The sequence below is a fragment of the Balaenoptera borealis genome (genome assembly GCF_965194805.1).
Source record: "Balaenoptera borealis genome assembly, chromosome: 5".
Lineage (NCBI taxonomy): Eukaryota > Metazoa > Chordata > Mammalia > Artiodactyla > Balaenopteridae > Balaenoptera > Balaenoptera borealis.
The window spans coordinates 15,209-159,387 of NC_138862.1; positions in this window are offsets into that span (position 1 = coordinate 15,209).

Here is a 144,179-nt window from a genome sequence, read left to right on the forward strand (position 1 = left end):
CCTGGGTCCTCAGGAAACCTACTTCCCTAGTCAGCGTGGACGCAGCCCCACTTTGTCCTGAAGCCGAAACCCCAGCGAGTCCTAAGGAGACGGAGACCGAGCTCCTCTCAGCAGAGACGCTGAGCCGGGCGTCCTACCCGAAGGCCCCCGCCCCCGCCCCCGCGCCTGAGGCGGCTCAACTCCTCTCAGCTGCCCTCACAATCGAGTTCCATGGAACGAGCATGCGCTGTGGGTCAGAGAGGCGAACTCGGCGCCACCCTGTGGTCAGTGCAGGAAGTGCAGGCCGCGCCTCCCTCACAGGTCACTGGGGGCAGCGTGCCCTACTGACAGGACTGCTGAATCCATTCAACTGGAAATTCAAACGAAAATGGAGTCTCTATCCCAAAACTTTTCTAAAAGTAGTTAAGGAACAATTAATTGGAAACCATTTGGAATGAAGTGAATGTAGATGCAAACTTTACAACTTATACCAAATTCACTCAAAGTTATTCAGAGGCAAATTTTATTTTAGTTTATAATTTATGTTTGGCTGCGTTGGGTCTTCATTGCTGCATGTGGGCTTTCTCTAGTTGCATCGAGCGGGGCTACTCTTCGTTGCGGTGCACGGGCTTCTCATTGCGGTGGCTTCTCTTGTGGGCGAGCACGGGCTCTAGGCGCGCAGGCTTCAGTAGTTGTGCCGTGCAGGCTTGGTTGCTCTGCGGCATGTGGGATCTTCCCGGACCAGGGCTCGAGCCCGTGGTCCCCTGCATTGGCAGGCGGACTCTTAACCACTGCGTCACCAGGGAAGTCCCCACAGACAAACTTTAAATACAAAACTATTCAAGGGGCTTCCCTGGTGGTGCAGTGGTTGAGAATCTGCCTGCTAATGCAGGGGACACGGGTTCGAGCCCTGGTCTGGGAAGACCCCACATGCCGTGGAGCAACTAGGCCCGTGAGCCACAACTACTGAGCCTGCGCGTCTGGAGCCTGTGCTCCGCAACAAGAGAGGCCGCGATAGTGAGAGGCCCGCGCACCGCGATGAAGAGCGGCCCCCGCTTGCCACAACTAGAGAAAGCCTTCGCACAGAAACGAAGACCCAACACAGCCAAAAATAAATAAATTAATTAATCAATTAAAGAGAAAAGCTGTCTCTCAAATTTAACTTCCAGAATATATTCAGGAAAAACGCATACGCCCTTTTTGGCCAACCAAAGAAGCGGGCAATGCAAATCAACACTACAAAGAGGTATCACTTCGAATCAGAAAAAAGGACCATCCTCACAAAGGGTAAAAACCAGATATGCAGGACAAGGAGAGGAGAAAAGGGAGCCTCGTTACGCTGAAGGGGGGAAGGTAAATTGCCAACGGCCACTCTGGAGAAGTGTGCTGTGTTTCCTAAAACATCTAAAAAACAGAGCTACAAAGCATAGGGCGCTTCCACTCATGGGCCTATATGTTGGAAAATCCAAAAATCCACAGGACGCAGGCACCCCGTTTACTGCTGCTATGTTTACAACAGCCTCGACTTGGGTACAACTTCATAGTCCTTGGAAGGAAAAAATGGTGAAAGAAAATTTGATACTTAAGCACAACGGAATATTACTCAGCCCTGAAATCAATGAAATGAGGCCAGTTGCAGCGACTCCGGGGGACTTATGTACGGTCATTGAGAGTGAAATAAGTTAGACAGCAAGAGAAACTTATCATAAGATATCACTTATAAAGGGAATCTAAAAATCGCCAACCGTGAACTGAATTACAAACAGAACACCATCACACATTTACAAAACACACTTATGGCTGCTTAAGGGGAAAAGTGTGGTGCGCTGATGCATAAACCAGGAGGTTGAAATTGGCACAGATACCGTTCCATACGCCAATAATGTAATCGCCAAGACATACTCATTGTTCAAGGAACTGGACTCAGCACACTCTATTCACAGAAAAAACATATATCTGACTACTAGAAACTAGAAAAGAATTTATTGATGTCTCTCTGTAAGTGACTCAAGTGGATGTACAGCACCAAGAAACACAACATTGCAAATCAGCTACACCCCATTATAAAAATTAATTATAAAAAGAGAAAGACAGCGAGAGAGAGAGGAATTCTTACAAAATTCAAACAGGGGCTGTGAGGCAACTGGACTGACCACATCTACACTCACAGCTGAATGGGACGTAAGGCTGGACACCCTAACCCTAAACCCTAACCCTACCTTAACCCTAACCCTAACCCAACACTAACCCTAACCCTAACCCTAAACCTAAACCCTAACCCTAACCCCTAACCCTAACCCAACCCTAAGCCTAACCCTAACCCCTAGCCCTAGCCCTAGCCCTAACCCTGACCCTAACCCCTAACCCTTAACCCCTAACCCCTAACCCTAACCAAGTTCACAAGTAAACTTCTCGCCCACCTGGAGAGAGCGATTTAATTTTAAAGAGTAAAGACACAATCAGCTCAGTAATTGGCCACGGGGGCTGGAGGGGCCAAGGCTAACCTGAGCTGGAGGAACGTGGGTGCCTGCCTGGATGCTCAGAGGCCAAGGGCTGTCCTGAGACCTGCTTGGACACCCGTGCAGATGGAACGAACGATCCGCCCAGTCCCAAGAGGGCCCCACCAGCCCTCACGAACGCAACACCAGACTTCCCTGGTGGCGCAGTGGTTAAGAATTCACCTGCCAATGCAGGGGACACGGATTTGAGCCCTGGTCAGGGAAGATCCCACATGCTGTGGAGCAACTAAGCCCGTGCACCACAACTACTGAGCCTGCGCTCTAGAACCCCCGAGCCCCAACTGCTGAAGCCCACGCGCTTAGAGCCTGTGCTCTGCAACAAGAGAAGCCCCCACTCGCCGCAACTAGAGAAAGCCTCCGGGCAGCAATGCAGACCCAACACAGCCCAAAATTAATTAATTAATTAATTAAGAAAAAAAAAAAGGCAGCACCGGGGGGCTGGCAGACTGATGCACCAAGTCTTACATCACGTCTAGTTAGTATCCTGCATGTCAGGGCCATGCTGGACCTGGGGCTGCCCAGACAGAGTGGGGCCTGCATCACCCTTCCCAGGAGGGAGGGTGGAGGGAAACCCTGCATGACCTCTGAGGCCCTAAGAACCCTTGACTAAGGCTGAGCTCAATTTGAAACAGTGGGTGACCAGAGCAGACATTTCATTCATCTATCAATGAGAATCCAGCACTGGAGGAGCAGAAAACAATGGCCTCGCTCAACCTTGACGCTAATCCTGACATGGACCCTAACCCTAAACTCTGATCCTGACCCTAAGCCCTGACCTAACCTTAGCCTAACCCGTACCCTAAACCTGTACCTTACCCTAACCCATGCTCTACCCGCATCCTACCTGTACCCCAATTCTCACCCATACCCTAACACCCACTCTAACACAGAACCCTAACACCCTGAGACCAAAACCATAAACCTTAACCAATAAGCAAAACCATAACCATAACCAAGCCATAAAATATATTCATTAACCATACCCATAAATAACTCATTAACCATAAAACTTAAACCATAACAGCAACCATACACCATACACAGCCCCAACCCTCACACCAGCCCCAGCCCTAATGCTAACCCTCCAAACCACTTACACCAAGCCAAGTCTAATCAGATTATACAAATACATCTTGAAAAAGAAAACTGGGGAATACTCTGGTGGCCCAGTGGTTAGGACTCTGTGCTTTCACTGCCAAGGGCTCGGGTTCGATCCCTGACTGGGGAACTAAGATCCCACAAGCCATGGGATGTGGCCAAAGTAAATAAATAATTAAAATGAAATAAAACCACTATTTTAAAAAAGATTTTAAAAATAAAGGAAAAAAACAAGAAAACTACCCCAGTACAACTTATAAATAGGAATGTAAAAATCTATCACACAATAATAGCAACATGAAACCAACAGAACTTTAAATGGATAATGCCATAAGCAAGTATCTCTACACCAGGAATTTCAGGTTGCTCCACATATGAAAAGTAAGCAATGTATTCAACCACAATAATGGTGTGAAGTAAAAACACATAATCATATCAATTAATGCAAAAAATCTACAATGAAAATCCAGTGTTATTTCATGAAAAACACTCAAGAAAGCAGGAATAAAAGGAAATGTGTTCAATATGGAAAAGAGTAGTACAAAAAGCCACAGCAAACATCATGCTCAACGTTAAAGACTGAAAGATTTACTCCTGAAATCAGGAACAGGGCCAGGAAGCTGGCCTTCATCACCGTTACTCAATAGTGTACTGGAAGTTCTACCCAGAATCTTGAGGAAAGAAAGAAAAGGCATCCATGGGTGAATGGAAAAATTAAAACCGTGTCTCTTCACAGAACATAGGTCACATCATCTTATATATAAAACTACCTATAATCAGCAAAGAAATTATTTGAGCTAATCAACTAATTAATAAGCAAAGTTACAGAACAAAATATCAATTCATGAAAATCTATCTTATATGCATACGCTGGCAAAAAAATAATCTGAAAAAGAATTTATGAGAACAATTCCATTTTTAATAATGTCAACATCAATATTTAGGAGTATATTTAATCAAGGTACAAGACTTGTTTTTATGTATGTAAAGTTGTATGTTTGAAATTACTGGAAAGTCAATTACTTTTCAAAACATCATGTATGTCAACAGCATGCCAGAAAAGCAGAGAAAACATCAAACTTCCACATAGAAGCCAAGCCTTACCCAGATCCAGTTCACCCAAAGTCCACATGTCATTTAGAGGCACTGTGGGAAGGTTATATTAGGAGCCGCTGTCCTCCGTGTTGTGGACGACCTGGATATGGTAGAAACAGTGGGATTTTTGAATTCCAATTTTCCACTTCATTCCACAAAAACACTATTAGAACTAATAAATCAATTCAGTAAAGTTGCAAAATCAATACACAGAAATCAGTTGCCTTTCTAAACACTAATAATGAACCATCAGAAAGAGAAAGAAAGCAACCCTATTTACAACTGCATCAAAAAGAACAAAATACCTGGGAATAAAGTCAACCAAGGAGGTGAAAGACCTGCACACTGAAAACTTTAAGACATTGATGAAGACATTGCAAGACACACCAATAAATGGAAAGATATCCTGTTCTCATGGAATGGAACAATTAATATTGTTAAAATATCCATGCTACCCAAAGCAGTGGACACAGTGAATGCAATCCCTCCCAAAATTCCATGGTATTTTCCCCCAAAATAGAGCTAATCCTCCTAATATCTGTGGGGAACCGCAAAGGACCCCAAATAGCCAAAGAAACCCTGAAAAAAGAGAACGGGCTGGAGGCATCTCCCTCCCTGACGTCACACTCTGCTGAGAAGCTACAGTCACCAAAACAGTGTGGAACTGGCTCAAAACGGGCACAGGGACCAGAGGAACAGGACAGAGAGACCAGAATTCAACCCACACGGACGGGGTCGGTGAATTTATGACACAGGGACCAAGGACACACCAAGGAGCACGACACTCCCCACGATAAATGGTGCTGGGAAAACTGGACGCCCCATAACTCACGCTGGCTACCCTGCACACAAACCTGACCAAACACCCAGCTTTCCACGCCAAGCCCTCCCTCGCTCACACGAAGACGGACCCCCCTCAACGGTCAGTCGCCCACAGGAAGCTTCTCCCCACTTTTCCTCACCGTCTCTTCACCTTTTCCTCAGGCATCACCTGGGTCCTCAGGAAACCTACTTCCCTAGTCAGCGTGGACGCAGCCCCACTTTGTCCTGAAGCCGAAACCCCAGCGAGTCCTAAGGAGACGGAGACCGAGCTCCTCTCAGCAGAGACGCTGAGCCGGGCGTCCTACCCGAAGGCCCCCGCCCCCGCCCCCGCGCCTGAGGCGGCTCAACTCCTCTCAGCTGCCCTCACAATCGAGTTCCATGGAACGAGCATGCGCTGTGGGTCAGAGAGGCGAACTCGGCGCCACCCTGTGGTCAGTGCAGGAAGTGCAGGCCGCGCCTCCCTCACAGGTCACTGGGGGCAGCGTGCCCTACTGACAGGACTGCTGAATCCATTCAACTGGAAATTCAAACGAAAATGGAGTCTCTATCCCAAAACTTTTCTAAAAGTAGTTAAGGAACAATTAATTGGAAACCATTTGGAATGAAGTGAATGTAGATGCAAACTTTACAACTTATACCAAATTCACTCAAAGTTATTCAGAGGCAAATTTTATTTTAGTTTATAATTTATGTTTGGCTGCGTTGGGTCTTCGTTGCTGCATGTGGGCTTTCTCTAGTTGCGTCGAGCGGGGCTACTCTTCGTTGCGGTGCACGGGCTTCTCATTGCGGTGGCTTCTCTTGTGGGCGAGCACGGGCTCTAGGCGCGCAGGCTTCAGTAGTTGTGCCGTGCAGGCTTGGTTGCTCTGCGGCATGTGGGATCTTCCCGGACCAGGGCTCGAGCCCGTGGTCCCCTGCATTGGCAGGCGGACTCTTAACCACTGCGTCACCAGGGAAGTCCCCACAGACAAACTTTAAATACAAAACTATTCAAGGGGCTTCCCTGGTGGTGCAGTGGTTGAGAATCTGCCTGCTAATGCAGGGGACACGGGTTCGAGCCCTGGTCTGGGAAGACCCCACATGCCGTGGAGCAACTAGGCCCGTGAGCCACAACTACTGAGCCTGCGCGTCTGGAGCCTGTGCTCCGCAACAAGAGAGGCCGCGATAGTGAGAGGCCCGCGCACCGCGATGAAGAGCGGCCCCCGCTTGCCACAACTAGAGAAAGCCTTCGCACAGAAACGAAGACCCAACACAGCCAAAAATAAATAAATTAATTAATCAATTAAAGAGAAAAGCTGTCTCTCAAATTTAACTTCCAGAATATATTCAGGAAAAACGCATACGCCCTTTTTGGCCAACCAAAGAAGCGGGCAATGCAAATCAACACTACAAAGAGGTATCACTTCGAATCAGAAAAAAGGACCATCCTCACAAAGGGTAAAAACCAGATATGCAGGACAAGGAGAGGAGAAAAGGGAGCCTCGTTACGCTGAAGGGGGGAAGGTAAATTGCCAACGGCCACTCTGGAGAAGTGTGCTGTGTTTCCTAAAACATCTAAAAAACAGAGCTACAAAGCATAGGGCGCTTCCACTCATGGGCCTATATGTTGGAAAATCCAAAAATCCACAGGACGCAGGCACCCCGTTTACTGCTGCTATGTTTACAACAGCCTCGACTTGGGTACAACTTCATAGTCCTTGGAAGGAAAAAATGGTGAAAGAAAATTTGATACTTAAGCACAACGGAATATTACTCAGCCCTGAAATCAATGAAATGAGGCCAGTTGCAGCGACTCCGGGGGACTTATGTACGGTCATTGAGAGTGAAATAAGTTAGACAGCAAGAGAAACTTATCATAAGATATCACTTATAAAGGGAATCTAAAAATCGCCAACCGTGAACTGAATTACAAACAGAACACCATCACACATTTACAAAACACACTTATGGCTGCTTAAGGGGAAAAGTGTGGTGCGTTGATGCATAAACCAGGAGGTTGAAATTGGCACAGATACCGTTCCATACGCCAATAATGTAATCGCCAAGACATACTCATTGTTCAAGGAACTGGACTCAGCACACTCTATTCACAGAAAAAACATATATCTGACTACTAGAAACTAGAAAAGAATTTATTGATGTCTCTCTGTAAGTGACTCAAGTGGATGTACAGCACCAAGAAACACAACATTGCAGATCAGCTACACCCCATTATAAAAATTAATTATAAAAAGAGAAAGACAGCGAGAGAGAGAGAGGAATTCTTACAAAATTCAAACAGGGGCTGTGAGGCAACTGGACTGACCATATCTACACTCACAGCTGAATGGGACGTAAGGCTGGACACCCTAACCCTAAACCCTAACCCTACCTTAACCCTAACCCTAACCCAACACTAACCCTAACCCTAACCCTAAACCTAAACCCTAACCCTAACCCCTAACCCTAACCCAACCCTAAGCCTAACCCTAACCCCTAGCCCTAGCCCTAACCCTGACCCTAACCCCTAACCCGTAACCCCTAACCCCTAACCCCTAACCCTAACCAAGTTCACAAGTAAACTTCTCGCCCACCTGGAGAGAGCGATTTAATTTTAAAGAGTAAAGACACAATCAGCTCAGTAATTGGCCACGGGGGCTGGAGGGGCCAAGGCTAACCTGAGCTGGAGGAACGTGGGTGCCTGCCTGGATGCTCAGAGGCCAAGGGCTGTCCTGAGACCTGCTTGGACACCCGTGCAGATGGAACAAACGATCCGCCCAGTCCCAAGAGGGCCCCACCAGCCCTCACGAACGCAACACCAGACTTCCCTGGTGGCGCAGTGGTTAAGAATTCACCTGCCAATGCAGGGGACACGGGTTTGAGCCCTGGTCAGGGAAGATCCCACATGCTGTGGAGCAACTAAGCCCGTGCACCACAACTACTGAGCCTGCGCTCTAGAACCCCCGAGCCCCAACTGCTGAAGCCCACGCGCTTAGAGCCTGTGCTCTGCAACAAGAGAAGCCCCCACTCGCCGCAACTAGAGAAAGCCTCCGGGCAGCAATGCAGACCCAACACAGCCCAAAATTAATTAATTAATTAATTAAGAAAAAAAAAAAAGGCAGCACCGGGGGGCTGGCAGACTGATGCACCAAGTCTTACATCACGTCTAGTTAGTATCCTGCATGTCAGGGCCATGCTGGACCTGGGGCTGCCCAGACAGAGTGGGGCCTGCATCACCCTTCCCAGGAGGGAGGGTGGAGGGAAACCCTGCATGACCTCTGAGGCCCTAAGAACCCTTGACTAAGGCTGAGCTCAATTTGAAACAGTGGGTGACCAGAGCAGACATTTCATTCATCTATCAATGAGAATCCAGCACTGGAGGAGCAGAAAACAATGGCCTCGCTCAACCTTGACGCTAATCCTGACATGGACCCTAACCCTAAACTCTGATCCTGACCCTAAGCCCTGACCTAACCTTAGCCTAACCCGTACCCTAAACCTGTACCTTACCCTAACCCATGCTCTACCCGCATCCTACCTGTACCCCAATTCTCACCCATACCCTAACACCCACTCTAACACAGAACCCTAACACCCTGAGACCAAAACCATAAACCTTAACCAATAAGCAAAACCATAACCATAACCAAGCCATAAAATATATTCATTAACCATACCCATAAATAACTCATTAACCATAAAACTTAAACCATAACAGCAACCATACACCATACACAGCCCCAACCCTCACACCAGCCCCAGCCCTAATGCTAACCCTCCAAACCACTTACACCAAGCCAAGTCTAATCAGATTATACAACTACATCTTGAAAAAGAAAACTGGGGAATACTCTGGTGGCCCAGTGGTTAGGACTCTGTGCTTTCACTGCCAAGGGCTCGGGTTCGATCCCTGACTGGGGAACTAAGATCCCACAAGCCATGGGACGTGGCCAAAGTAAATAAATAATTAAAATGAAATAAAACCACTATTTTAAAAAAGATTTTAAAAATAAAGGAAAAAAACAAGAAAACTACCCCAGTACAACTTATAAATAGGAATGTAAAAATCTATCACACAATAATAGCAACATGAAACCAACAGAACTTTAAATGGATAATGCCATAAGCAAGTATCTCTACACCAGGAATTTCAGGTTGCTCCACATATGAAAAGTAAGCAATGTATTCAACCACAATAATGGTGTGAAGTAAAAACACATAATCATATCAATTAATGCAAAAAATCTACAATGAAAATCCAGTGTTATTTCATGAAAAACACTCAAGAAAGCAGGAATAAAAGGAAATGTGTTCAATATGGAAAAGAGTAGTACAAAAAGCCACAGCAAACATCATGCTCAACGTTAAAGACTGAAAGATTTACTCCTGAAATCAGGAACAGGGCCAGGAAGCTGGCCTTCATCACCGTTACTCAATAGTGTACTGGAAGTTCTACCCAGAATCTTGAGGAAAGAAAGAAAAGGCATCCATGGGTGAATGGAAAAATTAAAACCGTGTCTCTTCACAGAACATAGGTCACATCATCTTATATATAAAACTACCTATAATCAGCAAAGAAATTATTTGAGCTAATCAACTAATTAATAAGCAAAGTTACAGAACAAAATATCAATTCATGAAAATCTATCTTATATGCATACGCTGGCAAAAAAATAATCTGAAAAAGAATTTATGAGAACAATTCCATTTTTAATAATGTCAACATCAATATTTAGGAGTATATTTAATCAAGGTACAAGACTTGTTTTTATGTATGTAAAGTTGTATGTTTGAAATTACTGGAAAGTCAATTACTTTTCAAAACATCATGTATGTCAACAGCATGCCAGAAAAGCAGAGAAAACATCAAACTTCCACATAGAAGCCAAGCCTTACCCAGATCCAGTTCACCCAAAGTCCACATGTCATTTAGAGGCACTGTGGGAAGGTTATATTAGGAGCCGCTGTCCTCCGTGTTGTGGACGACCTGGATATGGTAGAAACAGTGGGATTTTTGAATTCCAATTTTCCACTTCATTCCATAAAAACACTATTAGAACTAATAAATCAATTCAGTAAAGTTGCAAAATCAATACACAGAAATCAGTTGCCTTTCTAAACACTAATAATGAACCATCAGAAAGAGAAAGAAAGCAACCCTATTTACAACTGCATCAAAAAGAACAAAATACCTGGGAATAAAGTCAACCAAGGAGGTGAAAGACCTGCACACTGAAAACTTTAAGACATTGATGAAGACATTGCAAGACACACCAATAAATGGAAAGATATCCTGTTCTCATGGAATGGAACAATTAATATTGTTAAAATATCCATGCTACCCAAAGCAGTGGACACAGTGAATGCAATCCCTCCCAAAATTCCATGGTATTTTCCCCCAAAATAGAGCTAATCCTCCTAATATCTGTGGGGAACCGCAAAGGACCCCAAATAGCCAAAGAAACCCTGAAAAAAGAGAACGGGCTGGAGGCATCTCCCTCCCTGACGTCACACTCTGCTGAGAAGCTACAGTCACCAAAACAGTGTGGAACTGGCTCAAAACGGGCACAGGGACCAGAGGAACAGGACAGAGAGACCAGAATTCAACCCACACGGACGGGGTCGGTGAATTTATGACACAGGGACCAAGGACACACCAAGGAGCACGACACTCCCCACGATAAATGGTGCTGGGAAAACTGGACGCCCCATAACTCACGCTGGCTACCCTGCACACAAACCTGACCAAACACCCAGCTTTCCACGCCAAGCCCTCCCTCGCTCACACGAAGACGGACCCCCTCAACGGTCAGTCGCCCACAGGAAGCTTCTCCCCACTTTTCCTCACCGTCTCTTCACCTTTTCCTCAGGCATCACCTGGGTCCTCAGGAAACCTACTTCCCTAGTCAGCGTGGACGCAGCCCCACTTTGTCCTGAAGCCGAAACCCCAGCGAGTCCTAAGGAGACGGAGACCCAGCTCCTCTCAGCAGAGACGCTGAGCCGGGCGTCCTACCCGAAGGCCCCCGCCCCCGCCCCCGCGCCTGAGGCGGCTCAACTCCTCTCAGCTGCCCTCACAATCGAGTTCCATGGAACGAGCATGCGCTGTGGGTCAGAGAGGTGAACTCGGCGCCACCCTGTGGTCAGTGCAGGAAGTGCAGGCCGCGCCTCCCTCACAGGTCACTGGGGGCAGCGTGCCCTACTGACAGGACTGCTGAATCCATTCAACTGGAAATTCAAACGAAAATGGAGTCTCTATCCCAAAACTTTTCTAAAAGTAGTTAAGGAACAATTAATTGGAAACCATTTGGAATGAAGTGAATGTAGATGCAAACTTTACAACTTATACCAAATTCACTCAAAGTTATTCAGAGGCAAATTTTATTTTAGTTTATAATTTATGTTTGGCTGCGTTGGGTCTTCGTTGCTGCATGTGGGCTTTCTCTAGTTGCGTCGAGCGGGGCTACTCTTCGTTGCGGTGCACGGGCTTCTCATTGCGGTGGCTTCTCTTGTGGGCGAGCACGGGCTCTAGGCGCGCAGGCTTCAGTAGTTGTGCCGTGCAGGCTTGGTTGCTCTGCGGCATGTGGGATCTTCCCGGACCAGGGCTCGAGCCCGTGGTCCCCTGCATTGGCAGGCGGACTCTTAACCACTGCGTCACCAGGGAAGTCCCCACAGACAAACTTTAAATACAAAACTATTCAAGGGGCTTCCCTGGTGGTGCAGTGGTTGAGAATCTGCCTGCTAATGCAGGGGACACGGGTTCGAGCCCTGGTCTGGGAAGACCCCACATGCCGTGGAGCAACTAGGCCCGTGAGCCACAACTACTGAGCCTGCGCGTCTGGAGCCTGTGCTCCGCAACAAGAGAGGCCGCGATAGTGAGAGGCCCGCGCACCGCGATGAAGAGCGGCCCCCGCTTGCCACAACTAGAGAAAGCCTTCGCACAGAAACGAAGACCCAACACAGCCAAAAATAAATAAATTAATTAATCAATTAAAGAGAAAAGCTGTCTCTCAAATTTAACTTCCAGAATATATTCAGGAAAAACGCATACGCCCTTTTTGGCCAACCAAAGAAGCGGGCAATGCAAATCAACACTACAAAGAGGTATCACTTCGAATCAGAAAAAAGGACCATCCTCACAAAGGGTAAAAACCAGATATGCAGGACAAGGAGAGGAGAAAAGGGAGCCTCGTTACGCTGAAGGGGGGAAGGTAAATTGCCAACGGCCACTCTGGAGAAGTGTGCTGTGTTTCCTAAAACATCTAAAAAACAGAGCTACAAAGCATAGGGCGCTTCCACTCATGGGCCTATATGTTGGAAAATCCAAAAATCCACAGGACGCAGGCACCCCGTTTACTGCTGCTATGTTTACAACAGCCTCGACTTGGGTACAACTTCATAGTCCTTGGAAGGAAAAAATGGTGAAAGAAAATTTGATACTTAAGCACAACGGAATATTACTCAGCCCTGAAATCAATGAAATGAGGCCAGTTGCAGCGACTCCGGGGGACTTATGTACGGTCATTGAGAGTGAAATAAGTTAGACAGCAAGAGAAACTTATCATAAGATATCACTTATAAAGGGAATCTAAAAATCGCCAACCGTGAACTGAATTACAAACAGAACACCATCACACATTTACAAAACACACTTATGGCTGCTTAAGGGGAAAAGTGTGGTGCGGTGATGCATAAACCAGGAGGTTGAAATTGGCACAGATACCGTTCCATACGCCAATAATGTAATCGCCAAGACATACTCATTGTTCAAGGAACTGGACTCAGCACACTCTATTCACAGAAAAAACATATATCTGACTACTAGAAACTAGAAAAGAATTTATTGATGTCTCTCTGTAAGTGACTCAAGTGGATGTACAGCACCAAGAAACACAACATTGCAAATCAGCTACACCCCATTATAAAAATTAATTATAAAAAGAGAAAGACAGCGAGAGAGAGAGAGGAATTCTTACAAAATTCAAACAGGGGCTGTGAGGCAACTGGACTGACCACATCTACACTCACAGCTGAATGGGACGTAAGGCTGGACACCCTAACCCTAAACCCTAACCCTACCTTAACCCTAACCCTAACCCAACACTAACCCTAACCCTAACCCTAAACCTAAACCCTAACCCTAACCCCTAACCCTAACCCAACCCTAAGCCTAACCCTAACCCCTAGCCCTAGCCCTAGCCCTAACCCTGACCCTAACCCCTAACCCTTAACCCCTAACCCCTAACCCTAACCAAGTTCACAAGTAAACTTCTCGCCCACCTGGAGAGAGCGATTTAATTTTAAAGAGTAAAGACACAATCAGCTCAGTAATTGGCCACGGGGGCTGGAGGGGCCAAGGCTAACCTGAGCTGGAGGAACGTGGGTGCCTGCCTGGATGCTCAGAGGCCAAGGGCTGTCCTGAGACCTGCTTGGACACCCGTGCAGATGGAACAAACGATCCGCCCAGTCCCAAGAGGGCCCCACCAGCCCTCACGAACGCAACACCAGACTTCCCTGGTGGCGCAGTGGTTAAGAATTCACCTGCCAATGCAGGGGACACGGGTTTGAGCCCTGGTCAGGGAAGATCCCACATGCTGTGGAGCAACTAAGCCCGTGCACCACAACTACTGAGCCTGCGCTCTAGAACCCCCGAGCCCCAACTGCTGAAGCCCACGCGCTTAGAGCCTGTGCTCTGCAACAAGAGAAGCCCCCACTCGCCGCAACTAGAGAAAGCCTCCGGGCAGCAATGCAGACCCAACACAGCCCAAAATTAATTAATTAATTAATTAAGAAAAAAAAAAAAGGCAGCACCGGGGGGCTGGCAGACTGATGCACCAAGTCTTACATCACGTCTAGTTAGTATCCTGCATGTCAGGGCCATGCTGGACCTGGGGCTGCCCAGACAGAGTGGGGCCTGCATCACCCTTCCCAGGAGGGAGGGTGGAGGGAAACCCTGCATGACCTCTGAGGCCCTAAGAACCCTTGACTAAGGCTGAGCTCAATTTGAAACAGTGGGTGACCAGAGCAGACATTTCATTCATCTATCAATGAGAATCCAGCACTGGAGGAGCAGAAAACAATGGCCTCGCTCAACCTTGACGCTAATCCTGACATGGACCCTAACCCTAAACTCTGATCCTGACCCTAAGCCCTGACCTAACCTTAGCCTAACCCGTACCCTAAACCTGTACCTTACCCTAACCCATGCTCTACCCGCATCCTACCTGTACCCCAATTCTCACCCATACCCTAACACCCACTCTAACACAGAACCCTAACACCCTGAGACCAAAACCATAAACCTTAACCAATAAGCAAAACCATAACCATAACCAAGCCATAAAATATATTCATTAACCATACCCATAAATAACTCATTAACCATAAAACTTAAACCATAACAGCAACCATACACCATACACAGCCCCAACCCTCACACCAGCCCCAGCCCTAATGCTAACCCTCCAAACCACTTACACCAAGCCAAGTCTAATCAGATTATACAACTACATCTTGAAAAAGAAAACTGGGGAATACTCTGGTGGCCCAGTGGTTAGGACTCTGTGCTTTCACTGCCAAGGGCTCGGGTTCGATCCCTGACTGGGGAACTAAGATCCCACAAGCCATGGGACGTGGCCAAAGTAAATAAATAATTAAAATGAAATAAAACCACTATTTTAAAAAAGATTTTAAAAATAAAGGAAAAAAACAAGAAAACTACCCCAGTACAACTTATAAATAGGAATGTAAAAATCTATCACACAATAATAGCAACATGAAACCAACAGAACTTTAAATGGATAATGCCATAAGCAAGTATCTCTACACCAGGAATTTCAGGTTGCTCCACATATGAAAAGTAAGCAATGTATTCAACCACAATAATGGTGTGAAGTAAAAACACATAATCATATCAATTAATGCAAAAAATCTACAATGAAAATCCAGTGTTATTTCATGAAAAACACTCAAGAAAGCAGGAATAAAAGGAAATGTGTTCAATATGGAAAAGAGTAGTACAAAAAGCCACAGCAAACATCATGCTCAACGTTAAAGACTGAAAGATTTACTCCTGAAATCAGGAACAGGGCCAGGAAGCTGGCCTTCATCACCGTTACTCAATAGTGTACTGGAAGTTCTACCCAGAATCTTGAGGAAAGAAAGAAAAGGCATCCATGGGTGAATGGAAAAATTAAAACCGTGTCTCTTCACAGAACATAGGTCACATCATCTTATATATAAAACTACCTATAATCAGCAAAGAAATTATTTGAGCTAATCAACTAATTAATAAGCAAAGTTACAGAACAAAATATCAATTCATGAAAATCTATCTTATATGCATACGCTGGCAAAAAAATAATCTGAAAAAGAATTTATGAGAACAATTCCATTTTTAATAATGTCAACATCAATATTTAGGAGTATATTTAATCAAGGTACAAGACTTGTTTTTATGTATGTAAAGTTGTATGTTTGAAATTACTGGAAAGTCAATTACTTTTCAAAACATCATGTATGTCAACAGCATGCCAGAAAAGCAGAGAAAACATCAAACTTCCACATAGAAGCCAAGCCTTACCCAGATCCAGTTCACCCAAAGTCCACATGTCATTTAGAGGCACTGTGGGAAGGTTATATTAGGAGCCGCTGTCCTCCGTGTTGTGGACGACCTGGATATGGTAGAAACAGTGGGATTTTTGAATTCCAATTTTCCACTTCATTCCACAAAAACACTATTAGAACTAATAAATCAATTCAGTAAAGTTGCAAAATCAATACACAGAAATCAGTTGCCTTTCTAAACACTAATAATGAACCATCAGAAAGAGAAAGAAAGCAACCCTATTTACAACTGCATCAAAAAGAACAAAATACCTGGGAATAAAGTCAACCAAGGAGGTGAAAGACCTGCACACTGAAAACTTTAAGACATTGATGAAGACATTGCAAGACACACCAATAAATGGAAAGATATCCTGTTCTCATGGAATGGAACAATTAATATTGTTAAAATATCCATGCTACCCAAAGCAGTGGACACAGTGAATGCAATCCCTCCCAAAATTCCATGGTATTTTCCCCCAAAATAGAGCTAATCCTCCTAATATCTGTGGGGAACCGCAAAGGACCCCAAATAGCCAAAGAAACCCTGAAAAAAGAGAACGGGCTGGAGGCATCTCCCTCCCTGACGTCACACTCTGCTGAGAAGCTACAGTCACCAAAACAGTGTGGAACTGGCTCAAAACGGGCACAGGGACCAGAGGAACAGGACAGAGAGACCAGAATTCAACCCACACGGACGGGGTCGGTGAATTTATGACACAGGGACCAAGGACACACCAAGGAGCACGACACTCCCCACGATAAATGGTGCTGGGAAAACTGGACGCCCCATAACTCACGCTGGCTACCCTGCACACAAACCTGACCAAACACCCAGCTTTCCACGCCAAGCCCTCCCTCGCTCACACGAAGACGGACCCCCTCAACGGTCAGTCGCCCACAGGAAGCTTCTCCCCACTTTTCCTCACCGTCTCTTCACCTTTTCCTCAGGCATCACCTGGGTCCTCAGGAAACCTACTTCCCTAGTCAGCGTGGACGCAGCCCCACTTTGTCCTGAAGCCGAAACCCCAGCGAGTCCTAAGGAGACGGAGACCGAGCTCCTCTCAGCAGAGACGCTGAGCCGGGCGTCCTACCCGAAGGCCCCCGCCCCCGCCCCCGCCCCCGCGCCTGAGGCGGCTCAACTCCTCTCAGCTGCCCTCACAATCGAGTTCCATGGAACGAGCATGCGCTGTGGGTCAGAGAGGCGAACTCGGCGCCACCCTGTGGTCAGTGCAGGAAGTGCAGGCCGCGCCTCCCTCACAGGTCACTGGGGGCAGCGTGCCCTACTGACAGGACTGCTGAATCCATTCAACTGGAAATTCAAACGAAAATGGAGTCTCTATCCCAAAACTTTTCTAAAAGTAGTTAAGGAACAATTAATTGGAAACCATTTGGAATGAAGTGAATGTAGATGCAAACTTTACAACTTATACCAAATTCACTCAAAGTTATTCAGAGGCAAATTTTATTTTAGTTTATAATTTATGTTTGGCTGCGTTGGGTCTTCGTTGCTGCATGTGGGCTTTCTCTAGTTGCGTCGAGCGGGGCTACTCTTCGTTGCGGTGCACGGGCTTCTCATTGCGGTGGCTTCTCTTGTGGGCGAGCACGGGCTCTAGGCGCGCAGGCTTCAGTAGTTGTGCCGTGCAGGCTTGGTTGCTCTGCGGCATGTGGGATCTTCCCGGACCAGGGCTCGAGCCCGTGGTCCCCTGCATTGGCAGGCGGACTCTTAACCACTGCGTCACCAGGGAAGTCCCCACAGACAAACTTTAAATACAAAACTATTCAAGGGGCTTCCCTGGTGGTGCAGTGGTTGAGAATCTGCCTGCTAATGCAGGGGACACGGGTTCGAGCCCTGGTCTGGGAAGACCCCACATGCCGTGGAGCAACTAGGCCCGTGAGCCACAACTACTGAGCCTGCGCGTCTGGAGCCTGTGCTCCGCAACAAGAGAGGCCGCGATAGTGAGAGGCCCGCGCACCGCGATGAAGAGCGGCCCCCGCTTGCCACAACTAGAGAAAGCCTTCGCACAGAAACGAAGACCCAACACAGCCAAAAATAAATAAATTAATTAATCAATTAAAGAGAAAAGCTGTCTCTCAAATTTAACTTCCAGAATATATTCAGGAAAAACGCATACGCCCTTTTTGGCCAACCAAAGAAGCGGGCAATGCAAATCAACACTACAAAGAGGTATCACTTCGAATCAGAAAAAAGGACCATCCTCACAAAGGGTAAAAACCAGATATGCAGGACAAGGAGAGGAGAAAAGGGAGCCTCGTTACGCTGAAGGGGGGAAGGTAAATTGCCAACGGCCACTCTGGAGAAGTGTGCTGTGTTTCCTAAAACATCTAAAAAACAGAGCTACAAAGCATAGGGCGCTTCCACTCATGGGCCTATATGTTGGAAAATCCAAAAATCCACAGGACGCAGGCACCCCGTTTACTGCTGCTATGTTTACAACAGCCTCGACTTGGGTACAACTTCATAGTCCTTGGAAGGAAAAAATGGTGAAAGAAAATTTGATACTTAAGCACAACGGAATATTACTCAGCCCTGAAATCAATGAAATGAGGCCAGTTGCAGCGACTCCGGGGGACTTATGTACGGTCATTGAGAGTGAAATAAGTTAGACAGCAAGAGAAACTTATCATAAGATATCACTTCTAAAGGGAATCTAAAAATCGCCAACCGTGAACTGAATTACAAACAGAACACCATCACACATTTACAAAACACACTTATGGCTGCTTAAGGGGAAAAGTGTGGTGCGCTGATGCATAAACCAGGAGGTTGAAATTGGCACAGATACCGTTCCATACGCCAATAATGTAATCGCCAAGACATACTCATTGTTCAATGAACTGGACTCAGCACACTCTATTCACAGAAAAAACATATATCTGACTACTAGAAACTAGAAAAGAATTTATTGATGTCTCTCTGTAAGTGACTCAAGTGGATGTACAGCACCAAGAAACACAACATTGCAAATCAGCTACACCCCATTATAAAAATTAATTATAAAAAGAGAAAGACAGCGAGAGAGAGAGAGGAATTCTTACAAAATTCAAACAGGGGCTGTGAGGCAACTGGACTGACCATATCTACACTCACAGCTGAATGGGACGTAAGGCTGGACACCCTAACCCTAAACCCTAACCCTACCTTAACCCTAACCCTAACCCAACACTAACCCTAACCCTAACCCTAAACCTAAACCCTAACCCTAACCCCTAACCCTAACCCAACCCTAAGCCTAACCCTAACCCCTAGCCCTAGCCCTAACCCTGACCCTAACCCCTAACCCTTAACCCCTAACCCCTAACCCCTAACCCTAACCAAGTTCACAAGTAAACTTCTCGCCCACCTGGAGAGAGCGATTTAATTTTAAAGAGTAAAGACACAATCAGCTCAGTAATTGGCCACGGGGGCTGGAGGGGCCAAGGCTAACCTGAGCTGGAGGAACGTGGGTGCCTGCCTGGATGCTCAGAGGCCAAGGGCTGTCCTGAGACCTGCTTGGACACCCGTGCAGATGGAACAAACGATCCGCCCAGTCCCAAGAGGGCCCCACCAGCCCTCACGAACGCAACACCAGACTTCCCTGGTGGCGCAGTGGTTAAGAATTCACCTGCCAATGCAGGGGACACGGGTTTGAGCCCTGGTCAGGGAAGATCCCACATGCTGTGGAGCAACTAAGCCCGTGCACCACAACTACTGAGCCTGCGCTCTAGAACCCCCGAGCCCCAACTGCTGAAGCCCACGCGCTTAGAGCCTGTGCTCTGCAACAAGAGAAGCCCCCACTCGCCGCAACTAGAGAAAGCCTCCGGGCAGCAATGCAGACCCAACACAGCCCAAAATTAATTAATTAATTAATTAAGAAAAAAAAAAAAGGCAGCACCGGGGGGCTGGCAGACTGATGCACCAAGTCTTACATCACGTCTAGTTAGTATCCTGCATGTCAGGGCCATGCTGGACCTGGGGCTGCCCAGACAGAGTGGGGCCTGCATCACCCTTCCCAGGAGGGAGGGTGGAGGGAAACCCTGCATGACCTCTGAGGCCCTAAGAACCCTTGACTAAGGCTGAGCTCAATTTGAAACAGTGGGTGACCAGAGCAGACATTTCATTCATCTATCAATGAGAATCCAGCACTGGAGGAGCAGAAAACAATGGCCTCGCTCAACCTTGACGCTAATCCTGACATGGACCCTAACCCTAAACTCTGATCCTGACCCTAAGCCCTGACCTAACCTTAGCCTAACCCGTACCCTAAACCTGTACCTTACCCTAACCCATGCTCTACCCGCATCCTACCTGTACCCCAATTCTCACCCATACCCTAACACCCACTCTAACACAGAACCCTAACACCCTGAGACCAAAACCATAAACCTTAACCAATAAGCAAAACCATAACCATAACCAAGCCATAAAATATATTCATTAACCATACCCATAAATAACTCATTAACCATAAAACTTAAACCATAACAGCAACCATACACCATACACAGCCCCAACCCTCACACCAGCCCCAGCCCTAATGCTAACCCTCCAAACCACTTACACCAAGCCAAGTCTAATCAGATTATACAAATACATCTTGAAAAAGAAAACTGGGGAATACTCTGGTGGCCCAGTGGTTAGGACTCTGTGCTTTCACTGCCAAGGGCTCGGGTTCGATCCCTGACTGGGGAACTAAGATCCCACAAGCCATGGGACGTGGCCAAAGTAAATAAATAATTAAAATGAAATAAAACCACTATTTTAAAAAAGATTTTAAAAATAAAGGAAAAAAACAAGAAAACTACCCCAGTACAACTTATAAATAGGAATGTAAAAATCTATCACACAATAATAGCAACATGAAACCAACAGAACTTTAAATGGATAATGCCATAAGCAAGTATCTCTACACCAGGAATTTCAGGTTGCTCCACATATGAAAAGTAAGCAATGTATTCAACCACAATAATGGTGTGAAGTAAAAACACATAATCATATCAATTAATGCAAAAAATCTACAATGAAAATCCAGTGTTATTTCATGAAAAACACTCAAGAAAGCAGGAATAAAAGGAAATGTGTTCAATATGGAAAAGAGTAGTACAAAAAGCCACAGCAAACATCATGCTCAACGTTAAAGACTGAAAGATTTACTCCTGAAATCAGGAACAGGGCCAGGAAGCTGGCCTTCATCACCGTTACTCAATAGTGTACTGGAAGTTCTACCCAGAATCTTGAGGAAAGAAAGAAAAGGCATCCATGGGTGAATGGAAAAATTAAAACCGTGTCTCTTCACAGAACATAGGTCACATCATCTTATATATAAAACTACCTATAATCAGCAAAGAAATTATTTGAGCTAATCAACTAATTAATAAGCAAAGTTACAGAACAAAATATCAATTCATGAAAATCTATCTTATATGCATACGCTGGCAAAAAAATAATCTGAAAAAGAATTTATGAGAACAATTCCATTTTTAATAATGTCAACATCAATATTTAGGAGTATATTTAATCAAGGTACAAGACTTGTTTTTATGTATGTAAAGTTGTATGTTTGAAATTACTGGAAAGTCAATTACTTTTCAAAACATCATGTATGTCAACAGCATGCCAGAAAAGCAGAGAAAACATCAAACTTCCACATAGAAGCCAAGCCTTACCCAGATCCAGTTCACCCAAAGTCCACATGTCATTTAGAGGCACTGTGGGAAGGTTATATTAGGAGCCGCTGTCCTCCGTGTTGTGGACGACCTGGATATGGTAGAAACAGTGGGATTTTTGAATTCCAATTTTCCACTTCATTCCACAAAAACACTATTAGAACTAATAAATCAATTCAGTAAAGTTGCAAAATCAATACACAGAAATCAGTTGCCTTTCTAAACACTAATAATGAACCATCAGAAAGAGAAAGAAAGCAACCCTATTTACAACTGCATCAAAAAGAACAAAATACCTGGGAATAAAGTCAACCAAGGAGGTGAAAGACCTGCACACTGAAAACTTTAAGACATTGATGAAGACATTGCAAGACACACCAATAAATGGAAAGATATCCTGTTCTCATGGAATGGAACAATTAATATTGTTAAAATATCCATGCTACCCAAAGCAGTGGACACAGTGAATGCAATCCCTCCCAAAATTCCATGGTATTTTCCCCCAAAATAGAGCTAATCCTCCTAATATCTGTGGGGAACCGCAAAGGACCCCAAATAGCCAAAGAAACCCTGAAAAAAGAGAACGGGCTGGAGGCATCTCCCTCCCTGACGTCACACTCTGCTGAGAAGCTACAGTCACCAAAACAGTGTGGAACTGGCTCAAAACGGGCACAGGGACCAGAGGAACAGGACAGAGAGACCAGAATTCAACCCACACGGACGGGGTCGGTGAATTTATGACACAGGGACCAAGGACACACCAAGGAGCACGACACTCCCCACGATAAATGGTGCTGGGAAAACTGGACGCCCCATAACTCACGCTGGCTACCCTGCACACAAACCTGACCAAACACCCAGCTTTCCACGCCAAGCCCTCCCTCGCTCACACGAAGACGGACCCCCTCAACGGTCAGTCGCCCACAGGAAGCTTCTCCCCACTTTTCCTCACCGTCTCTTCACCTTTTCCTCAGGCATCACCTGGGTCCTCAGGAAACCTACTTCCCTAGTCAGCGTGGACGCAGCCCCACTTTGTCCTGAAGCCGAAACCCCAGCGAGTCCTAAGGAGACGGAGACCGAGCTCCTCTCAGCAGAGACGCTGAGCCGGGCGTCCTACCCGAAGGCCCCCGCCCCCGCCCCCGCGCCTGAGGCGGCTCAACTCCTCTCAGCTGCCCTCACAATCGAGTTCCATGGAACGAGCATGCGCTGTGGGTCAGAGAGGCGAACTCGGCGCCACCCTGTGGTCAGTGCAGGAAGTGCAGGCCGCGCCTCCCTCACAGGTCACTGGGGGCAGCGTGCCCTACTGACAGGACTGCTGAATCCATTCAACTGGAAATTCAAACGAAAATGGAGTCTCTATCCCAAAACTTTTCTAAAAGTAGTTAAGGAACAATTAATTGGAAACCATTTGGAATGAAGTGAATGTAGATGCAAACTTTACAACTTATACCAAATTCACTCAAAGTTATTCAGAGGCAAATTTTATTTTAGTTTATAATTTATGTTTGGCTGCGTTGGGTCTTCGTTGCTGCATGTGGGCTTTCTCTAGTTGCGTCGAGCGGGGCTACTCTTCGTTGCGGTGCACGGGCTTCTCATTGCGGTGGCTTCTCTTGTGGGCGAGCACGGGCTCTAGGCGCGCAGGCTTCAGTAGTTGTGCCGTGCAGGCTTGGTTGCTCTGCGGCATGTGGGATCTTCCCGGACCAGGGCTCGAGCCCGTGGTCCCCTGCATTGGCAGGCGGACTCTTAACCACTGCGTCACCCGGGAAGTCCCCACAGACAAACTTTAAATACAAAACTATTCAAGGGGCTTCCCTGGTGGTGCAGTGGTTGAGAATCTGCCTGCTAATGCAGGGGACACGGGTTCGAGCCCTGGTCTGGGAAGACCCCACATGCCGTGGAGCAACTAGGCCCGTGAGCCACAACTACTGAGCCTGCGCGTCTGGAGCCTGTGCTCCGCAACAAGAGAGGCCGCGATAGTGAGAGGCCCGCGCACCGCGATGAAGAGCGGCCCCCGCTTGCCACAACTAGAGAAAGCCTTCGCACAGAAACGAAGACCCAACACAGCCAAAAATAAATAAATTAATTAATCAATTAAAGAGAAAAGCTGTCTCTCAAATTTAACTTCCAGAATATATTCAGGAAAAACGCATACGCCCTTTTTGGCCAACCAAAGAAGCGGGCAATGCAAATCAACACTACAAAGAGGTATCACTTCGAATCAGAAAAAAGGACCATCCTCACAAAGGGTAAAAACCAGATATGCAGGACAAGGAGAGGAGAAAAGGGAGCCTCGTTACGCTGAAGGGGGGAAGGTAAATTGCCAACGGCCACTCTGGAGAAGTGTGCTGTGTTTCCTAAAACATCTAAAAAACAGAGCTACAAAGCATAGGGCGCTTCCACTCATGGGCCTATATGTTGGAAAATCCAAAAATCCACAGGACGCAGGCACCCCGTTTACTGCTGCTATGTTTACAACAGCCTCGACTTGGGTACAACTTCATAGTCCTTGGAAGGAAAAAATGGTGAAAGAAAATTTGATACTTAAGCACAACGGAATATTACTCAGCCCTGAAATCAATGAAATGAGGCCAGTTGCAGCGACTCCGGGGGACTTATGTACGGTCATTGAGAGTGAAATAAGTTAGACAGCAAGAGAAACTTATCATAAGATATCACTTATAAAGGGAATCTAAAAATCGCCAACCGTGAACTGAATTACAAACAGAACACCATCACACATTTACAAAACACACTTATGGCTGCTTAAGGGGAAAAGTGTGGTGCGGTGATGCATAAACCAGGAGGTTGAAATTGGCACAGATACCATTCCATACGCCAATAATGTAATCGCCAAGACATACTCATTGTTCAAGGAACTGGACTCAGCACACTCTATTCACAGAAAAAACATATATCTGACTACTAGAAACTAGAAAAGAATTTATTGATGTCTCTCTGTAAGTGACTCAAGTGGATGTACAGCACCAAGAAACACAACATTGCAAATCAGCTACACCCCATTATAAAAATTAATTATAAAAAGAGAAAGACAGCGAGAGAGAGAGAGGAATTCTTACAAAATTCAAACAGGGGCTGTGAGGCAACTGGACTGACCACATCTACACTCACAGCTGAATGGGACGTAAGGCTGGACACCCTAACCCTAAACCCTAACCCTACCTTAACCCTAACCCTAACCCAACACTAACCCTAACCCTAACCCTAAACCTAAACCCTAACCCTAACCCCTAACCCTAACCCAACCCTAAGCCTAACCCTAACCCCTAGCCCTAGCCCTAGCCCTAACCCTGACCCTAACCCCTAACCCTTAACCCCTAACCCCTAACCCTAACCAAGTTCACAAGTAAACTTCTCGCCCACCTGGAGAGAGCGATTTAATTTTAAAGAGTAAAGACACAATCAGCTCAGTAATTGGCCACGGGGGCTGGAGGGGCCAAGGCTAACCTGAGCTGGAGGAACGTGGGTGCCTGCCTGGATGCTCAGAGGCCAAGGGCTGTCCTGAGACCTGCTTGGACACCCGTGCAGATGGAACAAACGATCCGCCCAGTCCCAAGAGGGCCCCACCAGCCCTCACGAACGCAACACCAGACTTCCCTGGTGGCGCAGTGGTTAAGAATTCACCTGCCAATGCAGGGGACACGGGTTTGAGCCCTGGTCCGGGAAGATCCCACATGCTGTGGAGCAACTAAGCCCGTGCACCACAACTACTGAGCCTGCGCTCTAGAACCCCCGAGCCCCAACTGCTGAAGCCCACGCGCTTAGAGCCTGTGCTCTGCAACAAGAGAAGCCCCCACTCGCCGCAACTAGAGAAAGCCTCCGGGCAGCAATGCAGACCCAACACAGCCCAAAATTAATTAATTAATTAATTAAGAAAAAAAAAAAAGGCAGCACCGGGGGGCTGGCAGACTGATGCACCAAGTCTTACATCACGTCTAGTTAGTATCCTGCATGTCAGGGCCATGCTGGACCTGGGGCTGCCCAGACAGAGTGGGGCCTGCATCACCCTTCCCAGGAGGGAGGGTGGAGGGAAACCCTGCATGACCTCTGAGGCCCTAAGAACCCTTGACTAAGGCTGAGCTCAATTTGAAACAGTGGGTGACCAGAGCAGACATTTCATTCATCTATCAATGAGAATCCAGCACTGGAGGAGCAGAAAACAATGGCCTCGCTCAACCTTGACGCTAATCCTGACATGGACCCTAACCCTAAACTCTGATCCTGACCCTAAGCCCTGACCTAACCTTAGCCTAACCCGTACCCTAAACCTGTACCTTACCCTAACCCATGCTCTACCCGCATCCTACCTGTACCCCAATTCTCACCCATACCCTAACACCCACTCTAACACAGAACCCTAACACCCTGAGACCAAAACCATAAACCTTAACCAATAAGCAAAACCATAACCATAACCAAGCCATAAAATATATTCATTAACCATACCCATAAATAACTCATTAACCATAAAACTTAAACCATAACAGCAACCATACACCATACACAGCCCCAACCCTCACACCAGCCCCAGCCCTAATGCTAACCCTCCAAACCACTTACACCAAGCCAAGTCTAATCAGATTATACAAATACATCTTGAAAAAGAAAACTGGGGAATACTCTGGTGGCCCAGTGGTTAGGACTCTGTGCTTTCACTGCCAAGGGCTCGGGTTCGATCCCTGACTGGGGAACTAAGATCCCACAAGCCATGGGATGTGGCCAAAGTAAATAAATAATTAAAATGAAATAAAACCACTATTTTAAAAAAGATTTTAAAAATAAAGGAAAAAAACAAGAAAACTACCCCAGTACAACTTATAAATAGGAATGTAAAAATCTATCACACAATAATAGCAACATGAAACCAACAGAACTTTAAATGGATAATGCCATAAGCAAGTATCTCTACACCAGGAATTTCAGGTTGCTCCACATATGAAAAGTAAGCAATGTATTCAACCACAATAATGGTGTGAAGTAAAAACACATAATCATATCAATTAATGCAAAAAATCTACAATGAAAATCCAGTGTTATTTCATGAAAAACACTCAAGAAAGCAGGAATAAAAGGAAATGTGTTCAATATGGAAAAGAGTAGTACAAAAAGCCACAGCAAACATCATGCTCAACGTTAAAGACTGAAAGATTTACTCCTGAAATCAGGAACAGGGCCAGGAAGCTGGCCTTCATCACCGTTACTCAATAGTGTACTGGAAGTTCTACCCAGAATCTTGAGGAAAGAAAGAAAAGGCATCCATGGGTGAATGGAAAAATTAAAACCGTGTCTCTTCACAGAACATAGGTCACATCATCTTATATATAAAACTACCTATAATCAGCAAAGAAATTATTTGAGCTAATCAACTAATTAATAAGCAAAGTTACAGAACAAAATATCAATTCATGAAAATCTATCTTATATGCATACGCTGGCAAAAAAATAATCTGAAAAAGAATTTATGAGAACAATTCCATTTTTAATAATGTCAACATCAATATTTAGGAGTATATTTAATCAAGGTACAAGACTTGTTTTTATGTATGTAAAGTTGTATGTTTGAAATTACTGGAAAGTCAATTACTTTTCAAAACATCATGTATGTCAACAGCATGCCAGAAAAGCAGAGAAAACATCAAACTTCCACATAGAAGCCAAGCCTTACCCAGATCCAGTTCACCCAAAGTCCACATGTCATTTAGAGGCACTGTGGGAAGGTTATATTAGGAGCCGCTGTCCTCCGTGTTGTGGACGACCTGGATATGGTAGAAACAGTGGGATTTTTGAATTCCAGTTTTCCACTTCATTCCACAAAAACACTATTAGAACTAATAAATCAATTCAGTAAAGTTGCAAAATCAATACACAGAAATCAGTTGCCTTTCTAAACACTAATAATGAACCATCAGAAAGAGAAAGAAAGCAACCCTATTTACAACTGCATCAAAAAGAACAAAATACCTGGGAATAAAGTCAACCAAGGAGGTGAAAGACCTGCACACTGAAAACTTTAAGACATTGATGAAGACATTGCAAGACACACCAATAAATGGAAAGATATCCTGTTCTCATGGAATGGAACAATTAATATTGTTAAAATATCCATGCTACCCAAAGCAGTGGACACAGTGAATGCAATCCCTCCCAAAATTCCATGGTATTTTCCCCCAAAATAGAGCTAATCCTCCTAATATCTGTGGGGAACCGCAAAGGACCCCAAATAGCCAAAGAAACCCTGAAAAAAGAGAACGGGCTGGAGGCATCTCCCTCCCTGACGTCACACTCTGCTGAGAAGCTACAGTCACCAAAACAGTGTGGAACTGGCTCAAAACGGGCACAGGGACCAGAGGAACAGGACAGAGAGACCAGAATTCAACCCACACGGACGGGGTCGGTGAATTTATGACACAGGGACCAAGGACACACCAAGGAGCACGACACTCCCCACGATAAATGGTGCTGGGAAAACTGGACGCCCCATAACTCACGCTGGCTACCCTGCACACAAACCTGACCAAACACCCAGCTTTCCACGCCAAGCCCTCCCTCGCTCACACGAAGACGGACCCCCTCAACGGTCAGTCGCCCACAGGAAGCTTCTCCCCACTTTTCCTCACCGTCTCTTCACCTTTTCCTCAGGCATCACCTGGGTCCTCAGGAAACCTACTTCCCTAGTCAGCGTGGACGCAGCCCCACTTTGTCCTGAAGCCGAAACCCCAGCGAGTCCTAAGGAGACGGAGACCGAGCTCCTCTCAGCAGAGACGCTGAGCCAGGCGTCCTACCCGAAGGCCCCCGCCCCCGCCCCCGCCCCCGCGCCTGAGGCGGCTCAACTCCTCTCAGCTGCCCTCACAATCGAGTTCCATGGAACGAGCATGCGCTGTGGGTCAGAGAGGCGAACTCGGCGCCACCCTGTGGTCAGTGCAGGAAGTGCAGGCCGCGCCTCCCTCACAGGTCACTGGGGGCAGCGTGCCCTACTGACAGGACTGCTGAATCCATTCAACTGGAAATTCAAACGAAAATGGAGTCTCTATCCCAAAAGTGTTCTAAAAGTAGTTAAGGAACAATTAATTGGAAACCATTTGGAATGAAGTGAATGTAGATGCAAACTTTACAACTTATACCAAATTCACTCAAAGTTATTCAGAGGCAAATTTTATTTTAGTTTATAATTTATGTTTGGCTGCGTTGGGTCTTCGTTGCTGCATGTGGGCTTTCTCTAGTTGCGTCGAGCGGGGCTACTCTTCGTTGCGGTGCACGGGCTTCTCATTGCGGTGGCTTCTCTTGTGGGCGAGCACGGGCTCTAGGCGCGCAGGCTTCAGTAGTTGTGCCGTGCAGGCTTGGTTGCTCTGCGGCATGTGGGATCTTCCCGGACCAGGGCTCGAGCCCGTGGTCCCCTGCATTGGCAGGCGGACTCTTAACCACTGCGTCACCAGGGAAGTCCCCACAGACAAACTTTAAATACAAAACTATTCAAGGGGCTTCCCTGGTGGTGCAGTGGTTGAGAATCTGCCTGCTAATGCAGGGGACACGGGTTCGAGCCCTGGTCTGGGAAGACCCCACATGCCGTGCAGCAACTAGGCCCGTGAGCCACAACTACTGAGCCTGCGCGTCTGGAGCCTGTGCTCCGCAACAAGAGAGGCCGCGATAGTGAGAGGCCCGCGCACCGCGATGAAGAGCGGCCCCCGCTTGCCACAACTAGAGAAAGCCTTCGCACAGAAACGAAGACCCAACACAGCCAAAAATAAATAAATTAATTAATCAATTAAAGAGAAAAGCTGTCTCTCAAATTTAACTTCCAGAATATATTCAGGAAAAACGCATACGCCCTTTTTGGCCAACCAAAGAAGCGGGCAATGCAAATCAACACTACAAAGAGGTATCACTTCGAATCAGAAAAAAGGACCATCCTCACAAAGGGTAAAAACCAGATATGCAGGACAAGGAGAGGAGAAAAGGGAGCCTCGTTACGCTGAAGGGGGGAAGGTAAATTGCCAACGGCCACTCTGGAGAAGTGTGCTGTGTTTCCTAAAACATCTAAAAAACAGAGCTACAAAGCATAGGGCGCTTCCACTCATGGGCCTATATGTTGGAAAATCCAAAAATCCACAGGACGCAGGCACCCCGTTTACTGCTGCTATGTTTACAACAGCCTCGACTTGGGTACAACTTCATAGTCCTTGGAAGGAAAAAATGGTGAAAGAAAATTTGATACTTAAGCACAACGGAATATTACTCAGCCCTGAAATCAATGAAATGAGGCCAGTTGCAGCGACTCCGGGGGACTTATGTACGGTCATTGAGAGTGAAATAAGTTAGACAGCAAGAGAAACTTATCATAAGATATCACTTATAAAGGGAATCTAAAAATCGCCAACCGTGAACTGAATTACAAACAGAACACCATCACACATTTACAAAACACACTTATGGCTGCTTAAGGGGAAAAGTGTGGTGCGGTGATGCATAAACCAGGAGGTTGAAATTGGCACAGATACCGTTCCATACGCCAATAATGTAATCGCCAAGACATACTCATTGTTCAATGAACTGGACTCAGCACACTCTATTCACAGAAAAAACATATATCTGACTACTAGAAACTAGAAAAGAATTTATTGATGTCTCTCTGTAAGTGACTCAAGTGGATGTACAGCACCAAGAAACACAACATTGCAAATCAGCTACACCCCATTATAAAAATTAATTATAAAAAGAGAAAGACAGCGAGAGAGAGAGAGGAATTCTTACAAAATTCAAACAGGGGCTGTGAGGCAACTGGACTGACCACATCTACACTCACAGCTGAATGGGACGTAAGGCTGGACACCCTAACCCTAAACCCTAACCCTACCTTAACCCTAACCCTAACCCAACACTAACCCTAACCCTAACCCTAAACCTAAACCCTAACCCTAACCCCTAACCCTAACCCAACCCTAAGCCTAACCCTAACCCCTAGCCCTAGCCCTAGCCCTAACCCTGACCCTAACCCCTAACCCTTAACCCCTAACCCCTAACCCTAACCAAGTTCACAAGTAAACTTCTCGCCCACCTGGAGAGAGCGATTTAATTTTAAAGAGTAAAGACACAATCAGCTCAGTAATTGGCCACGGGGGCTGGAGGGGCCAAGGCTAACCTGAGCTGGAGGAACGTGGGTGCCTGCCTGGATGCTCAGAGGCCAAGGGCTGTCCTGAGACCTGCTTGGACACCCGTGCAGATGGAACAAACGATCCGCCCAGTCCCAAGAGGGCCCCACCAGCCCTCACGAACGCAACACCAGACTTCCCTGGTGGCGCAGTGGTTAAGAATTCACCTGCCAATGCAGGGGACACGGGTTTGAGCCCTGGTCCGGGAAGATCCCACATGCTGTGGAGCAACTAAGCCCGTGCACCACAACTACTGAGCCTGCGCTCTAGAACCCCCGAGCCCCAACTGCTGAAGCCCACGCGCTTAGAGCCTGTGCTCTGCAACAAGAGAAGCCCCCACTCGCCGCAACTAGAGAAAGCCTCCGGGCAGCAATGCAGACCCAACACAGCCCAAAATTAATTAATTAATTAATTAAGAAAAAAAAAAAAAGGCAGCACCGGGGGGCTGGCAGACTGATGCACCAAGTCTTACATCACGTCTAGTTAGTATCCTGCATGTCAGGGCCATGCTGGACCTGGGGCTGCCCAGACAGAGTGGGGCCTGCATCACCCTTCCCAGGAGGGAGGGTGGAGGGAAACCCTGCATGACCTCTGAGGCCCTAAGAACCCTTGACTAAGGCTGAGCTCAATTTGAAACAGTGGGTGACCAGAGCAGACATTTCATTCATCTATCAATGAGAATCCAGCACTGGAGGAGCAGAAAACAATGGCCTCGCTCAACCTTGACGCTAATCCTGACATGGACCCTAACCCTAAACTCTGATCCTGACCCTAAGCCCTGACCTAACCTTAGCCTAACCCGTACCCTAAACCTGTACCTTACCCTAACCCATGCTCTACCCGCATCCTACCTGTACCCCAATTCTCACCCATACCCTAACACCCACTCTAACACAGAACCCTAACACCCTGAGACCAAAACCATAAACCTTAACCAATAAGCAAAACCATAACCATAACCAAGCCATAAAATATATTCATTAACCATACCCATAAATAACTCATTAACCATAAAACTTAAACCATAACAGCAACCATACACCATACACAGCCCCAACCCTCACACCAGCCCCAGCCCTAATGCTAACCCTCCAAACCACTTACACCAAGCCAAGTCTAATCAGATTATACAAATACATCTTGAAAAAGAAAACTGGGGAATACTCTGGTGGCCCAGTGGTTAGGACTCTGTGCTTTCACTGCCAAGGGCTCGGGTTCGATCCCTGACTGGGGAACTAAGATCCCACAAGCCATGGGACGTGGCCAAAGTAAATAAATAATTAAAATGAAATAAAACCACTATTTTAAAAAAGATTTTAAAAATAAAGGAAAAAAACAAGAAAACTACCCCAGTACAACTTATAAATAGGAATGTAAAAATCTATCACACAATAATAGCAACATGAAACCAACAGAACTTTAAATGGATAATGCCATAAGCAAGTATCTCTACACCAGGAATTTCAGGTTGCTCCACATATGAAAAGTAAGCAATGTATTCAACCACAATAATGGTGTGAAGTAAAAACACATAATCATATCAATTAATGCAAAAAATCTACAATGAAAATCCAGTGTTATTTCATGAAAAACACTCAAGAAAGCAGGAATAAAAGGAAATGTGTTCAATATGGAAAAGAGTAGTACAAAAAGCCACAGCAAACATCATGCTCAACGTTAAAGACTGAAAGATTTACTCCTGAAATCAGGAACAGGGCCAGGAAGCTGGCCTTCATCACCGTTACTCAATAGTGTACTGGAAGTTCTACCCAGAATCTTGAGGAAAGAAAGAAAAGGCATCCATGGGTGAATGGAAAAATTAAAACCGTGTCTCTTCACAGAACATAGGTCACATCATCTTATATATAAAACTACCTATAATCAGCAAAGAAATTATTTGAGCTAATCAACTAATTAATAAGCAAAGTTACAGAACAAAATATCAATTCATGAAAATCTATCTTATATGCATACGCTGGCAAAAAAATAATCTGAAAAAGAATTTATGAGAACAATTCCATTTTTAATAATGTCAACATCAATATTTAGGAGTATATTTAATCAAGGTACAAGACTTGTTTTTATGTATGTAAAGTTGTATGTTTGAAATTACTGGAAAGTCAATTACTTTTCAAAACATCATGTATGTCAACAGCATGCCAGAAAAGCAGAGAAAACATCAAACTTCCACATAGAAGCCAAGCCTTACCCAGATCCAGTTCACCCAAAGTCCACATGTCATTTAGAGGCACTGTGGGAAGGTTATATTAGGAGCCGCTGTCCTCCGTGTTGTGGACGACCTGGATATGGTAGAAACAGTGGGATTTTTGAATTCCAATTTTCCACTTCATTCCACAAAAACACTATTAGAACTAATAAATCAATTCAGTAAAGTTGCAAAATCAATACACAGAAATCAGTTGCCTTTCTAAACACTAATAATGAACCATCAGAAAGAGAAAGAAAGCAACCCTATTTACAACTGCATCAAAAAGAACAAAATACCTGGGAATAAAGTCAACCAAGGAGGTGAAAGACCTGCACACTGAAAACTTTAAGACATTGATGAAGACATTGCAAGACACACCAATAAATGGAAAGATATCCTGTTCTCATGGAATGGAACAATTAATATTGTTAAAATATCCATGCTACCCAAAGCAGTGGACACAGTGAATGCAATCCCTCCCAAAATTCCATGGTATTTTCCCCCAAAATAGAGCTAATCCTCCTAATATCTGTGGGGAACCGCAAAGGACCCCAAATAGCCAAAGAAACCCTGAAAAAAGAGAACGGGCTGGAGGCATCTCCCTCCCTGACGTCACACTCTGCTGAGAAGCTACAGTCACCAAAACAGTGTGGAACTGGCTCAAAACGGGCACAGGGACCAGAGGAACAGGACAGAGAGACCAGAATTCAACCCACACGGACGGGGTCGGTGAATTTATGACACAGGGACCAAGGACACACCAAGGAGCACGACACTCCCCACGATAAATGGTGCTGGGAAAACTGGACGCCCCATAACTCACGCTGGCTACCCTGCACACAAACCTGACCAAACACCCAGCTTTCCACGCCAAGCCCTCCCTCGCTCACACGAAGACGGACCCCCTCAACGGTCAGTCGCCCACAGGAAGCTTCTCCCCACTTTTCCTCACCGTCTCTTCACCTTTTCCTCAGGCATCACCTGGGTCCTCAGGAAACCTAGTTCCCTAGTCAGCGTGGACGCAGCCCCACTTTGTCCTGAAGCCGAAACCCCAGCGAGTCCTAAGGAGACGGAGACCGAGCTCCTCTCAGCAGAGACGCTGAGCCGGGCGTCCTACCCGAAGGCCCCCGCCCCCGCCCCCGCCCCCGCGCCTGAGGCGGCTCAACTCCTCTCAGCTGCCCTCACAATCGAGTTCCATGGAACGAGCATGCGCTGTGGGTCAGAGAGGCGAACTCGGCGCCACCCTGTGGTCAGTGCAGGAAGTGCAGGCCGCGCCTCCCTCACAGGTCACTGGGGGCAGCGTGCCCTACTGACAGGACTGCTGAATCCATTCAACTGGAAATTCAAACGAAAATGGAGTCTCTATCCCAAAACTTTTCTAAAAGTAGTTAAGGAACAATTAATTGGAAACCATTTGGAATGAAGTGAATGTAGATGCAAACTTTACAACTTATACCAAATTCACTCAAAGTTATTCAGAGGCAAATTTTATTTTAGTTTATAATTTATGTTTGGCTGCGTTGGGTCTTCGTTGCTGCATGTGGGCTTTCTCTAGTTGCGTCGAGCGGGGCTACTCTTCGTTGCGGTGCACGGGCTTCTCATTGCGGTGGCTTCTCTTGTGGGCGAGCACGGGCTCTAGGCGCGCAGGCTTCAGTAGTTGTGCCGTGCAGGCTTGGTTGCTCTGCGGCATGTGGGATCTTCCCGGACCAGGGCTCGAGCCCGTGGTCCCCTGCATTGGCAGGCGGACTCTTAACCACTGCGTCACCAGGGAAGTCCCCACAGACAAACTTTAAATACAAAACTATTCAAGGGGCTTCCCTGGTGGTGCAGTGGTTGAGAATCTGCCTGCTAATGCAGGGGACACGGGTTCGAGCCCTGGTCTGGGAAGACCCCACATGCCGTGGAGCAACTAGGCCCGTGAGCCACAACTACTGAGCCTGCGCGTCTGGAGCCTGTGCTCCGCAACAAGAGAGGCCGCGATAGTGAGAGGCCCGCGCACCGCGATGAAGAGCGGCCCCCGCTTGCCACAACTAGAGAAAGCCTTCGCACAGAAACGAAGACCCAACACAGCCAAAAATAAATAAATTAATTAATCAATTAAAGAGAAAAGCTGTCTCTCAAATTTAACTTCCAGAATATATTCAGGAAAAACGCATACGCCCTTTTTGGCCAACCAAAGAAGCGGGCAATGCAAATCAACACTACAAAGAGGTATCACTTCGAATCAGAAAAAAGGACCATCCTCACAAAGGGTAAAAACCAGATATGCAGGACAAGGAGAGGAGAAAAGGGAGCCTCGTTACGCTGAAGGGGGGAAGGTAAATTGCCAACGGCCACTCTGGAGAAGTGTGCTGTGTTTCCTAAAACATCTAAAAAACAGAGCTACAAAGCATAGGGCGCTTCCACTCATGGGCCTATATGTTGGAAAATCCAAAAATCCACAGGACGCAGGCACCCCGTTTACTGCTGCTATGTTTACAACAGCCTCGACTTGGGTACAACTTCATAGTCCTTGGAAGGAAAAAATGGTGAAAGAAAATTTGATACTTAAGCACAACGGAATATTACTCAGCCCTGAAATCAATGAAATGAGGCCAGTTGCAGCGACTCCGGGGGACTTATGTACGGTCATTGAGAGTGAAATAAGTTAGACAGCAAGAGAAACTTATCATAAGATATCACTTATAAAGGGAATCTAAAAATCGCCAACCGTGAACTGAATTACAAACAGAACACCATCACACATTTACAAAACACACTTATGGCTGCTTAAGGGGAAAAGTGTGGTGCGGTGATGCATAAACCAGGAGGTTGAAATTGGCACAGATACCGTTCCATACGCCAATAATGTAATCGCCAAGACATACTCATTGTTCAAGGAACTGGACTCAGCACACTCTATTCACAGAAAAAACATATATCTGACTACTAGAAACTAGAAAAGAATTTATTGATGTCTCTCTGTAAGTGACTCAAGTGGATGTACAGCACCAAGAAACACAACATTGCAAATCAGCTACACCCCATTATAAAAATTAATTATAAAAAGAGAAAGACAGCGAGAGAGAGAGAGGAATTCTTACAAAATTCAAACAGGGGCTGTGAGGCAACTGGACTGACCACATCTACACTCACAGCTGAATGGGACGTAAGGCTGGACACCCTAACCCTAAACCCTAACCCTACCTTAACCCTAACCCTAACCCAACACTAACCCTAACCCTAACCCTAAACCTAAACCCTAACCCTAACCCCTAACCCTAACCCAACCCTAAGCCTAACCCTAACCCCTAGCCCTAGCCCTAGCCCTAACCCTGACCCTAACCCCTAACCCTTAACCCCTAACCCCTAACCCTAACCAAGTTCACAAGTAAACTTCTCGCCCACCTGGAGAGAGCGATTTAATTTTAAAGAGTAAAGACACAATCAGCTCAGTAATTGGCCACGGGGGCTGGAGGGGCCAAGGCTAACCTGAGCTGGAGGAACGTGGGTGCCTGCCTGGATGCTCAGAGGCCAAGGGCTGTCCTGAGACCTGCTTGGACACCCGTGCAGATGGAACAAACGATCCGCCCAGTCCCAAGAGGGCCCCACCAGCCCTCACGAACGCAACACCAGACTTCCCTGGTGGCGCAGTGGTTAAGAATTCACCTGCCAATGCAGGGGACACGGGTTTGAGCCCTGGTCAGGGAAGATCCCACATGCTGTGGAGCAACTAAGCCCGTGCACCACAACTACTGAGCCTGCGCTCTAGAACCCCCGAGCCCCAACTGCTGAAGCCCACGCGCTTAGAGCCTGTGCTCTGCAACAAGAGAAGCCCCCACTCGCCGCAACTAGAGAAAGCCTCCGGGCAGCAATGCAGACCCAACACAGCCCAAAATTAATTAATTAATTAATTAAGAAAAAAAAAAAAAGGCAGCACCGGGGGGCTGGCAGACTGATGCACCAAGTCTTACATCACGTCTAGTTAGTATCCTGCATGTCAGGGCCATGCTGGACCTGGGGCTGCCCAGACAGAGTGGGGCCTGCATCACCCTTCCCAGGAGGGAGGGTGGAGGGAAACCCTGCATGACCTCTGAGGCCCTAAGAACCCTTGACTAAGGCTGAGCTCAATTTGAAACAGTGGGTGAGCAGAGCAGACATTTCATTCATCTATCAATGAGAATCCAGCACTGGAGGAGCAGAAAACAATGGCCTCGCTCAACCTTGACGCTAATCCTGACATGGACCCTAACCCTAAACTCTGATCCTGACCCTAAGCCCTGACCTAACCTTAGCCTAACCCGTACCCTAAACCTGTACCTTACCCTAACCCATGCTCTACCCGCATCCTACCTGTACCCCAATTCTCACCCATACCCTAACACCCACTCTAACACAGAACCCTAACACCCTGAGACCAAAACCATAAACCTTAACCAATAAGCAAAACCATAACCATAACCAAGCCATAAAATATATTCATTAACCATACCCATAAATAACTCATTAACCATAAAACTTAAACCATAACAGCAACCATACACCATACACAGCCCCAACCCTCACACCAGCCCCAGCCCTAATGCTAACCCTCCAAACCACTTACACCAAGCCAAGTCTAATCAGATTATACAAATACATCTTGAAAAAGAAAACTGGGGAATACTCTGGTGGCCCAGTGGTTAGGACTCTGTGCTTTCACTGCCAAGGGCTCGGGTTCGATCCCTGACTGGGGAACTAAGATCCCACAAGCCATGGGATGTGGCCAAAGTAAATAAATAATTAAAATGAAATAAAACCACTATTTTAAAAAAGATTTTAAAAATAAAGGAAAAAAACAAGAAAACTACCCCAGTACAACTTATAAATAGGAATGTAAAAATCTATCACACAATAATAGCAACATGAAACCAACAGAACTTTAAATGGATAATGCCATAAGCAAGTATCTCTACACCAGGAATTTCAGGTTGCTCCACATATGAAAAGTAAGCAATGTATTCAACCACAATAATGGTGTGAAGTAAAAACACATAATCATATCAATTAATGCAAAAAATCTACAATGAAAATCCAGTGTTATTTCATGAAAAACACTCAAGAAAGCAGGAATAAAAGGAAATGTGTTCAATATGGAAAAGAGTAGTACAAAAAGCCACAGCAAACATCATGCTCAACGTTAAAGACTGAAAGATTTACTCCTGAAATCAGGAACAGGGCCAGGAAGCTGGCCTTCATCACCGTTACTCAATAGTGTACTGGAAGTTCTACCCAGAATCTTGAGGAAAGAAAGAAAAGGCATCCATGGGTGAATGGAAAAATTAAAACCGTGTCTCTTCACAGAACATAGGTCACATCATCTTATATATAAAACTACCTATAATCAGCAAAGAAATTATTTGAGCTAATCAACTAATTAATAAGCAAAGTTACAGAACAAAATATCAATTCATGAAAATCTATCTTATATGCATACGCTGGCAAAAAAATAATCTGAAAAAGAATTTATGAGAACAATTCCATTTTTAATAATGTCAACATCAATATTTAGGAGTATATTTAATCAAGGTACAAGACTTGTTTTTATGTATGTAAAGTTGTATGTTTGAAATTACTGGAAAGTCAATTACTTTTCAAAACATCATGTATGTCAACAGCATGCCAGAAAAGCAGAGAAAACATCAAACTTCCACATAGAAGCCAAGCCTTACCCAGATCCAGTTCACCCAAAGTCCACATGTCATTTAGAGGCACTGTGGGAAGGTTATATTAGGAGCCGCTGTCCTCCGTGTTGTGGACGACCTGGATATGGTAGAAACAGTGGGATTTTTGAATTCCAGTTTTCCACTTCATTCCACAAAAACACTATTAGAACTAATAAATCAATTCAGTAAAGTTGCAAAATCAATACACAGAAATCAGTTGCCTTTCTAAACACTAATAATGAACCATCAGAAAGAGAAAGAAAGCAACCCTATTTACAACTGCATCAAAAAGAACAAAATACCTGGGAATAAAGTCAACCAAGGAGGTGAAAGACCTGCACACTGAAAACTTTAAGACATTGATGAAGACATTGCAAGACACACCAATAAATGGAAAGATATCCTGTTCTCATGGAATGGAACAATTAATATTGTTAAAATATCCATGCTACCCAAAGCAGTGGACACAGTGAATGCAATCCCTCCCAAAATTCCATGGTATTTTCCCCCAAAATAGAGCTAATCCTCCTAATATCTGTGGGGAACCGCAAAGGACCCCAAATAGCCAAAGAAACCCTGAAAAAAGAGAACGGGCTGGAGGCATCTCCCTCCCTGACGTCACACTCTGCTGAGAAGCTACAGTCACCAAAACAGTGTGGAACTGGCTCAAAACGGGCACAGGGACCAGAGGAACAGGACAGAGAGACCAGAATTCAACCCACACGGACGGGGTCGGTGAATTTATGACACAGGGACCAAGGACACACCAAGGAGCACGACACTCCCCACGATAAATGGTGCTGGGAAAACTGGACGCCCCATAACTCACGCTGGCTACCCTGCACACAAACCTGACCAAACACCCAGCTTTCCACGCCAAGCCCTCCCTCGCTCACACGAAGACGGACCCCCTCAACGGTCAGTCGCCCACAGGAAGCTTCTCCCCACTTTTCCTCACCGTCTCTTCACCTTTTCCTCAGGCATCACCTGGGTCCTCAGGAAACCTACTTCCCTAGTCAGCGTGGACGCAGCCCCACTTTGTCCTGAAGCCGAAACCCCAGCGAGTCCTAAGGAGACGGAGACCGAGCTCCTCTCAGCAGAGACGCTGAGCCGGGCGTCCTACCCGAAGGCCCCCGCCCCCGCCCCCGCGCCTGAGGCGGCTCAACTCCTCTCAGCTGCCCTCACAATCGAGTTCCATGGAACGAGCATGCGCTGTGGGTCAGAGAGGCGAACTCGGCGCCACCCTGTGGTCAGTGCAGGAAGTGCAGGCCGCGCCTCCCTCACAGGTCACTGGGGGCAGCGTGCCCTACTGACAGGACTGCTGAATCCATTCAACTGGAAATTCAAACGAAAATGGAGTCTCTATCCCAAAACTTTTCTAAAAGTAGTTAAGGAACAATTAATTGGAAACCATTTGGAATGAAGTGAATGTAGATGCAAACTTTACAACTTATACCAAATTCACTCAAAGTTATTCAGAGGCAAATTTTATTTTAGTTTATAATTTATGTTTGGCTGCGTTGGGTCTTCGTTGCTGCATGTGGGCTTTCTCTAGTTGCGTCGAGCGGGGCTACTCTTCGTTGCGGTGCACGGGCTTCTCATTGCGGTGGCTTCTCTTGTGGGCGAGCACGGGCTCTAGGCGCGCAGGCTTCAGTAGTTGTGCCGTGCAGGCTTGGTTGCTCTGCGGCATGTGGGATCTTCCCGGACCAGGGCTCGAGCCCGTGGTCCCCTGCATTGGCAGGCGGACTCTTAACCACTGCGTCACCAGGGAAGTCCCCACAGACAAACTTTAAATACAAAACTATTCAAGGGGCTTCCCTGGTGGTGCAGTGGTTGAGAATCTGCCTGCTAATGCAGGGGACACGGGTTCGAGCCCTGGTCTGGGAAGATCCCACATGCCGTGGAGCAACTAGGCCCGTGAGCCACAACTACTGAGCCTGCGCGTCTGGAGCCTGTGCTCCGCAACAAGAGAGGCCGCGATAGTGAGAGGCCCGCGCACCGCGATGAAGAGCGGCCCCCGCTTGCCACAACTAGAGAAAGCCTTCGCACAGAAACGAAGACCCAACACAGCCAAAAATAAATAAATTAATTAATCAATTAAAGAGAAAAGCTGTCTCTCAAATTTAACTTCCAGAATATATTCAGGAAAAACGCATAGGCCCTTTTTGGCCAACCAAAGAAGCGAGCAATGCAAATCAACACTACAAAGAGGTATCACTTCGAATCAGAAAAAAGGACCATCCTCACAAAGGGTAAAAACCAGATATGCAGGACAAGGAGAGGAGAAAAGGGAGCCTCGTTACGCTGAAGGGGGAAAGGTAAATTGCCAACGGCCACTCTGGAGAAGTGTGCTGTGTTTCCTAAAACATCTAAAAAACAGAGCTACAAAGCATAGGGCGCTTCCACTCATGGGCCTATATGTTGGAAAATCCAAAAATCCACAGGACGCAGGCACCCCGTTTACTGCTGCTATGTTTACAACAGCCTCGACTTGGGTACAACTTCATAGTCCTTGGAAGGAAAAAATGGTGAAAGAAAATTTGATACTTAAGCACAACGGAATATTACTCAGCCCTGAAATCAATGAAATGAGGCCAGTTGCAGCGACTCCGGGGGACTTATGTACGGTCATTGAGAGTGAAATAAGTTAGACAGCAAGAGAAACTTATCATAAGATATCACTTATAAAGGGAATCTAAAAATCGCCAACCGTGAACTGAATTACAAACAGAACACCATCACACATTTACAAAACACACTTATGGCTGCTTAAGGGGAAAAGTGTGGTGCGCTGATGCATAAACCAGGAGGTTGAAATTGGCACAGATACCGTTCCATACGCCAATAATGTAATCGCCAAGACATACTCATTGTTCAAGGAACTGGACTCAGCACACTCTATTCACAGAAAAAACATATATCTGACTACTAGAAACTAGAAAAGAATTTATTGATGTCTCTCTGTAAGTGACTCAAGTGGATGTACAGCACCAAGAAACACAACATTGCAAATCAGCTACACCCCATTATAAAAATTAATTATAAAAAGAGAAAGACAGCGAGAGAGAGAGAGGAATTCTTACAAAATTCAAACAGGGGCTGTGAGGCAACTGGACTGACCACATCTACACTCACAGCTGAATGGGACGTAAGGCTGGACACCCTAACCCTAAACCCTAACCCTACCTTAACCCTAACCCTAACCCAACACTAACCCTAACCCTAACCCTAAACCTAAACCCTAACCCTAACCCCTAACCCTAACCCAACCCTAAGCCTAACCCTAACCCCTAGCCCTAGCCCTAGCCCTAACCCTGACCCTAACCCCTAACCCTTAACCCCTAACCCCTAACCCCTAACCCTAACCAAGTTCACAAGTAAACTTCTCGCCCACCTGGAGAGAGCGATTTAATTTTAAAGAGTAAAGACACAATCAGCTCAGTAATTGGCCACGGGGGCTGGAGGGGCCAAGGCTAACCTGAGCTGGAGGAACGTGGGTGCCTGCCTGGATGCTCAGAGGCCAAGGGCTGTCCTGAGACCTGCTTGGACACCCGTGCAGATGGAACAAACGATCCGCCCAGTCCCAAGAGGGCCCCACCAGCCCTCACGAACGCAACACCAGACTTCCCTGGTGGCGCAGTGGTTAAGAATTCACCTGCCAATGCAGGGGACACGGGTTTGAGCCCTGGTCAGGGAAGATCCCACATGCTGTGGAGCAACTAAGCCCGTGCACCACAACTACTGAGCCTGCGCTCTAGAACCCCCGAGCCCCAACTGCTGAAGCCCACGCGCTTAGAGCCTGTGCTCTGCAACAAGAGAAGCCCCCACTCGCCGCAACTAGAGAAAGCCTCCGGGCAGCAATGCAGACCCAACACAGCCCAAAATTAATTAATTAATTAATTAAGAAAAAAAAAAAAAGGCAGCACCGGGGGGCTGGCAGACTGATGCACCAAGTCTTACATCACGTCTAGTTAGTATCCTGCATGTCAGGGCCATGCTGGACCTGGGGCTGCCCAGACAGAGTGGGGCCTGCATCACCCTTCCCAGGAGGGAGGGTGGAGGGAAACCCTGCATGACCTCTGAGGCCCTAAGAACCCTTGACTAAGGCTGAGCTCAATTTGAAACAGTGGGTGACCAGAGCAGACATTTCATTCATCTATCAATGAGAATCCAGCACTGGAGGAGCAGAAAACAATGGCCTCGCTCAACCTTGACGCTAATCCTGACATGGACCCTAACCCTAAACTCTGATCCTGACCCTAAGCCCTGACCTAACCTTAGCCTAACCCGTACCCTAAACCTGTACCTTACCCTAACCCATGCTCTACCCGCATCCTACCTGTACCCCAATTCTCACCCATACCCTAACACCCACTCTAACACAGAACCCTAACACCCTGAGACCAAAACCATAAACCTTAACCAATAAGCAAAACCATAACCATAACCAAGCCATAAAATATATTCATTAACCATACCCATAAATAACTCATTAACCATAAAACTTAAACCATAACAGCAACCATACACCATACACAGCCCCAACCCTCACACCAGCCCCAGCCCTAATGCTAACCCTCCAAACCACTTACACCAAGCCAAGTCTAATCAGATTATACAAATACATCTTGAAAAAGAAAACTGGGGAATACTCTGGTGGCCCAGTGGTTAGGACTCTGTGCTTTCACTGCCAAGGGCTCGGGTTCGATCCCTGACTGGGGAACTAAGATCCCACAAGCCATGGGACGTGGCCAAAGTAAATAAATAATTAAAATGAAATAAAACCACTATTTTAAAAAAGATTTTAAAAATAAAGGAAAAAAACAAGAAAACTACCCCAGTACAACTTATAAATAGGAATGTAAAAATCTATCACACAATAATAGCAACATGAAACCAACAGAACTTTAAATGGATAATGCCATAAGCAAGTATCTCTACACCAGGAATTTCAGGTTGCTCCACATATGAAAAGTAAGCAATGTATTCAACCACAATAATGGTGTGAAGTAAAAACACATAATCATATCAATTAATGCAAAAAATCTACAATGAAAATCCAGTGTTATTTCATGAAAAACACTCAAGAAAGCAGGAATAAAAGGAAATGTGTTCAATATGGAAAAGAGTAGTACAAAAAGCCACAGCAAACATCATGCTCAACGTTAAAGACTGAAAGATTTACTCCTGAAATCAGGAACAGGGCCAGGAAGCTGGCCTTCATCACCGTTACTCAATAGTGTACTGGAAGTTCTACCCAGAATCTTGAGGAAAGAAAGAAAAGGCATCCATGGGTGAATGGAAAAATTAAAACCGTGTCTCTTCACAGAACATAGGTCACATCATCTTATATATAAAACTACCTATAATCAGCAAAGAAATTATTTGAGCTAATCAACTAATTAATAAGCAAAGTTACAGAACAAAATATCAATTCATGAAAATCTATCTTATATGCATACGCTGGCAAAAAAATAATCTGAAAAAGAATTTATGAGAACAATTCCATTTTTAATAATGTCAACATCAATATTTAGGAGTATATTTAATCAAGGTACAAGACTTGTTTTTATGTATGTAAAGTTGTATGTTTGAAATTACTGGAAAGTCAAATTACTTTTCAAAACATCATGTATGTCAACAGCATGCCAGAAAAGCAGAGAAAACATCAAACTTCCACATAGAAGCCAAGCCTTACCCAGATCCAGTTCACCCAAAGTCCACATGTCATTTAGAGGCACTGTGGGAAGGTTATATTAGGAGCCGCTGTCCTCCGTGTTGTGGACGACCTGGATATGGTAGAAACAGTGGGATTTTTGAATTCCAATTTTCCACTTCATTCCACAAAAACACTATTAGAACTAATAAATCAATTCAGTAAAGTTGCAAAATCAATACACAGAAATCAGTTGCCTTTCTAAACACTAATAATGAACCATCAGAAAGAGAAAGAAAGCAACCCTATTTACAACTGCATCAAAAAGAACAAAATACCTGGGAATAAAGTCAACCAAGGAGGTGAAAGACCTGCACACTGAAAACTTTAAGACATTGATGAAGACATTGCAAGACACACCAATAAATGGAAAGATATCCTGTTCTCATGGAATGGAACAATTAATATTGTTAAAATATCCATGCTACCCAAAGCAGTGGACACAGTGAATGCAATCCCTCCCAAAATTCCATGGTATTTTCCCCCAAAATAGAGCTAATCCTCCTAATATCTGTGGGGAACCGCAAAGGACCCCAAATAGCCAAAGAAACCCTGAAAAAAGAGAACGGGCTGGAGGCATCTCCCTCCCTGACGTCACACTCTGCTGAGAAGCTACAGTCACCAAAACAGTGTGGAACTGGCTCAAAACGGGCACAGGGACCAGAGGAACAGGACAGAGAGACCAGAATTCAACCCACACGGACGGGGTCGGTGAATTTATGACACAGGGACCAAGGACACACCAAGGAGCACGACACTCCCCACGATAAATGGTGCTGGGAAAACTGGACGCCCCATAACTCACGCTGGCTACCCTGCACACAAACCTGACCAAACACCCAGCTTTCCACGCCAAGCCCTCCCTCGCTCACACGAAGACGGACCCCCTCAACGGTCAGTCGCCCACAGGAAGCTTCTCCCCACTTTTCCTCACCGTCTCTTCACCTTTTCCTCAGGCATCACCTGGGTCCTCAGGAAACCTACTTCCCTAGTCAGCGTGGACGCAGCCCCACTTTGTCCTGAAGCCGAAACCCCAGCGAGTCCTAAGGAGACGGAGACCGAGCTCCTCTCAGCAGAGACGCTGAGCCGGGCGTCCTACCCGAAGGCCCCCGCCCCCGCCCCCGCGCCTGAGGCGGCTCAACTCCTCTCAGCTGCCCTCACAATCGAGTTCCATGGAACGAGCATGCGCTGTGGGTCAGAGAGGCGAACTCGGCGCCACCCTGTGGTCAGTGCAGGAAGTGCAGGCCGCGCCTCCCTCACAGGTCACTGGGGGCAGCGTGCCCTACTGACAGGACTGCTGAATCCATTCAACTGGAAATTCAAACGAAAATGGAGTCTCTATCCCAAAACTTTTCTAAAAGTAGTTAAGGAACAATTAATTGGAAACCATTTGGAATGAAGTGAATGTAGATGCAAACTTTACAACTTATACCAAATTCACTCAAAGTTATTCAGAGGCAAATTTTATTTTAGTTTATAATTTATGTTTGGCTGCGTTGGGTCTTCGTTGCTGCATGTGGGCTTTCTCTAGTTGCGTCGAGCGGGGCTACTCTTCGTTGCGGTGCACGGGCTTCTCATTGAGGTGGCTTCTCTTGTGGGCGAGCACGGGCTCTAGGCGCGCAGGCTTCAGTAGTTGTGCCGTGCAGGCTTGGTTGCTCTGCGGCATGTGGGATCTTCCCGGACCAGGGCTCGAGCCCGTGGTCCCCTGCATTGGCAGGCGGACTCTTAACCACTGCGTCACCAGGGAAGTCCCCACAGACAAACTTTAAATACAAAACTATTCAAGGGGCTTCCCTGGTGGTGCAGTGGTTGAGAATCTGCCTGCTAATGCAGGGGACACGGGTTCGAGCCCTGGTCTGGGAAGACCCCACATGCCGTGGAGCAACTAGGCCCGTGAGCCACAACTACTGAGCCTGCGCGTCTGGAGCCTGTGCTCCGCAACAAGAGAGGCCGCGATAGTGAGAGGCCCGCGCACCGCGATGAAGAGCGGCCCCCGCTTGCCACAACTAGAGAAAGCCTTCGCACAGAAACGAAGACCCAACACAGCCAAAAATAAATAAATTAATTAATCAATTAAAGAGAAAAGCTGTCTCTCAAATTTAACTTCCAGAATATATTCAGGAAAAACGCATACGCCCTTTTTGGCCAACCAAAGAAGCGGGCAATGCAAATCAACACTACAAAGAGGTATCACTTCGAATCAGAAAAAAGGACCATCCTCACAAAGGGTAAAAACCAGATATGCAGGACAAGGAGAGGAGAAAAGGGAGCCTCGTTACGCTGAAGGGGGAAAGGTAAATTGCCAACGGCCACTCTGGAGAAGTGTGCTGTGTTTCCTAAAACATCTAAAAAACAGAGCTACAAAGCATAGGGCGCTTCCACTCATGGGCCTATATGTTGGAAAATCCAAAAATCCACAGGACGCAGGCACCCCGTTTACTGCTGCTATGTTTACAACAGCCTCGACTTGGGTACAACTTCATAGTCCTTGGAAGGAAAAAATGGTGAAAGAAAATTTGATACTTAAGCACAACGGAATATTACTCAGCCCTGAAATCAATGAAATGAGGCCAGTTGCAGCGACTCCGGGGGACTTATGTACGGTCATTGAGAGTGAAATAAGTTAGACAGCAAGAGAAACTTATCATAAGATATCACTTATAAAGGGAATCTAAAAATCGCCAACCGTGAACTGAATTACAAACAGAACACCATCACACATTTACAAAACACACTTATGGCTGCTTAAGGGGAAAAGTGTGGTGCGCTGATGCATAAACCAGGAGGTTGAAATTGGCACAGATACCGTTCCATACGCCAATAATGTAATCGCCAAGACATACTCATTGTTCAAGGAACTGGACTCAGCACACTCTATTCACAGAAAAAACATATATCTGACTACTAGAAACTAGAAAAGAATTTATTGATGTCTCTCTGTAAGTGACTCAAGTGGATGTACAGCACCAAGAAACACAACATTGCAAATCAGCTACACCCCATTATAAAAATTAATTATAAAAAGAGAAAGACAGCGAGAGAGAGAGAGGAATTCTTACAAAATTCAAACAGGGGCTGTGAGGCAACTGGACTGACCACATCTACACTCACAGCTGAATGGGACGTAAGGCTGGACACCCTAACCCTAAACCCTAACCCTACCTTAACCCTAACCCTAACCCAACACTAACCCTAACCCTAACCCTAAACCTAAACCCTAACCCTAACCCCTAACCCTAACCCAACCCTAAGCCTAACCCTAACCCCTAGCCCTAGCCCTAGCCCTAACCCTGACCCTAACCCCTAACCCTTAACCCCTAACCCCTAACCCTAACCAAGTTCACAAGTAAACTTCTCGCCCACCTGGAGAGAGCGATTTAATTTTAAAGAGTAAAGACACAATCAGCTCAGTAATTGGCCACGGGGGCTGGAGGGGCCAAGGCTAACCTGAGCTGGAGGAACGTGGGTGCCTGCCTGGATGCTCAGAGGCCAAGGGCTGTCCTGAGACCTGCTTGGACACCCGTGCAGATGGAACAAACGATCCGCCCAGTCCCAAGAGGGCCCCACCAGCCCTCACGAACGCAACACCAGACTTCCCTGGTGGCGCAGTGGTTAAGAATTCACCTGCCAATGCAGGGGACACGGGTTTGAGCCCTGGTCAGGGAAGATCCCACATGCTGTGGAGCAACTAAGCCCGTGCACCACAACTACTGAGCCTGCGCTCTAGAACCCCCGAGCCCCAACTGCTGAAGCCCACGCGCTTAGAGCCTGTGCTCTGCAACAAGAGAAGCCCCCACTCGCCGCAACTAGAGAAAGCCTCCGGGCAGCAATGCAGACCCAATACAGCCCAAAATTAATTAATTAATTAATTAAGAAAAAAAAAAGGCAGCACCGGGGGGCTGGCAGACTGATGCACCAAGTCTTACATCACGTCTAGTTAGTATCCTGCATGTCAGGGCCATGCTGGACCTGGGGCTGCCCAGACAGAGTGGGGCCTGCATCACCCTTCCCAGGAGGGAGGGTGGAGGGAAACCCTGCATGACCTCTGAGGCCCTAAGAACCCTTGACTAAGGCTGAGCTCAATTTGAAACAGTGGGTGAGCAGAGCAGACATTTCATTCATCTATCAATGAGAATCCAGCACTGGAGGAGCAGAAAACAATGGCCTCGCTCAACCTTGACGCTAATCCTGACATGGACCCTAACCCTAAACTCTGATCCTGACCCTAAGCCCTGACCTAACCTTAGCCTAACCCGTACCCTAAACCTGTACCTTACCCTAACCCATGCTCTACCCGTATCCTACCTGTACCCCAATTCTCACCCATACCCTAACACCCACTCTAACACAGAACCCTAACACCCTGAGACCAAAACCATAAACCTTAACCAATAAGCAAAACCATAACCATAACCAAGCCATAAAATATATTCATTAACCATACCCATAAATAACTCATTAACCATAAAACTTAAACCATAACAGCAACCATACACCATACACAGCCCCAACCCTCACACCAGCCCCAGCCCTAATGCTAACCCTCCAAACCACTTACACCAAGCCAAGTCTAATCAGATTATACAAATACATCTTGAAAAAGAAAACTGGGGAATACTCTGGTGGCCCAGTGGTTAGGACTCTGTGCTTTCACTGCCAAGGGCTCGGGTTCGATCCCTGACTGGGGAACTAAGATCCCACAAGCCATGGGATGTGGCCAAAGTAAATAAATAATTAAAATGAAATAAAACCACTATTTTAAAAAAGATTTTAAAAATAAAGGAAAAAAACAAGAAAACTACCCCAGTACAACTTATAAATAGGAATGTAAAAATCTATCACACAATAATAGCAACATGAAACCAACAGAACTTTAAATGGATAATGCCATAAGCAAGTATCTCTACACCAGGAATTTCAGGTTGCTCCACATATGAAAAGTAAGCAATGTATTCAACCACAATAATGGTGTGAAGTAAAAACACATAATCATATCAATTAATGCAAAAAATCTACAATGAAAATCCAGTGTTATTTCATGAAAAACACTCAAGAAAGCAGGAATAAAAGGAAATGTGTTCAATATGGAAAAGAGTAGTACAAAAAGCCACAGCAAACATCATGCTCAACGTTAAAGACTGAAAGATTTACTCCTGAAATCAGGAACAGGGCCAGGAAGCTGGCCTTCATCACCGTTACTCAATAGTGTACTGGAAGTTCTACCCAGAATCTTGAGGAAAGAAATAAAAGGCATCCATGGGTGAATGGAAAAATTAAAACCGTGTCTCTTCACAGAACATAGGTCACATCATCTTATATATAAAACTACCTATAATCAGCAAAGAAATTATTTGAGCTAATCAACTAATTAATAAGCAAAGTTACAGAACAAAATATCAATTCATGAAAATCTATCTTATATGCATACGCTGGCAAAAAAATAATCTGAAAAAGAATTTATGAGAACAATTCCATTTTTAATAATGTCAACATCAATATTTAGGAGTATATTTAATCAAGGTACAAGACTTGTTTTTATGTATGTAAAGTTGTATGTTTGAAATTACTGGAAAGTCAATTACTTTTCAAAACATCATGTATGTCAACAGCATGCCAGAAAAGCAGAGAAAACATCAAACTTCCACATAGAAGCCAAGCCTTACCCAGATCCAGTTCACCCAAAGTCCACATGTCATTTAGAGGCACTGTGGGAAGGTTATATTAGGAGCCGCTGTCCTCCGTGTTGTGGACGACCTGGATATGGTAGAAACAGTGGGATTTTTGAATTCCAGTTTTCCACTTCATTCCACAAAAACACTATTAGAACTAATAAATCAATTCAGTAAAGTTGCAAAATCAATACACAGAAATCAGTTGCCTTTCTAAACACTAATAATGAACCATCAGAAAGAGAAAGAAAGCAACCCTATTTACAACTGCATCAAAAAGAACAAAATACCTGGGAATAAAGTCAACCAAGGAGGTGAAAGACCTGCACACTGAAAACTTTAAGACATTGATGAAGACATTGCAAGACACACCAATAAATGGAAAGATATCCTGTTCTCATGGAATGGAACAATTAATATTGTTAAAATATCCATGCTACCCAAAGCAGTGGACACAGTGAATGCAATCCCTCCCAAAATTCCATGGTATTTTCCCCCAAAATAGAGCTAATCCTCCTAATATCTGTGGGGAACCGCAAAGGACCCCAAATAGCCAAAGAAACCCTGAAAAAAGAGAACGGGCTGGAGGCATCTCCCTCCCTGACGTCACACTCTGCTGAGAAGCTACAGTCACCAAAACAGTGTGGAACTGGCTCAAAACGGGCACAGGGACCAGAGGAACAGGACAGAGAGACCAGAATTCAACCCACACGGACGGGGTCGGTGAATTTATGACACAGGGACCAAGGACACACCAAGGAGCACGACACTCCCCACGATAAATGGTGCTGGGAAAACTGGACGCCCCATAACTCACGCTGGCTACCCTGCACACAAACCTGACCAAACACCCAGCTTTCCACGCCAAGCCCTCCCTCGCTCACACGAAGACGGACCCCCTCAACGGTCAGTCGCCCACAGGAAGCTTCTCCCCACTTTTCCTCACCGTCTCTTCACCTTTTCCTCAGGCATCACCTGGGTCCTCAGGAAACCTACTTCCCTAGTCAGCGTGGACGCAGCCCCACTTTGTCCTGAAGCCGAAACCCCAGCGAGTCCTAAGGAGACGGAGACCGAGCTCCTCTCAGCAGAGACGCTGAGCCGGGCGTCCTACCCGAAGGCCCCCGCCCCCGCCCCCGCGCCTGAGGCGGCTCAACTCCTCTCAGCTGCCCTCACAATCGAGTTCCATGGAACGAGCATGCGCTGTGGGTCAGAGAGGCGAACTCGGCGCCACCCTGTGGTCAGTGCAGGAAGTGCAGGCCGCGCCTCCCTCACAGGTCACTGGGGGCAGCGTGCCCTACTGACAGGACTGCTGAATCCATTCAACTGGAAATTCAAACGAAAATGGAGTCTCTATCCCAAAACTTTTCTAAAAGTAGTTAAGGAACAATTAATTGGAAACCATTTGGAATGAAGTGAATGTAGATGCAAACTTTACAACTTATACCAAATTCACTCAAAGTTATTCAGAGGCAAATTTTATTTTAGTTTATAATTTATGTTTGGCTGCGTTGGGTCTTCGTTGCTGCATGTGGGCTTTCTCTAGTTGCGTCGAGCGGGGCTACTCTTCGTTGCGGTGCACGGGCTTCTCATTGCGGTGGCTTCTCTTGTGGGCGAGCACGGGCTCTAGGCGCGCAGGCTTCAGTAGTTGTGCCGTGCAGGCTTGGTTGCTCTGCGGCATGTGGGATCTTCCCGGACCAGGGCTCGAGCCCGTGGTCCCCTGCATTGGCAGGCGGACTCTTAACCACTGCGTCACCAGGGAAGTCCCCACAGACAAACTTTAAATACAAAACTATTCAAGGGGCTTCCCTGGTGGTGCAGTGGTTGAGAATCTGCCTGCTAATGCAGGGGACACGGGTTCGAGCCCTGGTCTGGGAAGATCCCACATGCCGTGGAGCAACTAGGCCCGTGAGCCACAACTACTGAGCCTGCGCGTCTGGAGCCTGTGCTCCGCAACAAGAGAGGCCGCGATAGTGAGAGGCCCGCGCACCGCGATGAAGAGCGGCCCCCGCTTGCCACAACTAGAGAAAGCCTTCGCACAGAAACGAAGACCCAACACAGCCAAAAATAAATAAATTAATTAATCAATTAAAGAGAAAAGCTGTCTCTCAAATTTAACTTCCAGAATATATTCAGGAAAAACGCATACGCCCTTTTTGGCCAACCAAAGAAGCGGGCAATGCAAATCAACACTACAAAGAGGTATCACTTCGAATCAGAAAAAAGGACCATCCTCACAAAGGGTAAAAACCAGATATGCAGGACAAGGAGAGGAGAAAAGGGAGCCTCGTTACGCTGAAGGGGGAAAGGTAAATTGCCAACGGCCACTCTGGAGAAGTGTGCTGTGTTTCCTAAAACATCTAAAAAACAGAGCTACAAAGCATAGGGCGCTTCCACTCATGGGCCTATATGTTGGAAAATCCAAAAATCCACAGGACGCAGGCACCCCGTTTACTGCTGCTATGTTTACAACAGCCTCGACTTGGGTACAACTTCATAGTCCTTGGAAGGAAAAAATGGTGAAAGAAAATTTGATACTTAAGCACAACGGAATATTACTCAGCCCTGAAATCAATGAAATGAGGCCAGTTGCAGCGACTCCGGGGGACTTATGTACGGTCATTGAGAGTGAAATAAGTTAGACAGCAAGAGAAACTTATCATAAGATATCACTTATAAAGGGAATCTAAAAATCGCCAACCGTGAACTGAATTACAAACAGAACACCATCACACATTTACAAAACACACTTATGGCTGCTTAAGGGGAAAAGTGTGGTGCGCTGATGCATAAACCAGGAGGTTGAAATTGGCACAGATACCGTTCCATACGCCAATAATGTAATCGCCAAGACATACTCATTGTTCAAGGAACTGGACTCAGCACACTCTATTCACAGAAAAAACATATATCTGACTACTAGAAACTAGAAAAGAATTTATTGATGTCTCTCTGTAAGTGACTCAAGTGGATGTACAGCATCAAGAAACACAACATTGCAAATCAGCTACACCCCATTATAAAAATTAATTATAAAAAGAGAAAGACAGCGAGAGAGAGAGGAATTCTTACAAAATTCAAACAGGGGCTGTGAGGCAACTGGACTGACCACATCTACACTCACAGCTGAATGGGACGTAAGGCTGGACACCCTAACCCTAAACCCTAACCCTACCTTAACCCTAACCCTAACCCAACACTAACCCTAACCCTAACCCTAAACCTAAACCCTAACCCTAACCCCTAACCCTAACCCAACCCTAAGCCTAACCCTAACCCCTAGCCCTAGCCCTAGCCCTAACCCTGACCCTAACCCCTAACCCTTAACCCCTAACCCCTAACCCCTAAACCTAACCAAGTTCACAAGTAAACTTCTCGCCCACCTGGAGAGAGCGATTTAATTTTAAAGAGTAAAGACACAATCAGCTCAGTAATTGGCCACGGGGGCTGGAGGGGCCAAGGCTAACCTGAGCTGGAGGAACGTGGGTGCCTGCCTGGATGCTCAGAGGCCAAGGGCTGTCCTGAGACCTGCTTGGACACCCGTGCAGATGGAACAAATGATCCGCCCAGTCCCAAGAGGGCCCCACCAGCCCTCACGAACGCAACACCAGACTTCCCTGGTGGCGCAGTGGTTAAGAATTCACCTGCCAATGCAGGGGACACGGGTTTGAGCCCTGGTCAGGGAAGATCCCACATGCTGTGGAGCAACTAAGCCCGTGCACCACAACTACTGAGCCTGCGCTCTAGAACCCCCGAGCCCCAACTGCTGAAGCCCACGCGCTTAGAGCCTGTGCTCTGCAACAAGAGAAGCCCCCACTCGCCGCAACTAGAGAAAGCCTCCGGGCAGCAATGCAGACCCAACACAGCCCAAAATTAATTAATTAATTAATTAAGAAAAAAAAAAAAGGCAGCACCGGGGGGCTGGCAGACTGATGCACCAAGTCTTACATCACGTCTAGTTAGTATCCTGCATGTCAGGGCCATGCTGGACCTGGGGCTGCCCAGACAGAGTGGGGCCTGCATCACCCTTCCCAGGAGGGAGGGTGGAGGGAAACCCTGCATGACCTCTGAGGCCCTAAGAACCCTTGACTAAGGCTGAGCTCAATTTGAAACAGTGGGTGAGCAGAGCAGACATTTCATTCATCTATCAATGAGAATCCAGCACTGGAGGAGCAGAAAACAATGGCCTCGCTCAACCTTGACGCTAATCCTGACATGGACCCTAACCCTAAACTCTGATCCTGACCCTAAGCCCTGACCTAACCTTAGCCTAACCCGTACCCTAAACCTGTACCTTACCCTAACCCATGCTCTACCCGTATCCTACCTGTACCCCAATTCTCACCCATACCCTAACACCCACTCTAACACAGAACCCTAACACCCTGAGACCAAAACCATAAACCTTAACCAATAAGCAAAACCATAACCATAACCAAGCCATAAAATATATTCATTAACCATACCCATAAATAACTCATTAACCATAAAACTTAAACCATAACAGCAACCATACACCATACACAGCCCCAACCCTCACACCAGCCCCAGCCCTAATGCTAACCCTCCAAACCACTTACACCAAGCCAAGTCTAATCAGATTATACAAATACATCTTGAAAAAGAAAACTGGGGAATACTCTGGCGGCCCAGTGGTTAGGACTCTGTGCTTTCACTGCCAAGGGCTCGGGTTCGATCCCTGACTGGGGAACTAAGATCCCACAAGCCATGGGACGTGGCCAAAGTAAATAAATAATTAAAATGAAATAAAACCACTATTTTAAAAAAGATTTTAAAAATAAAGGAAAAAAACAAGAAAACTACCCCAGTACAACTTATAAATAGGAATGTAAAAATCTATCACACAATAATAGCAACATGAAACCAACAGAACTTTAAATGGATAATGCCATAAGCAAGTATCTCTACACCAGGAATTTCAGGTTGCTCCACATATGAAAAGTAAGCAATGTATTCAACCACAATAATGGTGTGAAGTAAAAACACATAATCATATCAATTAATGCAAAAAATCTACAATGAAAATCCAGTGTTATTTCATGAAAAACACTCAAGAAAGCAGGAATAAAAGGAAATGTGTTCAATATGGAAAAGAGTAGTACAAAAAGCCACAGCAAACATCATGCTCAACGTTAAAGACTGAAAGATTTACTCCTGAAATCAGGAACAGGGCCAGGAAGCTGGCCTTCATCACCGTTACTCAATAGTGTACTGGAAGTTCTACCCAGAATCTTGAGGAAAGAAAGAAAAGGCATCCATGGGTGAATGGAAAAATTAAAACCGTGTCTCTTCACAGAACATAGGTCACATCATCTTATATATAAAACTACCTATAATCAGCAAAGAAATTATTTGAGCTAATCAACTAATTAATAAGCAAAGTTACAGAACAAAATATCAATTCATGAAAATCTATCTTATATGCATACGCTGGCAAAAAAATAATCTGAAAAAGAATTTATGAGAACAATTCCATTTTTAATAATGTCAACATCAATATTTAGGAGTATATTTAATCAAGGTACAAGACTTGTTTTTATGTATGTAAAGTTGTATGTTTGAAATTACTGGAAAGTCAATTACTTTTCAAAACATCATGTATGTCAACAGCATGCCAGAAAAGCAGAGAAAACATCAAACTTCCACATAGAAGCCAAGCCTTACCCAGATCCAGTTCACCCAAAGTCCACATGTCATTTAGAGGCACTGTGGGAAGGTTATATTAGGAGCCGCTGTCCTCCGTGTTGTGGACGACCTGGATATGGTAGAAACAGTGGGATTTTTGAATTCCAATTTTCCACTTCATTCCACAAAAACACTATTAGAACTAATAAATCAATTCAGTAAAGTTGCAAAATCAATACACAGAAATCAGTTGCCTTTCTAAACACTAATAATGAACCATCAGAAAGAGAAAGAAAGCAACCCTATTTACAACTGCATCAAAAAGAACAAAATACCTGGGAATAAAGTCAACCAAGGAGGTGAAAGACCTGCACACTGAAAACTTTAAGACATTGATGAAGACATTGCAAGACACACCAAGAAATGGAAAGATATCCTGTTCTCATGGAATGGAACAATTAATATTGTTAAAATATCCATGCTACCCAAAGCAGTGGACACAGTGAATGCAATCCCTCCCAAAATTCCATGGTATTTTCCCCTAAAATAGAGCTAATCCTCCTAATATCTGTGGGGAACCGCAAAGGACCCCAAATAGCCAAAGAAACCCTGAAAAAAGAGAACGGGCTGGAGGCATCTCCCTCCCTGACGTCACACTCTGCTGAGAAGCTACAGTCACCAAAACAGTGTGGAACTGGCTCAAAACGGGCACAGGGACCAGAGGAACAGGACAGAGAGACCAGAATTCAACCCACACGGACGGGGTCGGTGAATTTATGACACAGGGACCAAGGACACACCAAGGAGCACGACACGCCCCACGATAAATGGTGCTGGGAAAACTGGACGCCCCATAACTCACGCTGGCTACCCTGCACACAAACCTGACCAAACACCCAGCTTTCCACGCCAAGCCCTCCCTCGCTCACACGAAGACGGACCCCCTCAACGGTCAGTCGCCCACAGGAAGCTTCTCCCCACTTTTCCTCACCGTCTCTTCACCTTTTCCTCAGGCATCACCTGGGTCCTCAGGAAACCTACTTCCCTAGTCAGCGTGGACGCAGCCCCACTTTGTCCTGAAGCCGAAACCCCAGCGAGTCCTAAGGAGACGGAGACCGAGCTCCTCTCAGCAGAGACGCTGAGCCGGGCGTCCTACCCGAAGGCCCCCGCCCCCGCCCCCGCGCCTGAGGCGGCTCAACTCCTCTCAGCTGCCCTCACAATCGAGTTCCATGGAACGAGCATGCGCTGTGGGTCAGAGAGGCGAACTCGGCGCCACCCTGTGGTCAGTGCAGGAAGTGCAGGCCGCGCCTCCCTCACAGGTCACTGGGGGCAGCGTGCCCTACTGACAGGACTGCTGAATCCATTCAACTGGAAATTCAAACGAAAATGGAGTCTCTATCCCAAAACTTTTCTAAAAGTAGTTAAGGAACAATTAATTGGAAACCATTTGGAATGAAGTGAATGTAGATGCAAACTTTACAACTTATACCAAATTCACTCAAAGTTATTCAGAGGCAAATTTTATTTTAGTTTATAATTTATGTTTGGCTGCGTTGGGTCTTCGTTGCTGCATGTGGGCTTTCTCTAGTTGCGTCGAGCGGGGCTACTCTTCGTTGCGGTGCACGGGCTTCTCATTGCGGTGGCTTCTCTTGTGGGCGAGCACGGGCTCTAGGCGCGCAGGCTTCAGTAGTTGTGCCGTGCAGGCTTGGTTGCTCTGCGGCATGTGGGATCTTCCCGGACCAGGGCTCGAGCCCGTGGTCCCCTGCATTGGCAGGCGGACTCTTAACCACTGCGTCACCAGGGAAGTCCCCACAGACAAACTTTAAATACAAAACTATTCAAGGGGCTTCCCTGGTGGTGCAGTGGTTGAGAATCTGCCTGCTAATGCAGGGGACACGGGTTCGAGCCCTGGTCTGGGAAGACCCCACATGCCGTGGAGCAACTAGGCCCGTGAGCCACAACTACTGAGCCTGCGCGTCTGGAGCCTGTGCTCCGCAACAAGAGAGGCCGCGATAGTGAGAGGCCCGCGCACCGCGATGAAGAGCGGCCCCCGCTTGCCACAACTAGAGAAAGCCTTCGCACAGAAACGAAGACCCAACACAGCCAAAAATAAATAAATTAATTAATCAATTAAAGAGAAAAGCTGTCTCTCAAATTTAACTTCCAGAATATATTCAGGAAAAACGCATACGCCCTTTTTGGCCAACCAAAGAAGCGGGCAATGCAAATCAACACTACAAAGAGGTATCACTTCGAATCAGAAAAAAGGACCATCCTCACAAAGGGTAAAAACCAGATATGCAGGACAAGGAGAGGAGAAAAGGGAGCCTCGTTACGCTGAAGGGGGGAAGGTAAATTGCCAACGGCCACTCTGGAGAAGTGTGCTGCGTTTCCTAAAACATCTAAAAAACAGAGCTACAAAGCATAGGGCGCTTCCACTCATGGGCCTATATGTTGGAAAATCCAAAAATCCACAGGACGCAGGCACCCCGTTTACTGCTGCTATGTTTACAACAGCCTCGACTTGGGTACAACTTCATAGTCCTTGGAAGGAAAAAATGGTGAAAGAAAATTTGATACTTAAGCACAACGGAATATTACTCAGCCCTGAAATCAATGAAATGAGGCCAGTTGCAGCGACTCCGGGGGACTTATGTACGGTCATTGAGAGTGAAATAAGTTAGACAGCAAGAGAAACTTATCATAAGATATCACTTCTAAAGGGAATCTAAAAATCGCCAACCGTGAACTGAATTACAAACAGAACACCATCACACATTTACAAAACACACTTATGGCTGCTTAAGGGGAAAAGTGTGGTGCGCTGATGCATAAACCAGGAGGTTGAAATTGGCACAGATACCGTTCCATACGCCAATAATGTAATCGCCAAGACATACTCATTGTTCAAGGAACTGGACTCAGCACACTCTATTCACAGAAAAAACATATATCTGACTACTAGAAACTAGAAAAGAATTTATTGATGTCTCTCTGTAAGTGACTCAAGTGGATGTACAGCACCAAGAAACACAACATTGCAAATCAGCTACACCCCATTATAAAAATTAATTATAAAAAGAGAAAGACAGCGAGAGAGAGAGGAATTCTTACAAAATTCAAACAGGGGCTGTGAGGCAACTGGACTGACCACATCTACACTCACAGCTGAATGGGACGTAAGGCTGGACACCCTAACCCTAAACCCTAACCCTACCTTAACCCTAACCCTAACCCAACACTAACCCTAACCCTAACCCTAAACCTAAACCCTAACCCTAACCCCTAACCCTAACCCAACCCTAAGCCTAACCCTAACCCCTAGCCCTAGCCCTAGCCCTAACCCTGACCCTAACCCCTAACCCTTAACCCCTAACCCCTAACCCTAACCAAGTTCACAAGTAAACTTCTCGCCCACCTGGAGAGAGCGATTTAATTTTAAAGAGTAAAGACACAATCAGCTCAGTAATTGGCCACGGGGGCTGGAGGGGCCAAGGCTAACCTGAGCTGGAGGAACGTGGGTGCCTGCCTGGATGCTCAGAGGCCAAGGGCTGTCCTGAGACCTGCTTGGACACCCGTGCAGATGGAACGAACGATCCGCCCAGTCCCAAGAGGGCCCCACCAGCCCTCACGAACGCAACACCAGACTTCCCTGGTGGCGCAGTGGTTAAGAATTCACCTGCCAATGCAGGGGACACGGATTTGAGCCCTGGTCAGGGAAGATCCCACATGCTGTGGAGCAACTAAGCCCGTGCACCACAACTACTGAGCCTGCGCTCTAGAACCCCCGAGCCCCAACTGCTGAAGCCCACGCGCTTAGAGCCTGTGCTCTGCAACAAGAGAAGCCCCCACTCGCCGCAACTAGAGAAAGCCTCCGGGCAGCAATGCAGACCCAACACAGCCCAAAATTAATTAATTAATTAATTAAGAAAAAAAAAAAGGCAGCACCGGGGGGCTGGCAGACTGATGCACCAAGTCTTACATCACGTCTAGTTAGTATCCTGCATGTCAGGGCCATGCTGGACCTGGGGCTGCCCAGACAGAGTGGGGCCTGCATCACCCTTCCCAGGAGGGAGGGTGGAGGGAAACCCTGCATGACCTCTGAGGCCCTAAGAACCCTTGACTAAGGCTGAGCTCAATTTGAAACAGTGGGTGACCAGAGCAGACATTTCATTCATCTATCAATGAGAATCCAGCACTGGAGGAGCAGAAAACAATGGCCTCGCTCAACCTTGACGCTAATCCTGACATGGACCCTAACCCTAAACTCTGATCCTGACCCTAAGCCCTGACCTAACCTTAGCCTAACCCGTACCCTAAACCTGTACCTTACCCTAACCCATGCTCTACCCGCATCCTACCTGTACCCCAATTCTCACCCATACCCTAACACCCACTCTAACACAGAACCCTAACACCCTGAGACCAAAACCATAAACCTTAACCAATAAGCAAAACCATAACCATAACCAAGCCATAAAATATATTCATTAACCATACCCATAAATAACTCATTAACCATAAAACTTAAACCATAACAGCAACCATACACCATACACAGCCCCAACCCTCACACCAGCCCCAGCCCTAATGCTAACCCTCCAAACCACTTACACCAAGCCAAGTCTAATCAGATTATACAACTACATCTTGAAAAAGAAAACTGGGGAATACTCTGGCGGCCCAGTGGTTAGGACTCTGTGCTTTCACTGCCAAGGGCTCGGGTTCGATCCCTGACTGGGGAACTAAGATCCCACAAGCCATGGGACGTGGCCAAAGTAAATAAATAATTAAAATGAAATAAAACCACTATTTTAAAAAAGATTTTAAAAATAAAGGAAAAAAACAAGAAAACTACCCCAGTACAACTTATAAATAGGAATGTAAAAATCTATCACACAATAATAGCAACATGAAACCAACAGAACTTTAAATGGATAATGCCATAAGCAAGTATCTCTACACCAGGAATTTCAGGTTGCTCCACATATGAAAAGTAAGCAATGTATTCAACCACAATAATGGTGTGAAGTAAAAACACATAATCATATCAATTAATGCAAAAAATCTACAATGAAAATCCAGTGTTATTTCATGAAAAACACTCAAGAAAGCAGGAATAAAAGGAAATGTGTTCAATATGGAAAAGAGTAGTACAAAAAGCCACAGCAAACATCATGCTCAACGTTAAAGACTGAAAGATTTACTCCTGAAATCAGGAACAGGGCCAGGAAGCTGGCCTTCATCACCGTTACTCAATAGTGTACTGGAAGTTCTACCCAGAATCTTGAGGAAAGAAAGAAAAGGCATCCATGGGTGAATGGAAAAATTAAAACCGTGTCTCTTCACAGAACATAGGTCACATCATCTTATATATAAAACTACCTATAATCAGCAAAGAAATTATTTGAGCTAATCAACTAATTAATAAGCAAAGTTACAGAACAAAATATCAATTCATGAAAATCTATCTTATATGCATACGCTGGCAAAAAAATAATCTGAAAAAGAATTTATGAGAACAATTCCATTTTTAACAATGTCAACATCAATATTTAGGAGTATATTTAATCAAGGTACAAGACTTGTTTTTATGTATGTAAAGTTGTATGTTTGAAATTACTGGAAAGTCAATTACTTTTCAAAACATCATGTATGTCAACAGCATGCCAGAAAAGCAGAGAAAACATCAAACTTCCACATAGAAGCCAAGCCTTACCCAGATCCAGTTCACCCAAAGTCCACATGTCATTTAGAGGCACTGTGGGAAGGTTATATTAGGAGCCGCTGTCCTCCGTGTTGTGGACGACCTGGATATGGTAGAAACAGTGGGATTTTTGAATTCCAATTTTCCACTTCATTCCACAAAAACACTATTAGAACTAATAAATCAATTCAGTAAAGTTGCAAAATCAATACACAGAAATCAGTTGCCTTTCTAAACACTAATAATGAACCATCAGAAAGAGAAAGAAAGCAACCCTATTTACAACTGCATCAAAAAGAACAAAATACCTGGGAATAAAGTCAACCAAGGAGGTGAAAGACCTGCACACTGAAAACTTTAAGACATTGATGAAGACATTGCAAGACACACCAGTAAATGGAAAGATATCCTGTTCTCATGGAATGGAACAATTAATATTGTTAAAATATCCATGCTACCCAAAGCAGTGGACACAGTGAATGCAATCCCTCCCAAAATTCCATGGTATTTTCCCCTAAAATAGAGCTAATCCTCCTAATATCTGTGGGGAACCGCAAAGGACCCCAAATAGCCAAAGAAACCCTGAAAAAAGAGAACGGGCTGGAGGCATCTCCCTCCCTGACGTCACACTCTGCTGAGAAGCTACAGTCACCAAAACAGTGTGGAACTGGCTCAAAACGGGCACAGGGACCAGAGGAACAGGACAGAGAGACCAGAATTCAACCCACACGGACGGGGTCGGTGAATTTATGACACAGGGACCAAGGACACACCAAGGAGCACGACACGCCCCACGATAAATGGTGCTGGGAAAACTGGACGCCCCATAACTCACGCTGGCTACCCTGCACACAAACCTGACCAAACACCCAGCTTTCCACGCCAAGCCCTCCCTCGCTCACACGAAGACGGACCCCCTCAACGGTCAGTCGCCCACAGGAAGCTTCTCCCCACTTTTCCTCACCGTCTCTTCACCTTTTCCTCAGGCATCACCTGGGTCCTCAGGAAACCTACTTCCCTAGTCAGCGTGGACGCAGCCCCACTTTGTCCTGAAGCCGAAACCCCAGCGAGTCCTAAGGAGACGGAGACCGAGCTCCTCTCAGCAGAGACGCTGAGCCGGGCGTCCTACCCGAAGGCCCCCGCCCCCGCCCCCGCGCCTGAGGCGGCTCAACTCCTCTCAGCTGCCCTCACAATCGAGTTCCATGGAACGAGCATGCGCTGTGGGTCAGAGAGGCGAACTCGGCGCCACCCTGTGGTCAGTGCAGGAAGTGCAGGCCGCGCCTCCCTCACAGGTCACTGGGGGCAGCGTGCCCTACTGACAGGACTGCTGAATCCATTCAACTGGAAATTCAAACGAAAATGGAGTCTCTATCCCAAAACTTTTCTAAAAGTAGTTAAGGAACAATTAATTGGAAACCATTTGGAATGAAGTGAATGTAGATGCAAACTTTACAACTTATACCAAATTCACTCAAAGTTATTCAGAGGCAAATTTTATTTTAGTTTATAATTTATGTTTGGCTGCGTTGGGTCTTCGTTGCTGCATGTGGGCTTTCTCTAGTTGCGTCGAGCGGGGCTACTCTTCGTTGCGGTGCACGGGCTTCTCATTGCGGTGGCTTCTCTTGTGGGCGAGCACGGGCTCTAGGCGCGCAGGCTTCAGTAGTTGTGCCGTGCAGGCTTGGTTGCTCTGCGGCATGTGGGATCTTCCCGGACCAGGGCTCGAGCCCGTGGTCCCCTGCATTGGCAGGCGGACTCTTAACCACTGCGTCACCAGGGAAGTCCCCACAGACAAACTTTAAATACAAAACTATTCGAGGGGCTTCCCTGGTGGTGCAGTGGTTGAGAATCTGCCTGCTAATGCAGGGGACACGGGTTCGAGCCCTGGTCTGGGAAGACCCCACATGCCGTGGAGCAACTAGGCCCGTGAGCCACAACTACTGAGCCTGCGCGTCTGGAGCCTGTGCTCCGCAACAAGAGAGGCCGCGATAGTGAGAGGCCCGCGCACCGCGATGAAGAGCGGCCCCCGCTTGCCACAACTAGAGAAAGCCTTCGCACAGAAACGAAGACCCAACACAGCCAAAAATAAATAAATTAATTAATCAATTAAAGAGAAAAGCTGTCTCTCAAATTTAACTTCCAGAATATATTCAGGAAAAACGCATACGCCCTTTTTGGCCAACCAAAGAAGCGGGCAATGCAAATCAACACTACAAAGAGGTATCACTTCGAATCAGAAAAAAGGACCATCCTCACAAAGGGTAAAAACCAGATATGCAGGACAAGGAGAGGAGAAAAGGGAGCCTCGTTACGCTGAAGGGGGGAAGGTAAATTGCCAACGGCCACTCTGGAGAAGTGTGCTGTGTTTCCTAAAACATCTAAAAAACAGAGCTACAAAGCATAGGGCGCTTCCACTCATGGGCCTATATGTTGGAAAATCCAAAAATCCACAGGACGCAGGCACCCCGTTTACTGCTGCTATGTTTACAACAGCCTCGACTTGGGTACAACTTCATAGTCCTTGGAAGGAAAAAATGGTGAAAGAAAATTTGATACTTAAGCACAACGGAATATTACTCAGCCCTGAAATCAATGAAATGAGGCCAGTTGCAGCGACTCCGGGGGACTTATGTACGGTCATTGAGAGTGAAATAAGTTAGACAGCAAGAGAAACTTATCATAAGATATCACTTCTAAAGGGAATCTAAAAATCGCCAACCGTGAACTGAATTACAAACAGAACACCATCACACATTTACAAAACACACTTATGGCTGCTTAAGGGGAAAAGTGTGGTGCGTTGATGCATAAACCAGGAGGTTGAAATTGGCACAGATACCGTTCCATACGCCAATAATGTAATCGCCAAGACATACTCATTGTTCAAGGAACTGGACTCAGCACACTCTATTCACAGAAAAAACATATATCTGACTACTAGAAACTAGAAAAGAATTTATTGATGTCTCTCTGTAAGTGACTCAAGTGGATGTACAGCACCAAGAAACACAACATTGCAAATCAGCTACACCCCATTATAAAAATTAATTATAAAAAGAGAAAGACAGCGAGAGAGAGAGGAATTCTTACAAAATTCAAACAGGGGCTGTGAGGCAACTGGACTGACCACATCTACACTCACAGCTGAATGGGACGTAAGGCTGGACACCCTAACCCTAAACCCTAACCCTACCTTAACCCTAACCCTAACCCAACACTAACCCTAACCCTAACCCTAAACCTAAACCCTAACCCTAACCCCTAACCCTAACCCAACCCTAAGCCTAACCCTAACCCCTAGCCCTAGCCCTAGCCCTAACCCTGACCCTAACCCCTAACCCTTAACCCCTAACCCCTAACCCTAACCAAGCTCACAAGTAAACTTCTCGCCCACCTGGAGAGAGCGATTTAATTTTAAAGAGTAAAGACACAATCAGCTCAGTAATTGGCCACGGGGGCTGGAGGGGCCAAGGCTAACCTGAGCTGGAGGAACGTGGGTGCCTGCCTGGATGCTCAGAGGCCAAGGGCTGTCCTGAGACCTGCTTGGACACCCGTGCAGATGGAACAAACGATCCGCCCAGTCCCAAGAGGGCCCCACCAGCCCTCACGAACGCAACACCAGACTTCCCTGGTGGCGCAGTGGTTAAGAATTCACCTGCCAATGCAGGGGACACGGGTTTGAGCCCTGGTCAGGGAAGATCCCACATGCTGTGGAGCAACTAAGCCCGTGCACCACAACTACTGAGCCTGCGCTCTAGAACCCGCGAGCCCCAACTGCTGAAGCCCACGCGCTTAGAGCCTGTGCTCTGCAACAAGAGAAGCCCCCACTCGCCGCAACTAGAGAAAGCCTCCGGGCAGCAATGCAGACCCAACACAGCCCAAAATTAATTAATTAATTAATTAAGAAAAAAAAAAAGGCAGCACCGGGGGGCTGGCAGACTGATGCACCAAGTCTTACATCACGTCTAGTTAGTATCCTGCATGTCAGGGCCATGCTGGACCTGGGGCTGCCCAGACAGAGTGGGGCCTGCATCACCCTTCCCAGGAGGGAGGGTGGAGGGAAACCCTGCATGACCTCTGAGGCCCTAAGAACCCTTGACTAAGGCTGAGCTCAATTTGAAACAGTGGGTGACCAGAGCAGACATTTCATTCATCTATCAATGAGAATCCAGCACTGGAGGAGCAGAAAACAATGGCCTCGCTCAACCTTGACGCTAATCCTGACATGGACCCTAACCCTAAACTCTGATCCTGACCCTAAGCCCTGACCTAACCTTAGCCTAACCCGTACCCTAAACCTGTACCTTACCCTAACCCATGCTCTACCCGCATCCTACCTGTACCCCAATTCTCACCCATACCCTAACACCCACTCTAACACAGAACCCTAACACCCTGAGACCAAAACCATAAACCTTAACCAATAAGCAAAACCATAACCATAACCAAGCCATAAAATATATTCATTAACCATACCCATAAATAACTCATTAACCATAAAACTTAAACCATAACAGCAACCATACACCATACACAGCCCCAACCCTCACACCAGCCCCAGCCCTAATGCTAACCCTCCAAACCACTTACACCAAGCCAAGTCTAATCAGATTATACAAATACATCTTGAAAAAGAAAACTGGGGAATACTCTGGTGGCCCAGTGGTTAGGACTCTGTGCTTTCACTGCCAAGGGCTCGGGTTCGATCCCTGACTGGGGAACTAAGATCCCACAAGCCATGGGACGTGGCCAAAGTAAATAAATAATTAAAATGAAATAAAACCACTATTTTAAAAAAGATTTTAAAAATAAAGGAAAAAAACAAGAAAACTACCCCAGTACAACTTATAAATAGGAATGTAAAAATCTATCACACAATAATAGCAACATGAAACCAACAGAACTTTAAATGGATAATGCCATAAGCAAGTATCTCTACACCAGGAATTTCAGGTTGCTCCACATATGAAAAGTAAGCAATGTATTCAACCACAATAATGGTGTGAAGTAAAAACACATAATCATATCAATTAATGCAAAAAATCTACAATGAAAATCCAGTGTTATTTCATGAAAAACACTCAAGAAAGCAGGAATAAAAGGAAATGTGTTCAATATGGAAAAGAGTAGTACAAAAAGCCACAGCAAACATCATGCTCAACGTTAAAGACTGAAAGATTTACTCCTGAAATCAGGAACAGGGCCAGGAAGCTGGCCTTCATCACCGTTACTCAATAGTGTACTGGAAGTTCTACCCAGAATCTTGAGGAAAGAAAGAAAAGGCATCCATGGGTGAATGGAAAAATTAAAACCGTGTCTCTTCACAGAACATAGGTCACATCATCTTATATATAAAACTACCTATAATCAGCAAAGAAATTATTTGAGCTAATCAACTAATTAATAAGCAAAGTTACAGAACAAAATATCAATTCATGAAAATCTATCTTATATGCATACGCTGGCAAAAAAATAATCTGAAAAAGAATTTATGAGAACAATTCCATTTTTAACAATGTCAACATCAATATTTAGGAGTATATTTAATCAAGGTACAAGACTTGTTTTTATGTATGTAAAGTTGTATGTTTGAAATTACTGGAAAGTCAATTACTTTTCAAAACATCATGTATGTCAACAGCATGCCAGAAAAGCAGAGAAAACATCAAACTTCCACATAGAAGCCAAGCCTTACCCAGATCCAGTTCACCCAAAGTCCACATGTCATTTAGAGGCACTGTGGGAAGGTTATATTAGGAGCCGCTGTCCTCCGTGTTGTGGACGACCTGGATATGGTAGAAACAGTGGGATTTTTGAATTCCAATTTTCCACTTCATTCCACAAAAACACTATTAGAACTAATAAATCAATTCAGTAAAGTTGCAAAATCAATACACAGAAATCAGTTGCCTTTCTAAACACTAATAATGAACCATCAGAAAGAGAAAGAAAGCAACCCTATTTACAACTGCATCAAAAAGAACAAAATACCTGGGAATAAAGTCAACCAAGGAGGTGAAAGACCTGCACACTGAAAACTTTAAGACATTGATGAAGACATTGCAAGACACACCAATAAATGGAAAGATATCCTGTTCTCATGGAATGGAACAATTAATATTGTTAAAATATCCATGCTACCCAAAGCAGTGGACACAGTGAATGCAATCCCTCCCAAAATTCCATGGTATTTTCCCCCAAAATAGAGCTAATCCTCCTAATATCTGTGGGGAACCGCAAAGGACCCCAAATAGCCAAAGAAACCCTGAAAACAGAGAACGGGCTGGAGGCATCTCCCTCCCTGACGTCACACTCTGCTGAGAAGCTACAGTCACCAAAACAGTGTGGAACTGGCTCAAAACGGGCACAGGGACCAGAGGAACAGGACAGAGAGACCAGAATTCAACCCACACGGACGGGGTCGGTGAATTTATGACACAGGGACCAAGGACACACCAAGGAGCACGACACTCCCCACGATAAATGGTGCTGGGAAAACTGGACGCCCCATAACTCACGCTGGCTACCCTGCACACAAACCTGACCAAACACCCAGCTTTCCACGCCAAGCCCTCCCTCGCTCACACGAAGACGGACCCCCCTCAACGGTCAGTCGCCCACAGGAAGCTTCTCCCCACTTTTCCTCACCGTCTCTTCACCTTTTCCTCAGGCATCACCTGGGTCCTCAGGAAACCTACTTCCCTAGTCAGCGTGGACGCAGCCCCACTTTGTCCTGAAGCCGAAACCCCAGCGAGTCCTAAGGAGACGGAGACCGAGCTCCTCTCAGCAGAGACGCTGAGCCGGGCGTCCTACCCGAAGGCCCCCGCCCCCGCCCCCGCGCCTGAGGCGGCTCAACTCCTCTCAGCTGCCCTCACAATCGAGTTCCATGGAACGAGCATGCGCTGTGGGTCAGAGAGGCGAACTCGGCGCCACCCTGTGGTCAGTGCAGGAAGTGCAGGCCGCGCCTCCCTCACAGGTCACTGGGGGCAGCGTGCCCTACTGACAGGACTGCTGAATCCATTCAACTGGAAATTCAAACGAAAATGGAGTCTCTATCCCAAAACTTTTCTAAAAGTAGTTAAGGAACAATTAATTGGAAACCATTTGGAATGAAGTGAATGTAGATGCAAACTTTACAACTTATACCAAATTCACTCAAAGTTATTCAGAGGCAAATTTTATTTTAGTTTATAATTTATGTTTGGCTGCGTTGGGTCTTCGTTGCTGCATGTGGGCTTTCTCTAGTTGCGTCGAGCGGGGCTACTCTTCGTTGGGGTGCACGGGCTTCTCATTGCGGTGGCTTCTCTTGTGGGCGAGCACGGGCTCTAGGCGCGCAGGCTTCAGTAGTTGTGCCGTGCAGGCTTGGTTGCTCTGCGGCATGTGGGATCTTCCCGGACCAGGGCTCGAGCCCGTGGTCCCCTGCATTGGCAGGCGGACTCTTAACCACTGCGTCACCAGGGAAGTCCCCACAGACAAACTTTAAATACAAAACTATTCGAGGGGCTTCCCTGGTGGTGCAGTGGTTGAGAATCTGCCTGCTAATGCAGGGGACACGGGTTCGAGCCCTGGTCTGGGAAGACCCCACATGCCGTGGAGCAACTAGGCCCGTGAGCCACAACTACTGAGCCTGCGCGTCTGGAGCCTGTGCTCCGCAACAAGAGAGGCCGCGATAGTGAGAGGCCCGCGCACCGCGATGAAGAGCGGCCCCCGCTTGCCACAACTAGAGAAAGCCTTCGCACAGAAACGAAGACCCAACACAGCCAAAAATAAATAAATTAATTAATCAATTAAAGAGAAAAGCTGTCTCTCAAATTTAACTTCCAGAATATATTCAGGAAAAACGCATACGCCCTTTTTGGCCAACCAAAGAAGCGGGCAATGCAAATCAACACTACAAAGAGGTATCACTTCGAATCAGAAAAAAAGACCATCCTCACAAAGGGTAAAAACCAGATATGCAGGACAAGGAGAGGAGAAAAGGGAGCCTCGTTACGCTGAAGGGGGGAAGGTAAATTGCCAACGGCCACTCTGGAGAAGTGTGCTGTGTTTCCTAAAACATCTAAAAAACAGAGCTACAAAGCATAGGGCGCTTCCACTCATGGGCCTATATGTTGGAAAATCCAAAAATCCACAGGACGCAGGCACCCCGTTTACTGCTGCTATGTTTACAACAGCCTCGACTTGGGTACAACTTCATAGTCCTTGGAAGGAAAAAATGGTGAAAGAAAATTTGATACTTAAGCACAACGGAATATTACTCAGCCCTGAAATCAATGAAATGAGGCCAGTTGCAGCGACTCCGGGGGACTTATGTACGGTCATTGAGAGTGAAATAAGTTAGACAGCAAGAGAAACTTATCATAAGATATCACTTATAAAGGGAATCTAAAAATCGCCAACCGTGAACTGAATTACAAACAGAACACCATCACACATTTACAAAACACACTTATGGCTGCTTAAGGGGAAAAGTGTGGTGCGTTGATGCATAAACCAGGAGGTTGAAATTGGCACAGATACCGTTCCATACGCCAATAATGTAATCGCCAAGACATACTCATTGTTCAAGGAACTGGACTCAGCACACTCTATTCACAGAAAAAACATATATCTGACTACTAGAAACTAGAAAAGAATTTATTGATGTCTCTCTGTAAGTGACTCAAGTGGATGTACAGCACCAAGAAACACAACATTGCAAATCAGCTACACCCCATTATAAAAATTAATTATAAAAAGAGAAAGACAGCGAGAGAGAGAGAGGAATTCTTACAAAATTCAAACAGGGGCTGTGAGGCAACTGGACTGACCATATCTACACTCACAGCTGAATGGGACGTAAGGCTGGACACCCTAACCCTAAACCCTAACCCTACCTTAACCCTAACCCTAACCCAACACTAACCCTAACCCTAACCCTAAACCTAAACCCTAACCCTAACCCCTAACCCTAACCCAACCCTAAGCCTAACCCTAACCCCTAGCCCTAGCCCTAGCCCTAACCCTGACCCTAACCCCTAACCCTTAACCCCTAACCCCTAACCCCTAACCCTAACCAAGTTCACAAGTAAACTTCTCGCCCACCTGGAGAGAGCGATTTAATTTTAAAGAGTAAAGACACAATCAGCTCAGTAATTGGCCACGGGGGCTGGAGGGGCCAAGGCTAACCTGAGCTGGAGGAACGTGGGTGCCTGCCTGGATGCTCAGAGGCCAAGGGCTGTCCTGAGACCTGCTTGGACACCCGTGCAGATGGAACAAACGATCCGCCCAGTCCCAAGAGGGCCCCACCAGCCCTCACGAACGCAACACCAGACTTCCCTGGTGGCGCAGTGGTTAAGAATTCACCTGCCAATGCAGGGGACACGGGTTTGAGCCCTGGTCAGGGAAGATCCCACATGCTGTGGAGCAACTAAGCCCGTGCACCACAACTACTGAGCCTGCGCTCTAGAACCCCCGAGCCCCAACTGCTGAAGCCCACGCGCTTAGAGCCTGTGCTCTGCAACAAGAGAAGCCCCCACTCGCCGCAACTAGAGAAAGCCTCCGGGCAGCAATGCAGACCCAACACAGCCCAAAATTAATTAATTAATTAATTAAGAAAAAAAAAAAAGGCAGCACCGGGGGGCTGGCAGACTGATGCACCAAGTCTTACATCACGTCTAGTTAGTATCCTGCATGTCAGGGCCATGCTGGACCTGGGGCTGCCCAGACAGAGTGGGCCCTGCATCACCCTTCCCAGGAGGGAGGGTGGAGGGAAACCCTGCATGACCTCTGAGGCCCTAAGAACCCTTGACTAAGGCTGAGCTCAATTTGAAACAGTGGGTGAGCAGAGCAGACATTTCATTCATCTATCAATGAGAATCCAGCACTGGAGGAGCAGAAAACAATGGCCTCGCTCAACCTTGACGCTAATCCTGACATGGACCCTAACCCTAAACTCTGATCCTGACCCTAAGCCCTGACCTAACCTTAGCCTAACCCGTACCCTAAACCTGTACCTTACCCTAACCCATGCTCTACCCGCATCCTACCTGTACCCCAATTCTCACCCATACCCTAACACCCACTCTAACACAGAACCCTAACACCCTGAGACCAAAACCATAAACCTTAACCAATAAGCAAAACCATAACCATAACCAAGCCATAAAATATATTCATTAACCATACCCATAAATAACTCATTAACCATAAAACTTAAACCATAACAGCAACCATACACCATACACAGCCCCAACCCTCACACCAGCCCCAGCCCTAATGCTAACCCTCCAAACCACTTACACCAAGCCAAGTCTAATCAGATTATACAAATACATCTTGAAAAAGAAAACTGGGGAATACTCTGGTGGCCCAGTGGTTAGGACTCTGTGCTTTCACTGCCAAGGGCTCGGGTTCGATCCCTGACTGGGGAACTAAGATCCCACAAGCCATGGGACGTGGCCAAAGTAAATAAATAATTAAAATGAAATAAAACCACTATTTTAAAAAAGATTTTAAAAATAAAGGAAAAAAACAAGAAAACTACCCCAGTACAACTTATAAATAGGAATGTAAAAATCTATCACACAATAATAGCAACATGAAACCAACAGAACTTTAAATGGATAATGCCATAAGCAAGTATCTCTACACCAGGAATTTCAGGTTGCTCCACATATGAAAAGTAAGCAATGTATTCAACCACAATAATGGTGTGAAGTAAAAACACATAATCATATCAATTAATGCAAAAAATCTACAATGAAAATCCAGTGTTATTTCATGAAAAACACTCAAGAAAGCAGGAATAAAAGGAAATGTGTTCAATATGGAAAAGAGTAGTACAAAAAGCCACAGCAAACATCATGCTCAACGTTAAAGACTGAAAGATTTACTCCTGAAATCAGGAACAGGGCCAGGAAGCTGGCCTTCATCACCGTTACTCAATAGTGTACTGGAAGTTCTACCCAGAATCTTGAGGAAAGAAAGAAAAGGCATCCATGGGTGAATGGAAAAATTAAAACCGTGTCTCTTCACAGAACATAGGTCACATCATCTTATATATAAAACTACCTATAATCAGCAAAGAAATTATTTGAGCTAATCAACTAATTAATAAGCAAAGTTACAGAACAAAATATCAATTCATGAAAATCTATCTTATATGCATACGCTGGCAAAAAAATAATCTGAAAAAGAATTTATGAGAACAATTCCATTTTTAACAATGTCAACATCAATATTTAGGAGTATATTTAATCAAGGTACAAGACTTGTTTTTATGTATGTAAAGTTGTATGTTTGAAATTACTGGAAAGTCAATTACTTTTCAAAACATCATGTATGTCAACAGCATGCCAGAAAAGCAGAGAAAACATCAAACTTCCACATAGAAGCCAAGCCTTACCCAGATCCAGTTCACCCAAAGTCCACATGTCATTTAGAGGCACTGTGGGAAGGTTATATTAGGAGCCGCTGTCCTCCGTGTTGTGGACGACCTGGATATGGTAGAAACAGTGGGATTTTTGAATTCCAATTTTCCACTTCATTCCACAAAAACACTATTAGAACTAATAAATCAATTCAGTAAAGTTGCAAAATCAATACACAGAAATCAGTTGCCTTTCTAAACACTAATAATGAACCATCAGAAAGAGAAAGAAAGCAACCCTATTTACAACTGCATCAAAAAGAACAAAATACCTGGGAATAAAGTCAACCAAGGAGGTGAAAGACCTGCACACTGAAAACTTGAAGACATTGATGAAGACATTGCAAGACACACCAATAAATGGAAAGATATCCTGTTCTCATGGAATGGAACAATTAATATTGTTAAAATATCCATGCTACCCAAAGCAGTGGACACAGTGAATGCAATCCCTCCCAAAATTCCATGGTATTTTCCCCCAAAATAGAGCTAATCCTCCTAATATCTGTGGGGAACCGCAAAGGACCCCAAATAGCCAAAGAAACCCTGAAAACAGAGAACGGGCTGGAGGCATCTCCCTCCCTGACGTCACACTCTGCTGAGAAGCTACAGTCACCAAAACAGTGTGGAACTGGCTCAAAACGGGCACAGGGACCAGAGGAACAGGACAGAGAGACCAGAATTCAACCCACACGGACGGGGTCGGTGAATTTATGACACAGGGACCAAGGACACACCAAGGAGCACGACACTCCCCACGATAAATGGTGCTGGGAAAACTGGACGCCCCATAACTCACGCTGGCTACCCTGCACACAAACCTGACCAAACACCCAGCTTTCCACGCCAAGCCCTCCCTCGCTCACACGAAGACGGACCCCCCTCAACGGTCAGTCGCCCACAGGAAGCTTCTCCCCACTTTTCCTCACCGTCTCTTCACCTTTTCCTCAGGCATCACCTGGGTCCTCAGGAAACCTACTTCCCTAGTCAGCGTGGACGCAGCCCCACTTTGTCCTGAAGCCGAAACCCCAGCGAGTCCTAAGGAGACGGAGACCGAGCTCCTCTCAGCAGAGACGCTGAGCCGGGCGTCCTACCCGAAGGCCCCCGCCCCCGCCCCCGCGCCTGAGGCGGCTCAACTCCTCTCAGCTGCCCTCACAATCGAGTTCCATGGAACGAGCATGCGCTGTGGGTCAGAGAGGCGAACTCGGCGCCACCCTGTGGTCAGTGCAGGAAGTGCAGGCCGCGCCTCCCTCACAGGTCACTGGGGGCAGCGTGCCCTACTGACAGGACTGCTGAATCCATTCAACTGGAAATTCAAACGAAAATGGAGTCTCTATCCCAAAACTTTTCTAAAAGTAGTTAAGGAACAATTAATTGGAAACCATTTGGAATGAAGTGAATGTAGATGCAAACTTTACAACTTATACCAAATTCACTCAAAGTTATTCAGAGGCAAATTTTATTTTAGTTTATAATTTATGTTTGGCTGCGTTGGGTCTTCGTTGCTGCATGTGGGCTTTCTCTAGTTGCGTCGAGCGGGGCTACTCTTCGTTGCGGTGCACGGGCTTCTCATTGCGGTGGCTTCTCTTGTGGGCGAGCACGGGCTCTAGGCGCGCAGGCTTCAGTAGTTGTGCCGTGCAGGCTTGGTTGCTCTGCGGCATGTGGGATCTTCCCGGACCAGGGCTCGAGCCCGTGGTCCCCTGCATTGGCAGGCGGACTCTTAACCACTGCGTCACCAGGGAAGTCCCCACAGACAAACTTTAAATACAAAACTATTCAAGGGGCTTCCCTGGTGGTGCAGTGGTTGAGAATCTGCCTGCTAATGCAGGGGACACGGGTTCGAGCCCTGGTCTGGGAAGACCCCACATGCCGTGGAGCAACTAGGCCCGTGAGCCACAACTACTGAGCCTGCGCGTCTGGAGCCTGTGCTCCGCAACAAGAGAGGCCGCGATAGTGAGAGGCCCGCGCACCGCGATGAAGAGCGGCCCCCGCTTGCCACAACTAGAGAAAGCCTTCGCACAGAAACGAAGACCCAACACAGCCAAAAATAAATAAATTAATTAATCAATTAAAGAGAAAAGCTGTCTCTCAAATTTAACTTCCAGAATATATTCAGGAAAAACGCATACGCCCTTTTTGGCCAACCAAAGAAGCGGGCAATGCAAATCAACACTACAAAGAGGTATCACTTCGAATCAGAAAAAAAGACCATCCTCACAAAGGGTAAAAACCAGATATGCAGGACAAGGAGAGGAGAAAAGGGAGCCTCGTTACGCTGAAGGGGGGAAGGTAAATTGCCAACGGCCACTCTGGAGAAGTGTGCTGTGTTTCCTAAAACATCTAAAAAACAGAGCTACAAAGCATAGGGCGCTTCCACTCATGGGCCTATATGTTGGAAAATCCAAAAATCCACAGGACGCAGGCACCCCGTTTACTGCTGCTATGTTTACAACAGCCTCGACTTGGGTACAACTTCATAGTCCTTGGAAGGAAAAAATGGTGAAAGAAAATTTGATACTTAAGCACAACGGAATATTACTCAGCCCTGAAATCAATGAAATGAGGCCAGTTGCAGCGACTCCGGGGGACTTATGTACGGTCATTGAGAGTGAAATAAGTTAGACAGCAAGAGAAACTTATCATAAGATATCACTTATAAAGGGAATCTAAAAATCACCAACCGTGAACTGAATTACAAACAGAACACCATCACACATTTACAAAACACACTTATGGCTGCTTAAGGGGAAAAGTGTGGTGCGTTGATGCATAAACCAGGAGGTTGAAATTGGCACAGATACCGTTCCATACGCCAATAATGTAATCGCCAAGACATACTCATTGTTCAAGGAACTGGACTCAGCACACTCTATTCACAGAAAAAACATATATCTGACTACTAGAAACTAGAAAAGAATTTATTGATGTCTCTCTGTAAGTGACTCAAGTGGATGTACAGCACCAAGAAACACAACATTGCAAATCAGCTACACCCCATTATAAAAATTAATTATAAAAAGAGAAAGACAGCGAGAGAGAGAGAGGAATTCTTACAAAATTCAAACAGGGGCTGTGAGGCAACTGGACTGACCATATCTACACTCACAGCTGAATGGGACGTAAGGCTGGACACCCTAACCCTAAACCCTAACCCTACCTTAACCCTAACCCTAACCCAACACTAACCCTAACCCTAACCCTAAACCTAAACCCTAACCCTAACCCCTAACCCTAACCCAACCCTAAGCCTAACCCTAACCCCTAGCCCTAGCCCTAGCCCTAACCCTGACCCTAACCCCTAACCCTTAACCCCTAACCCCTAACCCCTAACCCTAACCAAGTTCACAAGTAAACTTCTCGCCCACCTGGAGAGAGCGATTTAATTTTAAAGAGTAAAGACACAATCAGCTCAGTAATTGGCCACGGGGGCTGGAGGGGCCAAGGCTAACCTGAGCTGGAGGAACGTGGGTGCCTGCCTGGATGCTCAGAGGCCAAGGGCTGTCCTGAGACCTGCTTGGACACCCGTGCAGATGGAACAAACGATCCGCCCAGTCCCAAGAGGGCCCCACCAGCCCTCACGAACGCAACACCAGACTTCCCTGGTGGCGCAGTGGTTAAGAATTCACCTGCCAATGCAGGGGACACGGGTTTGAGCCCTGGTCAGGGAAGATCCCACATGCTGTGGAGCAACTAAGCCCGTGCACCACAACTACTGAGCCTGCGCTCTAGAACCCCCGAGCCCCAACTGCTGAAGCCTACGCGCTTAGAGCCTGTGCTCTGCAACAAGAGAAGCCCCCACTCGCCGCAACTAGAGAAAGCCTCCGGGCAGCAATGCAGACCCAACACAGCCCAAAATTAATTAATTAATTAATTAAGAAAAAAAAAAAAGGCAGCACCGGGGGGCTGGCAGACTGATGCACCAAGTCTTACATCACGTCTAGTTAGTATCCTGCATGTCAGGGCCATGCTGGACCTGGGGCTGCCCAGACAGAGTGGGCCCTGCATCACCCTTCCCAGGAGGGAGGGTGGAGGGAAACCCTGCATGACCTCTGAGGCCCTAAGAACCCTTGACTAAGGCTGAGCTCAATTTGAAACAGTGGGTGACCAGAGCAGACATTTCATTCATCTATCAATGAGAATCCAGCACTGGAGGAGCAGAAAACAATGGCCTCGCTCAACCTTGACGCTAATCCTGACATGGACCCTAACCCTAAACTCTGATCCTGACCCTAAGCCCTGACCTAACCTTAGCCTAACCCGTACCCTAAACCTGTACCTTACCCTAACCCATGCTCTACCCGCATCCTACCTGTACCCCAATTCTCACCCATACCCTAACACCCACTCTAACACAGAACCCTAACACCCTGAGACCAAAACCATAAACCTTAACCAATAAGCAAAACCATAACCATAACCAAGCCATAAAATATATTCATTAACCATACCCATAAATAACTCATTAACCATAAAACTTAAACCATAACAGCAACCATACACCATACACAGCCCCAACCCTCACACCAGCCCCAGCCCTAATGCTAACCCTCCAAACCACTTACACCAAGCCAAGTCTAATCAGATTATACAAATACATCTTGAAAAAGAAAACTGGGGAATACTCTGGTGGCCCAGTGGTTAGGACTCTGTGCTTTCACTGCCAAGGGCTCGGGTTCGATCCCTGACTGGGGAACTAAGATCCCACAAGCCATGGGACGTGGCCAAAGTAAATAAATAATTAAAATGAAATAAAACCACTATTTTAAAAAAGATTTTAAAAATAAAGGAAAAAAACAAGAAAACTACCCCAGTACAACTTATAAATAGGAATGTAAAAATCTATCACACAATAATAGCAACATGAAACCAACAGAACTTTAAATGGATAATGCCATAAGCAAGTATCTCTACACCAGGAATTTCAGGTTGCTCCACATATGAAAAGTAAGCAATGTATTCAACCACAATAATGGTGTGAAGTAAAAACACATAATCATATCAATTAATGCAAAAAATCTACAATGAAAATCCAGTGTTATTTCATGAAAAACACTCAAGAAAGCAGGAATAAAAGGAAATGTGTTCAATATGGAAAAGAGTAGTACAAAAAGCCACAGCAAACATCATGCTCAACGTTAAAGACTGAAAGATTTACTCCTGAAATCAGGAACAGGGCCAGGAAGCTGGCCTTCATCACCGTTACTCAATAGTGTACTGGAAGTTCTACCCAGAATCTTGAGGAAAGAAAGAAAAGGCATCCATGGGTGAATGGAAAAATTAAAACCGTGTCTCTTCACAGAACATAGGTCACATCATCTTATATATAAAACTACCTATAATCAGCAAAGAAATTATTTGAGCTAATCAACTAATTAATAAGCAAAGTTACAGAACAAAATATCAATTCATGAAAATCTATCTTATATGCATACGCTGGCAAAAAAATAATCTGAAAAAGAATTTATGAGAACAATTCCATTTTTAACAATGTCAACATCAATATTTAGGAGTATATTTAATCAAGGTACAAGACTTGTTTTTATGTATGTAAAGTTGTATGTTTGAAATTACTGGAAAGTCAATTACTTTTCAAAACATCATGTATGTCAACAGCATGCCAGAAAAGCAGAGAAAACATCAAACTTCCACATAGAAGCCAAGCCTTACCCAGATCCAGTTCACCCAAAGTCCACATGTCATTTAGAGGCACTGTGGGAAGGTTATATTAGGAGCCGCTGTCCTCCGTGTTGTGGACGACCTGGATATGGTAGAAACAGTGGGATTTTTGAATTCCAATTTTCCACTTCATTCCACAAAAACACTATTAGAACTAATAAATCAATTCAGTAAAGTTGCAAAATCAATACACAGAAATCAGTTGCCTTTCTAAACACTAATAATGAACCATCAGAAAGAGAAAGAAAGCAACCCTATTTACAACTGCATCAAAAAGAACAAAATACCTGGGAATAAAGTCAACCAAGGAGGTGAAAGACCTGCACACTGAAAACTTTAAGACATTGATGAAGACATTGCAAGACACACCAAGAAATGGAAAGATATCCTGTTCTCATGGAATGGAACAATTAATATTGTTAAAATATCCATGCTACCCAAAGCAGTGGACACAGTGAATGCAATCCCTCCCAAAATTCCATGGTATTTTCCCCCAAAATAGAGCTAATCCTCCTAATATCTGTGGGGAACTGCAAAGGACCCCAAATAGCCAAAGAAACCCTGAAAAAAGAGAACGGGCTGGAGGCATCTCCCTCCCTGACGTCACACTCTGCTGAGAAGCTACAGTCACCAAAACAGTGTGGAACTGGCTCAAAACGGGCACAGGGACCAGAGGAACAGGACAGAGAGACCAGAATTCAACCCACACGGACGGGGTCGGTGAATTTATGACACAGGGACCAAGGACACACCAAGGAGCACGACACGCCCCACGATAAATGGTGCTGGGAAAACTGGACGCCCCATAACTCACGCTGGCTACCCTGCACACAAACCTGACCAAACACCCAGCTTTCCACGCCAAGCCCTCCCTCGCTCACACGAAGACGGACCCCCTCAACGGTCAGTCGCCCACAGGAAGCTTCTCCCCACTTTTCCTCACCGTCTCTTCACCTTTTCCTCAGGCATCACCTGGGTCCTCAGGAAACCTAGTTCCCTAGTCAGCGTGGACGCAGCCCCACTTTGTCCTGAAGCCGAAACCCCAGCGAGTCCTAAGGAGACGGAGACCGAGCTCCTCTCAGCAGAGACGCTGAGCCGGGCGTCCTACCCGAAGGCCCCCGCCCCCGCCCCCGCGCCTGAGGCGGCTCAACTCCTCTCAGCTGCCCTCACAATCGAGTTCCATGGAAGGAGCATGCGCTGTGGGTCAGAGAGGCGAACTCGGCGCCACCCTGTGGTCAGTGCAGGAAGTGCAGGCCGCGCCTCCCTCACAGGTCACTGGGGGCAGCGTGCCCTACTGACAGGACTGCTGAATCCATTCAACTGGAAATTCAAACGAAAATGGAGTCTCTATCCCAAAACTTTTCTAAAAGTAGTTAAGGAACAATTAATTGGAAACCATTTGGAATGAAGTGAATGTAGATGCAAACTTTACAACTTATACCAAATTCACTCAAAGTTATTCAGAGGCAAATTTTATTTTAGTTTATAATTTATGTTTGGCTGCGTTGGGTCTTCGTTGCTGCATGTGGGCTTTCTCTAGTTGCGTCGAGCGGGGCTACTCTTCGTTGCGGTGCACGGGCTTCTCATTGCGGTGGCTTCTCTTGTGGGCGAGCACGGGCTCTAGGCGCGCAGGCTTCAGTAGTTGTGCCGTGCAGGCTTGGTTGCTCTGCGGCATGTGGGATCTTCCCGGACCAGGGCTCGAGCCCGTGGTCCCCTGCATTGGCAGGCGGACTCTTAACCACTGCGTCACCAGGGAAGTCCCCACAGACAAACTTTAAATACAAAACTATTCGAGGGGCTTCCCTGGTGGTGCAGTGGTTGAGAATCTGCCTGCTAATGCAGGGGACACGGGTTCGAGCCCTGGTCTGGGAAGATCCCACATGCCGTGGAGCAACTAGGCCCGTGAGCCACAACTACTGAGCCTGCGCGTCTGGAGCCTGTGCTCCGCAACAAGAGAGGCCGCGATAGTGAGAGGCCCGCGCACCGCGATGAAGAGCGGCCCCCGCTTGCCACAACTAGAGAAAGCCTTCGCACAGAAACGAAGACCCAACACAGCCAAAAATAAATAAATTAATTAATCAATTAAAGAGAAAAGCTGTCTCTCAAATTTAACTTCCAGAATATATTCAGGAAAAACGCATACGCCCTTTTTGGCCAACCAAAGAAGCGGGCAATGCAAATCAACACTACAAAGAGGTATCACTTCGAATCAGAAAAAAGGACCATCCTCACAAAGGGTAAAAACCAGATATGCAGGACAAGGAGAGGAGAAAAGGGAGCCTCGTTACGCTGAAGGGGGGAAGGTAAATTGCCAACGGCCACTCTGGAGAAGTGTGCTGTGTTTCCTAAAACATCTAAAAAACAGAGCTACAAAGCATAGGGCGCTTCCACTCATGGGCCTATATGTTGGAAAATCCAAAAATCCACAGGACGCAGGCACCCCGTTTACTGCTGCTATGTTTACAACAGCCTCGACTTGGGTACAACTTCATAGTCCTTGGAAGGAAAAAATGGTGAAAGAAAATTTGATACTTAAGCACAACGGAATATTACTCAGCCCTGAAATCAATGAAATGAGGCCAGTTGCAGCGACTCCGGGGGACTTATGTACGGTCATTGAGAGTGAAATAAGTTAGACAGCAAGAGAAACTTATCATAAGATATCACTTATAAAGGGAATCTAAAAATCGCCAACCGTGAACTGAATTACAAACAGAACACCATCACACATTTACAAAACACACTTATGGCTGCTTAAGGGGAAAAGTGTGGTGCGTTGATGCATAAACCAGGAGGTTGAAATTGGCACAGATACCGTTCCATACGCCAATAATGTAATCGCCAAGACATACTCATTGTTCAAGGAACTGGACTCAGCACACTCTATTCACAGAAAAAACATATATCTGACTACTAGAAACTAGAAAAGAATTTATTGATGTCTCTCTGTAAGTGACTCAAGTGGATGTACAGCACCAAGAAACACAACATTGCAAATCAGCTACACCCCATTATAAAAATTAATTATAAAAAGAGAAAGACAGCGAGAGAGAGAGAGGAATTCTTACAAAATTCAAACAGGGGCTGTGAGGCAACTGGACTGACCACATCTACACTCACAGCTGAATGGGACGTAAGGCTGGACACCCTAACCCTAAACCCTAACCCTACCTTAACCCTAACCCTAACCTAACACTAACCCTAACCCTAACCCTAAACCTAAACCCTAACCCTAACCCCTAACCCTAACCCAACCCTAAGCCTAACCCTAACCCCTAGCCCTAGCCCTAGCCCTAACCCTGACCCTAACCCCTAACCCTTAACCCCTAACCCCTAACCCTAACCAAGTTCACAAGTAAACTTCTCGCCCACCTGGAGAGAGCGATTTAATTTTAAAGAGTAAAGACACAATCAGCTCAGTAATTGGCCACGGGGGCTGGAGGGGCCAAGGCTAACCTGAGCTGGAGGAACGTGGGTGCCTGCCTGGATGCTCAGAGGCCAAGGGCTGTCCTGAGACCTGCTTGGACACCCGTGCAGATGGAACAAACGATCCGCCCAGTCCCAAGAGGGCCCCACCAGCCCTCACGAACGCAACACCAGACTTCCCTGGTGGCGCAGTGGTTAAGAATTCACCTGCCAATGCAGGGGACACGGGTTTGAGCCCTGGTCAGGGAAGATCCCACATGCTGTGGAGCAACTAAGCCCGTGCACCACAACTACTGAGCCTGCGCTCTAGAACCCGCGAGCCCCAACTGCTGAAGCCCACGCGCTTAGAGCCTGTGCTCTGCAACAAGAGAAGCCCCCACTCGCCGCAACTAGAGAAAGCCTCCGGGCAGCAATGCAGACCCAACACAGCCCAAAATTAATTAATTAATTAATTAAGAAAAAAAAAAAGGCAGCACCGGGGGGCTGGCAGACTGATGCACCAAGTCTTACATCACGTCTAGTTAGTATCCTGCATGTCAGGGCCATGCTGGACCTGGGGCTGCCCAGACAGAGTGGGGCCTGCATCACCCTTCCCAGGAGGGAGGGTGGAGGGAAACCCTGCATGACCTCTGAGGCCCTAAGAACCCTTGACTAAGGCTGAGCTCAATTTGAAACAGTGGGTGAGCAGAGCAGACATTTCATTCATCTATCAATGAGAATCCAGCACTGGAGGAGCAGAAAACAATGGCCTCGCTCAACCTTGACGCTAATCCTGACATGGACCCTAACCCTAAACTCTGATCCTGACCCTAAGCCCTGACCTAACCTTAGCCTAACCCGTACCCTAAACCTGTACCTTACCCTAACCCATGCTCTACCCGCATCCTACCTGTACCCCAATTCTCACCCATACCCTAACACCCACTCTAACACAGAACCCTAACACCCTGAGACCAAAACCATAAACCTTAACCAATAAGCAAAACCATAACCATAACCAAGCCATAAAATATATTCATTAACCATACCCATAAATAACTCATTAACCATAAAACTTAAACCATAACAGCAACCATACACCATACACAGCCCCAACCCTCACACCAGCCCCAGCCCTAATGCTAACCCTCCAAACCACTTACACCAAGCCAAGTCTAATCAGATTATACAACTACATCTTGAAAAAGAAAACTGGGGAATACTCTGGCGGCCCAGTGGTTAGGACTCTGTGCTTTCACTGCCAAGGGCTCGGGTTCGATCCCTGACTGGGGAACTAAGATCCCACAAGCCATGGGACGTGGCCAAAGTAAATAAATAATTAAAATGAAATAAAACCACTATTTTAAAAAAGATTTTAAAAATAAAGGAAAAAAACAAGAAAACTACCCCAGTACAACTTATAAATAGGAATGTAAAAATCTATCACACAATAATAGCAACATGAAACCAACAGAACTTTAAATGGATAATGCCATAAGCAAGTATCTCTACACCAGGAATTTCAGGTTGCTCCACATATGAAAAGTAAGCAATGTATTCAACCACAATAATGGTGTGAAGTAAAAACACATAATCATATCAATTAATGCAAAAAATCTACAATGAAAATCCAGTGTTATTTCATGAAAAACACTCAAGAAAGCAGGAATAAAAGGAAATGTGTTCAATATGGAAAAGAGTAGTACAAAAAGCCACAGCAAACATCATGCTCAACGTTAAAGACTGAAAGATTTACTCCTGAAATCAGGAACAGGGCCAGGAAGCTGGCCTTCATCACCGTTACTCAATAGTGTACTGGAAGTTCTACCCAGAATCTTGAGGAAAGAAAGAAAAGGCATCCATGGGTGAATGGAAAAATTAAAACCGTGTCTCTTCACAGAACATAGGTCACATCATCTTATATATAAAACTACCTATAATCAGCAAAGAAATTATTTGAGCTAATCAACTAATTAATAAGCAAAGTTACAGAACAAAATATCAATTCATGAAAATCTATCTTATATGCATACGCTGGCAAAAAAATAATCTGAAAAAGAATTTATGAGAACAATTCCATTTTTAACAATGTCAACATCAATATTTAGGAGTATATTTAATCAAGGTACAAGACTTGTTTTTATGTATGTAAAGTTGTATGTTTGAAATTACTGGAAAGTCAATTACTTTTCAAAACATCATGTATGTCAACAGCATGCCAGAAAAGCAGAGAAAACATCAAACTTCCACATAGAAGCCAAGCCTTACCCAGATCCAGTTCACCCAAAGTCCACATGTCATTTAGAGGCACTGTGGGAAGGTTATATTAGGAGCCGCTGTCCTCCGTGTTGTGGACGACCTGGATATGGTAGAAACAGTGGGATTTTTGAATTCCAATTTTCCACTTCATTCCACAAAAACACTATTAGAACTAATAAATCAATTCAGTAAAGTTGCAAAATCAATACACAGAAATCAGTTGCCTTTCTAAACACTAATAATGAACCATCAGAAAGAGAAAGAAAGCAACCCTATTTACAACTGCATCAAAAAGAACAAAATACCTGGGAATAAAGTCAACCAAGGAGGTGAAAGACCTGCACACTGAAAACTTTAAGACATTGATGAAGACATTGCAAGACACACCAAGAAATGGAAAGATATCCTGTTCTCATGGAATGGAACAATTAATATTGTTAAAATATCCATGCTACCCAAAGCAGTGGACACAGTGAATGCAATCCCTCCCAAAATTCCATGGTATTTTCCCCCAAAATAGAGCTAATCCTCCTAATATCTGTGGGGAACCGCAAAGGACCCCAAATAGCCAAAGAAACCCTGAAAAAAGAGAACGGGCTGGAGGCATCTCCCTCCCTGACGTCACACTCTGCTGAGAAGCTACAGTCACCAAAACAGTGTGGAACTGGCTCAAAACGGGCACAGGGACCAGAGGAACAGGACAGAGAGACCAGAATTCAACCCACACGGACGGGGTCGGTGAATTTATGACACAGGGACCAAGGACACACCAAGGAGCACGACACGCCCCACGATAAATGGTGCTGGGAAAACTGGACGCCCCATAACTCACGCTGGCTACCCTGCACACAAACCTGACCAAACACCCAGCTTTCCACGCCAAGCCCTCCCTCGCTCACACGAAGACGGACCCCCTCAACGGTCAGTCGCCCACAGGAAGCTTCTCCCCACTTTTCCTCACCGTCTCTTCACCTTTTCCTCAGGCATCACCTGGGTCCTCAGGAAACCTACTTCCCTAGTCAGCGTGGACGCAGCCCCACTTTGTCCTGAAGCCGAAACCCCAGCGAGTCCTAAGGAGACGGAGACCGAGCTCCTCTCAGCAGAGACGCTGAGCCGGGCGTCCTACCCGAAGGCCCCCGCCCCCGCCCCCGCGCCTGAGGCGGCTCAACTCCTCTCAGCTGCCCTCACAATCGAGTTCCATGGAACGAGCATGCGCTGTGGGTCAGAGAGGCGAACTCGGCGCCACCCTGTGGTCAGTGCAGGAAGTGCAGGCCGCGCCTCCCTCACAGGTCACTGGGGGCAGCGTGCCCTACTGACAGGACTGCTGAATCCATTCAACTGGAAATTCAAACGAAAATGGAGTCTCTATCCCAAAACTTTTCTAAAAGTAGTTAAGGAACAATTAATTGGAAACCATTTGGAATGAAGTGAATGTAGATGCAAACTTTACAACTTATACCAAATTCACTCAAAGTTATTCAGAGGCAAATTTTATTTTAGTTTATAATTTATGTTTGGCTGCGTTGGGTCTTCGTTGCTGCATGTGGGCTTTCTCTAGTTGCGTCGAGCGGGGCTACTCTTCGTTGCGGTGCACGGGCTTCTCATTGCGGTGGCTTCTCTTGTGGGCGAGCACGGGCTCTAGGCACGCAGGCTTCAGTAGTTGTGCCGTGCAGGCTTGGTTGCTCTGCGGCATGTGGGATCTTCCCGGACCAGGGCTCGAGCCCATGGTCCCCTGCATTGGCAGGCGGACTCTTAACCACTGCGTCACCAGGGAAGTCCCCACAGACAAACTTTAAATACAAAACTATTCAAGGGGCTTCCCTGGTGGTGCAGTGGTTGAGAATCTGCCTGCTAATGCAGGGGACACGGGTTCGAGCCCTGGTCTGGGAAGATCCCACATGCCGTGGAGCAACTAGGCCCGTGAGCCACAACTACTGAGCCTGCGCGTCTGGAGCCTGTGCTCCGCAACAAGAGAGGCCGCGATAGTGAGAGGCCCGCGCACCGCGATGAAGAGCGGCCCCCGCTTGCCACAACTAGAGAAAGCCTTCGCACAGAAACGAAGACCCAACACAGCCAAAAATAAATAAATTAATTAATCAATTAAAGAGAAAAGCTGTCTCTCAAATTTAACTTCCAGAATATATTCAGGAAAAACGCATACGCCCTTTTTGGCCAACCAAAGAAGCGGGCAATGCAAATCAACACTACAAAGAGGTATCACTTCGAATCAGAAAAAAGGACCATCCTCACAAAGGGTAAAAACCAGATATGCAGGACAAGGAGAGGAGAAAAGGGAGCCTCGTTACGCTGAAGGGGGGAAGGTAAATTGCCAACGGCCACTCTGGAGAAGTGTGCTGTGTTTCCTAAAACATCTAAAAAACAGAGCTACAAAGCATAGGGCGCTTCCACTCATGGGCCTATATGTTGGAAAATCCAAAAATCCACAGGACGCAGGCACCCCGTTTACTGCTGCTATGTTTACAACAGCCTCGACTTGGGTACAACTTCATAGTCCTTGGAAGGAAAAAATGGTGAAAGAAAATTTGATACTTAAGCACAACGGAATATTACTCAGCCCTGAAATCAATGAAATGAGGCCAGTTGCAGCGACTCCGGGGGACTTATGTACAGTCATTGAGAGTGAAATAAGTTAGACAGCAAGAGAAACTTATCATAAGATATCACTTATAAAGGGAATCTAAAAATCGCCAACCGTGAACTGAATTACAAACAGAACACCATCACACATTTACAAAACACACTTATGGCTGCTTAAGGGGAAAAGTGTGGTGCGTTGATGCATAAACCAGGAGGTTGAAATTGGCACAGATACCGTTCCATACGCCAATAATGTAATCGCCAAGACATACTCATTGTTCAAGGAACTGGACTCAGCACACTCTATTCACAGAAAAAACATATATCTGACTACTAGAAACTAGAAAAGAATTTATTGATGTCTCTCTGTAAGTGACTCAAGTGGATGTACAGCACCAAGAAACACAACATTGCAAATCAGCTACACCCCATTATAAAAATTAATTATAAAAAGAGAAAGACAGCGAGAGAGAGAGAGGAATTCTTACAAAATTCAAACAGGGGCTGTGAGGCAACTGGACTGACCACATCTACACTCACAGCTGAATGGGACGTAAGGCTGGACACCCTAACCCTAAACCCTAACCCTACCTTAACCCTAACCCTAACCCAACACTAACCCTAACCCTAACCCTAAACCTAAACCCTAACCCTAACCCCTAACCCTAACCCAACCCTAAGCCTAACCCTAACCCCTAGCCCTAGCCCTAGCCCTAACCCTGACCCTAACCCCTAACCCTTAACCCCTAACCCCTAACCCTAACCAAGTTCACAAGTAAACTTCTCGCCCACCTGGAGAGAGCGATTTAATTTTAAAGAGTAAAGACACAATCAGCTCAGTAATTGGCCACGGGGGCTGGAGGGGCCAAGGCTAACCTGAGCTGGAGGAACGTGGGTGCCTGCCTGGATGCTCAGAGGCCAAGGGCTGTCCTGAGGCCTGCTTGGACACCCGTGCAGATGGAACAAACGATCCGCCCAGTCCCAAGAGGGCCCCACCAGCCCTCACGAACGCAACACCAGACTTCCCTGGTGGCGCAGTGGTTAAGAATTCACCTGCCAATGCAGGGGACACGGGTTTGAGCCCTGGTCAGGGAAGATCCCACATGCTGTGGAGCAACTAAGCCCGTGCACCACAACTACTGAGCCTGCGCTCTAGAACCCGCGAGCCCCAACTGCTGAAGCCCACGCGCTTAGAGCCTGTGCTCTGCAACAAGAGAAGCCCCCACTCGCCGCAACTAGAGAAAGCCTCCGGGCAGCAATGCAGACCCAACACAGCTCAAAATTAATTAATTAATTAATTAAGAAAAAAAAAAAAGGCAGCACCGGGGGGCTGGCAGACTGATGCACCAAGTCTTACATCACGTCTAGTTAGTATCCTGCATGTCAGGGCCATGCTGGACCTGGGGCTGCCCAGACAGAGTGGGGCCTGCATCACCCTTCCCAGGAGGGAGGGTGGAGGGAAACCCTGCATGACCTCTGAGGCCCTAAGAACCCTTGACTAAGGCTGAGCTCAATTTGAAACAGTGGGTGAGCAGAGCAGACATTTCATTCATCTATCAATGAGAATCCAGCACTGGAGGAGCAGAAAACAATGGCCTCGCTCAACCTTGACGCTAATCCTGACATGGACCCTAACCCTAAACTCTGATCCTGACCCTAAGCCCTGACCTAACCTTAGCCTAACCCGTACCCTAAACCTGTACCTTACCCTAACCCATGCTCTACCCGTATCCTACCTGTACCCCAATTCTCACCCATACCCTAACACCCACTCTAACACAGAACCCTAACACCCTGAGACCAAAACCATAAACCTTAACCAATAAGCAAAACCATAACCATAACCAAGCCATAAAATATATTCATTAACCATACCCATAAATAACTCATTAACCATAAAACTTAAACCATAACAGCAACCATACACCATACACAGCCCCAACCCTCACACCAGCCCCAGCCCTAATGCTAACCCTCCAAACCACTTACACCAAGCCAAGTCTAATCAGATTATACAAATACATCTTGAAAAAGAAAACTGGGGAATACTCTGGTGGCCCAGTGGTTAGGACTCTGTGCTTTCACTGCCAAGGGCTCGGGTTCGATCCCTGACTGGGGAACTAAGATCCCACAAGCCATGGGATGTGGCCAAAGTAAATAAATAATTAAAATGAAATAAAACCACTATTTTAAAAAAGATTTTAAAAATAAAGGAAAAAAACAAGAAAACTACCCCAGTACAACTTATAAATAGGAATGTAAAAATCTATCACACAATAATAGCAACATGAAACCAACAGAACTTTAAATGGATAATGCCATAAGCAAGTATCTCTACACCAGGAATTTCAGGTTGCTCCACATATGAAAAGTAAGCAATGTATTCAACCACAATAATGGTGTGAAGTAAAAACACATAATCATATCAATTAATGCAAAAAATCTACAATGAAAATCCAGTGTTATTTCATGAAAAACACTCAAGAAAGCAGGAATAAAAGGAAATGTGTTCAATATGGAAAATAGTACAAAAAGCCACAGCAAACATCATGCTCAACGTTAAAGACTGAAAGATTTACTCCTGAAATCAGGAACAGGGCCAGGAAGCTGGCCTTCATCACCGTTACTCAATAGTGTACTGGAAGTTCTACCCAGAATCTTGAGGAAAGAAAGAAAAGGCATCCATGGGTGAATGGAAAAATTAAAACCGTGTCTCTTCACAGAACATAGGTCACATCATCTTATATATAAAACTACCTATAATCAGCAAAGAAATTATTTGAGCTAATCAACTAATTAATAAGCAAAGTTACAGAACAAAATATCAATTCATGAAAATCTATCTTATATGCATACGCTGGCAAAAAAATAATCTGAAAAAGAATTTATGAGAACAATTCCATTTTTAATAATGTCAACATCAATATTTAGGAGTATATTTAATCAAGGTACAAGACTTGTTTTTATGTATGTAAAGTTGTATGTTTGAAATTACTGGAAAGTCAATTACTTTTCAAAACATCATGTATGTCAACAGCATGCCAGAAAAGCAGAGAAAACATCAAACTTCCACATAGAAGCCAAGCCTTACCCAGATCCAGTTCACCCAAAGTCCACATGTCATTTAGAGGCACTGTGGGAAGGTTATATTAGGAGCCGCTGTCCTCCGTGTTGTGGACGACCTGGATATGGTAGAAACAGTGGGATTTTTGAATTCCAATTTTCCACTTCATTCCACAAAAACACTATTAGAACTAATAAATCAATTCAGTAAAGTTGCAAAATCAATACACAGAAATCAGTTGCCTTTCTAAACACTAATAATGAACCATCAGAGAGAGAAAGAAAGCAACCCTATTTACAACTGCATCAAAAAGAACAAAATACCTGGGAATAAAGTCAACCAAGGAGGTGAAAGACCTGCACACTGAAAACTTTAAGACATTGATGAAGACATTGCAAGACACACCAAGAAATGGAAAGATATCCTGTTCTCATGGAATGGAACAATTAATATTGTTAAAATATCCATGCTACCCAAAGCAGTGGACACAGTGAATGCAATCCCTCCCAAAATTCCATGGTATTTTCCCCCAAAATAGAGCTAATCCTCCTAATATCTGTGGGGAACCGCAAAGGACCCCAAATAGCCAAAGAAACCCTGAAAAAAGAGAACGGGCTGGAGGCATCTCCCTCCCTGACGTCACACTCTGCTGAGAAGCTACAGTCACCAAAACAGTGTGGAACTGGCTCAAAACGGGCACAGGGACCAGAGGAACAGGACAGAGAGACCAGAATTCAACCCACACGGACGGGGTCGGTGAATTTATGACACAGGGACCAAGGACACACCAAGGAGCACGACACGCCCCACGATAAATGGTGCTGGGAAAACTGGACGCCCCATAACTCACGCTGGCTACCCTGCACACAAACCTGACCAAACACCCAGCTTTCCACGCCAAGCCCTCCCTCGCTCACACGAAGACGGACCCCCTCAACGGTCAGTCGCCCACAGGAAGCTTCTCCCCACTTTTCCTCACCGTCTCTTCACCTTTTCCTCAGGCATCACCTGGGTCCTCAGGAAACCTACTTCCCTAGTCAGCGTGGACGCAGCCCCACTTTGTCCTGAAGCCGAAACCCCAGCGAGTCCTAAGGAGACGGAGACCGAGCTCCTCTCAGCAGAGACGCTGAGCCGGGCGTCCTACCCGAAGGCCCCCGCCCCCGCCCCCGCGCCTGAGGCGGCTCAACTCCTCTCAGCTGCCCTCACAATCGAGTTCCATGGAACGAGCATGCGCTGTGGGTCAGAGAGGCGAACTCGGCGCCACCCTGTGGTCAGTGCAGGAAGTGCAGGCCGCGCCTCCCTCACAGGTCACTGGGGGCAGCGTGCCCTACTGACAGGACTGCTGAATCCATTCAACTGGAAATTCAAACGAAAATGGAGTCTCTATCCCAAAACTTTTCTAAAAGTAGTTAAGGAACAATTAATTGGAAACCATTTGGAATGAAGTGAATGTAGATGCAAACTTTACAACTTATACCAAATTCACTCAAAGTTATTCAGAGGCAAATTTTATTTTAGTTTATAATTTATGTTTGGCTGCGTTGGGTCTTCGTTGCTGCATGTGGGCTTTCTCTAGTTGCGTCGAGCGGGGCTACTCTTCGTTGCGGTGCACGGGCTTCTCATTGCGGTGGCTTCTCTTGTGGGCGAGCACGGGCTCTAGGCGCGCAGGCTTCAGTAGTTGTGCCGTGCAGGCTTGGTTGCTCTGCGGCATGTGGGATCTTCCCGGACCAGGGCTCGAGCCCATGGTCCCCTGCATTGGCAGGCGGACTCTTAACCACTGCGTCACCAGGGAAGTCCCCACAGACAAACTTTAAATACAAAACTATTCAAGGGGCTTCCCTGGTGGTGCAGTGGTTGAGAATCTGCCTGCTAATGCAGGGGACACGGGTTCGAGCCCTGGTCTGGGAAGATCCCACATGCCGTGGAGCAACTAGGCCCGTGAGCCACAACTACTGAGCCTGCGCGTCTGGAGCCTGTGCTCCGCAACAAGAGAGGCCGCGATAGTGAGAGGCCCGCGCACCGCGATGAAGAGCGGCCCCCGCTTGCCACAACTAGAGAAAGCCTTCGCACAGAAACGAAGACCCAACACAGCCAAAAATAAATAAATTAATTAATCAATTAAAGAGAAAAGCTGTCTCTCAAATTTAACTTCCAGAATATATTCAGGAAAAACGCATACGCCCTTTTTGGCCAACCAAAGAAGCGGGCAATGCAAATCAACACTACAAAGAGGTATCACTTCGAATCAGAAAAAAGGACCATCCTCACAAAGGGTAAAAACCAGATATGCAGGACAAGGAGAGGAGAAAAGGGAGCCTCGTTACGCTGAAGGGGGGAAGGTAAATTGCCAACGGCCACTCTGGAGAAGTGTGCTGTGTTTCCTAAAACATCTAAAAAACAGAGCTACAAAGCATAGGGCGCTTCCACTCATGGGCCTATATGTTGGAAAATCCAAAAATCCACAGGACGCAGGCACCCCGTTTACTGCTGCTATGTTTACAACAGCCTCGACTTGGGTACAACTTCATAGTCCTTGGAAGGAAAAAATGGTGAAAGAAAATTTGATACTTAAGCACAACGGAATATTACTCAGCCCTGAAATCAATGAAATGAGGCCAGTTGCAGCGACTCCGGGGGACTTATGTACAGTCATTGAGAGTGAAATAAGTTAGACAGCAAGAGAAACTTATCATAAGATATCACTTATAAAGGGAATCTAAAAATCGCCAACCGTGAACTGAATTACAAACAGAACACCATCACACATTTACAAAACACACTTATGGCTGCTTAAGGGGAAAAGTGTGGTGCGTTGATGCATAAACCAGGAGGTTGAAATTGGCACAGATACCGTTCCATACGCCAATAATGTAATCGCCAAGACATACTCATTGTTCAAGGAACTGGACTCAGCACACTCTATTCACAGAAAAAACATATATCTGACTACTAGAAACTAGAAAAGAATTTATTGATGTCTCTCTGTAAGTGACTCAAGTGGATGTACAGCACCAAGAAACACAACATTGCAAATCAGCTACACCCCATTATAAAAATTAATTATAAAAAGAGAAAGACAGCGAGAGAGAGAGAGGAATTCTTACAAAATTCAAACAGGGGCTGTGAGGCAACTGGACTGACCACATCTACACTCACAGCTGAATGGGACGTAAGGCTGGACACCCTAACCCTAAACCCTAACCCTACCTTAACCCTAACCCTAACCCAACACTAACCCTAACCCTAACCCTAAACCTAAACCCTAACCCTAACCCCTAACCCTAACCCAACCCTAAGCCTAACCCTAACCCCTAGCCCTAGCCCTAGCCCTAACCCTGACCCTAACCCCTAACCCTTAACCCCTAACCCCTAACCCTAACCAAGTTCACAAGTAAACTTCTCGCCCACCTGGAGAGAGCGATTTAATTTTAAAGAGTAAAGACACAATCAGCTCAGTAATTGGCCACGGGGGCTGGAGGGGCCAAGGCTAACCTGAGCTGGAGGAACGTGGGTGCCTGCCTGGATGCTCAGAGGCCAAGGGCTGTCCTGAGGCCTGCTTGGACACCCGTGCAGATGGAACAAACGATCCGCCCAGTCCCAAGAGGGCCCCACCAGCCCTCACGAACGCAACACCAGACTTCCCTGGTGGCGCAGTGGTTAAGAATTCACCTGCCAATGCAGGGGACACGGGTTTGAGCCCTGGTCAGGGAAGATCCCACATGCTGTGGAGCAACTAAGCCCGTGCACCACAACTACTGAGCCTGCGCTCTAGAACCCGCGAGCCCCAACTGCTGAAGCCCACGCGCTTAGAGCCTGTGCTCTGCAACAAGAGAAGCCCCCACTCGCCGCAACTAGAGAAAGCCTCCGGGCAGCAATGCAGACCCAACACAGCTCAAAATTAATTAATTAATTAATTAAGAAAAAAAAAAAAGGCAGCACCGGGGGGCTGGCAGACTGATGCACCAAGTCTTACATCACGTCTAGTTAGTATCCTGCATGTCAGGGCCATGCTGGACCTGGGGCTGCCCAGACAGAGTGGGGCCTGCATCACCCTTCCCAGGAGGGAGGGTGGAGGGAAACCCTGCATGACCTCTGAGGCCCTAAGAACCCTTGACTAAGGCTGAGCTCAATTTGAAACAGTGGGTGAGCAGAGCAGACATTTCATTCATCTATCAATGAGAATCCAGCACTGGAGGAGCAGAAAACAATGGCCTCGCTCAACCTTGACGCTAATCCTGACATGGACCCTAACCCTAAACTCTGATCCTGACCCTAAGCCCTGACCTAACCTTAGCCTAACCCGTACCCTAAACCTGTACCTTACCCTAACCCATGCTCTACCCGTATCCTACCTGTACCCCAATTCTCACCCATACCCTAACACCCACTCTAACACAGAACCCTAACACCCTGAGACCAAAACCATAAACCTTAACCAATAAGCAAAACCATAACCATAACCAAGCCATAAAATATATTCATTAACCATACCCATAAATAACTCATTAACCATAAAACTTAAACCATAACAGCAACCATACACCATACACAGCCCCAACCCTCACACCAGCCCCAGCCCTAATGCTAACCCTCCAAACCACTTACACCAAGCCAAGTCTAATCAGATTATACAAATACATCTTGAAAAAGAAAACTGGGGAATACTCTGGTGGCCCAGTGGTTAGGACTCTGTGCTTTCACTGCCAAGGGCTCGGGTTCGATCCCTGACTGGGGAACTAAGATCCCACAAGCCATGGGATGTGGCCAAAGTAAATAAATAATTAAAATGAAATAAAACCACTATTTTAAAAAAGATTTTAAAAATAAAGGAAAAAAACAAGAAAACTACCCCAGTACAACTTATAAATAGGAATGTAAAAATCTATCACACAATAATAGCAACATGAAACCAACAGAACTTTAAATGGATAATGCCATAAGCAAGTATCTCTACACCAGGAATTTCAGGTTGCTCCACATATGAAAAGTAAGCAATGTATTCAACCACAATAATGGTGTGAAGTAAAAACACATAATCATATCAATTAATGCAAAAAATCTACAATGAAAATCCAGTGAAATTTCATGAAAAACACTCAAGAAAGCAGGAATAAAAGGAAATGTGTTCAATATGGAAAATAGTACAAAAAGCCACAGCAAACATCATGCTCAACGTTAAAGACTGAAAGATTTACTCCTGAAATCAGGAACAGGGCCAGGAAGCTGGCCTTCATCACCGTTACTCAATAGTGTACTGGAAGTTCTACCCAGAATCTTGAGGAAAGAAATAAAAGGCATCCATGGGTGAATGGAAAAATTAAAACCGTGTCTCTTCACAGAACATAGGTCACATCATCTTATATATAAAACTACCTATAATCAGCAAAGAAATTATTTGAGCTAATCAACTAATTAATAAGCAAAGTTACAGAACAAAATATCAATTCATGAAAATCTATCTTATATGCATACGCTGGCAAAAAAATAATCTGAAAAAGAATTTATGAGAACAATTCCATTTTTAATAATGTCAACGTCAATATTTAGGAGTATATTTAATCAAGGTACAAGACTTGTTTTTATGTATGTAAAGTTGTATGTTTGAAATTACTGGAAGGTCAATTACTTTTCAAAACATCATGTATGTCAACAGCATGCCAGAAAAGCAGAGAAAACATCAAACTTCCACATAGAAGCCAAGCCTTACCCAGATCCAGTTCACCCAAAGTCCACATGTCATTTAGAGGCACTGTGGGAAGGTTATATTAGGAGCCGCTGTCCTCCGTGTTGTGGACGACCTGGATATGGTAGAAACAGTGGGATTTTTGAATTCCAATTTTCCACTTCATTCCACAAAAACACTATTAGAACTAATAAATCAATTCAGTAAAGTTGCAAAATCAATACACAGAAATCAGTTGCCTTTCTAAACACTAATAATGAACCATCAGAAAGAGAAAGAAAGCAACCCTATTTACAACTGCATCAAAAAGAACAAAATACCTGGGAATAAAGTCAACCAAGGAGGTGAAAGACCTGCACACTGAAAACTTGAAGACATTGATGAAGACATTGCAAGACACACCAATAAATGGAAAGATATCCTGTTCTCATGGAATGGAACAATTAATATTGTTAAAATATCCATGCTACCCAAAGCAGTGGACACAGTGAATGCAATCCCTCCCAAAATTCCATGGTATTTTCCCCCAAAATAGAGCTAATCCTCCTAATATCTGTGGGGAACCGCAAAGGACCCCAAATAGCCAAAGAAACCCTGAAAAAAGAGAACGGGCTGGAGGCATCTCCCTCCCTGACGTCACACTCTGCTGAGAAGCTACAGTCACCAAAACAGTGTGGAACTGGCTCAAAACGGGCACAGGGACCAGAGGAACAGGACAGAGAGACCAGAATTCAACCCACACGGACGGGGTCGGTGAATTTATGACACAGGGACCAAGGACACACCAAGGAGCACGACACTCCCCACGATAAATGGTGCTGGGAAAACTGGACGCCCCATAACTCACGCTGGCTACCCTGCACACAAACCTGACCAAACACCCAGCTTTCCACGCCAAGCCCTCCCTCGCTCACACGAAGACGGACCCCCTCAACGGTCAGTCGCCCACAGGAAGCTTCTCCCCACTTTTCCTCACCGTCTCTTCACCTTTTCCTCAGGCATCACCTGGGTCCTCAGGAAACCTAGTTCCCTAGTCAGCGTGGACGCAGCCCCACTTTGTCCTGAAGCCGAAACCCCAGCGAGTCCTAAGGAGACGGAGACCGAGCTCCTCTCAGCAGAGACGCTGAGCCGGGCGTCCTACCCGAAGGCCCCCGCCCCCGCCCCCGCGCCTGAGGCGGCTCAACTCCTCTCAGCTGCCCTCACAATCGAGTTCCATGGAACGAGCATGCGCTGTGGGTCAGAGAGGCGAACTCGGCGCCACCCTGTGGTCAGTGCAGGAAGTGCAGGCCGCGCCTCCCTCACAGGTCACTGGGGGCAGCGTGCCCTACTGACAGGACTGCTGAATCCATTCAACTGGAAATTCAAACGAAAATGGAGTCTCTATCCCAAAACTTTTCTAAAAGTAGTTAAGGAACAATTAATTGGAAACCATTTGGAATGAAGTGAATGTAGATGCAAACTTTACAACTTATACCAAATTCACTCAAAGTTATTCAGAGGCAAATTTTATTTTAGTTTATAATTTATGTTTGGCTGCGTTGGGTCTTCGTTGCTGCATGTGGGCTTTCTCTAGTTGCGTCGAGCGGGGCTACTCTTCGTTGCGGTGCACGGGCTTCTCATTGCGGTGGCTTCTCTTGTGGGCGAGCACGGGCTCTAGGCGCGCAGGCTTCAGTAGTTGTGCCGTGCAGGCTTGGTTGCTCTGCGGCATGTGGGATCTTCCCGGACCAGGGCTCGAGCCCGTGGTCCCCTGCATTGGCAGGCGGACTCTTAACCACTGCGTCACCAGGGAAGTCCCCACAGACAAACTTTAAATACAAAACTATTCGAGGGGCTTCCCTGGTGGTGCAGTGGTTGAGAATCTGCCTGCTAATGCAGGGGACACGGGTTCGAGCCCTGGTCTGGGAAGACCCCACATGCCGTGGAGCAACTAGGCCCGTGAGCCACAACTACTGAGCCTGCGCGTCTGGAGCCTGTGCTCCGCAACAAGAGAGGCCGCGATAGTGAGAGGCCCGCGCACCGCGATGAAGAGCGGCCCCCGCTTGCCACAACTAGAGAAAGCCTTCGCACAGAAACGAAGACCCAACACAGCCAAAAATAAATAAATTAATTAATCAATTAAAGAGAAAAGCTGTCTCTCAAATTTAACTTCCAGAATATATTCAGGAAAAACGCATACGCCCTTTTTGGCCAACCAAAGAAGCGGGCAATGCAAATCAACACTACAAAGAGGTATCACTTCGAATCAGAAAAAAAGACCATCCTCACAAAGGGTAAAAACCAGATATGCAGGACAAGGAGAGGAGAAAAGGGAGCCTCGTTACGCTGAAGGGGGGAAGGTAAATTGCCAACGGCCACTCTGGAGAAGTGTGCTGTGTTTCCTAAAACATCTAAAAAACAGAGCTACAAAGCATAGGGCGCTTCCACTCATGGGCCTATATGTTGGAAAATCCAAAAATCCACAGGACGCAGGCACCCCGTTTACTGCTGCTATGTTTACAACAGCCTCGACTTGGGTACAACTTCATAGTCCTTGGAAGGAAAAAATGGTGAAAGAAAATTTGATACTTAAGCACAACGGAATATTACTCAGCCCTGAAATCAATGAAATGAGGCCAGTTGCAGCGACTCCGGGGGACTTATGTACGGTCATTGAGAGTGAAATAAGTTAGACAGCAAGAGAAACTTATCATAAGATATCACTTATAAAGGGAATCTAAAAATCGCCAACCGTGAACTGAATTACAAACAGAACACCATCACACATTTACAAAACACACTTATGGCTGCTTAAGGGGAAAAGTGTGGTGCGTTGATGCATAAACCAGGAGGTTGAAATTGGCACAGATACCGTTCCATACGCCAATAATGTAATCGCCAAGACATACTCATTGTTCAAGGAACTGGACTCAGCACACTCTATTCACAGAAAAAACATATATCTGACTACTAGAAACTAGAAAAGAATTTATTGATGTCTCTCTGTAAGTGACTCAAGTGGATGTACAGCACCAAGAAACACAACATTGCAAATCAGCTACACCCCATTATAAAAATTAATTATAAAAAGAGAAAGACAGCGAGAGAGAGAGAGGAATTCTTACAAAATTCAAACAGGGGCTGTGAGGCAACTGGACTGACCATATCTACACTCACAGCTGAATGGGACGTAAGGCTGGACACCCTAACCCTAAACCCTAACCCTACCTTAACCCTAACCCTAACCCAACACTAACCCTAACCCTAACCCTAAACCTAAACCCTAACCCTAACCCCTAACCCTAACCCAACCCTAAGCCTAACCCTAACCCCTAGCCCTAGCCCTAGCCCTAACCCTGACCCTAACCCCTAACCCTTAACCCCTAACCCCTAACCCCTAACCCTAACCAAGTTCACAAGTAAACTTCTCGCCCACCTGGAGAGAGCGATTTAATTTTAAAGAGTAAAGACACAATCAGCTCAGTAATTGGCCATGGGGGCTGGAGGGGCCAAGGCTAACCTGAGCTGGAGGAACGTGGGTGCCTGCCTGGATGCTCAGAGGCCAAGGGCTGTCCTGAGACCTGCTTGGACACCCGTGCAGATGGAACAAACGATCCGCCCAGTCCCAAGAGGGCCCCACCAGCCCTCACGAACGCAACACCAGACTTCCCTGGTGGCGCAGTGGTTAAGAATTCACCTGCCAATGCAGGGGACACGGGTTTGAGCCCTGGTCAGGGAAGATCCCACATGCTGTGGAGCAACTAAGCCCGTGCACCACAACTACTGAGCCTGCGCTCTAGAACCCCCGAGCCCCAACTGCTGAAGCCCACGCGCTTAGAGCCTGTGCTCTGCAACAAGAGAAGCCCCCACTCGCCGCAACTAGAGAAAGCCTCCGGGCAGCAATGCAGACCCAACACAGCCCAAAATTAATTAATTAATTAATTAAGAAAAAAAAAAAAGGCAGCACCGGGGGGCTGGCAGACTGATGCACCAAGTCTTACATCACGTCTAGTTAGTATCCTGCATGTCAGGGCCATGCTGGACCTGGGGCTGCCCAGACAGAGTGGGCCCTGCATCACCCTTCCCAGGAGGGAGGGTGGAGGGAAACCCTGCATGACCTCTGAGGCCCTAAGAACCCTTGACTAAGGCTGAGCTCAATTTGAAACAGTGGGTGAGCAGAGCAGACATTTCATTCATCTATCAATGAGAATCCAGCACTGGAGGAGCAGAAAACAATGGCCTCGCTCAACCTTGACGCTAATCCTGACATGGACCCTAACCCTAAACTCTGATCCTGACCCTAAGCCCTGACCTAACCTTAGCCTAACCCGTACCCTAAACCTGTACCTTACCCTAACCCATGCTCTACCCGCATCCTACCTGTACCCCAATTCTCACCCATACCCTAACACCCACTCTAACACAGAACCCTAACACCCTGAGACCAAAACCATAAACCTTAACCAATAAGCAAAACCATAACCATAACCAAGCCATAAAATATATTCATTAACCATACCCATAAATAACTCATTAACCATAAAACTTAAACCATAACAGCAACCATACACCATACACAGCCCCAACCCTCACACCAGCCCCAGCCCTAATGCTAACCCTCCAAACCACTTACACCAAGCCAAGTCTAATCAGATTATACAAATACATCTTGAAAAAGAAAACTGGGGAATACTCTGGTGGCCCAGTGGTTAGGACTCTGTGCTTTCACTGCCAAGGGCTCGGGTTCGATCCCTGACTGGGGAACTAAGATCCCACAAGCCATGGGACGTGGCCAAAGTAAATAAATAATTAAAATGAAATAAAACCACTATTTTAAAAAAGATTTTAAAAATAAAGGAAAAAAACAAGAAAACTACCCCAGTACAACTTATAAATAGGAATGTAAAAATCTATCACACAATAATAGCAACATGAAACCAACAGAACTTTAAATGGATAATGCCATAAGCAAGTATCTCTACACCAGGAATTTCAGGTTGCTCCACATATGAAAAGTAAGCAATGTATTCAACCACAATAATGGTGTGAAGTAAAAACACATAATCATATCAATTAATGCAAAAAATCTACAATGAAAATCCAGTGTTATTTCATGAAAAACACTCAAGAAAGCAGGAATAAAAGGAAATGTGTTCAATATGGAAAAGAGTAGTACAAAAAGCCACAGCAAACATCATGCTCAACGTTAAAGACTGAAAGATTTACTCCTGAAATCAGGAACAGGGCCAGGAAGCTGGCCTTCATCACCGTTACTCAATAGTGTACTGGAAGTTCTACCCAGAATCTTGAGGAAAGAAAGAAAAGGCATCCATGGGTGAATGGAAAAATTAAAACCGTGTCTCTTCACAGAACATAGGTCACATCATCTTATATATAAAACTACCTATAATCAGCAAAGAAATTATTTGAGCTAATCAACTAATTAATAAGCAAAGTTACAGAACAAAATATCAATTCATGAAAATCTATCTTATATGCATACGCTGGCAAAAAAATAATCTGAAAAAGAATTTATGAGAACAATTCCATTTTTAACAATGTCAACATCAATATTTAGGAGTATATTTAATCAAGGTACAAGACTTGTTTTTATGTATGTAAAGTTGTATGTTTGAAATTACTGGAAAGTCAATTACTTTTCAAAACATCATGTATGTCAACAGCATGCCAGAAAAGCAGAGAAAACATCAAACTTCCACATAGAAGCCAAGCCTTACCCAGATCCAGTTCACCCAAAGTCCACATGTCATTTAGAGGCACTGTGGGAAGGTTATATTAGGAGCCGCTGTCCTCCGTGTTGTGGACGACCTGGATATGGTAGAAACAGTGGGATTTTTGAATTCCAATTTTCCACTTCATTCCACAAAAACACTATTAGAACTAATAAATCAATTCAGTAAAGTTGCAAAATCAATACACAGAAATCAGTTGCCTTTCTAAACACTAATAATGAACCATCAGAAAGAGAAAGAAAGCAACCCTATTTACAACTGCATCAAAAAGAACAAAATACCTGGGAATAAAGTCAACCAAGGAGGTGAAAGACCTGCACACTGAAAACTTGAAGACATTGATGAAGACATTGCAAGACACACCAATAAATGGAAAGATATCCTGTTCTCATGGAATGGAACAATTAATATTGTTAAAATATCCATGCTACCCAAAGCAGTGGACACAGTGAATGCAATCCCTCCCAAAATTCCATGGTATTTTCCCCCAAAATAGAGCTAATCCTCCTAATATCTGTGGGGAACCGCAAAGGACCCCAAATAGCCAAAGAAACCCTGAAAACAGAGAACGGGCTGGAGGCATCTCCCTCCCTGACGTCACACTCTGCTGAGAAGCTACAGTCACCAAAACAGTGTGGAACTGGCTCAAAACGGGCACAGGGACCAGAGGAACAGGACAGAGAGACCAGAATTCAACCCACACGGACGGGGTCGGTGAATTTATGACACAGGGACCAAGGACACACCAAGGAGCACGACACTCCCCACGATAAATGGTGCTGGGAAAACTGGACGCCCCATAACTCACGCTGGCTACCCTGCACACAAACCTGACCAAACACCCAGCTTTCCACGCCAAGCCCTCCCTCGCTCACACGAAGACGGACCCCCCTCAACGGTCAGTCGCCCACAGGAAGCTTCTCCCCACTTTTCCTCACCGTCTCTTCACCTTTTCCTCAGGCATCACCTGGGTCCTCAGGAAACCTACTTCCCTAGTCAGCGTGGACGCAGCCCCACTTTGTCCTGAAGCCGAAACCCCAGCGAGTCCTAAGGAGACGGAGACCGAGCTCCTCTCAGCAGAGACGCTGAGCCGGGCGTCCTACCCGAAGGCCCCCGCCCCCGCCCCCGCGCCTGAGGCGGCTCAACTCCTCTCAGCTGCCCTCACAATCGAGTTCCATGGAACGAGCATGCGCTGTGGGTCAGAGAGGCGAACTCGGCGCCACCCTGTGGTCAGTGCAGGAAGTGCAGGCCGCGCCTCCCTCACAGGTCACTGGGGGCAGCGTGCCCTACTGACAGGACTGCTGAATCCATTCAACTGGAAATTCAAACGAAAATGGAGTCTCTATCCCAAAACTTTTCTAAAAGTAGTTAAGGAACAATTAATTGGAAACCATTTGGAATGAAGTGAATGTAGATGCAAACTTTACAACTTATACCAAATTCACTCAAAGTTATTCAGAGGCAAATTTTATTTTAGTTTATAATTTATGTTTGGCTGCGTTGGGTCTTCGTTGCTGCATGTGGGCTTTCTCTAGTTGCGTCGAGCGGGGCTACTCTTCGTTGCGGTGCACGGGCTTCTCATTGCGGTGGCTTCTCTTGTGGGCGAGCACGGGCTCTAGGCGCGCAGGCTTCAGTAGTTGTGCCGTGCAGGCTTGGTTGCTCTGCGGCATGTGGGATCTTCCCGGACCAGGGCTCGAGCCCGTGGTCCCCTGCATTGGCAGGCGGACTCTTAACCACTGCGTCACCAGGGAAGTCCCCACAGACAAACTTTAAATACAAAACTATTCAAGGGGCTTCCCTGGTGGTGCAGTGGTTGAGAATCTGCCTGCTAATGCAGGGGACACGGGTTCGAGCCCTGGTCTGGGAAGACCCCACATGCCGTGGAGCAACTAGGCCCGTGAGCCACAACTACTGAGCCTGCGCGTCTGGAGCCTGTGCTCCGCAACAAGAGAGGCCGCGATAGTGAGAGGCCCGCGCACCGCGATGAAGAGCGGCCCCCGCTTGCCACAACTAGAGAAAGCCTTCGCACAGAAACGAAGACCCAACACAGCCAAAAATAAATAAATTAATTAATCAATTAAAGAGAAAAGCTGTCTCTCAAATTTAACTTCCAGAATATATTCAGGAAAAACGCATACGCCCTTTTTGGCCAACCAAAGAAGCGGGCAATGCAAATCAACACTACAAAGAGGTATCACTTCGAATCAGAAAAAAAGACCATCCTCACAAAGGGTAAAAACCAGATATGCAGGACAAGGAGAGGAGAAAAGGGAGCCTCGTTACGCTGAAGGGGGGAAGGTAAATTGCCAACGGCCACTCTGGAGAAGTGTGCTGTGTTTCCTAAAACATCTAAAAAACAGAGCTACAAAGCATAGGGCGCTTCCACTCATGGGCCTATATGTTGGAAAATCCAAAAATCCACAGGACGCAGGCACCCCGTTTACTGCTGCTATGTTTACAACAGCCTCGACTTGGGTACAACTTCATAGTCCTTGGAAGGAAAAAATGGTGAAAGAAAATTTGATACTTAAGCACAACGGAATATTACTCAGCCCTGAAATCAATGAAATGAGGCCAGTTGCAGCGACTCCGGGGGACTTATGTACGGTCATTGAGAGTGAAATAAGTTAGACAGCAAGAGAAACTTATCATAAGATATCACTTATAAAGGGAATCTAAAAATCACCAACCGTGAACTGAATTACAAACAGAACACCATCACACATTTACAAAACACACTTATGGCTGCTTAAGGGGAAAAGTGTGGTGCGTTGATGCATAAACCAGGAGGTTGAAATTGGCACAGATACCGTTCCATACGCCAATAATGTAATCGCCAAGACATACTCATTGTTCAAGGAACTGGACTCAGCACACTCTATTCACAGAAAAAACATATATCTGACTACTAGAAACTAGAAAAGAATTTATTGATGTCTCTCTGTAAGTGACTCAAGTGGATGTACAGCACCAAGAAACACAACATTGCAAATCAGCTACACCCCATTATAAAAATTAATTATAAAAAGAGAAAGACAGCGAGAGAGAGAGAGGAATTCTTACAAAATTCAAACAGGGGCTGTGAGGCAACTGGACTGACCATATCTACACTCACAGCTGAATGGGACGTAAGGCTGGACACCCTAACCCTAAACCCTAACCCTACCTTAACCCTAACCCTAACCCAACACTAACCCTAACCCTAACCCTAAACCTAAACCCTAACCCTAACCCCTAACCCTAACCCAACCCTAAGCCTAACCCTAACCCCTAGCCCTAGCCCTAGCCCTAACCCTGACCCTAACCCCTAACCCTTAACCCCTAACCCCTAACCCCTAACCCTAACCAAGTTCACAAGTAAACTTCTCGCCCACCTGGAGAGAGCGATTTAATTTTAAAGAGTAAAGACACAATCAGCTCAGTAATTGGCCACGGGGGCTGGAGGGGCCAAGGCTAACCTGAGCTGGAGGAACGTGGGTGCCTGCCTGGATGCTCAGAGGCCAAGGGCTGTCCTGAGACCTGCTTGGACACCCGTGCAGATGGAACAAACGATCCGCCCAGTCCCAAGAGGGCCCCACCAGCCCTCACGAACGCAACACCAGACTTCCCTGGTGGCGCAGTGGTTAAGAATTCACCTGCCAATGCAGGGGACACGGGTTTGAGCCCTGGTCAGGGAAGATCCCACATGCTGTGGAGCAACTAAGCCCGTGCACCACAACTACTGAGCCTGCGCTCTAGAACCCCCGAGCCCCAACTGCTGAAGCCCACGCGCTTAGAGCCTGTGCTCTGCAACAAGAGAAGCCCCCACTCGCCGCAACTAGAGAAAGCCTCCGGGCAGCAATGCAGACCCAACACAGCCCAAAATTAATTAATTAATTAATTAAGAAAAAAAAAAAAGGCAGCACCGGGGGGCTGGCAGACTGATGCACCAAGTCTTACATCACGTCTAGTTAGTATCCTGCATGTCAGGGCCATGCTGGACCTGGGGCTGCCCAGACAGAGTGGGCCCTGCATCACCCTTCCCAGGAGGGAGGGTGGAGGGAAACCCTGCATGACCTCTGAGGCCCTAAGAACCCTTGACTAAGGCTGAGCTCAATTTGAAACAGTGGGTGACCAGAGCAGACATTTCATTCATCTATCAATGAGAATCCAGCACTGGAGGAGCAGAAAACAATGGCCTCGCTCAACCTTGACGCTAATCCTGACATGGACCCTAACCCTAAACTCTGATCCTGACCCTAAGCCCTGACCTAACCTTAGCCTAACCCGTACCCTAAACCTGTACCTTACCCTAACCCATGCTCTACCCGCATCCTACCTGTACCCCAATTCTCACCCATACCCTAACACCCACTCTAACACAGAACCCTAACACCCTGAGACCAAAACCATAAACCTTAACCAATAAGCAAAACCATAACCATAACCAAGCCATAAAATATATTCATTAACCATACCCATAAATAACTCATTAACCATAAAACTTAAACCATAACAGCAACCATACACCATACACAGCCCCAACCCTCACACCAGCCCCAGCCCTAATGCTAACCCTCCAAACCACTTACACCAAGCCAAGTCTAATCAGATTATACAAATACATCTTGAAAAAGAAAACTGGGGAATACTCTGGTGGCCCAGTGGTTAGGACTCTGTGCTTTCACTGCCAAGGGCTCGGGTTCGATCCCTGACTGGGGAACTAAGATCCCACAAGCCATGGGACGTGGCCAAAGTAAATAAATAATTAAAATGAAATAAAACCACTATTTTAAAAAAGATTTTAAAAATAAAGGAAAAAAACAAGAAAACTACCCCAGTACAACTTATAAATAGGAATGTAAAAATCTATCACACAATAATAGCAACATGAAACCAACAGAACTTTAAATGGATAATGCCATAAGCAAGTATCTCTACACCAGGAATTTCAGGTTGCTCCACATATGAAAAGTAAGCAATGTATTCAACCACAATAATGGTGTGAAGTAAAAACACATAATCATATCAATTAATGCAAAAAATCTACAATGAAAATCCAGTGTTATTTCATGAAAAACACTCAAGAAAGCAGGAATAAAAGGAAATGTGTTCAATATGGAAAAGAGTAGTACAAAAAGCCACAGCAAACATCATGCTCAACGTTAAAGACTGAAAGATTTACTCCTGAAATCAGGAACAGGGCCAGGAAGCTGGCCTTCATCACCGTTACTCAATAGTGTACTGGAAGTTCTACCCAGAATCTTGAGGAAAGAAAGAAAAGGCATCCATGGGTGAATGGAAAAATTAAAACCGTGTCTCTTCACAGAACATAGGTCACATCATCTTATATATAAAACTACCTATAATCAGCAAAGAAATTATTTGAGCTAATCAACTAATTAATAAGCAAAGTTACAGAACAAAATATCAATTCATGAAAATCTATCTTATATGCATACGCTGGCAAAAAAATAATCTGAAAAAGAATTTATGAGAACAATTCCATTTTTAACAATGTCAACATCAATATTTAGGAGTATATTTAATCAAGGTACAAGACTTGTTTTTATGTATGTAAAGTTGTATGTTTGAAATTACTGGAAAGTCAATTACTTTTCAAAACATCATGTATGTCAACAGCATGCCAGAAAAGCAGAGAAAACATCAAACTTCCACATAGAAGCCAAGCCTTACCCAGATCCAGTTCACCCAAAGTCCACATGTCATTTAGAGGCACTGTGGGAAGGTTATATTAGGAGCCGCTGTCCTCCGTGTTGTGGACGACCTGGATATGGTAGAAACAGTGGGATTTTTGAATTCCAATTTTCCACTTCATTCCACAAAAACACTATTAGAACTAATAAATCAATTCAGTAAAGTTGCAAAATCAATACACAGAAATCAGTTGCCTTTCTAAACACTAATAATGAACCATCAGAAAGAGAAAGAAAGCAACCCTATTTACAACTGCATCAAAAAGAACAAAATACCTGGGAATAAAGTCAACCAAGGAGGTGAAAGACCTGCACACTGAAAACTTTAAGACATTGATGAAGACATTGCAAGACACACCAAGAAATGGAAAGATATCCTGTTCTCATGGAATGGAACAATTAATATTGTTAAAATATCCATGCTACCCAAAGCAGTGGACACAGTGAATGCAATCCCTCCCAAAATTCCATGGTATTTTCCCCCAAAATAGAGCTAATCCTCCTAATATCTGTGGGGAACCGCAAAGGACCCCAAATAGCCAAAGAAACCCTGAAAAAAGAGAACGGGCTGGAGGCATCTCCCTCCCTGACGTCACACTCTGCTGAGAAGCTACAGTCACCAAAACAGTGTGGAACTGGCTCAAAACGGGCACAGGGACCAGAGGAACAGGACAGAGAGACCAGAATTCAACCCACACGGACGGGGTCGGTGAATTTATGACACAGGGACCAAGGACACACCAAGGAGCACGACACGCCCCACGATAAATGGTGCTGGGAAAACTGGACGCCCCATAACTCACGCTGGCTACCCTGCACACAAACCTGACCAAACACCCAGCTTTCCACGCCAAGCCCTCCCTCGCTCACACGAAGACGGACCCCCTCAACGGTCAGTCGCCCACAGGAAGCTTCTCCCCACTTTTCCTCACCGTCTCTTCACCTTTTCCTCAGGCATCACCTGGGTCCTCAGGAAACCTAGTTCCCTAGTCAGCGTGGACGCAGCCCCACTTTGTCCTGAAGCCGAAACCCCAGCGAGTCCTAAGGAGACGGAGACCGAGCTCCTCTCAGCAGAGACGCTGAGCCGGGCGTCCTACCCGAAGGCCCCCGCCCCCGCCCCCGCGCCTGAGGCGGCTCAACTCCTCTCAGCTGCCCTCACAATCGAGTTCCATGGAAGGAGCATGCGCTGTGGGTCAGAGAGGCGAACTCGGCGCCACCCTGTGGTCAGTGCAGGAAGTGCAGGCCGCGCCTCCCTCACAGGTCACTGGGGGCAGCGTGCCCTACTGACAGGACTGCTGAATCCATTCAACTGGAAATTCAAACGAAAATGGAGTCTCTATCCCAAAACTTTTCTAAAAGTAGTTAAGGAACAATTAATTGGAAACCATTTGGAATGAAGTGAATGTAGATGCAAACTTTACAACTTATACCAAATTCACTCAAAGTTATTCAGAGGCAAATTTTATTTTAGTTTATAATTTATGTTTGGCTGCGTTGGGTCTTCGTTGCTGCATGTGGGCTTTCTCTAGTTGCGTCGAGCGGGGCTACTCTTCGTTGCGGTGCACGGGCTTCTCATTGCGGTGGCTTCTCTTGTGGGCGAGCACGGGCTCTAGGCGCGCAGGCTTCAGTAGTTGTGCCGTGCAGGCTTGGTTGCTCTGCGGCATGTGGGATCTTCCCGGACCAGGGCTCGAGCCCGTGGTCCCCTGCATTGGCAGGCGGACTCTTAACCACTGCGTCACCAGGGAAGTCCCCACAGACAAACTTTAAATACAAAACTATTCGAGGGGCTTCCCTGGTGGTGCAGTGGTTGAGAATCTGCCTGCTAATGCAGGGGACACGGGTTCGAGCCCTGGTCTGGGAAGATCCCACATGCCGTGGAGCAACTAGGCCCGTGAGCCACAACTACTGAGCCTGCGCGTCTGGAGCCTGTGCTCCGCAACAAGAGAGGCCGCGATAGTGAGAGGCCCGCGCACCGCGATGAAGAGCGGCCCCCGCTTGCCACAACTAGAGAAAGCCTTCGCACAGAAACGAAGACCCAACACAGCCAAAAATAAATAAATTAATTAATCAATTAAAGAGAAAAGCTGTCTCTCAAATTTAACTTCCAGAATATATTCAGGAAAAACGCATACGCCCTTTTTGGCCAACCAAAGAAGCGGGCAATGCAAATCAACACTACAAAGAGGTATCACTTCGAATCAGAAAAAAGGACCATCCTCACAAAGGGTAAAAACCAGATATGCAGGACAAGGAGAGGAGAAAAGGGAGCCTCGTTACGCTGAAGGGGGGAAGGTAAATTGCCAACGGCCACTCTGGAGAAGTGTGCTGTGTTTCCTAAAACATCTAAAAAACAGAGCTACAAAGCATAGGGCGCTTCCACTCATGGGCCTATATGTTGGAAAATCCAAAAATCCACAGGACGCAGGCACCCCGTTTACTGCTGCTATGTTTACAACAGCCTCGACTTGGGTACAACTTCATAGTCCTTGGAAGGAAAAAATGGTGAAAGAAAATTTGATACTTAAGCACAACGGAATATTACTCAGCCCTGAAATCAATGAAATGAGGCCAGTTGCAGCGACTCCGGGGGACTTATGTACGGTCATTGAGAGTGAAATAAGTTAGACAGCAAGAGAAACTTATCATAAGATATCACTTATAAAGGGAATCTAAAAATCGCCAACCGTGAACTGAATTACAAACAGAACACCATCACACATTTACAAAACACACTTATGGCTGCTTAAGGGGAAAAGTGTGGTGCGCTGATGCATAAACCAGGAGGTTGAAATTGGCACAGATACCGTTCCATACGCCAATAATGTAATCGCCAAGACATACTCATTGTTCAAGGAACTGGACTCAGCACACTCTATTCACAGAAAAAACATATATCTGACTACTAGAAACTAGAAAAGAATTTATTGATGTCTCTCTGTAAGTGACTCAAGTGGATGTACAGCACCAAGAAACACAACATTGCAAATCAGCTACACCCCATTATAAAAATTAATTATAAAAAGAGAAAGACAGCGAGAGAGAGAGAGGAATTCTTACAAAATTCAAACAGGGGCTGTGAGGCAACTGGACTGACCACATCTACACTCACAGCTGAATGGGACGTAAGGCTGGACACCCTAACCCTAAACCCTAACCCTACCTTAACCCTAACCCTAACCTAACACTAACCCTAACCCTAACCCTAAACCTAAACCCTAACCCTAACCCCTAACCCTAACCCAACCCTAAGCCTAACCCTAACCCCTAGCCCTAGCCCTAGCCCTAACCCTGACCCTAACCCCTAACCCTTAACCCCTAACCCCTAACCCTAACCAAGTTCACAAGTAAACTTCTCGCCCACCTGGAGAGAGCGATTTAATTTTAAAGAGTAAAGACACAATCAGCTCAGTAATTGGCCACGGGGGCTGGAGGGGCCAAGGCTAACCTGAGCTGGAGGAACGTGGGTGCCTGCCTGGATGCTCAGAGGCCAAGGGCTGTCCTGAGACCTGCTTGGACACCCGTGCAGATGGAACAAACGATCCGCCCAGTCCCAAGAGGGCCCCACCAGCCCTCACGAACGCAACACCAGACTTCCCTGGTGGCGCAGTGGTTAAGAATTCACCTGCCAATGCAGGGGACACGGGTTTGAGCCCTGGTCAGGGAAGATCCCACATGCTGTGGAGCAACTAAGCCCGTGCACCACAACTACTGAGCCTGCGCTCTAGAACCCCCGAGCCCCAACTGCTGAAGCCCACGCGCTTAGAGCCTGTGCTCTGCAACAAGAGAAGCCCCCACTCGCCGCAACTAGAGAAAGCCTCCGGGCAGCAATGCAGACCCAACACAGCCCAAAATTAATTAATTAATTAATTAAGAAAAAAAAAAAGGCAGCACCGGGGGGCTGGCAGACTGATGCACCAAGTCTTACATCACGTCTAGTTAGTATCCTGCATGTCAGGGCCATGCTGGACCTGGGGCTGCCCAGACAGAGTGGGGCCTGCATCACCCTTCCCAGGAGGGAGGGTGGAGGGAAACCCTGCATGACCTCTGAGGCCCTAAGAACCCTTGACTAAGGCTGAGCTCAATTTGAAACAGTGGGTGAGCAGAGCAGACATTTCATTCATCTATCAATGAGAATCCAGCACTGGAGGAGCAGAAAACAATGGCCTCGCTCAACCTTGACGCTAATCCTGACATGGACCCTAACCCTAAACTCTGATCCTGACCCTAAGCCCTGACCTAACCTTAGCCTAACCCGTACCCTAAACCTGTACCTTACCCTAACCCATGCTCTACCCGCATCCTACCTGTACCCCAATTCTCACCCATACCCTAACACCCACTCTAACACAGAACCCTAACACCCTGAGACCAAAACCATAAACCTTAACCAATAAGCAAAACCATAACCATAACCAAGCCATAAAATATATTCATTAACCATACCCATAAATAACTCATTAACCATAAAACTTAAACCATAACAGCAACCATACACCATACACAGCCCCAACCCTCACACCAGCCCCAGCCCTAATGCTAACCCTCCAAACCACTTACACCAAGCCAAGTCTAATCAGATTATACAACTACATCTTGAAAAAGAAAACTGGGGAATACTCTGGCGGCCCAGTGGTTAGGACTCTGTGCTTTCACTGCCAAGGGCTCGGGTTCGATCCCTGACTGGGGAACTAAGATCCCACAAGCCATGGGACGTGGCCAAAGTAAATAAATAATTAAAATGAAATAAAACCACTATTTTAAAAAAGATTTTAAAAATAAAGGAAAAAAACAAGAAAACTACCCCAGTACAACTTATAAATAGGAATGTAAAAATCTATCACACAATAATAGCAACATGAAACCAACAGAACTTTAAATGGATAATGCCATAAGCAAGTATCTCTACACCAGGAATTTCAGGTTGCTCCACATATGAAAAGTAAGCAATGTATTCAACCACAATAATGGTGTGAAGTAAAAACACATAATCATATCAATTAATGCAAAAAATCTACAATGAAAATCCAGTGTTATTTCATGAAAAACACTCAAGAAAGCAGGAATAAAAGGAAATGTGTTCAATATGGAAAAGAGTAGTACAAAAAGCCACAGCAAACATCATGCTCAACGTTAAAGACTGAAAGATTTACTCCTGAAATCAGGAACAGGGCCAGGAAGCTGGCCTTCATCACCGTTACTCAATAGTGTACTGGAAGTTCTACCCAGAATCTTGAGGAAAGAAAGAAAAGGCATCCATGGGTGAATGGAAAAATTAAAACCGTGTCTCTTCACAGAACATAGGTCACATCATCTTATATATAAAACTACCTATAATCAGCAAAGAAATTATTTGAGCTAATCAACTAATTAATAAGCAAAGTTACAGAACAAAATATCAATTCATGAAAATCTATCTTATATGCATACGCTGGCAAAAAAATAATCTGAAAAAGAATTTATGAGAACAATTCCATTTTTAACAATGTCAACATCAATATTTAGGAGTATATTTAATCAAGGTACAAGACTTGTTTTTATGTATGTAAAGTTGTATGTTTGAAATTACTGGAAAGTCAATTACTTTTCAAAACATCATGTATGTCAACAGCATGCCAGAAAAGCAGAGAAAACATCAAACTTCCACATAGAAGCCAAGCCTTACCCAGATCCAGTTCACCCAAAGTCCACATGTCATTTAGAGGCACTGTGGGAAGGTTATATTAGGAGCCGCTGTCCTCCGTGTTGTGGACGACCTGGATATGGTAGAAACAGTGGGATTTTTGAATTCCAATTTTCCACTTCATTCCACAAAAACACTATTAGAACTAATAAATCAATTCAGTAAAGTTGCAAAATCAATACACAGAAATCAGTTGCCTTTCTAAACACTAATAATGAACCATCAGAAAGAGAAAGAAAGCAACCCTATTTACAACTGCATCAAAAAGAACAAAATACCTGGGAATAAAGTCAACCAAGGAGGTGAAAGACCTGCACACTGAAAACTTTAAGACATTGATGAAGACATTGCAAGACACACCAAGAAATGGAAAGATATCCTGTTCTCATGGAATGGAACAATTAATATTGTTAAAATATCCATGCTACCCAAAGCAGTGGACACAGTGAATGCAATCCCTCCCAAAATTCCATGGTATTTTCCCCCAAAATAGAGCTAATCCTCCTAATATCTGTGGGGAACCGCAAAGGACCCCAAATAGCCAAAGAAACCCTGAAAAAAGAGAACGGGCTGGAGGCATCTCCCTCCCTGACGTCACACTCTGCTGAGAAGCTACAGTCACCAAAACAGTGTGGAACTGGCTCAAAACGGGCACAGGGACCAGAGGAACAGGACAGAGAGACCAGAATTCAACCCACACGGACGGGGTCGGTGAATTTATGACACAGGGACCAAGGACACACCAAGGAGCACGACACGCCCCACGATAAATGGTGCTGGGAAAACTGGACGCCCCATAACTCACGCTGGCTACCCTGCACACAAACCTGACCAAACACCCAGCTTTCCACGCCAAGCCCTCCCTCGCTCACACGAAGACGGACCCCCTCAACGGTCAGTCGCCCACAGGAAGCTTCTCCCCACTTTTCCTCACCGTCTCTTCACCTTTTCCTCAGGCATCACCTGGGTCCTCAGGAAACCTACTTCCCTAGTCAGCGTGGACGCAGCCCCACTTTGTCCTGAAGCCGAAACCCCAGCGAGTCCTAAGGAGACGGAGACCGAGCTCCTCTCAGCAGAGACGCTGAGCCGGGCGTCCTACCCGAAGGCCCCCGCCCCCGCCCCCGCGCCTGAGGCGGCTCAACTCCTCTCAGCTGCCCTCACAATCGAGTTCCATGGAACGAGCATGCGCTGTGGGTCAGAGAGGCGAACTCGGCGCCACCCTGTGGTCAGTGCAGGAAGTGCAGGCCGCGCCTCCCTCACAGGTCACTGGGGGCAGCGTGCCCTACTGACAGGACTGCTGAATCCATTCAACTGGAAATTCAAACGAAAATGGAGTCTCTATCCCAAAACTTTTCTAAAAGTAGTTAAGGAACAATTAATTGGAAACCATTTGGAATGAAGTGAATGTAGATGCAAACTTTACAACTTATACCAAATTCACTCAAAGTTATTCAGAGGCAAATTTTATTTTAGTTTATAATTTATGTTTGGCTGCGTTGGGTCTTCGTTGCTGCATGTGGGCTTTCTCTAGTTGCGTCGAGCGGGGCTACTCTTCGTTGCGGTGCACGGGCTTCTCATTGCGGTGGCTTCTCTTGTGGGCGAGCACGGGCTCTAGGCGCGCAGGCTTCAGTAGTTGTGCCGTGCAGGCTTGGTTGCTCTGCGGCATGTGGGATCTTCCCGGACCAGGGCTCGAGCCCATGGTCCCCTGCATTGGCAGGCGGACTCTTAACCACTGCGTCACCAGGGAAGTCCCCACAGACAAACTTTAAATACAAAACTATTCAAGGGGCTTCCCTGGTGGTGCAGTGGTTGAGAATCTGCCTGCTAATGCAGGGGACACGGGTTCGAGCCCTGGTCTGGGAAGATCCCACATGCCGTGGAGCAACTAGGCCCGTGAGCCACAACTACTGAGCCTGCGCGTCTGGAGCCTGTGCTCCGCAACAAGAGAGGCCGCGATAGTGAGAGGCCCGCGCACCGCGATGAAGAGCGGCCCCCGCTTGCCACAACTAGAGAAAGCCTTCGCACAGAAACGAAGACCCAACACAGCCAAAAATAAATAAATTAATTAATCAATTAAAGAGAAAAGCTGTCTCTCAAATTTAACTTCCAGAATATATTCAGGAAAAACGCATACGCCCTTTTTGGCCAACCAAAGAAGCGGGCAATGCAAATCAACACTACAAAGAGGTATCACTTCGAATCAGAAAAAAGGACCATCCTCACAAAGGGTAAAAACCAGATATGCAGGACAAGGAGAGGAGAAAAGGGAGCCTCGTTACGCTGAAGGGGGGAAGGTAAATTGCCAACGGCCACTCTGGAGAAGTGTGCTGTGTTTCCTAAAACATCTAAAAAACAGAGCTACAAAGCATAGGGCGCTTCCACTCATGGGCCTATATGTTGGAAAATCCAAAAATCCACAGGACGCAGGCACCCCGTTTACTGCTGCTATGTTTACAACAGCCTCGACTTGGGTACAACTTCATAGTCCTTGGAAGGAAAAAATGGTGAAAGAAAATTTGATACTTAAGCACAACGGAATATTACTCAGCCCTGAAATCAATGAAATGAGGCCAGTTGCAGCGACTCCGGGGGACTTATGTACAGTCATTGAGAGTGAAATAAGTTAGACAGCAAGAGAAACTTATCATAAGATATCACTTATAAAGGGAATCTAAAAATCGCCAACCGTGAACTGAATTACAAACAGAACACCATCACACATTTACAAAACACACTTATGGCTGCTTAAGGGGAAAAGTGTGGTGCGTTGATGCATAAACCAGGAGGTTGAAATTGGCACAGATACCGTTCCATACGCCAATAATGTAATCGCCAAGACATACTCATTGTTCAAGGAACTGGACTCAGCACACTCTATTCACAGAAAAAACATATATCTGACTACTAGAAACTAGAAAAGAATTTATTGATGTCTCTCTGTAAGTGACTCAAGTGGATGTACAGCACCAAGAAACACAACATTGCAAATCAGCTACACCCCATTATAAAAATTAATTATAAAAAGAGAAAGACAGCGAGAGAGAGAGAGGAATTCTTACAAAATTCAAACAGGGGCTGTGAGGCAACTGGACTGACCACATCTACACTCACAGCTGAATGGGACGTAAGGCTGGACACCCTAACCCTAAACCCTAACCCTACCTTAACCCTAACCCTAACCCAACACTAACCCTAACCCTAACCCTAAACCTAAACCCTAACCCTAACCCCTAACCCTAACCCAACCCTAAGCCTAACCCTAACCCCTAGCCCTAGCCCTAGCCCTAACCCTGACCCTAACCCCTAACCCTTAACCCCTAACCCCTAACCCTAACCAAGTTCACAAGTAAACTTCTCGCCCACCTGGAGAGAGCGATTTAATTTTAAAGAGTAAAGACACAATCAGCTCAGTAATTGGCCACGGGGGCTGGAGGGGCCAAGGCTAACCTGAGCTGGAGGAACGTGGGTGCCTGCCTGGATGCTCAGAGGCCAAGGGCTGTCCTGAGGCCTGCTTGGACACCCGTGCAGATGGAACAAACGATCCGCCCAGTCCCAAGAGGGCCCCACCAGCCCTCACGAACGCAACACCAGACTTCCCTGGTGGCGCAGTGGTTAAGAATTCACCTGCCAATGCAGGGGACACGGGTTTGAGCCCTGGTCAGGGAAGATCCCACATGCTGTGGAGCAACTAAGCCCGTGCACCACAACTACTGAGCCTGCGCTCTAGAACCCGCGAGCCCCAACTGCTGAAGCCCACGCGCTTAGAGCCTGTGCTCTGCAACAAGAGAAGCCCCCACTCGCCGCAACTAGAGAAAGCCTCCGGGCAGCAATGCAGACCCAACACAGCTCAAAATTAATTAATTAATTAATTAAGAAAAAAAAAAAAGGCAGCACCGGGGGGCTGGCAGACTGATGCACCAAGTCTTACATCACGTCTAGTTAGTATCCTGCATGTCAGGGCCATGCTGGACCTGGGGCTGCCCAGACAGAGTGGGGCCTGCATCACCCTTCCCAGGAGGGAGGGTGGAGGGAAACCCTGCATGACCTCTGAGGCCCTAAGAACCCTTGACTAAGGCTGAGCTCAATTTGAAACAGTGGGTGAGCAGAGCAGACATTTCATTCATCTATCAATGAGAATCCAGCACTGGAGGAGCAGAAAACAATGGCCTCGCTCAACCTTGACGCTAATCCTGACATGGACCCTAACCCTAAACTCTGATCCTGACCCTAAGCCCTGACCTAACCTTAGCCTAACCCGTACCCTAAACCTGTACCTTACCCTAACCCATGCTCTACCCGTATCCTACCTGTACCCCAATTCTCACCCATACCCTAACACCCACTCTAACACAGAACCCTAACACCCTGAGACCAAAACCATAAACCTTAACCAATAAGCAAAACCATAACCATAACCAAGCCATAAAATATATTCATTAACCATACCCATAAATAACTCATTAACCATAAAACTTAAACCATAACAGCAACCATACACCATACACAGCCCCAACCCTCACACCAGCCCCAGCCCTAATGCTAACCCTCCAAACCACTTACACCAAGCCAAGTCTAATCAGATTATACAAATACATCTTGAAAAAGAAAACTGGGGAATACTCTGGTGGCCCAGTGGTTAGGACTCTGTGCTTTCACTGCCAAGGGCTCGGGTTCGATCCCTGACTGGGGAACTAAGATCCCACAAGCCATGGGATGTGGCCAAAGTAAATAAATAATTAAAATGAAATAAAACCACTATTTTAAAAAAGATTTTAAAAATAAAGGAAAAAAACAAGAAAACTACCCCAGTACAACTTATAAATAGGAATGTAAAAATCTATCACACAATAATAGCAACATGAAACCAACAGAACTTTAAATGGATAATGCCATAAGCAAGTATCTCTACACCAGGAATTTCAGGTTGCTCCACATATGAAAAGTAAGCAATGTATTCAACCACAATAATGGTGTGAAGTAAAAACACATAATCATATCAATTAATGCAAAAAATCTACAATGAAAATCCAGTGTTATTTCATGAAAAACACTCAAGAAAGCAGGAATAAAAGGAAATGTGTTCAATATGGAAAATAGTACAAAAAGCCACAGCAAACATCATGCTCAACGTTAAAGACTGAAAGATTTACTCCTGAAATCAGGAACAGGGCCAGGAAGCTGGCCTTCATCACCGTTACTCAATAGTGTACTGGAAGTTCTACCCAGAATCTTGAGGAAAGAAAGAAAAGGCATCCATGGGTGAATGGAAAAATTAAAACCGTGTCTCTTCACAGAACATAGGTCACATCATCTTATATATAAAACTACCTATAATCAGCAAAGAAATTATTTGAGCTAATCAACTAATTAATAAGCAAAGTTACAGAACAAAATATCAATTCATGAAAATCTATCTTATATGCATACGCTGGCAAAAAAATAATCTGAAAAAGAATTTATGAGAACAATTCCATTTTTAATAATGTCAACATCAATATTTAGGAGTATATTTAATCAAGGTACAAGACTTGTTTTTATGTATGTAAAGTTGTATGTTTGAAATTACTGGAAAGTCAATTACTTTTCAAAACATCATGTATGTCAACAGCATGCCAGAAAAGCAGAGAAAACATCAAACTTCCACATAGAAGCCAAGCCTTACCCAGATCCAGTTCACCCAAAGTCCACATGTCATTTAGAGGCACTGTGGGAAGGTTATATTAGGAGCCGCTGTCCTCCGTGTTGTGGACGACCTGGATATGGTAGAAACAGTGGGATTTTTGAATTCCAATTTTCCACTTCATTCCACAAAAACACTATTAGAACTAATAAATCAATTCAGTAAAGTTGCAAAATCAATACACAGAAATCAGTTGCCTTTCTAAACACTAATAATGAACCATCAGAGAGAGAAAGAAAGCAACCCTATTTACAACTGCATCAAAAAGAACAAAATACCTGGGAATAAAGTCAACCAAGGAGGTGAAAGACCTGCACACTGAAAACTTTAAGACATTGATGAAGACATTGCAAGACACACCAAGAAATGGAAAGATATCCTGTTCTCATGGAATGGAACAATTAATATTGTTAAAATATCCATGCTACCCAAAGCAGTGGACACAGTGAATGCAATCCCTCCCAAAATTCCATGGTATTTTCCCCCAAAATAGAGCTAATCCTCCTAATATCTGTGGGGAACCGCAAAGGACCCCAAATAGCCAAAGAAACCCTGAAAAAAGAGAACGGGCTGGAGGCATCTCCCTCCCTGACGTCACACTCTGCTGAGAAGCTACAGTCACCAAAACAGTGTGGAACTGGCTCAAAACGGGCACAGGGACCAGAGGAACAGGACAGAGAGACCAGAATTCAACCCACACGGACGGGGTCGGTGAATTTATGACACAGGGACCAAGGACACACCAAGGAGCACGACACGCCCCACGATAAATGGTGCTGGGAAAACTGGACGCCCCATAACTCACGCTGGCTACCCTGCACACAAACCTGACCAAACACCCAGCTTTCCACGCCAAGCCCTCCCTCGCTCACACGAAGACGGACCCCCTCAACGGTCAGTCGCCCACAGGAAGCTTCTCCCCACTTTTCCTCACCGTCTCTTCACCTTTTCCTCAGGCATCACCTGGGTCCTCAGGAAACCTACTTCCCTAGTCAGCGTGGACGCAGCCCCACTTTGTCCTGAAGCCGAAACCCCAGCGAGTCCTAAGGAGACGGAGACCGAGCTCCTCTCAGCAGAGACGCTGAGCCGGGCGTCCTACCCGAAGGCCCCCGCCCCCGCCCCCGCGCCTGAGGCGGCTCAACTCCTCTCAGCTGCCCTCACAATCGAGTTCCATGGAACGAGCATGCGCTGTGGGTCAGAGAGGCGAACTCGGCGCCACCCTGTGGTCAGTGCAGGAAGTGCAGGCCGCGCCTCCCTCACAGGTCACTGGGGGCAGCGTGCCCTACTGACAGGACTGCTGAATCCATTCAACTGGAAATTCAAACGAAAATGGAGTCTCTATCCCAAAACTTTTCTAAAAGTAGTTAAGGAACAATTAATTGGAAACCATTTGGAATGAAGTGAATGTAGATGCAAACTTTACAACTTATACCAAATTCACTCAAAGTTATTCAGAGGCAAATTTTATTTTAGTTTATAATTTATGTTTGGCTGCGTTGGGTCTTCGTTGCTGCATGTGGGCTTTCTCTAGTTGCGTCGAGCGGGGCTACTCTTCGTTGCGGTGCACGGGCTTCTCATTGCGGTGGCTTCTCTTGTGGGCGAGCACGGGCTCTAGGCGCGCAGGCTTCAGTAGTTGTGCCGTGCAGGCTTGGTTGCTCTGCGGCATGTGGGATCTTCCCGGACCAGGGCTCGAGCCCATGGTCCCCTGCATTGGCAGGCGGACTCTTAACCACTGCGTCACCAGGGAAGTCCCCACAGACAAACTTTAAATACAAAACTATTCAAGGGGCTTCCCTGGTGGTGCAGTGGTTGAGAATCTGCCTGCTAATGCAGGGGACACGGGTTCGAGCCCTGGTCTGGGAAGATCCCACATGCCGTGGAGCAACTAGGCCCGTGAGCCACAACTACTGAGCCTGCGCGTCTGGAGCCTGTGCTCCGCAACAAGAGAGGCCGCGATAGTGAGAGGCCCGCGCACCGCGATGAAGAGCGGCCCCCGCTTGCCACAACTAGAGAAAGCCTTCGCACAGAAACGAAGACCCAACACAGCCAAAAATAAATAAATTAATTAATCAATTAAAGAGAAAAGCTGTCTCTCAAATTTAACTTCCAGAATATATTCAGGAAAAACGCATACGCCCTTTTTGGCCAACCAAAGAAGCGGGCAATGCAAATCAACACTACAAAGAGGTATCACTTCGAATCAGAAAAAAGGACCATCCTCACAAAGGGTAAAAACCAGATATGCAGGACAAGGAGAGGAGAAAAGGGAGCCTCGTTACGCTGAAGGGGGGAAGGTAAATTGCCAACGGCCACTCTGGAGAAGTGTGCTGTGTTTCCTAAAACATCTAAAAAACAGAGCTACAAAGCATAGGGCGCTTCCACTCATGGGCCTATATGTTGGAAAATCCAAAAATCCACAGGACGCAGGCACCCCGTTTACTGCTGCTATGTTTACAACAGCCTCGACTTGGGTACAACTTCATAGTCCTTGGAAGGAAAAAATGGTGAAAGAAAATTTGATACTTAAGCACAACGGAATATTACTCAGCCCTGAAATCAATGAAATGAGGCCAGTTGCAGCGACTCCGGGGGACTTATGTACAGTCATTGAGAGTGAAATAAGTTAGACAGCAAGAGAAACTTATCATAAGATATCACTTATAAAGGGAATCTAAAAATCGCCAACCGTGAACTGAATTACAAACAGAACACCATCACACATTTACAAAACACACTTATGGCTGCTTAAGGGGAAAAGTGTGGTGCGTTGATGCATAAACCAGGAGGTTGAAATTGGCACAGATACCGTTCCATACGCCAATAATGTAATCGCCAAGACATACTCATTGTTCAAGGAACTGGACTCAGCACACTCTATTCACAGAAAAAACATATATCTGACTACTAGAAACTAGAAAAGAATTTATTGATGTCTCTCTGTAAGTGACTCAAGTGGATGTACAGCACCAAGAAACACAACATTGCAAATCAGCTACACCCCATTATAAAAATTAATTATAAAAAGAGAAAGACAGCGAGAGAGAGAGAGGAATTCTTACAAAATTCAAACAGGGGCTGTGAGGCAACTGGACTGACCACATCTACACTCACAGCTGAATGGGACGTAAGGCTGGACACCCTAACCCTAAACCCTAACCCTACCTTAACCCTAACCCTAACCCAACACTAACCCTAACCCTAACCCTAAACCTAAACCCTAACCCTAACCCCTAACCCTAACCCAACCCTAAGCCTAACCCTAACCCCTAGCCCTAGCCCTAGCCCTAACCCTGACCCTAACCCCTAACCCTTAACCCCTAACCCCTAACCCTAACCAAGTTCACAAGTAAACTTCTCGCCCACCTGGAGAGAGCGATTTAATTTTAAAGAGTAAAGACACAATCAGCTCAGTAATTGGCCACGGGGGCTGGAGGGGCCAAGGCTAACCTGAGCTGGAGGAACGTGGGTGCCTGCCTGGATGCTCAGAGGCCAAGGGCTGTCCTGAGGCCTGCTTGGACACCCGTGCAGATGGAACAAACGATCCGCCCAGTCCCAAGAGGGCCCCACCAGCCCTCACGAACGCAACACCAGACTTCCCTGGTGGCGCAGTGGTTAAGAATTCACCTGCCAATGCAGGGGACACGGGTTTGAGCCCTGGTCAGGGAAGATCCCACATGCTGTGGAGCAACTAAGCCCGTGCACCACAACTACTGAGCCTGCGCTCTAGAACCCGCGAGCCCCAACTGCTGAAGCCCACGCGCTTAGAGCCTGTGCTCTGCAACAAGAGAAGCCCCCACTCGCCGCAACTAGAGAAAGCCTCCGGGCAGCAATGCAGACCCAACACAGCTCAAAATTAATTAATTAATTAATTAAGAAAAAAAAAAAAGGCAGCACCGGGGGGCTGGCAGACTGATGCACCAAGTCTTACATCACGTCTAGTTAGTATCCTGCATGTCAGGGCCATGCTGGACCTGGGGCTGCCCAGACAGAGTGGGGCCTGCATCACCCTTCCCAGGAGGGAGGGTGGAGGGAAACCCTGCATGACCTCTGAGGCCCTAAGAACCCTTGACTAAGGCTGAGCTCAATTTGAAACAGTGGGTGAGCAGAGCAGACATTTCATTCATCTATCAATGAGAATCCAGCACTGGAGGAGCAGAAAACAATGGCCTCGCTCAACCTTGACGCTAATCCTGACATGGACCCTAACCCTAAACTCTGATCCTGACCCTAAGCCCTGACCTAACCTTAGCCTAACCCGTACCCTAAACCTGTACCTTACCCTAACCCATGCTCTACCCGTATCCTACCTGTACCCCAATTCTCACCCATACCCTAACACCCACTCTAACACAGAACCCTAACACCCTGAGACCAAAACCATAAACCTTAACCAATAAGCAAAACCATAACCATAACCAAGCCATAAAATATATTCATTAACCATACCCATAAATAACTCATTAACCATAAAACTTAAACCATAACAGCAACCATACACCATACACAGCCCCAACCCTCACACCAGCCCCAGCCCTAATGCTAACCCTCCAAACCACTTACACCAAGCCAAGTCTAATCAGATTATACAAATACATCTTGAAAAAGAAAACTGGGGAATACTCTGGTGGCCCAGTGGTTAGGACTCTGTGCTTTCACTGCCAAGGGCTCGGGTTCGATCCCTGACTGGGGAACTAAGATCCCACAAGCCATGGGATGTGGCCAAAGTAAATAAATAATTAAAATGAAATAAAACCACTATTTTAAAAAAGATTTTAAAAATAAAGGAAAAAAACAAGAAAACTACCCCAGTACAACTTATAAATAGGAATGTAAAAATCTATCACACAATAATAGCAACATGAAACCAACAGAACTTTAAATGGATAATGCCATAAGCAAGTATCTCTACACCAGGAATTTCAGGTTGCTCCACATATGAAAAGTAAGCAATGTATTCAACCACAATAATGGTGTGAAGTAAAAACACATAATCATATCAATTAATGCAAAAAATCTACAATGAAAATCCAGTGAAATTTCATGAAAAACACTCAAGAAAGCAGGAATAAAAGGAAATGTGTTCAATATGGAAAATAGTACAAAAAGCCACAGCAAACATCATGCTCAACGTTAAAGACTGAAAGATTTACTCCTGAAATCAGGAACAGGGCCAGGAAGCTGGCCTTCATCACCGTTACTCAATAGTGTACTGGAAGTTCTACCCAGAATCTTGAGGAAAGAAATAAAAGGCATCCATGGGTGAATGGAAAAATTAAAACCGTGTCTCTTCACAGAACATAGGTCACATCATCTTATATATAAAACTACCTATAATCAGCAAAGAAATTATTTGAGCTAATCAACTAATTAATAAGCAAAGTTACAGAACAAAATATCAATTCATGAAAATCTATCTTATATGCATACGCTGGCAAAAAAATAATCTGAAAAAGAATTTATGAGAACAATTCCATTTTTAATAATGTCAACGTCAATATTTAGGAGTATATTTAATCAAGGTACAAGACTTGTTTTTATGTATGTAAAGTTGTATGTTTGAAATTACTGGAAGGTCAATTACTTTTCAAAACATCATGTATGTCAACAGCATGCCAGAAAAGCAGAGAAAACATCAAACTTCCACATAGAAGCCAAGCCTTACCCAGATCCAGTTCACCCAAAGTCCACATGTCATTTAGAGGCACTGTGGGAAGGTTATATTAGGAGCCGCTGTCCTCCGTGTTGTGGACGACCTGGATATGGTAGAAACAGTGGGATTTTTGAATTCCAATTTTCCACTTCATTCCACAAAAACACTATTAGAACTAATAAATCAATTCAGTAAAGTTGCAAAATCAATACACAGAAATCAGTTGCCTTTCTAAACACTAATAATGAACCATCAGAAAGAGAAAGAAAGCAACCCTATTTACAACTGCATCAAAAAGAACAAAATACCTGGGAATAAAGTCAACCAAGGAGGTGAAAGACCTGCACACTGAAAACTTGAAGACATTGATGAAGACATTGCAAGACACACCAATAAATGGAAAGATATCCTGTTCTCATGGAATGGAACAATTAATATTGTTAAAATATCCATGCTACCCAAAGCAGTGGACACAGTGAATGCAATCCCTCCCAAAATTCCATGGTATTTTCCCCCAAAATAGAGCTAATCCTCCTAATATCTGTGGGGAACCGCAAAGGACCCCAAATAGCCAAAGAAACCCTGAAAAAAGAGAACGGGCTGGAGGCATCTCCCTCCCTGACGTCACACTCTGCTGAGAAGCTACAGTCACCAAAACAGTGTGGAACTGGCTCAAAACGGGCACAGGGACCAGAGGAACAGGACAGAGAGACCAGAATTCAACCCACACGGACGGGGTCGGTGAATTTATGACACAGGGACCAAGGACACACCAAGGAGCACGACACTCCCCACGATAAATGGTGCTGGGAAAACTGGACGCCCCATAACTCACGCTGGCTACCCTGCACACAAACCTGACCAAACACCCAGCTTTCCACGCCAAGCCCTCCCTCGCTCACACGAAGACGGACCCCCTCAACGGTCAGTCGCCCACAGGAAGCTTCTCCCCACTTTTCCTCACCGTCTCTTCACCTTTTCCTCAGGCATCACCTGGGTCCTCAGGAAACCTAGTTCCCTAGTCAGCGTGGACGCAGCCCCACTTTGTCCTGAAGCCGAAACCCCAGCGAGTCCTAAGGAGACGGAGACCGAGCTCCTCTCAGCAGAGACGCTGAGCCGGGCGTCCTACCCGAAGGCCCCCGCCCCCGCCCCCGCGCCTGAGGCGGCTCAACTCCTCTCAGCTGCCCTCACAATCGAGTTCCATGGAACGAGCATGCGCTGTGGGTCAGAGAGGCGAACTCGGCGCCACCCTGTGGTCAGTGCAGGAAGTGCAGGCCGCGCCTCCCTCACAGGTCACTGGGGGCAGCGTGCCCTACTGACAGGACTGCTGAATCCATTCAACTGGAAATTCAAACGAAAATGGAGTCTCTATCCCAAAACTTTTCTAAAAGTAGTTAAGGAACAATTAATTGGAAACCATTTGGAATGAAGTGAATGTAGATGCAAACTTTACAACTTATACCAAATTCACTCAAAGTTATTCAGAGGCAAATTTTATTTTAGTTTATAATTTATGTTTGGCTGCGTTGGGTCTTCGTTGCTGCATGTGGGCTTTCTCTAGTTGCGTCGAGCGGGGCTACTCTTCGTTGCGGTGCACGGGCTTCTCATTGCGGTGGCTTCTCTTGTGGGCGAGCACGGGCTCTAGGCGCACAGGCTTCAGTAGTTGTGCCGTGCAGGCTTGGTTGCTCTGCGGCATGTGGGATCTTCCCGGACCAGGGCTCGAGCCCGTGGTCCCCTGCATTGGCAGGCGGACTCTTAACCACTGCGTCACCAGGGAAGTCCCCACAGACAAACTTTAAATACAAAACTATTCGAGGGGCTTCCCTGGTGGTGCAGTGGTTGAGAATCTGCCTGCTAATGCAGGGGACACGGGTTCGAGCCCTGGTCTGGGAAGACCCCACATGCCGTGGAGCAACTAGGCCCGTGAGCCACAACTACTGAGCCTGCGCGTCTGGAGCCTGTGCTCCGCAACAAGAGAGGCCGCGATAGTGAGAGGCCCGCGCACCGCGATGAAGAGCGGCCCCCGCTTGCCACAACTAGAGAAAGCCTTCGCACAGAAACGAAGACCCAACACAGCCAAAAATAAATAAATTAATTAATCAATTAAAGAGAAAAGCTGTCTCTCAAATTTAACTTCCAGAATATATTCAGGAAAAACGCATACGCCCTTTTTGGCCAACCAAAGAAGCGGGCAATGCAAATCAACACTACAAAGAGGTATCACTTCGAATCAGAAAAAAAGACCATCCTCACAAAGGGTAAAAACCAGATATGCAGGACAAGGAGAGGAGAAAAGGGAGCCTCGTTACGCTGAAGGGGGGAAGGTAAATTGCCAACGGCCACTCTGGAGAAGTGTGCTGTGTTTCCTAAAACATCTAAAAAACAGAGCTACAAAGCATAGGGCGCTTCCACTCATGGGCCTATATGTTGGAAAATCCAAAAATCCACAGGACGCAGGCACCCCGTTTACTGCTGCTATGTTTACAACAGCCTCGACTTGGGTACAACTTCATAGTCCTTGGAAGGAAAAAATGGTGAAAGAAAATTTGATACTTAAGCACAACGGAATATTACTCAGCCCTGAAATCAATGAAATGAGGCCAGTTGCAGCGACTCCGGGGGACTTATGTACGGTCATTGAGAGTGAAATAAGTTAGACAGCAAGAGAAACTTATCATAAGATATCACTTATAAAGGGAATCTAAAAATCGCCAACCGTGAACTGAATTACAAACAGAACACCATCACACATTTACAAAACACACTTATGGCTGCTTAAGGGGAAAAGTGTGGTGCGTTGATGCATAAACCAGGAGGTTGAAATTGGCACAGATACCGTTCCATACGCCAATAATGTAATCGCCAAGACATACTCATTGTTCAAGGAACTGGACTCAGCACACTCTATTCACAGAAAAAACATATATCTGACTACTAGAAACTAGAAAAGAATTTATTGATGTCTCTCTGTAAGTGACTCAAGTGGATGTACAGCACCAAGAAACACAACATTGCAAATCAGCTACACCCCATTATAAAAATTAATTATAAAAAGAGAAAGACAGCGAGAGAGAGAGAGGAATTCTTACAAAATTCAAACAGGGGCTGTGAGGCAACTGGACTGACCATATCTACACTCACAGCTGAATGGGACGTAAGGCTGGACACCCTAACCCTAAACCCTAACCCTACCTTAACCCTAACCCTAACCCAACACTAACCCTAACCCTAACCCTAAACCTAAACCCTAACCCTAACCCCTAACCCTAACCCAACCCTAAGCCTAACCCTAACCCCTAGCCCTAGCCCTAGCCCTAACCCTGACCCTAACCCCTAACCCTTAACCCCTAACCCCTAACCCCTAACCCTAACCAAGTTCACAAGTAAACTTCTCGCCCACCTGGAGAGAGCGATTTAATTTTAAAGAGTAAAGACACAATCAGCTCAGTAATTGGCCACGGGGGCTGGAGGGGCCAAGGCTAACCTGAGCTGGAGGAACGTGGGTGCCTGCCTGGATGCTCAGAGGCCAAGGGCTGTCCTGAGACCTGCTTGGACACCCGTGCAGATGGAACAAACGATCCGCCCAGTCCCAAGAGGGCCCCACCAGCCCTCACGAACGCAACACCAGACTTCCCTGGTGGCGCAGTGGTTAAGAATTCACCTGCCAATGCAGGGGACACGGGTTTGAGCCCTGGTCAGGGAAGATCCCACATGCTGTGGAGCAACTAAGCCCGTGCACCACAACTACTGAGCCTGCGCTCTAGAACCCCCGAGCCCCAACTGCTGAAGCCCACGCGCTTAGAGCCTGTGCTCTGCAACAAGAGAAGCCCCCACTCGCCGCAACTAGAGAAAGCCTCCGGGCAGCAATGCAGACCCAACACAGCCCAAAATTAATTAATTAATTAATTAAGAAAAAAAAAAAAGGCAGCACCGGGGGGCTGGCAGACTGATGCACCAAGTCTTACATCACGTCTAGTTAGTATCCTGCATGTCAGGGCCATGCTGGACCTGGGGCTGCCCAGACAGAGTGGGCCCTGCATCACCCTTCCCAGGAGGGAGGGTGGAGGGAAACCCTGCATGACCTCTGAGGCCCTAAGAACCCTTGACTAAGGCTGAGCTCAATTTGAAACAGTGGGTGAGCAGAGCAGACATTTCATTCATCTATCAATGAGAATCCAGCACTGGAGGAGCAGAAAACAATGGCCTCGCTCAACCTTGACGCTAATCCTGACATGGACCCTAACCCTAAACTCTGATCCTGACCCTAAGCCCTGACCTAACCTTAGCCTAACCCGTACCCTAAACCTGTACCTTACCCTAACCCATGCTCTACCCGCATCCTACCTGTACCCCAATTCTCACCCATACCCTAACACCCACTCTAACACAGAACCCTAACACCCTGAGACCAAAACCATAAACCTTAACCAATAAGCAAAACCATAACCATAACCAAGCCATAAAATATATTCATTAACCATACCCATAAATAACTCATTAACCATAAAACTTAAACCATAACAGCAACCATACACCATACACAGCCCCAACCCTCACACCAGCCCCAGCCCTAATGCTAACCCTCCAAACCACTTACACCAAGCCAAGTCTAATCAGATTATACAAATACATCTTGAAAAAGAAAACTGGGGAATACTCTGGTGGCCCAGTGGTTAGGACTCTGTGCTTTCACTGCCAAGGGCTCGGGTTCGATCCCTGACTGGGGAACTAAGATCCCACAAGCCATGGGACGTGGCCAAAGTAAATAAATAATTAAAATGAAATAAAACCACTATTTTAAAAAAGATTTTAAAAATAAAGGAAAAAAACAAGAAAACTACCCCAGTACAACTTATAAATAGGAATGTAAAAATCTATCACACAATAATAGCAACATGAAACCAACAGAACTTTAAATGGATAATGCCATAAGCAAGTATCTCTACACCAGGAATTTCAGGTTGCTCCACATATGAAAAGTAAGCAATGTATTCAACCACAATAATGGTGTGAAGTAAAAACACATAATCATATCAATTAATGCAAAAAATCTACAATGAAAATCCAGTGTTATTTCATGAAAAACACTCAAGAAAGCAGGAATAAAAGGAAATGTGTTCAATATGGAAAAGAGTAGTACAAAAAGCCACAGCAAACATCATGCTCAACGTTAAAGACTGAAAGATTTACTCCTGAAATCAGGAACAGGGCCAGGAAGCTGGCCTTCATCACCGTTACTCAATAGTGTACTGGAAGTTCTACCCAGAATCTTGAGGAAAGAAAGAAAAGGCATCCATGGGTGAATGGAAAAATTAAAACCGTGTCTCTTCACAGAACATAGGTCACATCATCTTATATATAAAACTACCTATAATCAGCAAAGAAATTATTTGAGCTAATCAACTAATTAATAAGCAAAGTTACAGAACAAAATATCAATTCATGAAAATCTATCTTATATGCATACGCTGGCAAAAAAATAATCTGAAAAAGAATTTATGAGAACAATTCCATTTTTAACAATGTCAACATCAATATTTAGGAGTATATTTAATCAAGGTACAAGACTTGTTTTTATGTATGTAAAGTTGTATGTTTGAAATTACTGGAAAGTCAATTACTTTTCAAAACATCATGTATGTCAACAGCATGCCAGAAAAGCAGAGAAAACATCAAACTTCCACATAGAAGCCAAGCCTTACCCAGATCCAGTTCACCCAAAGTCCACATGTCATTTAGAGGCACTGTGGGAAGGTTATATTAGGAGCCGCTGTCCTCCGTGTTGTGGACGACCTGGATATGGTAGAAACAGTGGGATTTTTGAATTCCAATTTTCCACTTCATTCCACAAAAACACTATTAGAACTAATAAATCAATTCAGTAAAGTTGCAAAATCAATACACAGAAATCAGTTGCCTTTCTAAACACTAATAATGAACCATCAGAAAGAGAAAGAAAGCAACCCTATTTACAACTGCATCAAAAAGAACAAAATACCTGGGAATAAAGTCAACCAAGGAGGTGAAAGACCTGCACACTGAAAACTTTAAGACATTGATGAAGACATTGCAAGACACACCAATAAATGGAAAGATATCCTGTTCTCATGGAATGGAACAATTAATATTGTTAAAATATCCATGCTACCCAAAGCAGTGGACACAGTGAATGCAATCCCTCCCAAAATTCCATGGTATTTTCCCCCAAAATAGAGCTAATCCTCCTAATATCTGTGGGGAACCGCAAAGGACCCCAAATAGCCAAAGAAACCCTGAAAACAGAGAACGGGCTGGAGGCATCTCCCTCCCTGACGTCACACTCTGCTGAGAAGCTACAGTCACCAAAACAGTGTGGAACTGGCTCAAAACGGGCACAGGGACCAGAGGAACAGGACAGAGAGACCAGAATTCAACCCACACGGACGGGGTCGGTGAATTTATGACACAGGGACCAAGGACACACCAAGGAGCACGACACTCCCCACGATAAATGGTGCTGGGAAAACTGGACGCCCCATAACTCACGCTGGCTACCCTGCACACAAACCTGACCAAACACCCAGCTTTCCACGCCAAGCCCTCCCTCGCTCACACGAAGACGGACCCCCCTCAACGGTCAGTCGCCCACAGGAAGCTTCTCCCCACTTTTCCTCACCGTCTCTTCACCTTTTCCTCAGGCATCACCTGGGTCCTCAGGAAACCTACTTCCCTAGTCAGCGTGGACGCAGCCCCACTTTGTCCTGAAGCCGAAACCCCAGCGAGTCCTAAGGAGACGGAGACCGAGCTCCTCTCAGCAGAGACGCTGAGCCGGGCGTCCTACCCGAAGGCCCCCGCCCCCGCCCCCGCGCCTGAGGCGGCTCAACTCCTCTCAGCTGCCCTCACAATCGAGTTCCATGGAACGAGCATGCGCTGTGGGTCAGAGAGGCGAACTCGGCGCCACCCTGTGGTCAGTGCAGGAAGTGCAGGCCGCGCCTCCCTCACAGGTCACTGGGGGCAGCGTGCCCTACTGACAGGACTGCTGAATCCATTCAACTGGAAATTCAAACGAAAATGGAGTCTCTATCCCAAAACTTTTCTAAAAGTAGTTAAGGAACAATTAATTGGAAACCATTTGGAATGAAGTGAATGTAGATGCAAACTTTACAACTTATACCAAATTCACTCAAAGTTATTCAGAGGCAAATTTTATTTTAGTTTATAATTTATGTTTGGCTGCGTTGGGTCTTCGTTGCTGCATGTGGGCTTTCTCTAGTTGCGTCGAGCGGGGCTACTCTTCGTTGCGGTGCACGGGCTTCTCATTGCGGTGGCTTCTCTTGTGGGCGAGCACGGGCTCTAGGCGCGCAGGCTTCAGTAGTTGTGCCGTGCAGGCTTGGTTGCTCTGCGGCATGTGGGATCTTCCCGGACCAGGGCTCGAGCCCGTGGTCCCCTGCATTGGCAGGCGGACTCTTAACCACTGCGTCACCAGGGAAGTCCCCACAGACAAACTTTAAATACAAAACTATTCAAGGGGCTTCCCTGGTGGTGCAGTGGTTGAGAATCTGCCTGCTAATGCAGGGGACACGGGTTCGAGCCCTGGTCTGGGAAGACCCCACATGCCGTGGAGCAACTAGGCCCGTGAGCCACAACTACTGAGCCTGCGCGTCTGGAGCCTGTGCTCCGCAACAAGAGAGGCCGCGATAGTGAGAGGCCCGCGCACCGCGATGAAGAGCGGCCCCCGCTTGCCACAACTAGAGAAAGCCTTCGCACAGAAACGAAGACCCAACACAGCCAAAAATAAATAAATTAATTAATCAATTAAAGAGAAAAGCTGTCTCTCAAATTTAACTTCCAGAATATATTCAGGAAAAACGCATACGCCCTTTTTGGCCAACCAAAGAAGCGGGCAATGCAAATCAACACTACAAAGAGGTATCACTTCGAATCAGAAAAAAAGACCATCCTCACAAAGGGTAAAAACCAGATATGCAGGACAAGGAGAGGAGAAAAGGGAGCCTCGTTACGCTGAAGGGGGGAAGGTAAATTGCCAACGGCCACTCTGGAGAAGTGTGCTGTGTTTCCTAAAACATCTAAAAAACAGAGCTACAAAGCATAGGGCGCTTCCACTCATGGGCCTATATGTTGGAAAATCCAAAAATCCACAGGACGCAGGCACCCCGTTTACTGCTGCTATGTTTACAACAGCCTCGACTTGGGTACAACTTCATAGTCCTTGGAAGGAAAAAATGGTGAAAGAAAATTTGATACTTAAGCACAACGGAATATTACTCAGCCCTGAAATCAATGAAATGAGGCCAGTTGCAGCGACTCCGGGGGACTTATGTACGGTCATTGAGAGTGAAATAAGTTAGACAGCAAGAGAAACTTATCATAAGATATCACTTATAAAGGGAATCTAAAAATCGCCAACCGTGAACTGAATTACAAACAGAACACCATCACACATTTACAAAACACACTTATGGCTGCTTAAGGGGAAAAGTGTGGTGCGTTGATGCATAAACCAGGAGGTTGAAATTGGCACAGATACCGTTCCATACGCCAATAATGTAATCGCCAAGACATACTCATTGTTCAAGGAACTGGACTCAGCACACTCTATTCACAGAAAAAACATATATCTGACTACTAGAAACTAGAAAAGAATTTATTGATGTCTCTCTGTAAGTGACTCAAGTGGATGTACAGCACCAAGAAACACAACATTGCAAATCAGCTACACCCCATTATAAAAATTAATTATAAAAAGAGAAAGACAGCGAGAGAGAGAGAGGAATTCTTACAAAATTCAAACAGGGGCTGTGAGGCAACTGGACTGACCATATCTACACTCACAGCTGAATGGGACGTAAGGCTGGACACCCTAACCCTAAACCCTAACCCTACCTTAACCCTAACCCTAACCCAACACTAACCCTAACCCTAACCCTAAACCTAAACCCTAACCCTAACCCCTAACCCTAACCCAACCCTAAGCCTAACCCTAACCCCTAGCCCTAGCCCTAGCCCTAACCCTGACCCTAACCCCTAACCCTTAACCCCTAACCCCTAACCCCTAACCCTAACCAAGTTCACAAGTAAACTTCTCGCCCACCTGGAGAGAGCGATTTAATTTTAAAGAGTAAAGACACAATCAGCTCAGTAATTGGCCACGGGGGCTGGAGGGGCCAAGGCTAACCTGAGCTGGAGGAACGTGGGTGCCTGCCTGGATGCTCAGAGGCCAAGGGCTGTCCTGAGACCTGCTTGGACACCCGTGCAGATGGAACAAACGATCCGCCCAGTCCCAAGAGGGCCCCACCAGCCCTCACGAACGCAACACCAGACTTCCCTGGTGGCGCAGTGGTTAAGAATTCACCTGCCAATGCAGGGGACACGGGTTTGAGCCCTGGTCAGGGAAGATCCCACATGCTGTGGAGCAACTAAGCCCGTGCACCACAACTACTGAGCCTGCGCTCTAGAACCCCCGAGCCCCAACTGCTGAAGCCCACGCGCTTAGAGCCTGTGCTCTGCAACAAGAGAAGCCCCCACTCGCCGCAACTAGAGAAAGCCTCCGGGCAGCAATGCAGACCCAACACAGCCCAAAATTAATTAATTAATTAATTAAGAAAAAAAAAAAGGCAGCACCGGGGGGCTGGCAGACTGATGCACCAAGTCTTACATCACGTCTAGTTAGTATCCTGCATGTCAGGGCCATGCTGGACCTGGGGCTGCCCAGACAGAGTGGGCCCTGCATCACCCTTCCCAGGAGGGAGGGTGGAGGGAAACCCTGCATGACCTCTGAGGCCCTAAGAACCCTTGACTAAGGCTGAGCTCAATTTGAAACAGTGGGTGACCAGAGCAGACATTTCATTCATCTATCAATGAGAATCCAGCACTGGAGGAGCAGAAAACAATGGCCTCGCTCAACCTTGACGCTAATCCTGACATGGACCCTAACCCTAAACTCTGATCCTGACCCTAAGCCCTGACCTAACCTTAGCCTAACCCGTACCCTAAACCTGTACCTTACCCTAACCCATGCTCTACCCGCATCCTACCTGTACCCCAATTCTCACCCATACCCTAACACCCACTCTAACACAGAACCCTAACACCCTGAGACCAAAACCATAAACCTTAACCAATAAGCAAAACCATAACCATAACCAAGCCATAAAATATATTCATTAACCATACCCATAAATAACTCATTAACCATAAAACTTAAACCATAACAGCAACCATACACCATACACAGCCCCAACCCTCACACCAGCCCCAGCCCTAATGCTAACCCTCCAAACCACTTACACCAAGCCAAGTCTAATCAGATTATACAAATACATCTTGAAAAAGAAAACTGGGGAATACTCTGGTGGCCCAGTGGTTAGGACTCTGTGCTTTCACTGCCAAGGGCTCGGGTTCGATCCCTGACTGGGGAACTAAGATCCCACAAGCCATGGGACGTGGCCAAAGTAAATAAATAATTAAAATGAAATAAAACCACTATTTTAAAAAAGATTTTAAAAATAAAGGAAAAAAACAAGAAAACTACCCCAGTACAACTTATAAATAGGAATGTAAAAATCTATCACACAATAATAGCAACATGAAACCAACAGAACTTTAAATGGATAATGCCATAAGCAAGTATCTCTACACCAGGAATTTCAGGTTGCTCCACATATGAAAAGTAAGCAATGTATTCAACCACAATAATGGTGTGAAGTAAAAACACATAATCATATCAATTAATGCAAAAAATCTACAATGAAAATCCAGTGTTATTTCATGAAAAACACTCAAGAAAGCAGGAATAAAAGGAAATGTGTTCAATATGGAAAAGAGTAGTACAAAAAGCCACAGCAAACATCATGCTCAACGTTAAAGACTGAAAGATTTACTCCTGAAATCAGGAACAGGGCCAGGAAGCTGGCCTTCATCACCGTTACTCAATAGTGTACTGGAAGTTCTACCCAGAATCTTGAGGAAAGAAAGAAAAGGCATCCATGGGTGAATGGAAAAATTAAAACCGTGTCTCTTCACAGAACATAGGTCACATCATCTTATATATAAAACTACCTATAATCAGCAAAGAAATTATTTGAGCTAATCAACTAATTAATAAGCAAAGTTACAGAACAAAATATCAATTCATGAAAATCTATCTTATATGCATACGCTGGCAAAAAAATAATCTGAAAAAGAATTTATGAGAACAATTCCATTTTTAACAATGTCAACATCAATATTTAGGAGTATATTTAATCAAGGTACAAGACTTGTTTTTATGTATGTAAAGTTGTATGTTTGAAATTACTGGAAAGTCAATTACTTTTCAAAACATCATGTATGTCAACAGCATGCCAGAAAAGCAGAGAAAACATCAAACTTCCACATAGAAGCCAAGCCTTACCCAGATCCAGTTCACCCAAAGTCCACATGTCATTTAGAGGCACTGTGGGAAGGTTATATTAGGAGCCGCTGTCCTCCGTGTTGTGGACGACCTGGATATGGTAGAAACAGTGGGATTTTTGAATTCCAATTTTCCACTTCATTCCACAAAAACACTATTAGAACTAATAAATCAATTCAGTAAAGTTGCAAAATCAATACACAGAAATCAGTTGCCTTTCTAAACACTAATAATGAACCATCAGAAAGAGAAAGAAAGCAACCCTATTTACAACTGCATCAAAAAGAACAAAATACCTGGGAATAAAGTCAACCAAGGAGGTGAAAGACCTGCACACTGAAAACTTTAAGACATTGATGAAGACATTGCAAGACACACCAAGAAATGGAAAGATATCCTGTTCTCATGGAATGGAACAATTAATATTGTTAAAATATCCATGCTACCCAAAGCAGTGGACACAGTGAATGCAATCCCTCCCAAAATTCCATGGTATTTTCCCCCAAAATAGAGCTAATCCTCCTAATATCTGTGGGGAACCGCAAAGGACCCCAAATAGCCAAAGAAACCCTGAAAAAAGAGAACGGGCTGGAGGCATCTCCCTCCCTGACGTCACACTCTGCTGAGAAGCTACAGTCACCAAAACAGTGTGGAACTGGCTCAAAACGGGCACAGGGACCAGAGGAACAGGACAGAGAGACCAGAATTCAACCCACACGGACGGGGTCGGTGAATTTATGACACAGGGACCAAGGACACACCAAGGAGCACGACACGCCCCACGATAAATGGTGCTGGGAAAACTGGACGCCCCATAACTCACGCTGGCTACCCTGCACACAAACCTGACCAAACACCCAGCTTTCCACGCCAAGCCCTCCCTCGCTCACACGAAGACGGACCCCCTCAACGGTCAGTCGCCCACAGGAAGCTTCTCCCCACTTTTCCTCACCGTCTCTTCACCTTTTCCTCAGGCATCACCTGGGTCCTCAGGAAACCTAGTTCCCTAGTCAGCGTGGACGCAGCCCCACTTTGTCCTGAAGCCGAAACCCCAGCGAGTCCTAAGGAGACGGAGACCGAGCTCCTCTCAGCAGAGACGCTGAGCCGGGCGTCCTACCCGAAGGCCCCCGCCCCCGCCCCCGCGCCTGAGGCGGCTCAACTCCTCTCAGCTGCCCTCACAATCGAGTTCCATGGAAGGAGCATGCGCTGTGGGTCAGAGAGGCGAACTCGGCGCCACCCTGTGGTCAGTGCAGGAAGTGCAGGCCGCGCCTCCCTCACAGGTCACTGGGGGCAGCGTGCCCTACTGACAGGACTGCTGAATCCATTCAACTGGAAATTCAAACGAAAATGGAGTCTCTATCCCAAAACTTTTCTAAAAGTAGTTAAGGAACAATTAATTGGAAACCATTTGGAATGAAGTGAATGTAGATGCAAACTTTACAACTTATACCAAATTCACTCAAAGTTATTCAGAGGCAAATTTTATTTTAGTTTATAATTTATGTTTGGCTGCGTTGGGTCTTCGTTGCTGCATGTGGGCTTTCTCTAGTTGCGTCGAGCGGGGCTACTCTTCGTTGCGGTGCACGGGCTTCTCATTGCGGTGGCTTCTCTTGTGGGCGAGCACGGGCTCTAGGCGCGCAGGCTTCAGTAGTTGTGCCGTGCAGGCTTGGTTGCTCTGCGGCATGTGGGATCTTCCCGGACCAGGGCTCGAGCCCGTGGTCCCCTGCATTGGCAGGCGGACTCTTAACCACTGCGTCACCAGGGAAGTCCCCACAGACAAACTTTAAATACAAAACTATTCGAGGGGCTTCCCTGGTGGTGCAGTGGTTGAGAATCTGCCTGCTAATGCAGGGGACACGGGTTCGAGCCCTGGTCTGGGAAGATCCCACATGCCGTGGAGCAACTAGGCCCGTGAGCCACAACTACTGAGCCTGCGCGTCTGGAGCCTGTGCTCCGCAACAAGAGAGGCCGCGATAGTGAGAGGCCCGCGCACCGCGATGAAGAGCGGCCCCCGCTTGCCACAACTAGAGAAAGCCTTCGCACAGAAACGAAGACCCAACACAGCCAAAAATAAATAAATTAATTAATCAATTAAAGAGAAAAGCTGTCTCTCAAATTTAACTTCCAGAATATATTCAGGAAAAACGCATACGCCCTTTTTGGCCAACCAAAGAAGCGGGCAATGCAAATCAACACTACAAAGAGGTATCACTTCGAATCAGAAAAAAGGACCATCCTCACAAAGGGTAAAAACCAGATATGCAGGACAAGGAGAGGAGAAAAGGGAGCCTCGTTACGCTGAAGGGGGGAAGGTAAATTGCCAACGGCCACTCTGGAGAAGTGTGCTGTGTTTCCTAAAACATCTAAAAAACAGAGCTACAAAGCATAGGGCGCTTCCACTCATGGGCCTATATGTTGGAAAATCCAAAAATCCACAGGACGCAGGCACCCCGTTTACTGCTGCTATGTTTACAACAGCCTCGACTTGGGTACAACTTCATAGTCCTTGGAAGGAAAAAATGGTGAAAGAAAATTTGATACTTAAGCACAACGGAATATTACTCAGCCCTGAAATCAATGAAATGAGGCCAGTTGCAGCGACTCCGGGGGACTTATGTACGGTCATTGAGAGTGAAATAAGTTAGACAGCAAGAGAAACTTATCATAAGATATCACTTATAAAGGGAATCTAAAAATCGCCAACCGTGAACTGAATTACAAACAGAACACCATCACACATTTACAAAACACACTTATGGCTGCTTAAGGGGAAAAGTGTGGTGCGCTGATGCATAAACCAGGAGGTTGAAATTGGCACAGATACCGTTCCATACGCCAATAATGTAATCGCCAAGACATACTCATTGTTCAAGGAACTGGACTCAGCACACTCTATTCACAGAAAAAACATATATCTGACTACTAGAAACTAGAAAAGAATTTATTGATGTCTCTCTGTAAGTGACTCAAGTGGATGTACAGCACCAAGAAACACAACATTGCAAATCAGCTACACCCCATTATAAAAATTAATTATAAAAAGAGAAAGACAGCGAGAGAGAGAGAGGAATTCTTACAAAATTCAAACAGGGGCTGTGAGGCAACTGGACTGACCACATCTACACTCACAGCTGAATGGGACGTAAGGCTGGACACCCTAACCCTAAACCCTAACCCTACCTTAACCCTAACCCTAACCCAACACTAACCCTAACCCTAACCCTAAACCTAAACCCTAACCCTAACCCCTAACCCTAACCCAACCCTAAGCCTAACCCTAACCCCTAGCCCTAGCCCTAGCCCTAACCCTGACCCTAACCCCTAACCCTTAACCCCTAACCCCTAACCCTAACCAAGTTCACAAGTAAACTTCTCGCCCACCTGGAGAGAGCGATTTAATTTTAAAGAGTAAAGACACAATCAGCTCAGTAATTGGCCACGGGGGCTGGAGGGGCCAAGGCTAACCTGAGCTGGAGGAACGTGGGTGCCTGCCTGGATGCTCAGAGGCCAAGGGCTGTCCTGAGGCCTGCTTGGACACCCGTGCAGATGGAACAAACGATCCGCCCAGTCCCAAGAGGGCCCCACCAGCCCTCACGAACGCAACACCAGACTTCCCTGGTGGCGCAGTGGTTAAGAATTCACCTGCCAATGCAGGGGACACGGGTTTGAGCCCTGGTCAGGGAAGATCCCACATGCTGTGGAGCAACTAAGCCCGTGCACCACAACTACTGAGCCTGCGCTCTAGAACCCGCGAGCCCCAACTGCTGAAGCCCACGCGCTTAGAGCCTGTGCTCTGCAACAAGAGAAGCCCCCACTCGCCGCAACTAGAGAAAGCCTCCGGGCAGCAATGCAGACCCAACACAGCTCAAAATTAATTAATTAATTAATTAAGAAAAAAAAAAAAGGCAGCACCGGGGGGCTGGCAGACTGATGCACCAAGTCTTACATCACGTCTAGTTAGTATCCTGCATGTCAGGGCCATGCTGGACCTGGGGCTGCCCAGACAGAGTGGGGCCTGCATCACCCTTCCCAGGAGGGAGGGTGGAGGGAAACCCTGCATGACCTCTGAGGCCCTAAGAACCCTTGACTAAGGCTGAGCTCAATTTGAAACAGTGGGTGAGCAGAGCAGACATTTCATTCATCTATCAATGAGAATCCAGCACTGGAGGAGCAGAAAACAATGGCCTCGCTCAACCTTGACGCTAATCCTGACATGGACCCTAACCCTAAACTCTGATCCTGACCCTAAGCCCTGACCTAACCTTAGCCTAACCCGTACCCTAAACCTGTACCTTACCCTAACCCATGCTCTACCCGTATCCTACCTGTACCCCAATTCTCACCCATACCCTAACACCCACTCTAACACAGAACCCTAACACCCTGAGACCAAAACCATAAACCTTAACCAATAAGCAAAACCATAACCATAACCAAGCCATAAAATATATTCATTAACCATACCCATAAATAACTCATTAACCATAAAACTTAAACCATAACAGCAACCATACACCATACACAGCCCCAACCCTCACACCAGCCCCAGCCCTAATGCTAACCCTCCAAACCACTTACACCAAGCCAAGTCTAATCAGATTATACAACTACATCTTGAAAAAGAAAACTGGGGAATACTCTGGCGGCCCAGTGGTTAGGACTCTGTGCTTTCACTGCCAAGGGCTCGGGTTCGATCCCTGACTGGGGAACTAAGATCCCACAAGCCATGGGACGTGGCCAAAGTAAATAAATAATTAAAATGAAATAAAACCACTATTTTAAAAAAGATTTTAAAAATAAAGGAAAAAAACAAGAAAACTACCCCAGTACAACTTATAAATAGGAATGTAAAAATCTATCACACAATAATAGCAACATGAAACCAACAGAACTTTAAATGGATAATGCCATAAGCAAGTATCTCTACACCAGGAATTTCAGGTTGCTCCACATATGAAAAGTAAGCAATGTATTCAACCACAATAATGGTGTGAAGTAAAAACACATAATCATATCAATTAATGCAAAAAATCTACAATGAAAATCCAGTGTTATTTCATGAAAAACACTCAAGAAAGCAGGAATAAAAGGAAATGTGTTCAATATGGAAAAGAGTAGTACAAAAAGCCACAGCAAACATCATGCTCAACGTTAAAGACTGAAAGATTTACTCCTGAAATCAGGAACAGGGCCAGGAAGCTGGCCTTCATCACCGTTACTCAATAGTGTACTGGAAGTTCTACCCAGAATCTTGAGGAAAGAAAGAAAAGGCATCCATGGGTGAATGGAAAAATTAAAACCGTGTCTCTTCACAGAACATAGGTCACATCATCTTATATATAAAACTACCTATAATCAGCAAAGAAATTATTTGAGCTAATCAACTAATTAATAAGCAAAGTTACAGAACAAAATATCAATTCATGAAAATCTATCTTATATGCATACGCTGGCAAAAAAATAATCTGAAAAAGAATTTATGAGAACAATTCCATTTTTAACAATGTCAACATCAATATTTAGGAGTATATTTAATCAAGGTACAAGACTTGTTTTTATGTATGTAAAGTTGTATGTTTGAAATTACTGGAAAGTCAATTACTTTTCAAAACATCATGTATGTCAACAGCATGCCAGAAAAGCAGAGAAAACATCAAACTTCCACATAGAAGCCAAGCCTTACCCAGATCCAGTTCACCCAAAGTCCACATGTCATTTAGAGGCACTGTGGGAAGGTTATATTAGGAGCCGCTGTCCTCCGTGTTGTGGACGACCTGGATATGGTAGAAACAGTGGGATTTTTGAATTCCAATTTTCCACTTCATTCCACAAAAACACTATTAGAACTAATAAATCAATTCAGTAAAGTTGCAAAATCAATACACAGAAATCAGTTGCCTTTCTAAACACTAATAATGAACCATCAGAAAGAGAAAGAAAGCAACCCTATTTACAACTGCATCAAAAAGAACAAAATACCTGGGAATAAAGTCAACCAAGGAGGTGAAAGACCTGCACACTGAAAACTTTAAGACATTGATGAAGACATTGCAAGACACACCAAGAAATGGAAAGATATCCTGTTCTCATGGAATGGAACAATTAATATTGTTAAAATATCCATGCTACCCAAAGCAGTGGACACAGTGAATGCAATCCCTCCCAAAATTCCATGGTATTTTCCCCCAAAATAGAGCTAATCCTCCTAATATCTGTGGGGAACCGCAAAGGACCCCAAATAGCCAAAGAAACCCTGAAAAAAGAGAACGGGCTGGAGGCATCTCCCTCCCTGACGTCACACTCTGCTGAGAAGCTACAGTCACCAAAACAGTGTGGAACTGGCTCAAAACGGGCACAGGGACCAGAGGAACAGGACAGAGAGACCAGAATTCAACCCACACGGACGGGGTCGGTGAATTTATGACACAGGGACCAAGGACACACCAAGGAGCACGACACGCCCCACGATAAATGGTGCTGGGAAAACTGGACGCCCCATAACTCACGCTGGCTACCCTGCACACAAACCTGACCAAACACCCAGCTTTCCACGCCAAGCCCTCCCTCGCTCACACGAAGACGGACCCCCTCAACGGTCAGTCGCCCACAGGAAGCTTCTCCCCACTTTTCCTCACCGTCTCTTCACCTTTTCCTCAGGCATCACCTGGGTCCTCAGGAAACCTACTTCCCTAGTCAGCGTGGACGCAGCCCCACTTTGTCCTGAAGCCGAAACCCCAGCGAGTCCTAAGGAGACGGAGACCGAGCTCCTCTCAGCAGAGACGCTGAGCCGGGCGTCCTACCCGAAGGCCCCCGCCCCCGCCCCCGCGCCTGAGGCGGCTCAACTCCTCTCAGCTGCCCTCACAATCGAGTTCCATGGAACGAGCATGCGCTGTGGGTCAGAGAGGCGAACTCGGCGCCACCCTGTGGTCAGTGCAGGAAGTGCAGGCCGCGCCTCCCTCACAGGTCACTGGGGGCAGCGTGCCCTACTGACAGGACTGCTGAATCCATTCAACTGGAAATTCAAACGAAAATGGAGTCTCTATCCCAAAACTTTTCTAAAAGTAGTTAAGGAACAATTAATTGGAAACCATTTGGAATGAAGTGAATGTAGATGCAAACTTTACAACTTATACCAAATTCACTCAAAGTTATTCAGAGGCAAATTTTATTTTAGTTTATAATTTATGTTTGGCTGCGTTGGGTCTTCGTTGCTGCATGTGGGCTTTCTCTAGTTGCGTCGAGCGGGGCTACTCTTCGTTGCGGTGCACGGGCTTCTCATTGCGGTGGCTTCTCTTGTGGGCGAGCACGGGCTCTAGGCGCGCAGGCTTCAGTAGTTGTGCCGTGCAGGCTTGGTTGCTCTGCGGCATGTGGGATCTTCCCGGACCAGGGCTCGAGCCCATGGTCCCCTGCATTGGCAGGCGGACTCTTAACCACTGCGTCACCAGGGAAGTCCCCACAGACAAACTTTAAATACAAAACTATTCAAGGGGCTTCCCTGGTGGTGCAGTGGTTGAGAATCTGCCTGCTAATGCAGGGGACACGGGTTCGAGCCCTGGTCTGGGAAGATCCCACATGCCGTGGAGCAACTAGGCCCGTGAGCCACAACTACTGAGCCTGCGCGTCTGGAGCCTGTGCTCCGCAACAAGAGAGGCCGCGATAGTGAGAGGCCCGCGCACCGCGATGAAGAGCGGCCCCCGCTTGCCACAACTAGAGAAAGCCTTCGCACAGAAACGAAGACCCAACACAGCCAAAAATAAATAAATTAATTAATCAATTAAAGAGAAAAGCTGTCTCTCAAATTTAACTTCCAGAATATATTCAGGAAAAACGCATACGCCCTTTTTGGCCAACCAAAGAAGCGGGCAATGCAAATCAACACTACAAAGAGGTATCACTTCGAATCAGAAAAAAGGACCATCCTCACAAAGGGTAAAAACCAGATATGCAGGACAAGGAGAGGAGAAAAGGGAGCCTCGTTACGCTGAAGGGGGGAAGGTAAATTGCCAACGGCCACTCTGGAGAAGTGTGCTGTGTTTCCTAAAACATCTAAAAAACAGAGCTACAAAGCATAGGGCGCTTCCACTCATGGGCCTATATGTTGGAAAATCCAAAAATCCACAGGACGCAGGCACCCCGTTTACTGCTGCTATGTTTACAACAGCCTCGACTTGGGTACAACTTCATAGTCCTTGGAAGGAAAAAATGGTGAAAGAAAATTTGATACTTAAGCACAACGGAATATTACTCAGCCCTGAAATCAATGAAATGAGGCCAGTTGCAGCGACTCCGGGGGACTTATGTACAGTCATTGAGAGTGAAATAAGTTAGACAGCAAGAGAAACTTATCATAAGATATCACTTATAAAGGGAATCTAAAAATCGCCAACCGTGAACTGAATTACAAACAGAACACCATCACACATTTACAAAACACACTTATGGCTGCTTAAGGGGAAAAGTGTGGTGCGTTGATGCATAAACCAGGAGGTTGAAATTGGCACAGATACCGTTCCATACGCCAATAATGTAATCGCCAAGACATACTCATTGTTCAAGGAACTGGACTCAGCACACTCTATTCACAGAAAAAACATATATCTGACTACTAGAAACTAGAAAAGAATTTATTGATGTCTCTCTGTAAGTGACTCAAGTGGATGTACAGCACCAAGAAACACAACATTGCAAATCAGCTACACCCCATTATAAA